Source organism: Lytechinus variegatus, chromosome 2 (assembly GCF_018143015.1).
Source record: "Lytechinus variegatus isolate NC3 chromosome 2, Lvar_3.0, whole genome shotgun sequence".
Classification (NCBI taxonomy): Eukaryota; Metazoa; Echinodermata; class Echinoidea; order Temnopleuroida; family Toxopneustidae; genus Lytechinus; species Lytechinus variegatus.
The window spans coordinates 8,870,840-8,984,622 of NC_054741.1; the positions used below are offsets into that span (position 1 = coordinate 8,870,840).

Genomic DNA, 113,783 nt, shown 5'->3' on the forward strand with positions numbered 1-113,783 from the left:
CAACACATTTTGGTGTCATTTGAAAGTTGGCTTTATTATATATGTAGGTCCCCCCCCAAAGTAATATATTTTTTATTCGGCAGCCATGTCAAAAGTTGATAGATTTTGGGGAGCTACCATCAAGTAGATAAAACTAGTATTGTACCCAGGGCAGTCAGGGTCGTATCTAGGGGGCACATTCAGGGGGCGCAAAGAAAGAAATGAAAAAAGGAAAAAATAATGCAAAGGAATAAAAGTGCAGAAAAGGGATACCACTGAACTGAAGGAAATTAATACCCTGTCTTGTTATTCCCATGGTAATGCCGTTTCCAACACAATTAGAAAATGAATCTTGCATGTCTTTATCAAAAGATGAATATTCGTGCCACTTTTTGATTAAAGGGGCGGTCCAGGCTGAAGGTATTTATAGCTTAATAAATAGAGTAGAATTCACTGCCAATTTCATCAAAAACGGACAACAGATAGCAAAGTTATCGAATTTTAAAGTTTAGTAATATTTTGTAAAAATAGTCGTCATGAATATTCATTAGGTGGGCTGATGATGTCACATCTCCACTTGTTCTTTTGTATTTTATTATATGAAATTAGGTTTATTCAAATTTTTTCCTCCAAGAAACAGAAAAACTGTATTGACAACAATTACTGATTTAGTACATTAGATATTTATTGCTGCAACTTATTTAATCATAAGGGAGACATTATTCTCACAAGTATGAAAAAATGAAAAAAATATGATTTTATGTAATAATATAAGAAAACATAAAGTGGAGATGTGACATCATCAGCTCGCCTAATGAATATTCATGACGACTGTTTTCACAAAATATTGCTAAACTTTAAACTTCAATAACTTTATTATTTGTTATCCGATTTTGATGAAATTTTCAGTGTTTTGCACAGTGAATTCTACTCTGTGTATTAAATATTTTCAGCCTGTACCACCCCTTTAATGATAATCATACCAACTCTCTACAAGAATTCCAACAAACAGCTTTAGCTTGAAATATTCCTTTTGTCAATCGCAAATACGCTAGCTGCGACTTTGAATCTTGACATTTTACTTTTCATTAATTCTCATTAAAAGTTATGAAATACATTATTATTTATCTGGTTCCCTTTTCAAAGCGTTTTCAACACGCGCTGATTTGATAAGGGAGATATAAATCCTATTTATTCATTTTTACTAACAATGATTGAAATGTCATTTTTGGGTGATATGTAAAGTCCATCTTTTATACCCTTTTCATAAACCTATCCTCCAATTAGCCGCCTAAGAGTAATGCGGATAATTCAATAAAATTGCGTTCATAAACTCCGAAAATAAGCCGCATTATTTTTACGAGCGCCCGTCCTGAAAAAGGCGGATAATCGCCATGACAACTGGACACGCCCCCTCCGATGCGGTTGTGTTGGAAAAGGGTGACCTTGTGACCGCACCATGGCAATTATCCGCATTATTTGGAAATGCGTTCATAAACTCAAAATCTTGTCCCGATGCTGCTATTATGCGGATAATAGCAGCATCAGAGTAATGCGGATAACTCTTGTCCTCCTCCAATTTTACGACCAAATTATGCTGCTATTAGCCGCCTAATTCATTTTAATGGGGTTTATGAAAGGGGTATTACAGTAAGAGATGAATAATGTGACATAAGTACTAGTATCTGTGTATGAAATCACTGATAAAATAATTATGATGACGATCAAGCTGTTGTGGTGATGAGGATAATGATGATGTGATAAAGATAATTATGGACTGGTGATTGTTATGAGATGGGAGGTGGTGATGATAGTGATGGTAATGATGTCGATGATGGTGGTGGTGACGTTAGTGATGACAATGATGGTAATGAAGCTAGTGGTGTTGATGATTATGATGATAGTAGATGGTGTTGGTAATGAACAGTGGAATACAGGTGGTGGGGGATCATGGTCTTGGGGGCAAGATCACCCCCCTCCAAAAAAGAAGATAAAATACCAAAAAAAGAATGAAAGAGAAACGAAAAGAGAGAAGAGTTTTAGTATGATGTCATAATAAAAAAATGAGTTTGTGTAATAAAAATGTCAAAAATTTTACTCATTCACAATTAAAAAAAATTACTTTGGCATGATGGGCCATATCTTACCCCTCAAAATCTTTCACTCATTACGCCAATGATAATGATGAAGTTTGTGGTGATGATGATGTCATAATGACGATGATGGTAATGATATTGATGATGAAGTTGGTGGAGGTAATGTTTGTGATGATGATCACCCCCCCCCCCTGCCCTTTTATCTTTCTTCTCTCATTATCAACACGCCGCCTGACATCTCCACCCCCATTATCTCCATTCCCGTCTTCTCCAACCATTTTCGCATCTCCATCCCTATTTCATTTCAATCTCTCCTCTCATCTCCACCCCCTACTCCTGTCAACCCTTCCACATCATCTCCATCCATCCTTGCATCATCCCATCCCTCCTCTCATCATCTCCATCCACTCATCATCCACACCCCTCTCAACTCCATCACTCCTCGTCATGACCATCCCACCTTTCATCTCCATCCTCCCCCCCCCCATCTTCATCTCTCCAATCATCTCCATCTGATTACCATGTGACACAACATTTGCTCCTGCGACAATTGCCCCAGGCTTAATTTTGTCTAAAGCCCTTTTCACAATTGGCTGCGCAACTACTTAGACCCTTCACAGTTGCAATTCTGTGCAACATATATTGTGACCAAGTGATCGCAAACAATCGCACGAGCAATTGTGAAAGCCCCTTAAGATAGAGGTTCAGGGTTGCAATATGGTTTTAAGTTAGGTTTAGACCTTGCTGGTTGAAGCTGTTCATAAGATTATGGTGTGGAATTTGCCAGAGCAAATGTCATGGAACCCGTCACCGCAGCTCTCAATAAAAGGTAAATATTCAGCGAGAAAAGAGATACAAAATAGTGCAAGAACCAAATATTCAAAATACTTCTTTGGAGTTAAGTGGCTTTTATTAAGTAACATTAAGGTAAACTTGATCAGATCTAAAATTACATAGTAACACATATTGAACTTCAGTGTATATAAAACATATTATATCCCACATTTATACTGGTTCAAAATTTCAAATAGGATTACATTACCACAATTATGATAATACTTTTATGATAATAAATATGACACAATTCCAACTGGGAACAATATCCTCTGCTCTTGGGGTTTATGTAAAGCTAAGGACGATCTCAAAATTAAATTAGTGCCAATATAAATTAACATTTATCCAACAATTGCACTTTCAGGAATATACAACCTGTTATACGTTACTATATTTGGTTTCCATGGCAATTACATGATCCCTAACTTAGCTGGAGGGATTTTCAACCCTTCCTCATCTTTTATTTTGTCACACATAAACTGGCCATACAGAGCTTGCAATTCAGGTGGTCTCAAAGAGCTGAAAAGATAGAAATAAAATAAAGTAATTTCAACTATTTGAAGCTCTGCACCTCTTTTGCTACTGAAACAAATCAAACCATTTCAACCTTCAGTTTAGAAGCAAATACATTTTTCAAATATATTAAAGTTAATTAATTGCAACTAATTCAATAATAAAGGAAAGTTCACTCTGAAAAAAAGTTGGTCGTAAAAATAGCAGAAAAGTAATACCAAAAAATATTGGTGAATGTATGAGGAAAAGTTTCAAAACGTTATTAGAATTTTAAGTTTTAGATTTGTGGCGTCATAAACGAGCAGCTGCCCCATATGTTTTGTCATATAAAATTCATGAATTCAATTTTTTTCAATAGTTCCTGATGACTTATTTTTCTTTTCTTTTCAGGTTTGTGTGTGAAGTGTTTTGTCTTTTGAATATATACAAAAGGCATAGTAAAACCAGTTTCAATTTTCTTACAAAATTACAATTTCTTGACTTTTTACCATTTATTATGCAGAAATGCTGCTCGCACATGACATCACAAATCCAATAATTGAAATTCTAATAACTTCAATTCTTTGATGGATTTTCCTCAAACCTTTGGCAATATTTTTTATTTTTTTCTGCTGTTTTTTACAATTAACTTTTTGTCAGGGTGAACTTCCCCTTCAAGCTCACTTGAACGATACTTGGTATCATCTAGATGTGTATGACATAAATGTTCCTCATGAATTAAGCATAACCCCTACATACCCAAAATTAATTTAGAATGTTACAACTTCTACTTCACCTAAACATGTAGTAGTTACTCACATTTTTAAGAAGCAATTTTAAATTTTTATGAATACAATGTATATAAAAAAATAAGTTAAATTTTTGTTCAATTCAAACAATGTATAAAAGAAATAAGTAAATGTTCAATTCAATTGTTCTTTCTTTCATTCAAAGAATTTGAAAATACCAAAAAATAAAAATTGAAATTTGATGTGCCTGCATGAAGTTCACAAATTTGATACTATCTAAGAAGCTGTACTTACCTCATCGATCAAGGGACTGCTGCTCTGATGCCCAAGTCATTGGAACTCGGTATCATTTCTGCTCGTGAAAGAAATGGAAAGCCAAGGCCATCGCTTGTCGAGTATGAAACCTCTTCTCCTCATCCCGGGTGTAGGTGGTTGGGACCAGCCCAAGTGCTTGTATCCTCCAGATGACCCGTTGTTTCCAGTGGAATTTGCATTAAAAAAGCTGTGACAGATACTGACAGGTAAAAAAATAAGAGACATGTTTTTCGATAACGAAAAGCAAGTTTTAAAATTTAGATTTTGATAAAAACATGTAAAGTTTTTCAATTTCGGTATAATACATTTTTTTCAATAAACTATTCCATATTGTAAACTTCATAACTTACAAACTGAGACATTTTCAAATCTATTTCCTTAATTGGTTTAGATGTTGGTTGGAAGCACCCCCCCCCCCCCCCCCCCCGCCTGAGGGCCTCCAAAAAGGGGCGTCAAGGATGGTTACTTTAAAATTTGGGAAGGGCATTCCGACCACGCAGTCAATCAATTTCCTAAAATCAGCTTAATAGTGACATTAAAAACAATTTTTAATAAGTAGAAGTGTAGAAATGCAAAAATAGCACACTCTCGCCATTGGAAAATGGGAAATATGTCAAGAGACGGAAAAATTAACTAAAATAAGTAAGTTGACCTCGCATAGCTAGTTGAGCTGACTGCCTCACTCAGTCACAATCACAGCACAGCCGGTCGCCCAGCTGGCCGGCCGGCCGGCTACCGAGACATTTTCAAATCTATTTCCTTTTAGTTAGTGACATAAAAAAAAAATTAATATGTGGAAGAAGCGTAAAAATACAAAAATAGCGGCCATATCGTGAATACTGACTCTGGAGCCATAAAGTATACAGTACCTGAATTTCACTAAGCACGACTACGCCTCGTTGACTTTCAATAGATTTATTTCGTTCAATGCAAGCTCACTCGGCTCGCTCTCCGCGGACAAGACTCTCGCACGTGGGACAATTTCTCCGTTGACACGACATTGCATGATAACTCTCGCATCATCACACCCCCAAATCATAATGGATCATCCCAGATGATATGATATCATACACAGTCACACACAATAATTTTCAGCGTACTTATTACTTTATCTTCCTTTTTGACTCCAGCGCGTGTTATTGTGTTGCCAAAACCCATTGACGGAGCCAAAAAGGAGGATAAAACCTAGAATCTTAGTTTTATCGTTCTTTTTGGCTCCGTCTATGGGTTTTGGCCACGCGATAACACGCGATGGAGTCAAAAAGGAAGATAAATAATAAGCTTGTTGAAATTGTAGTGGATGGATAGCCAACTGTCTAAAAGTGGCAGAGTGGTTTTGAAGAGAAGGGAAAAGAGGGGTTGATGGAATATATACAGGTTAATTACCGTGCGTATCATTAAAAAAGTGGAGTCAAAAAGGAGGATAAAGATATAGACAGTTTGAATTGATTTATTTAGTGGATAGACTACTGTCTAAAAGTGGCAGAGTGGTTTTGAAGAGAAGGGAAAAGAGGGGTTGATGGAATATATACAGGTTAATTACCGTGCGTATCATTAAAAAAGTGGAGTCAAAAAGGAGGATAAAGATATAGACAGTTTGAATTGATTTATTTAGTGGATAGCCTACTGTCTAAAAGTGGCAGAGTGGTTTTGAAGAGAAGGGAAAAGAGGGGTTGATGGAATATATACAGGTTAATTACCGTGCGTATCGTTAAAAAGTGGAGTCAAAAAGGAGGATAAAGATATAGACAGTTTGAATTGATTTATTTAGTGGATAGCCTACTGTCTAAAAGTGGCAGAGTGGTTTTGAAGAGAAGGGAAAAGAGGGGTTGATGGAATATATACAAGTTAATTACCGTGCGTATCGTTAAAAAAGTGGAGTCAAAAAGGAGGATAAAGATATAGACAGTTTGAATTGATTTATTTAGTGGATAGCCTACTGTCTAAAAGTGGCAGAGTGGTTTTGAAGAGAAGGGGTTGACGGAATAAACAGGTTAATTACCGTGCGTATCGTTAAAAAAGTGGAGTCAAAAAGGAGGATAAAGATATAGACAGTTTGAATTGATTTATTTAGTGGATAGCCTACTGTCTAAAAGTGGCAGAGTGGTTTTGAAGAGAAGGGAAAAGAGGGGTTGATGGAATATATACAGGTTAATTACCGTGCGTATCGTTAAAAAAGTGGAGTCAAAAAGGAGGATAAAGATATAGACAGTTTGAATTGATTTATTTAGTGGATAGCCTACTGTCTAAAAGTGGCAGAGTGGTTTTGAAGAGAAGGGAAAAGAGGGGTTGATGGAATATATACAGGTTAATTACCGTGCGTATCGTTAAAAAAGTGGAGTCAAAAAGGAGGATAAAGATATAGACAGTTTGAATTGATTTATTTAGTGGATAGCTCACCGTGTCTAAAAGTGGCAGAGTGGTTTTGAAGAGAAGGGAAAAGAGGGGTTGATGGAATATATACAGGTTAATTACCGTGCGTATTTAATTGGAAAAGTGGAGCCAAATAGAACGATAAATATATAGACAGTTGATATACTGTGACTTATAAAAAGTTGAAGAGTGAAGAAGAAAAAACGATGGGTTAATTAAATGACAGTGAAATTTCTATGAATAGTGGAGTAAAAATGTAAACTTGGCTTAATTATCGCTGACTAAATAAAATGTAAGATTGCATATGATAGGGTTATTTTATAATTCGATTTTTTTCCCTTTCCTACATTTAAGATAGATTGTTAGTAGGTTAATAAAATTTGTGGCACTGACTAAATAAATAGGCCGATCATTTTATTCAGTCAGTCAATTAAGTCAGTCAGTCATGAGGCCTGACTTGGCTGACAAAATAAGACAGAACTATGAATTGGGAAGATCATCAATGTGATTTTTGCTGACTAAATAAATTTAGGACGATTTTGATTCTATCAACTTTTAGTAGACAACTGTAAATTCTGCTTTCTGTCAATCAACAGGTGTGCATGAGAAATTAACAAGCATGCATGTGGCACAAGCACTTCAAGCCGTGAAATTTACATGTCTATTGAATTAGGCATTCCTGCACACTTGTAATATACATATCATGTAAATATCATTTTTGGTGAAGTAATTATTTTGTGAAAGCTGTGTATCGAGCTGCAGGGATTATTGATATTCATTTAGTTTGTTGAAAGTCAGAAATGATTTGACAAAGTGTGAGGTATATTCCTAAACACGAATTTTATTTTTAGTCAGTATTATCCCGTCAGTGAAAACAACGTTCTGAAAAAAAGAGCAGAATCAAACAAACAACTTTCCAATATGTTTTTCTTTATTTTAGTCCAAGCCAACACTCGAAAAGCGAAAAAGAAAATGAGATATTTGAGAGAGAGAGGATAAGAAAGTATAGCCTCGATCGTGCGGACGCACATATTTTGATGACTCTATGATCGTGAGCCAACTCGAGCGCGGATGGAACTTCAGACCCTTTGTCGAGACTATAGTATAGGCGTTGTAAGAAATTTTGGACCCTAGATCTTTTTTGTCTCCGGAGTCAGAAAGCACGATAATGCCAAAATAGCACACTCTCGCCACTGGAAAATGAGCAATATGTCTAGAGACGGAAAATTAACTAAAATAAGTAAGTTGACCTCGCATAGCTAGTTGAGCTGACTGCCTCACTCAGTCACAATCACAGCACAGCCGGTTGCCCAGCTGGCCGGCCGGCGAGGCGAAGCACCGCATCGGTGTCCTTTCCAGGTGAACTATCTCAAAAAGTTTGCATTAAGTATCAGTTTTGTGAAATGCAATAACTTTAAATAAGTACAGGAAATGTGAAAACGGAATATGAAAATACAAAATAGCACACACTCACCATCAAAATATGTAAAGTGACGGAAAAATCAACTCAAATTTGCAAGTTGTAAGTTGAATGAACACGGCTCGCCGGCGGTATCGGATTATTCTCGTTGCAAGGGAACTCGCTTTATTTTCTTTCAAAATAGCTCAAAATGCACTGAAATGTCAATTTTTCTGTCGAGAATGTATTGAAGAAACATGGATTATGCGGGAAAATACTTTTGAAGTAAAGTTTGAAATTTTATTTCATGAAATTTTGAAGAATTCTTCAAGTGGTCGAGTTGTCCGATTCAGAGCCAACCCTGGACAACTCGACCGGGACGAGTTGTCCAGGGCAGCGGGTCGGGCTGTCCAGGGTCGGGCTGTCTGGTGGTCGGGCTGTCCGGACCCCAAAATAAGAAGTGTATTCATAATATTGATTTGAAAAAAATATAAATTCGAGTCCCATGACCCGCTTTACAAAGGAGCTGTTAATAATCAACACTGAATAGCAGGCAGGTGGCGAATCCGGGGGCGGGGACCCTTCCCCCTCTCGATGGGGAATAATGTGATTCACTTTTTTTTTGAGACGGCGTATCTAACATCACGCTACCCCTATAGGTGTCAAGGAGAAAGGTGTGATTGCAGTGCAAACTCTTTCTTTATTGTCCGAAATTTGTGAAAAATGTGTCCCTCCCCCTCCCCTCCTACCGGTGAATCTCGGATTTGTCGCTACAAGAACAATTTTTTTTTATATGGTTTTCATATTATTTTGTAGTTTCCAATTCTTCCATTTTGTTTGTTTTTATCTATATTCGTTATTGCTTACTCTTGTCTTGTCTATTGGTTAGTTTCTTTTCCGTTATTTCTTTTTTGTCTCATTCCCCCCCCCTCTCTTTTGTTGGGGGGGTCGCTTTAAAAAGCCGATCACATTCCTACTAACCCCAAAGCGCCATCTACATGTACAATTACAAGAAATATAGGCAGGTTAAACGATGATTTAATGATCACATATCACGTTGGTGCTTCCACCCTTTCATTACATATACTTATGATAATCATGAACACGTGACCTACAATGTATATTCGATCAAAAGAATGTATGGTGTAAACACTTCAATATCAGATAGTATACAAGAACGTTGAATATACGAAAACTTCCATTTTTATGATCACAGGCAAAGGCGGTGCTTAGTGTTTTTGATAGGCATGCAAGACCATATAATTGTTTTGTTTTCAACAAATTAAATTACAGAAGTATTCTTCTATAATAATTTTTTTCGTCCACTTCCTTCATATTGCTTTTTTCGACTACATGTACTTGTAAAAATGTAAGCTCGCCCCATTGTACAGCCTCCCCCCCCCTCCCCTTCCCTACCTTTTTAGGTTTACCTAATTATTTTTCTCAATTAACAGGGGTTAATTTATTTAATTTTATTCTATTTATTTCATACTTTTCTCAGTTATAAGAGTATGGGTTAGTCTACAGACCTTTTATTTTCACATAGTGCACAATGAAAAGTCTGAAGTAGAAGACTAGATTCACTCATGATCTGTTGCTGCTCTACCAAATACAGAGAATTTGGAATCTAGTCTTCTCTCTATAGACGTGTCAACTTAAAATCTGTGTTTGCATATGAGGTGTGGATAGCGCCTCCCCTGTAGTGCCCCCTAACCAATAGCACCACTGGGACCATACCACCACAATCATGTTGACTACCAGGGGCAGAAATCTCTCCCAAAAGGTACTAGGGGGGACAAGGGGCTGGAAAATGTGACAAGCAAAAAAAAAAAGGGTTATCGCCCAAAATTTAGGTCATTTCGTCGGAAATAAATATGAAAAGCAAAAAAAAAAGGTTATCATCCCAAACGTAAGGTCATCTCGTCCTAAAATAAACATTTTATTTCGATTTTGAATGATGTATATAAATACCATCATAAAGTTTCAAAAATAGTATAGGGGACATTTGATATTGTGTCCCCCCTACTTTTTTGAAAAGGGGGAGGGAAACTTCCCCCTGGGATTTCCGCCCATGTTGGCTACCATCATCTATTTAAACCATTATCATAATCACAACACCATCTGGTTGCTATTTTTTATTCCTTGGTAGATACTCAGTTTAAATAAATAGAGAAATATAATAAAAAACATAACAGAGAAAATACAAAAAATAAAATAAACCGGGTAAGTGAAAAAGTTGTAACAATTTAAATTTTTGCTTCTTTTCAAACAGAGATATACAAAATGTATGCAAGAGAGGAAGCTACTGAAATAACAACACAACATTATTTATTTTGCATTCTATGACATGAAATATCAAATACATGTATTTTGATATTCATAAATTTAAACATTGTCGAGAAGCTCTCTTTTCAATCACAAATAATCATAGTGAAGACTTAACTTGTAGAACCAACCAGGCTTTACATAAATAAATGAAATAATCAATATTTCAAAACAAAACAGCGAGTGTCTGACACACTATTGTATCCCTTTCCTTACTTGCAGATTGTGTACATGGAATAAATCCTTGTATTCCTTTAAAATAAATAAAAAAAATTAAACTGCCATCATTTTTTTTTAAATTTCCCATCCAGTTTGATAGGTTTTGATTACTACTATACTTCGATTTAATTTGGTGAAGATTTATCTTTTTTTATAGAAATCAACCAATTGAGGTTCGACTTGGCTCTTAACCTGTTGGAGACTGACTTGGTTATACTGCAATAAGTATGTTCCATAGACCTTAATCTGAATATATACACGCTTGGTCTTAAAGGGGTTAATACTGTCTCCCTTAAATACTTACATATCAAATTCCCAGTTAAAAATAAATGGCAAATAGAGTTACATACTCTAAAGGACAGTCTAGTGTCTTTACTCAAAAGACAAAAGTTGTGAAAAATAAGAAACAAGAAGATTCCCCACTTCTTAGTGACTAGGTTAAAAATATTAGTATTAGGGTCAGCCACTGATGCACAACATTTCTACATGTTGATAAACATGCCGTGGAGCATTGTGGCCCAGTGGATTAGTCTCCGGACTTTGAAACAAAGGGTTGTGGGTTCAAATCACAGCCATGGCATAGCTTCCTTCAGCAAGAAATTTATCCACAATGTGCTGCACTCAACCCAGGTGAGGTGAATAAATCCCTGGCAGGAATTTATTCCTTGAAATGCACTGAGTGCCAGAAGGCTGCTCGAGCTACAGCCGGGGAAATAATATCCAAGTCCTTTGGAAGTGCATAGAGACATTATTCATAATGTGTTGTGCACTATACAAGAACTGTCTATTATTATTATTATTAACTAAAAATTTTGCCAAATGGTACCTTGTTAGGTCTGAAGTTCTGTAAAATATTCATTTATCAGTGATCCTAGAACATAAAGGATGTGAATTCATGAAAACCTTTTTCATACTATGAATATATTGAAGTAAAGGGTGATTTATACTACTTCTTTCTTTGTCAGAATTATAACAGAAACATATATTTCTATGTCAAGATTTTCATAAATAGTGACTTTTCACCCCTGTACTCCTACATTTCAATCCTCTACCTCATGATCTTTTAATCTTTTCTTGAGGGTCGTCCTTTATCAAGCCATTGCGCTTTCAACCATTCCTTTCTCTTGCTATGACTGTTGTTATGATACTATGACATTTTATATGCTGTATGTTCAACTTTTGCATTGAAACAATTTAATCTCATTCCTCCATCTTTCCAGATATACATCTTCACTTTATCAATTGCCTAAGATTACTTCAGTTTTAAATCATTAACTGTCAAAAGACATTTTCTGGGATCACAAATCACTCCATGACCTTGTAAACTTTGACCTTAATCCTGTAACTTGCAATTAAAAAAAAAATGTTTTCATAAACTGCAACATGAATATTCACAACATAACCAAAGGATCGTTAAAATTTCACATTGTGTATATTGTCTACAGATCACATTCCATTTGGGTGTGAATTGATTTTCAATATTTGGCAAATTACCAAAGACAAAGATCAATTCCTTGCATTTCAAGCTTTTTTATCACAGAGTGAAAAGGTGAATTTTGCCATCTGATGAACATTCTGCTTAAGTCAGCATAATGGTATTTGCATGTCATTAACTTTTAAGAAATAAAACAATATAGGAACAACAAATACTATACCAACCTGAAGCCATCACATCGTGATCCTGTCGTAAAGACCACTCTATTCATCGTCAAATATGATGTCTTAAAGAACATGATGCAAATTAAACATCAACTGGGAATAAATCTCCCACTGAAAGTAGTGTAATCAGGTATCATTCAAGAAAAGACATCAAACTGAAGGCGTGTCAGCACATACATAGCAGTTAGGGTTCGGTGGTATCAGTACACATGGGACTAACAGCTTCTTCCTCGAATTAGGAAACCGTGTCATGTACACCTAACAGTGGAAAATCATATGAATAATAATTATAACAATGTGACTTATAACATGTTGAATCTACTCTATAGCTTCCTCAGTGTGCATAAAGAGCATAAAAAATCAAGTAAAAAGGTTTAAAGATGTGGATATCCATATGAAAGTGACGCGTTCACACAATAATTGTTAACACAATCTAGAGCTGAAGGTACTGTGTTCACACAAATATTGATGACCGTTCTTCAGCAAGTTTCTGTGTTCACGTATCAATTTAGCAGGATCTACAGCTTACGTTAACAGAGTAGAGATCTCAACCGAGAGTGTTCACATACAAATTTCAAAATGTTCTCATGCAGGAAAGTGTGTTCACACATCGATTGAGAAGAGATCCCCAGCTGAAGGTAGTGGGGCCAGTCCTCCAGTTACGTCTGGTAACAGAGATAGATCTGGAAGATTCTGGATGTGCGATTTCAGTTCCTTTCTCACAGTCGTTACTCGCGTTAGACGATCTTTATATTCCTACAAGAAATCAGAGGAAAGACAGTGATCATAATATCACTACTGATTAGAGTAATCATATCTCTTTTTGTTGCAAGGTTCAGGATTTTAGGTACCTTTACTCTTATAATTTTCTGTATTCTTTTATGATTTAAAAACAGCATGTATCCTTGAATCTATACATTTGCATTGATCAACATTCTGTTTATATTGCACACATTCATATAATATAACACTCATTTATTTATGTACCGGTATACAGGAAAATGTCATGTGCTCTTACGACTATAAATTCTCCTCTTTGTGTACACACGCAAAAAAACAAAACAAAAAAACATACATTCAAAGAGATAAAAATGCACTGTATGTTGCAGAAGCTAACAGAATTGTACCAGTCCTGCAACGTACACCTTAACAAAACTACCCAAATTTTGTTTAAAGATCTTAGTCTGAAAGTTATCTTTTACAATATCTGTGATTCTTTCCAGGATTATCCAAGCTTCAATGTTATTGAACAAAAAAACCCATTAAATTTGCTACAAGTACAATATTGAAAGGAATACATTGTGATCGTAGCCCATGGAATCATCACCCTATTCACTACAGGCTGTTGGACACAAGATGGCGCACTGTAACTTAATACTGCAAAGCAATAGAGCCACCAACCTTTTAAAGTAAAAAGTAGTAATCAAGAAGTTCAAAAGTCATATATTCTGTGATAAAAAGAGTACTTTCATTCGTGCCATGCTGTATTATCAATTTCTTAAAAAAGGTAATATATATATATATATATTATTTATATTGCCAAGTTTTGCCAACCCTACATGATGTTTGTCGGGAATATTTATCCTAGCTTTCGTGAAGCACTAGCTTGCCTCGTCAGGCAAGCATATTAACCACTTCACAATGTATTAATATGTGTGTATTAATTAAGCAGAATGGCGCAATTTGACATGAAAATTGTAAATCATAAAAAAAATTATTACTTTTTCTTAATAGTTGGCAGCTCTGTATAGTGTAAGCAGTGTTGGATAGCATGCCTTGCTGAGTTATGCAACAGCCACACTGGCAAAACCAACCCAGTCCGACAATTCAATTACGTTATTACCAATGACATACCATCAGTCGGTAAGAAGTCAGTTGTGTTGGAGTAACTGTAGCATTTTGTGTGCCTCCTAATATCCAATAGCACAGAAGCAATGAAGAGATACATAAAATACAGCTTTGAACCCTGACTGACTGAATTTCCCAAAATTTGTACAAATCTTTTTCATATAGATTTTCCTAAAAAGAAATCAGGACATTAAAGAACCAAGTAGTAGCTTGCCTCATTTATGAGTAGAAAGTTGTTATTATTACCCGTACCCATGCTCTGTTACCATCCAAGCTAAACTGATTACACATCTATTTGTCTATTTCATTACGCATGTGCAGGAAAGTATGCAGAGCTGTTATTTGGAATTTATGTTTTTTGAAAAGTAGAAAATTAAGAAGAGAGGGTCTTTTTTGTACAGAAAAAAATTAAATACAATAGCCCAAAGTATGATGAAAAACAGGAACTCGGGCTTCAGTCACAAAAGTATTGCATTGCCATGTTAAATAGTTAATGCCTTGATGTTAAAGAGTGATGCCTTGCTCAATGACACAAAGTGCAATGTCCAGATTTTGAAACCCCTGACTCTAATATGAGTGTTTGTGCAATCAAGTTTTTTACAGACTTTAATTAATGATTATTTATGTCCTCATGATTATTTATGTCCTCATTGGACATTTAACGTCACCATCCACAAGACCAGGGCCTGTTTCTTAAACGATATGCAACTGTTGTAACTTTGCCATTATGACACTATCATAGTAACCTTGATAATAATTGGCTGCCGAGTCCTTTTGCCATGGTAATTGCCATAATGGCAAAGCTATACAACAGTTGCAAGTCCTTTATGAAACGGGCCCCAGGGCTTGAACCTCTGCATCTACTTGTAACTTCCACATGAAACTTGGCCTACAGGTCCATGCCACAGCCCCCAGCTGTCTAGTCTAGCACCATACACCACAAATGAGGATAATATTCATTTACCTCTAGTTTCTTGAGAGATGTCCTGAGATGATGTTGCTGCCCTATCTTATACGATGTAAGCATTTTCATCAGTTCTTCACGTTGGGTCATCTCAGAGGATAGCCTGCTGTTATAATCTGATAACATCGATACAGCTTCATTGACCACTGATGATAACCTCTCTGCATCATCTCTGTCTATAATGTCCAAGAGACATAGAATCAAATTAATTCATATTGACAGTAAAAACTATTATTATAATTCTGAATACTCAAATATAAAAAAGACAAACAGAAATGCAAATAATTTAACTAAAGCAGATTATTTATTAATTGAGCAACAATTCCACATAATGTGCTGAAGGCGCTTTTTTCACAGCAATTAATTAATTGAGAAAATATCTGGATTGCCTGTCCAATGTAAGCAGACACAAGCATTATGCTGTAAATTCCCAATATGTATTTCTTTATACTTCATTCCCTGTACATTCCATTATGATGGGATCTAACGTAACTAATGCTGTTTTCAGTAACTCAAGATTTGTTTGGTCAACACCAGGCTCGCACTAAAGTAGTCTCCACCACGCAATAAAATTTGCATCCATTAACTATAGCAGAACTGCACTACTTCTACAATCACCAAAAGCAGCACAAAAATAGCCTGGGCCTGGTCCGGACCAGCAAGTTACTAAAAGCAGTATTACGGACTTAGTATTGCAACATAGCTACTTTTTTTGACTAAGCGGTTTGCAGAATCAGTGCATCAAGTAGTTTGGCACCATTCATAGTCAATTTGCATTATCCCGGTCACAGAATTTAAAGGTAAAGTAAATACCAGAAAATTGTTGATTTAAATCGATAAAGAAAAATCACTTAAGAATGACACTGAAAATTTTATCAAAATCAGAGTAATATAAGAAACTTATGCCATTTTTAAGGTTTGCTTATTTTTCACAAAACAGTCATATGCCCAACTTGGTGATATGCAAATGAGAGAGTCGATGATGTCCCTCACTCACCATTTCTTATCTTTTTTATTGCTTGAATTACACAAAATGTAATTTTTTACAGATTTGACAGTAAGAACCAACTTGTTTGTTTTGTTGGTTATTTCTGCAAATGAGAAATTTTCATATTTCATGTAATAAAATACAAAAGAAATAGTGACTGGGTGACATCATCAGTCTGCTCACTTGCATACTGACCAAGATGTGCATAAATGTATAACTGTTTTGTTAAATTGAGTGAAATTTCAAAATGTCATAACTTTCTTATTTTATATCTGATTTTGATGAAATTTTAAGTGTTATGCTTGTTGATTTTTCCCCTTTTACTCAAATCAACTTTAGTTGGGGTGGACTTGTTCTTTTAAGGATATGGATAATGATCTTTTCTATTAAGAGGAATTGACAGAAAAGATTGAAGTTTATAAACATACATGGGGCGGTCCAGGTCACTGCATCTGAACAAGGGTAATTTGTAATACTTTCTATACTCTATTTGTGGTCAATATGTTTTTATTTTACCTTTTATCTTCTCTAGCATGCTAACATCTTGTACTTCAGGTGGAAGGTTGGCTATTTTTTCTCTGACAGACGCATCACTTGAAGCAGAGTGTTCTAGATCTCTCAAGACTTGGGCCATTTCATCAGGCTACAATAAAACATGTTCAGTAAATATTTCATTCAAGTTCACATCACATTTAATGTCAAATCTCACTATCCATAATAAATAGTAGCATGATATCTAAAAAGAACTAATTTAAGTATGTTGGATAATGCTTACTTGAATATATAACAGAAAATAAATTGATAAAGCAGTACTTAGGATATCAACATCAAAGTAGGGGAGGGCAGGAGGGCCATGTTTCCAATTTTTTTTATTGTCATTATTAATACCATAATTACAATTATTATTATTACTATTATCATTAGTATTATTAACATAGTCATCATCATCGACAACATCATCTGCAGCACATGCAATGTGACATACAATTCAAAGTCTCTTTTTACAAGACTTACATCAGGCATGTCTTCTATCTGTTGCAATTCCTCTTCTTCTTCATGCAGAATACGTTGAAGGTCTTCTAGTTTGGGTTTCTTAGCGGGAGCAGACTCCTCGTCTTCTTGCTCTCTTTTACTTTCCTGTCCGACGTCTTGTTGCGGAGGAGTATCAGCATCATCCTCTGCTACATCCGGCTCCGGCAGCTCTTCACCTTCTACAAGCAAACAGAGTAATCAGCAAATTATCTTAAAGAATCTAAACTAAAGAGGCACAAATGCCAGTTTTTTGTAAGCACGACAATCTAAGAAGGAGTTCAAGCATTATCCAATGTAGTGACCATCAAAGTATCATTCTGCAACCTTCTCTGATTTATTTCACATAATATGTAGGGACAGTGATATTCCATTTTGGTTCTCAATTTCCATGTTAGAATTCATTGGATTTACCTTTGGAAAAAGAGACTATATGTTTAGATGTGTAAATATTCTATGACAAAATAGAATTCCCATTCCAGATCAAGTTTGAAACATAATTACAGGTTTTCAGAGAAGGAAAGATTGCTTTATAATTGAAAAAAAAACCGCCCCCCTAAATACAAAATTACCATGGAAACACAGTACCAGCACATCTTAAAAAAAGCCCCTAAGTTTTGCGACCCTTCACTCCAAGACCAAAGTATGAGCCAAGTCCTGTGAGCATTGGGTGAAAACTGAGGAAGTACTTTGATTTGAATACTTGCCAATAGGCTGACCAACCAACTGACAGACCAACTGTATGCTGATTCCCACTTAAGCCCTTTTTGATGGGGTACAAACAATTGACTTATAGTGCCTGCAAGTTCCCCTCAGGTGTAGAGACCTTCCATACATACCATTATTTTCTTGTTCTATTTTCTTAAGGACATCCTTGTCGAAGACATTTCTGTCTTGCCAGACCTTGAGTACTTTTTGTAGAGCAGCATAAGTCTTTTCATCAGAAGTGGTACTACATAAGGGTGAGTGAAAAGGATAAAAAAAAAATTAACACAACTATGAATGATGCATACCTTGTAAACAGTATTACGAAACAGTTCATGGTTTAAACATATATTTAACCTTTTTATCCCCATTTGTGCTGCAATAAAAAAGTGCCCCATGAAAATATGGGCCTTGACTGAAATACATGTATATTGAAATTTAAGGTCAGGAATCACACAGATAAGGAAGAATAACTACTCACTCATACACATGTCCAAAAGCTGTAGGCATCACGCCTGCAAACTCCTTGTTGAAGTCCGGCCCCTTTTTCTTGCTATTTTGGACAACATCATTGGCAAGATAGATGAATCCCAGTTTTCGAGAAGGCTTTGCTGCTCAAAGAAGAACACACAATACACTGATAAATTTCATAGCAAGTAAGATAAAATGGAAGCAGTGTTCAGATCTAGTCTGAATACTCATAAATTTCTAGTTAGACGATGGGCAGGAGATTCACAGAGGTGGTTTTGAACTTTTGATAACTGTTGGTTGAGCCCATGATTGATAGAAGAATTCTATGCATCTTGAACAAAACCAGCAGTACAAATTATCTATTTGTCAACAAATGGTATACCAAAGTTCATGCAATGAAAAGACTGACAACTTCGCTGACTCGCATAACACTTTGCATCGATTTTCGTATAAAACAGTTTGAGTGCCTAGTCTTTCCCATGTAGTGTTGTTGATATGAATATAAATCGCACGCCCTCTTCAGCTTTTCAGACGAATAATTTCTATATCACTTCTAATATACTTGCTTACTTGCTTAAGGCAGCACTCGTGAACATCAAGAAGAAGGATTTGATGTAGTCAAGAGAAGGATAAACAGCAGAAAAGTGACTTCATATCGTTCGGCAAGTTAAATACAATAGTGTAAATCCATTAAGAAAGTGATTAGGCATCGGAATGCCACACAATGCCACGGAAGTGTTGGATGCGTGGTGCCTCAGATTTTCTGTGTGCATGTAATGTTTCCATGGGTGGCAATGTTTGGTTTATTTTCTCTTGTTCTTGTGGACAAATGCTTGATTTTTTATACTGTCACTTTTCACTACAACTATTCGTCATAAAACTTGGCTCTTACATGTACGTAAATTGATTACTTTTAATTATTTTTTCTGAATAAAAAAAGAGATTATTGAATAACTATTTCTTGCAATTTTACTTTCCATCAATAGAGGTTAGAAGGCCTTGAGGTTGCAAAGGGCTGGAAACTTTCCGGAAATTTTGGAACATTTCCATGGAAAGTTTAGGGAATTTTCAGCTGCCAGGAATTTTCATTTTTTCACAAAAAGTGTTCTGGTTTTAAATACAAAATTACACATTGATATCCTCAAATACTATACTTTCCATTTGTATTTACACTATTCTTCATTCTTTAAATTGCCCAGGGTATAAAATACAACAAAATGTACATAAATACATTATTGTACATGTATTATGTATCCAGTAACATGATTATGGACAAATTAAGCTTCAATTCAACATGAAAAAAAGTAACACTGCATTACACTATTTTTCTTTTAATGTTAAAGTTTTTTTTTATGTGAGAACATGCCATTATATAATAACATGTTAAGAGAACTTTGCCCCCTACATATAGTCTGCATGCACAGACTGTTATTGAAACTTTGATCCACAAGTGGGTCTTCTCACAAGACTAGCACGAATACAACTTTCTGTTGAACGAAAGGACCTTCTGTACACAAGTCATTGGCAGAAACTCTAGTCTGCATATTATTCAGACCACTTTTCTTTAGTGAGTTGTTTGCACTAGTCTGCTGTGCAAAGCCTTCACTTGGGTTAAGGGTCTGAATGTGCAGCCTACTCATGTCTTGTGTACCAAAGGCCCTCTCACTCAGGAAACAGCAACATTTTGTATGCTAGTCTTTGCATGGAGACCCACTTGTTGATTAAAGTTTCAATCAGGGTCTGTGCCTGCAGACTAGGTTTGCATAGCAGACTAATCCCATAAGAAGCAGGCGTCACCATAGGCACTGGTTAAATGGGAAAAATCAGGTCCTGGAAAGAAAATGTTAAATTAACACCGCAAACAGCACCAAGTTCTTACTTCTGCTATGCAGAAATAAATTAGAAATAAAGTAATGATAATAGAATAGTAATAATAATAATAATGCTAATAACAACAATGTTAGAATGATTTTCATCATCTGTAAAAAGATCAGAATATCCAATAGTCACCATTCCATGAACAATGTAAATATATCCCTTGTGTCAAGCATTTGCAGTGTACATCTACATGTACTGCCAATGCATGTACCATTCAGACACTAATACAGTAAATCTACTTTTACATGAAATTCATTGAAATTCTGCCCTGTCTGACTGTCTAGCATATTTGGCTTGATGAAACTTGCTGACAAAGCACAATCAAGAATCATCTGCTAGGGTATTCCTTTCAATTCCTGATAAATATTGGAAAATTGTTACTTTTTAGAAAATTCCCAAATTTTCTTGAAAATTCCTGGGAATTTTGCAACCCTACAAGGCCTGCACAAAAATATGCAAAAAATAAAGTTTTTGAGCGCTCTGGTGAATACAAAAGTGACCCCCATTCCCCCAGTTACCAATTAAAAATAAATTGCAACTGAATGGAAATGGGCATTTCGGGTTACAAAGTCAACATGATGAATTTTTAAAAAAATTGGGTTACAAAGTCAAAGTACCGGTAATGAATTCTTAAAAAGTTCTGTCTCGTTTGTTCTCCTTCTGTCAAAATTGAAAACAAAACGGCCAATTTATACTAGTCTTGAGGACGCCATAATGATGACTGTTATTAAAATATGAATTTATTTCACAAATACTAAAATTTATTACGTGATTATACTAATTATCTATAATCATGTAATAAATTCTAGTATTTGTTAAATAATAACTTTTATCTATAAATTGTTCTTCAGAACGGTATTGCTAATCGGAAGTACGTCATACATAAGCGGTTCAAGGGTCGACGCTATTGTATTTGCATTGTTTACATGTGGATCGAGGGGTCTACGCGGCATCGGTTAGGTAAGAAACCTTCATTTTTACATTTATATCTAACATTTTTAAAAACCCTCCTACGCATTTGGCGTAGGAAGGTGTAAAAATCAATAAAATTCATAAACTTTACATGATTTTTGTCTTAAAAGATGGATTTCCTAGGAAAATCCATCTGTGTTTACATGGTTCTCCTTTAGTTCTATGAATTGAAAGGCGATTCAAGACGCCAGTGATGAAGAAGTATATGTCAGGATTTTAATAAAAGTCATCATCATGGCGTCCTCATGACTAGATCGATATCAAGAACCGAATGCAACAGGTCTAACTTTTCCTTTTTTTAGGGTCCAGTTTGTGCCTCGATGTCAGGATTCTGTGTCTTGCGATAGACCTTCATCCATATCACCAGGTGGGTGCAGAATTTATTTTTTCCCCTTTCCGTTTTCACCCTCTGAAATTGATTTCTTAGCCTAGGTCAGGGAAATCCATCCGGGGGTGGAGCCTCTGAAGGTCTTGCTTAGTCTTATGCATATATGGGAGGGGGTTCAAGGCTCCATGATGAAGAAGTATATGTCAAAATCTGATAACATTCATCATGCCTGGAGTTCTCGAGAAACAAGAATACTGCACTCTGATCGGTCAAAGAGACCACCCAGTGGCAAATTCCAATGGCTCCAGTGCCTGGGTTCGTGGGAAGGTCACACTTCCCATGTGGTAATCTCCTCAAATACCCCGCGCCTGTTGTTCTGTGAACCTTATCCAGCCAATCAGAACTCTTGATTTCATGCAAGTACAAAATTTCAGAAATCTTGTCTTGTACCTTGGTGGGAAAAGTGTGATCTTGACCCGATTAAAAGGTGCCGCATATCAAGAGTGGCATTGTGAGAAAGTACAGAAGTTCAGCTTTATGATGATATAGATATCATTGAGGCTCAAAATAAAAAGTTTAGCACAATTTGCAAAAGAAAACAGAGGAAGAAAATTCAGTTATGAGGCACACTTTCAGGCCAGAAATTTACTTATTTAACAAAATATTGTATACAAAATAAATGACCAATATGAAAGAGTAACTTTTACTCTATCTGATGGTGCAATAATATTTCATTTAACTTGGGGTTAAAATGGGTATTTTCTTAGAGAAAGAAAATCTCACGAATCACGAGATTTTGCAAGGAGGATTCAGCCACAAGATGATTTGGATGAATCTGGCCTTTTTGCTCATTAGCATAGGGACCTGCGGTCTGACTGGACCCAGGTCACGGTCCCGCTGCCTCCTAGCCTGGAGGCATCTGGGGAGTAAAATTATTTCTACTACATAGGCTTACTCCCCATGATGCCTGCCACGGCAAAGCATTGGGCCACACGAAGGAGAGTTTTTGGAGAAAACAATGTTGCTCCAAAACAGGCAGTCCAAAATACTTGATTTGTTTAACTTGCTAGCCACACAATTATGTAAATGGAAAAAGTCAAAATTCCCCCATTACATACATTTAATTTTTTTTACACGAGAAATATCAAGAACAATCATGTAAGAAGATGAGCAGATACTCACCGATGATCTTGTCGGCATTTTCCTTCTTTGTTTGTAGCCTAGTTACAAGATGCGTGTACGATATCATGAGCAGTGCCAATTAAAAAAAAGATTCAATCGGCTGATGAATATCGTGAATTGTTAAACACTTAATTTAGCTCATAAATATTTATTGGCTAATGCAAGTATTTTCAATTCACGATATTCATCAGCCGATTGAATTTTTTTTTTTAAATTGGCACTGCTCATATCGTCGCCCTCTCTTATACGCCACGTCTTGTAACTAGGCTACGAACAAAGAAGAAAAATGGCGACAAGATCATCGGTGAGTATCTGCTCATCTTCTTACATCATACATGATTGTTCTTAATATTTCTAATATTTCTTGTGTAAAAAAAAATTAAATATACGTAATGGGGTATTTGAACTTCTTTTCCATTAACATAATTGTGTGGCTAGCAAGTTAAACAAATCAAGTATTTTGGACTGCCTGTTTTGGAGCAACATTGTTTTCTCTAAAAACTCACCTTCGTGTGGCCCAATGCCTTGCCGTGCCAGGCATCATGGGGAGTAAGCCTACGTAGTAGAAATAAATTTACTCCCCAGACTAGTCTTGAGGATGCAATGATGGTGACTTTTTAAAATCCTGTCATATACTTCTTCATCATTGACGTCTTGAATCCCTTTCCATAGAGCCTTGAGAGAACTAAGTAAATACAGATGGATTCCCCTTGGAAATCCATCTTTTTTTATTAAAAATCACGTAATTGGTCGTGATTTAATTTATCTCTACACCTTTCTACACCTAATGTGTAGGAAGGTTTAAAAAAATGGGGAAAAAAAGGTGAAAAATAAAGTTTTCTTACCAGACCGATGTCGCATAGACCCCTCGATTCACATGTATTACCGATGTAAACAACGCAAATACAATGGCGTCGACCCTTGAACCGCTTATGTCTGACGTACATCCGGTTAGCGATGCTGTTCTAATTAATTTATAGATAAAATTATTATTTTACAAATAGAATATATTATGTAATTATAAATAATTGATATAATACTGCTAATTATTTATAATCATGTAATATATTTTATTTGTAAAATAATATTTTTTTCTATAAATTCTTCAAAAAGGCATTGTGCATCGGAAGTACCTAATACATAAGCAGTTCAAGGGTCGACGCCATTGTTTTGCGTTGTTTACATCGGTATCACATGTGGATCGAGGGGTCTACGCGACATCGGTCTGGTAAGAAACCTATATTTTTCACTTTTTTTTTCCTTTTTTCAGAGCTACCAAGTCTCACGCATTATGCGTGAGACTCGAGCATTTTGGACTCTTGTTCATCCCCTCAAATCTGTGTCTCACGCAACTATCACACTCACAGCCTATCCCCACATTGTACACAATGTCTGTGATCTCACTCAGATTCACAAAAAATCTCACGCATAGCTGGTCTTTGAACTTAGCATCTCTGTTTTTTTTTAAACCTTCCTATGCATTAGGTGTAGGGCTAGAGATAAATTAAATCACCAACAATTTCAGTACGTAATTTTTAATAAAAAAGATGGATTTCCAAGGGGAATCCATCTGTATTTACTTGGTTCTCTTAACTTAACTTCAGGCTCTATGGAAAGAGATTCAAGACGTCAATGATGAAGCCGGAGTGTATGACAGGATTTAAAAAAGTCATCATTGCGTCCTCAAGAGACAAGACTAGTACCCCAGACGCCTCCCCTGGGGCCGATTGCACGAAAGGGTCTTTGCAAGGACCGTCTTTCGTGTCGCCCATCTTTTATGATGCGCCATGTGAAACGCATTTTAAATAAATCATCTGCAAACATATTTCATTCGTCCGTTAAATTAAACAACATAGGCCTATTTGTTTATAAAATGATGTGATATATCATGAAATTGTATAAAATTTGATTTAGGCCTAAAAGCAAACTAACGAATCTCATTCTTTATCATAAATTTCAGAAACAACCCGCCTATAGCATATCATAAAAGATGGGCGACACGAAAGGCGGTCCTTGGAATGACCCTTTCGTGCAATCGGCCCCAGGCTACCGCCGCTGACGGTCGGCAGATCTTGCAACCAACCCGTGCCGTGGCGCCGGGCCGTGACCTGCCCGACCAGCCTAGGGAGCCTGCCCCAGTGTTCGTCTTACCTTTCACGAGCAGTGTGTACCAGACAGTTACTATTTTCTTAGCATGTTTCCGATGATGAATCAGCCATAAGGACATGGTCTGGATGCTCTGCTGTGTATTTGTTAGCGTTGCTAACTTATCGGAAAGCGCCTTTTCTGTAAAAGAGCTCATTATTCTGACTTTATCAGATTACTCAGCTCAGCGACGTTTTACGGCCGGCCGGTCGAACGAGCCACCAAACGCGACGGTGTCCCTGAAACTTCGAATAGAAAAAAAGAAAGAAAGAATGTCATTTCTTCTTCTTCTTCCATGATCCAGTAGTGTGCATAAACCTCCACGGAGTATCGTCGCACAACAGTTGGTTGTCTATCGGCTAATTAAACGTGTTGCTCGTAGCAAAGCTCGATGAAAATAAGTCCAAAAACGAACGCATATACACTATATACAAATTGTTCTCATATTTTGAGTTAGTTTAAGACGACATCTCTGACTCGTGTCTTGAAGATGTCGATCGATGGTGAGATGACCACATTTTCAGGTAGACCGTTCCACAAACGGATGGTGTTTGGGAAGAACGTATCCTTCAGTAGTGATGTGCGTGATCGTGGGATTAGAAATCTCTTGCTGTGGCCTCTGGTTGGAGTGTTGAGCGGTACCAACTGGTCGTCGGGGATGTCAATCAGATGGTTGGTGATTCGGTACATCATAGTAAGCTTTGACACTGCTCTACGATGTTGCAGGGTCTTCCACTGAAGCGCATCAATCATGGTTGTGACGCTACATCGTCTTGAGTAATTGTTCATCACATAGCGAGCTGCACTCCGTTGCACAGATTCTGCCTTGGAAATGGCTTTGCTGGTGTGGGGATCCCACACACAACTTGCGTACTCCACGATAGGCCGAACAAGTGTGTTGTAACAGGCAGCTTTGGTTTCCTTGGAGCATGACTTACCGGGCAAGTTTCTCCTTAAGAAGCCAAGTGTCTTCATTCCCTTTTTGGTAATGTTGTCAATGTGTCTGTCAAAGGAGAGATCACTCGAAATCTCAACGCCCAAGTACTTGGCAGATTCAACAGGCTTTAGTTCAGTTCCATGGACTGTATATGTATGGCTATGTCGGTCTTTTTTCTTCCGTTTGGAGACATGAAGAACCTGGCATTTCCCGGGATGAAATTCCATTAGCCATTTCCTTTCCCATTCTTGTAGTGCATTTAGATCTTGTTGCAGCTGAACTGCATCATCATGGCTGTTGATGGCCCTATACACCATGGTATCGTCGGCAAAGAGCTTGACATTGGTGCCATCGGAGACACAGTTGGGAAGGTCGTTGATGTAGACCAGGAAAAGGAGCGGCCCAAGTACACTGCCCTGGGGTACACCTGAGGTTACTGGTGCAATGTCGGAACTTTCCCCGTCAATTACTACACGCTGAGTACGGCCATGAAGGAAATTTCTGATCCACGTCAAGAGGCTGCCGGAGAGACCGTAGTACTCTAGCTTACGTAAAAGATGAGGATGGGGCACCTTGTCAAAAGCCTTGGCAAAGTCAAGCAGAATCACATCAGTCTGGACACATGCGTCGATGTTGCGAGCAAGGTCGTCCACGGTTAGGATCAGCTGGGACTCACAAGATCTTGCCTTCCTGAAGCCATGTTGCACATCAGTGAGAATCTTATGAACATCAAGATGGCCCATTATGGTGCTGTGGATGATATGCTCTAGGATCTTACAGCATATGATGGTCAAAGAGATCGGGCGGTAGTTGGATGGTAAACTCTTGTCCCCTTTCTTATAGATGGGTGTTACATTAGCAGATTTCCATGCCTCTGGTAGAATGCCAGTGTCAATTGATGCTTGGTAAAGAGTGGCAAGAACGGGACCAAGAATATCTGCGAGTTCTTTCAGAAGTCGGGGAGGAATGTTGTCGGGTCCAGATGCTTTGTGTGGGTTTAGTTTCTTAAGGAGTTTGATTATTCCATTTGAAGTGACGTCAATGTGCGATAGGCGGGGGGTACGGACTAGGACCAAGGTTGGGGATGGGCTCCCTGTCCTCGTCAACGTTGTTGAAGACTGATGAAAATTGGTCGTTGAGGTTTGCCTTGTCCTTACTGCTGGTGAAAGTTGCGCCAGTTGGTCCACGAAGGGGGGAGATGCCATTACTATCACAGCGCTTGCTTGAGATGTAGCTCCAGAATCTTTTGGGGTTAGATCGAAGATCAGGACAAATGATGTTGTTTATGTATGTCTCGTAGGCCTCCTTACAAGCTTTCTGCGTTTTCCTCTTCAGTGAGATGAATTTCTCCCACATCCGTGCCTTCCTCGGACCACAGTATGAGCGGGCCTTGTTGTAGGCTCTTTGTTTCTGTCTACTTAACCTCTTAACTTTCCTGTTGACCCAAGGTTGATTGTATCTTTGAGTGTACGTGAATTTTGATGGAACATGTTTGTCAAGTATTTCCTGTAATTCTGTTTTAATGGATGACCACATCTCATTTACCGATGAGGACGCGTCGTATTTGCTAAAGAATTCTTCAGCCATCCTTTCTCCTCCTTTACGGACATCCTCCATGTTGGCCTTGTCCCACAGATAGATCTTGCGTTTGGCAGGTTTGCGTCTGCGTGGTATGATGTCGGTGTTGATACACACGATGTCATGGTCACCAATTCCAGGCATCGACTGACAATTGTTGATGAAGGCTGGTCTATTTGTCAGGAACAGGTCGAGAGTATGTTCCAGTCTAGTGGGAAAGGTGACAATCTGCTCAAGACCTGCTTCGACGATTGTAGTGAAGATGTCATTATTCACTGATTGCGTGTTGCGGTGGCCAGTGACCACATAGTCACTCCAGTCGATGTCTGGTAAATTGAAGTCTCCTCCAATCCATAAGACAGACTTTCTGTGTTGTTGAGCCACATTTCTTATGTTGGTGCAGAGACTCTCCATGTAGTCATTCCGAGAGCTTGGTGGTCGGTAGACTGCTCCAACAATGATGGACTCCTTCCGACTCCTGTTGGCTGTAATATTAAGCTCAATAAACAGTGCTTCACAGTCATCTGCAGTGTGAAGATGTTTTGCATCAAAACTCCTGGAGATAGCGACTGCTACACCTCCATAGCCATCTGATCGATCTCTTCTGAAAAGCTCATAATGCAGACCTTGTGGTAAGATCTCACTGCTCAGGATGTTCGAGTTCAGCCATGTTTCAGTAAGGATTATGATGTCGGGCTTTGCTGTTTCAATGATTATCCAAAATTCGGCCAGTTTATTCTTGATGCTTTGACAGTTAATTACTAACACACTAATGTTTTTCTGTTGAGCACTCATGGGCACCGTGTCTGGGGCATCTGGTAGCGGTGTTGAACAGGCCTGGGGATGACCAGGTACAGGACTCTCTCTACCGGAGTTCACCGAGTCTAAGATGCTGTCAGGTATTGAAGATTCAAAGAGACTTGAATGGAATTGAGGTAAACCGCATGAGCAACATATCCAGTCTGCGTTGAATTTTTCCAAGGCATTGAAGACCGCGGTACTGATATTGACACAATTCTTGTGGTACCATATACCACAGCTATTACAAGCAATAGCTGGCGCCTTCCAGGTGACAGACCTATCACAGATGCCACACGGAAACTTTGGTTTGGGTAGCATTATCGAAAATACAATAATAAGGCAGAGAAAGATGTAGCGAAGCAACATATTAGCAATGAGGTCATAGGCATAATGGAAGAGTTTGGTATAGTCTATAGACAAGGATATGGCGACGATGTTGTTGATGATGACGATAATGACGGATGTTTTCACGTATCCAGTTAATTTGATGAAGCATTAAAAGTTTAACATGAAGATGAATAAATGGAAAGATCTTACTTGATAGTTGATCTCTTTTGGCAGAAACGTCTTTGAAATCGTCATGCAGAAACACGATGATAAGTTGCCTTCATAATACTAGGTCCAAGTTGCTAAAAATAGAGGATATGGGCCATTGACAGGAAGAATTCCATTATGACGTCACTGACAACAGGTGTCGATGTCCGCGTAAATCCAGACACACACATGAGCGCAGGTGTTGATGCCGGTTGATGCAGTGGGCGCAGAGATGATCCCCGCGTAGCGCATGCCCGTTGTCAAAGCAATTTACGCGAAAGAAGATGCAAATATTGAAGAAAAATCTCTCTAAAAACTGAAATTTTACGACGAATTCGACGTTTTAACACTTTTGATGTTGATAGAAGAATTAAGATAACCGCATATTCATGTTGTACGCAATAAGTCCAGTAGACTGATATAAAAATTATAATGAAACTCGAACGATAACACCAAAATTAAGTCCAAATTAGCGGAGCTCGAACAAAACACGTCTTGTCAGCTTGACAGACAACCAACCACCTTTGCATTGATTGATTGATTGATTTTATTTGTCAGGTAACTGTGAACAAGTACATGAGAATATGAACAGTAGTGTATACCTTGACAGGATTGCCCATGAAAGCCGAGATGGTTTATTTCCACTGGGGTCCTTAGTTGTTGTCAATTACTGATGTAAGGACTCCTTACATCAGTAATTGACAACAATGTACATCTATGAAAAACACCTATAGAAATCTACAAACTACATCAATTAAGTCTAGACCACTAAAATTACACGAAGAATTGTAAAACTTAATATATAAAAAGACAAAAACAAATAAGTTTGCCATGAAAAACATTTACGCAAAATATGATTAAAATAATTGTAAAACAGGTTGAGTAAACGATCATTACTTCTAGGTTACATATGAAAATTATATACTATAATCAGTAATTAAATAGTGCTAAATGCATTGTAACTAATACAAGATTCATGAATCGTAAAACCTAAGATATGAAAAAGTACAAATAAGTTTGATATCAAACTTTCACGCAAACAACAAAAGATGATGAAATAATGTAAAACAAATTGATTATCAAAATAAATCATAACTAAATAGTTATATATAAGACTACATGATACACATGAAATTAGAAAGAATATTTAACATTACAGAGTGGGGACATTTTTTAAGTGTTGTTTCAATACTCTTTTAAATTGTGTAAAAATCTTAACCGATTTAACATGATTAGGGAGGGAATTCCAAAAATGTATACCATTATAATAAAATGTGTTGCCCTGACCTTTTCTCATAGGTACAACAAAGTTAAACAGACTATTTCTTGTTTCATGCCCGTGAATATTAGATGACCGTGTACAGTTTTTTGAGATCAGTGATTGCTTAATTTTTAAAAAGTAATTTCTTATTTCTCCCTAACACTGGCGTAAATCCCGGGGGATGGGGGATATAACCCCCCACCCCACTTTTCGATGAGGGGGATGGCCTGTAAAAACATCCTCCGCACTATTTATGAAAGAAATTGAAAAAAATCACAAGAGATAATTGTTTTATTGGTGAAAATTCTTCCTGAAATATAACTTAACAACTAAAACAATATTATTGAATCATAAAATGCAAATAAAGAGCCAGTTACCATTTCCAAACGAAATACTTATGTCCTTATTATAACATTGAAGAGAAACCCCCGTTTCTTCCAATTCATCAAATGTTGGGGTCTTTGGGAAGAGATTAAAATGGAGTGTCATTTTTTTTAATGTAATCTCTTACAAAACCATTAAACCATCATGGGGTAAAAAAGATAATAATATTGGAGGGGTATTTGCCATATGGACATACAGTGTCGTAACTACGGGGGCATGTGGCCTTCCCCCCAAATCGGCTGACCAAAAAAAACAGGGAAAAGGAGAAGAGGGAGAAAGGAAGAGAAACGTAGTGGGAAAGAAGAAAATATTATTCATTATAATGTACTATTATATCATAATTATGTTATGTTACATTACATTTTTGTCACTACATAATTTGCCCAAGGCCTACGTCTTTATTGTTCCTGGTGCTCGCATTGTCTGTTAACGAGATATAATCCGGTTGTACTAAAACATCCCGTTTTCAAGTCAATATAAACCAAATATATTTTCTAGCACTTGAGTTATCATTGTTTTATGAAGTGACATATGCTTCTTTTTCATGACTCAAAAAGTGATTGCCACATATTAAGGTCTCCGTATATATGAAACATTTCCTGTTCGTAATTACGTTCGCATTTAGTGGATTGGTGAGATATGTCTGCTCTTCATGAATTCCTAAAATCAGTCCTTAAAATGTCCCTTCTTCTGATCTGAATATCAAAAATTTTCAGCTAGCGCTTCGCGCTCGCATCATTTGGTTAATGGAATACGTATGGTCCTAGTTTATTCCTACAAAGAAACCCTAGAATGCCCCACTTCAGGTCTGAATTATCTAAATTTTCAGCTCGCGCTTCGCGCTCGCAATATTTCATTAATGAAATGCGTATGATAATCATGATTGCAATGACTACAAAAAGTGTTTCATTTGTTCAGATGTAATTCTAATAAAATCAGCAAGCGCTTGGCACTCGCATTAAATGACTATGGTGAGATATGCATACTCTTAATGGATTCCTAAAATGTATTCCTTAAAATCTCGCTGTTTGGGGTCAAAATATACGAAAACTTCAGCTCCCGCTTCGCGCTCGCATTGTTTAGCGAGACAGATACCTATCATGATTACACAAATTTGATTATAGTGTCCCTTTTTAGGTGTGAATATAAAAAAAATTCAGCTCGCGCTTCGCGCTCGCATCATTGGATCAGTGAGATGCATATACGTTTGATGACATAGTCCTTAAAATATCTCTATTAGGTCAGTATAACTGGCAACTGAGCGCGCTCACTCAAATTGCTGGTGCCCCCGCACCCCCAATGCCTTGACCTTGGCCTTGACCCACGGTACGCCACTGTGGACATAATAATTAATGACAATTCCTTGCTTATCTAAAAATATGATTGCAAAAAAAAATGCTAAAATATTTCAGTCATCCCCCCACCCATCAACACAGATTTACGCCAGTGATCTCCACCAAAAAAAAACACAACTATCATCGTACAAGCAACAGAACATTTTCATTTTTCATATAAAAAGAAAGTACCATTGATAATTGTTTAAACATAATGAAAATGCAACATAACTTAACTACAGTTCTGAGAGATTTGACGAGAGCTCGAGGTACACAGAGCCATAGAGTTATATAAACCTAGTACAGAGCGGACATGCAGGATCGTAAGGGGGGTTGGGGTGCGACACCCCCCACACACTAATTTGGATATCGTCGGTAAATCAGCGCTGCCGTCGGGGGGAAAAATTCTATGCTTAGTTCTATGCCTTCATTCTTCATGGTTACATTGCTTTGACTGAATTCTGTTTTTTAGTTCAAAATTTGAAGAAAACTGCAGCTCGCGCTTCGCGCTTGTTTACTGTGTTCGTTATTTAAAATGTCTTGTACAAGTCCAGTTTTCAGGTCCAATAACGCAAAACTTTCAGCTCGAGCTTTGCACTCGCTCTATGTGATAAATGAGAAATATATTCTATTCATGAGTCACTGCAAACAATTGATGGGCATGTTCTTTTTCAGAAAAGTTAATTAAAAATATCAGCTCGCGCTCGCATGAACTGTTATGTACGCATATTATTCTTGGAAAGGGCACTTAGAACTGATGTCCAGTTTTCAGGTCGGAATATTTTTATTTTCAACTAGTGCTTTGCTCACTATATTTCATGAGTGAGAAATTTATTTTATTATTAACTTACTGCAAACCGATAATCAATATGTCCTTTTTCAGAACAGTTAATAAAAAAATTAGCTTGCGATAGCAGGAATTGATAAGTTACATATGCATATTGTTACAAAAACTGCTTTCTAAGTGTCAGAAAAAAAAATAACCTCGCGCTTCGCGCTCGCATCAGTTATTGTTTGGTTCATAGGCCCTATATACATCCTATTCATTGTTACAATTGAGTTTTCAGGTCGAAATATAAAATGATTCAGCTAACGCTTCGATTCCGCATTTTTTTAGATGGGAGAGAAATGTATTCTTTCATTAATCACTTTAAACAGTCTGTAACAAGTCTTTTTGCTGGCCAGTATATTAAAAAATTCACCTCGCGCTTTGCGCTCGCATGGATCGTTTAGTTAGATAACCCCCACAATGATAACAAAATCTGCTTTAATTTTTCAGGGCTATTAAAAAATATGAAATAACCAAAAAATTTGAGCTCTCGCTCGCATGGTAATTTATATTCAGGCCACATGAAATACCTTATGTTGCTTCTAATAATGACAATTTAGATAGGAAAACCCCTTAAAACAAAGAAAAGATATCAGATTTGAGGGACCGCGACTGGAAAATTTGGATGAAAATATTCCCCATCCCTCATTGATGAAAGCTGGAAATGATCCTGGGTATGACGAAAGAAAATGTGACTAGGAGCAGTGGCAAAAAAACGGAGAAAAAGAGAAAGAAAGAAAGAGTGAAGTAGTGGGAATGAAGAAATTGCTGTACATTATGTTGCATAAGAAATTTTTTTTCTTCAAAAACTTATAAAATATAATTTGCTCATCCTGTTTTCAAGTCAATATACACCAAATATATTTCCTCGCACTTCGAGTTATTATTGTTTTATAATAGTGACATATGCTTCTTTGTCATGACTTCTTAAAGTGATTGCCCCATTTAAAGGTCTGCATATAAAACGTTTCCTGTCCGTGGTCACGTTCGCATTCGTGGATTGGTGAGATATGTTTCCTCTTCTGATGTAAATATAAAAAAATCAGCTCGCGCTTCGCGCTCGCATCATTAGTGAAATACGTATAGTCTTAGTGAATTCCTACAAACAAGCCTTAGAATGCCTCTCTTCAGGTCTGAATTTCCAGAATTTTGAGCTCGCACTTCGCGCTCGCAATATTTGATTAGTGAGATGTGTATGTTAATTATGATTACAATGACTACAAGTGTTTAGATATAATTCTAACAAAATCCGCAAGCGTTTGGCATACTCGCATAATACCGAGACAGGTACTATCCTGATATAGGTCTGAATATATATAAATATATATATATCAGCTCGCGCTTTGCGCTCGCATTATTTGATCGATGAGATACATATATCTGTTTAATGGCACAGTCCTTAAGATGTCTATATTTAAAGTCAGCATACCTGGCAATTGAGCGCGCGCTTCACGTCCTCACGAAGTGACTCAAATTTTTTGCTGGTGCCCTCCCCCCCCCCAAGCCGTGAACCACGGTACGCCACTGCTAAGGAGAATGAAAAACACTTCCAAGATTCATGGTCGCCGGACGTCGCTCCCGTGTTATTTACTCTGTTAATAATGTAATTTGATATCTAAAATGTGCACTTATGGAAACGTGTACGTCGTCAAAATTTTGTTTCGAAGATACGAAAGGTACTGGCACGGTTATCTGGAGAGAATGAAGAGCGCCATCATACACTGTGGCGGAGGGACATGTTGGGGAATCCCCACATGCCATGTTGTGAATTACCGGAGGGAATTACCAACTATCGGGTGCACAGATTGGAGGATATTCTACCCACATGAATATACTTATTCCAGGCTTGTCAAAGTAGACTTACTATCGGGATGGCTGCAGCTACCACTACATCGTCATTTGAGAGAGAAGTCGAATGTAGTATCTGCCACGAGCTGTTTGAAGATCCGCGGAGTTTATCATGTGCCCATACATTTTGTTTTGAGTGTGTACAAAGACTAACGGAGGGTAACAGATCGGTTGCATGTCCTCTCTGTAGGAAGAAGACGGCTTTGCCAAGCAATGGGGCCATGGGTCTTACCAAGAACAGCCTCGCTCAAATGCTGGTGGATTTTGTAAAGAAAACTGGTTTTGCAGACAAGCGGAATATTGCATGCCAATCCGAGCATGATATACGACTGAGAGCAGAGTTCTTTTGCAAATCATGCAAAAGTGTAGTTTGCGGGTCATGCGGTATGAAGTACCACCGTGAACAATCAAAGCACCAAACATTCCCAATAGATGAGGTACTCAAAATGGAAGATAATCTTCGAGATTTACTCGAGTGGGGTAAAAATGAAGAAAGGGAGCAAGGCAAACGTAAAGAATTACTTGAACTAAAACAGCAAGAAGTGACCACCAGGTTCACAGCAGTTGAGGCAGCTATTAACCACACCTTTGCCGAGGAGAGTAAACTTCTAGATGACAGAAAGACCAGTCTCAAGCAACAGTTGTGGGATATGAAACGCTCTATCAAAACAGCGCTACAAAAGCAGTGTGATGCTGAAGAAGAGACTAAGACCGTAACAGAACTGAACAGCCTTACTGAAGACATCTTGGAAGGCGGTGTCAATGCTCTTATGGAAATGCATGATGAAATAAGCAGTGGATATCAGTCACAGAAACGAAATACAGTGCCAACTACCCTTTCTGATTCACTGCAACACGTATCAGATTTGATTTCAAGCATTAAATTCCAGCAGGAATTGAAGAAGGGCAAAGTTGGAAGAATTGTGTCAAATACAGGTAACTGGATGATAAGGCAAGTCAGATATCTTTGCGACCGCAACTCCGGAGTTGACAATTGTAAACCTTCAAGCATCATTGAATTGTCCAATGGGAATTTAGCTGTAGGATTTAGCACACAGAATGACATTCAAATATTTGATAAATCATACCACCGCAGCAGCAACGTACCAAATATCAGACTATTAGCTGCTGTCACTGATATGAGCCAGCTCTCCAGCAATTTGCACAATGATTTCCTAGTTCTTGATAAAGACGGTGATGTCAGTCGTGTTTATGTCTCGCGAAAGGAATCTACATGTATGATTATTTTTGAAGGAGCTATTGATCATTTTGAAGACGATCTTGGAGAAGATACACCACACTTGATTGCCGCTGATGACAGTATATTTGCTCTGTTGTATAAGGATAGGGTCAAGAGCTTCACCATTGAAGGAGAACCTGAACAAACCATTAAAGTACCATCTCGCGATGGTGACAAGCCTCTTCGAATGCAGATCCATCGGAATAGCGATGGCTCAGATGTGCCCTACCTTGAGATCTTGATTGTCAATGGAGAATCAGTGAGGAGTGTCCACTGTAAGCTTTCCCAGTGTCAGAGGATCATTGTCTCTGAAACCAGCCTCCATGAGATGGTTGCTATCCATGGTAGAAACATTGGTCATGCCGTTGACAAAGAAGGCAACCTGTTCGTAGCCTATACCCAAGATGATAAATTCATTACGATAAGGAAGTATGTCGGGGGTGATCTGTCGAAAGAAGAGATTGTGATTTGTGATCTACAGGTGATGATGGATGATGATGGCACCGTCTTATTAGCTTCTCTCAGTCCAACGTGTCTTGTCATGTGCACATCCCAGAAGATGTCAGTTTTCACGAAACCTACCGTCGATGAGTTTTTCCATGGAATTTTTCGATAAACATGATGGTTTGGGCCTCATCTACATGTGTCATAATAATTGATGATGGAATAAAGTAAACAGCTTATTTCCCTTTTTTTTAAAGAATGACTAAATCATTTGAGACAGCAGATTGAGTATAATCTGCAACTTTGCATGACCATAGTCTATCCAGAAAACACGAGATTTTCAGTTTCCTAGTGTATTCCATGTCCCCCGCTTAAACGTTTCTAAAGTGGGAATATTTCTTTAGTTATTTTATGGTATATGCATTAAAGGAAGTTATATTGACTGGTTTCTTTTCTTTCCTTTGGTTTTGCAGCATTTATTATTTCATTATGGTTCATTGATTATATTGATTGAAGTAGTAGAATTACAGAAATAAAGAAACGTGAATAAATATACAAAAAATAATTAAAGATTATAAAGCCCCCAAAGCAGTAGATTTTCACACCAAAACTAAAGCACATCAGCATGGATAAAAAATGTTATAGTTCTTTAAATATTCTTCCTTAAGTAATTGTGAACCCAGGAATAGCATGAATAGTGTACATTATTCAATTAATGGGAATTGATGTGAAATTATGTGAACTAGTAGGTGAAATAAGAGTATTGTTTGAAGATGCCTTCTTGAATAAGTTGACTCATGTACTCTATGTTGAAATAGTGAGGAATCGATTTATGATATAAATGCCTACTTCATCATGTTCATACATTTTTAATTCACTCATAACCCGTTCTTCCACTTGCTTCCTTCTCACTTCTCTTACATTCACTTCTTTCTGTTTAGTTATGATGAATTCCTACACAAGCCCCTGCTTTCTTGGTTTTACGCCTTCTTCCGTATAATTCATAATATTTTGTACTATTGGTTTATACACTTTATGTGAACATTTAAATTGGAAAAATTGAATGATTACTTTGATTGAATACAGTAAATTATTTCACATCAGGTTATGATATGACTCGAGGATTGTTAATGTTGAAAACTTTGACACTGTATATACTGAATCATTATCATTAACCATCTGCATTGATTCTTCGTTGTGGGTATATAATGTATATATGTACTCATATGAAGAGTTGCATTATATATATATATATAATTGAATAACATGATGTAATCAGAAATGTCAGGGAAATGTGTTTTTTATGCAGGGAAACATAGTTTGCTAGCTATTTTGCTAGTTATATAATGTCTTGTGTGGGATGAGGAGAATCTGCATTACAACGATCGAGCACTGTAAATAAGAAGATCTTTTTGGCACGCATAATTCATAAAAACAAATATATTTTCGTGTTTCTAGAAAGGTATTTTAATACGGATTCATTAATAATTAAACATTCAATCAATATTTTTTATTCAAAATGATACTAAACAAATGGTATATTCAAGATAGTACGTGAGTTACGTTGTTTGTACAACAGTACTAACCAGGTTATCAACTTAAATTAACATTCTATTTTCTCATACATCTCTCTCTATCTTTGTCATTTAACTACTGAAGGTTTTCGAAACTTCTGGATTGTGTTATACTTGATTGTTTTGTTTTATATATGGTATATTTTGTGTATATTTTGCTTTTATTTTGAGAGTCTTTTATATCCGAATACTAAAGTTTACACACTGAATTTCATGAAGTACATGCGTATTATTCCTCATTTACTTTTTTGAATCTGTATCCCATTATCATATACATCATCGAAGTGTGGACAAATGTTGAAATGTTGGATAAAATACTTTTGAAATGTGTACAGTTAGTTCACAGATTATCTTCTGTGTTACTCGATACACGGTGTTGATTTTACTTTGAATTACTCTTCTTTTCTTTTAACTGCGATTTTAATGTTTGTTTTCAGTTACAAAATAATTTTTCAACTTTCCGCATTTCTTATATATTTGACCTTCATAATTTGTCGTATAAAAATTACGTTTTACATATTTCATCTTTAAGAGTTTCAAAAGATAATGTTTAAGTATTCTGCGTGGATTGTATATTCCTATAAACTGAGTATACAGTAGGATGTCTGTTGTTTATAAAACTTATCATGATAGTAGTTCTGTACATCATTTTCTGAATAGGCTTGTATCGTCAAACATTTTTTATCATTTAATTTCCATGTTGTATTATATTTATTTCTGCTTTTTCAACATTTTTTTAAAAATATTTATACATGTAGAAAGATAATCAATGTTATATGAGTGGGATTTGTCTCTAGAAATAAATTTAAGTGCGCACTCATTCACTGGTACTTTGTCTATGTATTCTAGAATATCACTACTGAAGCTGTGGGCGGTTGATATTTAGATTTTATGAGCAAAAATTACGATATTCTCACATTTTATGGGATAACTTCAGATGAAACTAGAATTTATATCCACACTTCTATGAAATGCTACGTTTTACTTTCCTTACACATTGGTCATGTTAGTCATCAAAAAACAACGCAGCTTCGATATATTATGAAATGATTTGAATTCATTGTATATTGATAACTTTTTTACCTTTTTTATGATGATGATTATGATAATGATGATAATTATAATCTGAATGATTGTATTGATGTGATACTACAACTAATACTTCGAATAATAATAATAATGATAATGATGATTTTGGGGTATTTTTTTTTTTACTGCAGAGTTGAATTTTTATAAAATATAACCCATGATTATCAATTAGCTTTAAGCTTTCATTCCATTTTGCTACCTGTAAATATGTACGAGCTTTTACCAATTAACTCAAATGTATATAAAGATACGATTTTGATATAATTAGATAACGAGGTGTATAATCAGGAATATCAGAGAAATGTGTTTTTATGCAGAGAAAAATAGTTAATAAAGAATTATTTTGCAAGTTATGTAATTGTGTTACATCGTCTGTCTTGCATTGGATCATGAGAATACGCATTATCATGATCTAGCTCTGCAAATAAGAAGGATCTTTTCCATGCATAATTCACTAAATTACGGAACGACGACAAAGTTTTTTTCTTGTTTCTAGGAATAGACTTGAATTCGGATTCATTGATAGTGAATTCAATCAAGATTTTATTCAAAATGATACTGAGCATTTTGAGTAACAAGTTGCATAACAGTGGTAGCCAGGTTAGTTTAAAGGATCATAATCTCTTTGTTAATCATTCAAAGTCATTCCCAACCAAATGTTGAGTTGAATGAATATCGTGAATTACAAAAACACCTGACAGTGCCAATTTCGTAATCATTGGATTTGATTTAATTAAAAATCATAGGTAAAGTAGGAAACTAACGGGAAATATTACATGCATTAGTCATGCATATTATTATTTTACTTGACTTGAATACTTTCATTAATCATCGATGTCATTACTTAGCTATTGAGTGAACGGACCTACTACTACTATTACTACTACATCTGTTACTACTTAACTTCTTCTTACTTAACTTCTTCTTATACTTATATAACACGCAAATTTCTTCTCCACGCCTTTTTCCTCCATCTACTATTAAAAATACGACTACTTCCACTAAATTAAATATCCAACTTATTCAAACCAAAATAAGCAATTTAACTAATACATACACAGGATAAGTCATTAACTATATTAAACTAAAAACGAATCCCCCAAATAAAACTAATATAAATGCCAAGAAATGTTCAAACCTTATATTATTTTACACCCATAGATAAATGAATTTTGACGTATATAACCTCAACCCCAAATTAAAGTATAATATATTTGAGGAATATACTCGTATAGCTTCTTAGATCCATGCTAAGTCAATGTTATCCCCTTTATATTCTACTTTGTAAAGATAAAAATCTTCTCTCCTGCCTGTGTACGCATGCGCCCGTCCTCGCCCTCTGAGCATAAAGACCGCCAAAAAGACAACAAATCCTCTTTCATTTCAGGTGGTGCCGTTTTCCGAAAGTAAGCTACCATCGTCAGAAAGTCAGACAGTTTGTCCCCGAGCTCCGACTTCTCATCGAATAAATCGGTGACGTCCCATTTGATATCCAGCTCCACTGAAGTGATCGCAAATCCATTTTTCTTGGCCAACTCCGAAATTTGTAGAGACTTTGGTTTGTCAGAATATCGATAACTAGCAGGCAACCGTTGTTTTTGACGATGAGTTTGGTGTATCATATTCTTTCCTACATGCATGATGAAAAAAAAAATAAAAAGGTGTAATTGAGCGACAAGAATTTACATACTAGTTCTAAAGTTGAAGGGCAGCATTTGCATTTCGATTGTTTCTCCCCCCCCCCCTCTTTTCTACAAAAGCAGAATCATGCATAGGAACGTACAGGCTATTCTTTAATGAATAACTAAGTCATCAAAAACAGAGTGTTCCTCTCTTGTTAAGCGCGATGTACCGATTAAAAAAATTTAACGGCCAAATACATCATATATTTAGAAGTAAAGGGAATTCAATAACTAGTCTTGTGACAAATGTCAGATATGAAAACTTTCCTTGGGATTCTACAACCTAAGTTTAGAAGTAAAGGGAGCATGACCGTTGTTATGGTAGCTCTCAGAAGATTGCAACTTACAGGTGCTGACAGCTTTCATTAAATGGTCCTTGTCACTTTGATATTGATAAAAAGTCGGTTTCAGGGGCGAATAAGGGATACCGGATGCCCGGGGACCGGATGGGAGGGGATCCATTTTGTTTCAATTCGAATAAAAAGGCATTCCAAAACCACTCAGTAGTGAATTTTTGCAGTGGAAACCATGGCAACGGTAACGGATTTTAAAACATATTACAGGCATTGAAAATGACCGTCATATCACAATGAACTGCTGGCAGGTGTTTGTCGAAAACTGGTGAATCGGGAGAGCAGATCGTCCTAAAATTCGGAGCTGTCGAAAAATATGTCGTTTGTCCACGGACGAAAAATACAGTTTCGATTGACCGATTTTCAACCAAGACTTCTTTGTCCTGAAGGACGTTTAACAATAGATTCTCGGCGTTTTAGAAAGCGTCTACTTCGTGGTTGCGAAAACTCCCTATTACGGACTACGCATTAAAGGCCTGGTCACACCGCCCGAGCGTTTTTGGAGCGGTCGTGGAGCGGTAGGGAGAGAGGGTCGAATTTCGCTCACAAAATTGGGGAAAAATCGAAAACAAGAATCGAAAACAAAATAAAAACAATCTAAATCGAAAATGGTGGACGGTAGTGAGCGGTGATGATTTTTTCTCTCCGCTCCACGACCGCTCCAACAACGCTTGGGCGGTGTGACCTGTGACCAGGCCTTTAATCTGGACTAAAAAGAAATCACTTTTCCCTTTCTTGTTACTTATCGGAACAAACTTAAAGCTGATTTGTTTTTTTAGAAAAATGAGATGACGAAAAAATGAGTAACGAAAATAAAAAGACAATATTATGAGTTTTGTCGAATCAATTTGGGATATAGAGACATAAACAAAAATCATGGATCAAATCAGATCATACATAAAGTCATCGTAGGGGTCTAGTGCCAGAAGACCGTTATTGAAATGAATATGCCTGTTGGACGAAATGATGACTGGGTGAGATGGTGATATGGTAATTGGACCATGGCAACGATACCAAATGATTGTTAGCAGAAATTGGTTTAGACAAAGTGATAGTGAAACAACTGAAGTTTGACCAAATGGAACATAGACGAAATGAAAGTAGACCGAGTGGTTATTAGACCAATTGGCTATTAGGCCAAAAGGTAATGACATTGAACAAAGTGGATATTGGACCAATTGAAAAATACAATTAGACTAAATGAATGATAATTTGGAAATGGCTATTAGACCAACTGGCTATTAGGCGAGAATGTAATTATACGAAACGGTAATTGGACTATGTTGATAGTTGACTAACTAATGGTAAATGAAATGGTATTAGACCATGCGATAGTGGGGGAAAAGGCAGTAGACGAAATGGCAATAAACCAATAAATATCCATACAAAGAGTAATCCTGATTTCAAAATCACTTAATTCTCTTTCTCGTGTCTAAAAATACTTAGTGAAAGCATATTTTATATCTTATCTGTAACTCGAGTCCTGAAGAAAATTCTGCTGTTACATTATGCGTTGCGACATGTGACGTTATGTGTTAAAAAGCCACTATGCATTGGACGCTCTTGGCATACTGTCGCAATCTGCAACATTATGTGTTGGTGTGACATTATCGGTTGTAACGGAGCTTGAGGTAGGCTAAACCGGGCTAAACGCTCTGTGTAGATAGTTATTTTAAATATTTTCCAGGGCTGTCACGCTTTCAAGCTTTGCTTTTGTAACGACCCTTACAACCATCTTATTCATTGTATAACAGAAATTACCGCTTAAATTGTTTATGTTTGATGTATTTGATGATACAAACATTTCTGTTATTATCTTTATCAAATTCTAAATATGTATTTTCTTGTCGAGATTTTGGTTATGAAAATGTTGCAAAAAACAAATAAATGAAATAAAAAATAAACCTACCTGACAAGACAATTAGCAGGATTCCATTCTCTTTTAGCATCGACATTAGTCGGATGAAGGTCTTCTCAAGGTCACCTGTATGGTACATCGAATGTACAGCGCTGATCATGTTGTACTTGCATTTCGCCAAAGGACTTTCATCGAAAAATTCAGAGAGCTGCCCGACCCACCAATTAGATTCGCACCTTGCCTTATTTTCAGAACTCCATTTATCAGCGTTGAGTTTGAATATTTCAAGTAGGCCCTCATTCGGATCCACAGCTACATTTCGAATTGATGCGAAGTAAGATCCTAGATGCTTCAGATAATGAAGTTCATGTTGGCCTGAAAGTTGAAGATCGTATTACCATGAAAGTTAAAGCTACTCACAACAAATTATTTCAAAAGAATTTTTTTTAAGCTTTGGTTATCCGTTCAAAGAATTTCAGTAAATTCAGATTTTATGCAACGATTATGTGACTATACGTAGAGGATAATCGTCAGTATGATAATTATTATTGTTCTATAATAATAATTATATTACATTATTATCCAAAAGTTACACTCTTATACATGATGTCACTTTCTGACTATTTGACATTGATCAGTTCGTTTGTCATGATTATGAAATTTTCTATTTTGCCAATATTCAGATCGGGACAATGAGATCAATTTTTTAATGAAAGCCATTTGAATACATAATCTAATACATTCATTTTATATCTAAGGAGATTAAAGAAAATATTTTGTTTAGGTGTCAGCTAATTGTTGGGCACTGCCATAAACAGAGAAATTTGACTGCCTTGATGATTTGATAACTATCAAAGTGCCCTTCTTATCTCAGAACGTATAAATGCACAATATACACAACCCCAAAATACCAATTAAACATTCGATAATTCATGAATTCAACTTGAAGAGACCTTCGCCTTGCAGTGGGCTGAACATTGCTGATAAGATGATGATGATGATGAATTCATGAATAATTTTCCTGAAAAATGTACATCAAATTAAATTTACATCCCCCAATGGCATAAACTTTATGAAATAGCCACCAAAATTAATTGTCATGATGATAAGATAAAAAGGCATGAGAAAATTTAGAAAAGCGAGAAAAGAGGCGGTTGCCCGCAGATTGCAAAAAGTATACTATGCTGAGTAGACATCGACAGCGAGCTGGTGCCTGAAACTTGCTATCCCCGTTTGTTATTTTTCATGTTTGTCACTAGTGACCCAGTAAATGAGAAATGCTGGTAATTTAGTGAAATTATGGACCTACTATGGTGAAATCTATATCACTGGCATGTATGGCAATGACCTTGGGCGACAATGAGTCATGCATAATGAAGATTAACCACTACAATTACAATTTATCATAACAATCAACCAATCAGAATTTTATGCAAACACATAATCCATTATTTCTAATTTTAAAAAAAATCCTGAAAATTCATGACCTATACAAATTTCGTTCGGGTACATTTTGGGGGGCTATGTTTCGACTCTCAAAAGATGATCTACCGGAAATGTTTTCATCCTTGTTTCAAAGAAAGAACCTCATCCATTCTTATCCTACCCGCTGAAGGGTCTCATTCCCTCACTCCACCTCCCACCTACTCGCACGTTATTTGCTCAAAGGACAATTGTATTTGAAGGACCCTGGTTTTGGAATCATCTTCCAAACGAAATAACTAGCTGTTAAATGTACATTAAAATCCTTTCCTTTGTCCAGCTATGGACTCGGTTAAGACCCTGTTAGACGTACTGGCTGAACAAATATAATGTATGTACCTTGTACCTTTTTTATAGTTATACCAAGTTAGTTTTGAATTTTCTCATTCTTCTCTCATCCCCCTGCCCCCCTCTCTTTCATTATTTGTCCACTTTCCCTCTCATTCTTTATTATACGTTTATCTTTGGCTTTTCATTTGTAGTCTGAATTTTTCGTAAATGTCCGGTCTCCTTTATAGCTAATTTAATGATTATTTTAAGGAACCTGCAGATATTACGAGTTCTGCTTTTTTATGCAGGTTCCTTCATATTTCATTTTACTGCCATTGTTATAATATTCTGCATATTCTATATGTAATCACATTTATTATAATTGTATTTTGTTATATAATTTGCGAAGTATGAAAATATATTCAATTCAATAATAGAAATAAGCCCTATATATGTTTAGTCTACACCTACAAACCCTTGGCTTTCACTTAGTGCATAATACAGAGTTTAAAGTTAGAGAGTAGAGATTCACTCGGCGGATTCTTCCAAATTAAAGGACAAGTCCACCCCAACAAAAAGTTGATTGGCATGCATGAAAAGAGAAAAATCCAACAAGTTTTATATCGTTCTATCATTTTCTTTGTGTGTGTGTGTATTTGAGTTTGTCAGACGTGTATCAATCAGATATGATTATTTACGTCTGGGACCGACCTAACGTCACCATCCGAAAGACGTGACCAGGGGGGCGTTTCATGAAAGGACTTGTCGGACGTTTTATCCGACAAGTCCCATTTCATCCGACAGTTACCATAGTAACAGTACCTCTCAGCCAATCAACATCAGAGAAAAATGTCAGATCTGACAACTTGTCGGATGGAAATGTTGATGAAACACTCCCCAGGGCTCGAACCTCTGCATCAATTTGTAACTTCCCCATGCACAGCTTGGATTACAGGTGCACGCCACAACGCCCAAGCATATAACACTGGCAATTTTATCAAAATCGGATGTAAAATAAGAAAGTTATGACATTTCAACATTTCACAAAACAGTTATCCTGGTCGGTTGGTCGGTATGCAAATGAGGAAACTGATGACATCATCCACTCACTATTTCTTTTGTATTCTATTATATAAGATATGAAATATTCTATTTCTTTTGTATTTTATTATATAAGATATGAAATATTCTAATTTTAATTCTCATTGTCAAGTGAAAAGACGATTTATTCCTTCCTGAACACATGGAATTAGCATTATTTAATGATGGTTCAGTCGAGTTGGTCCTTATTTTCAAATGATCTGCCAAAATATTGTAGAATTCACTATAAAAAAAACCAAAGTGAGTGAGGGACATCGTGGTCAGTCTCATTTGTATGTCACTGAGTTGCACGTATCACTGTTCTGTGAAAAATAAGCGAAATTCTAAAATGTCATAACTTTCTTATTTTACATCCGATTTTGAGGAAATTTTAACCGTTATGCTACTTTGATTTTGCAATATTTATTTAAATCAACATTTTTTTCTGGGATGGCCGAACTTGACCTTTAGTATTTGACACAGGCATGATAATTTGGACTCTTAACCGGCATGGTAGTGTTTACGTGTCAAATTTGAGTATAGTTTGCTGGTTTCCCTAATACATGTAATATATCGCTTGATTTTCGTTCCTTTCGGTCTGTTTGCGTAACCTTTTCCTTCTAAACCAATATCGAGCCCAGTGCCTATATATACACACTTTCCTGGTAAAAATCATCGATGTTGCTGTCGCGATCGACATCATCCGACATCATTATGGTGTTGTTTAGTCACTCTATAATTATTGTGTTTTCATGTCACAAGTGTTCCTATAACTTATTTGTTTACATTGGATTGCGGTCTTGTGAACAATATTATCATCGTTATTACTATTATCGTTTTACTTTTTGTTATCGGCAGAGTCAGCATCATACTTAGGGCATTTGACCTAGAGTCTAGAATGAGTTAAAAACGCACAGCTCACGGTCACCGCTCGCAAAGCAGTGTTATAAGAGCTCGCTGTATATAGCAACGATGAGCCTCTTCAACGCATAAGTATGATTGAATGACGATGGCTACCTTACGCGTCATACTGTTTCTCTTCTTGATGAAGTCATTACCATTCTATTGTTTCTGTTATTCCTACTGTGACCTTGAAGGTGGCAACAAGTATCCATACGAGAGCAGTGCAGCAGATGATACGAGTGTCGCCGGTGAGTTAATCATGTTTCCCGGTTATTTTTCTATCTGGTACCACACCATATTAATACTGAGTGGAATAATTATGGGTCATCAAGTTCTCGATTCCTTTCCTTTGGAAAAGCGCAGGGGGGGGGGGGTAGTATCGATATGCGAACAAATTGGAATACAGAGAAAGATAATGATCGAGTGAAAGTATATGTAGAGACATTTATGCTATTCAAAATAATTATATTAGCTGCGGGATTAACTATAAACTTAAATCCTTCACCACGCAGGTAAAAGCAAATTATCTAGTTGCCCCTTGAAAGACTTAACTCTCATTTTGATATACAATTTACCTTCACACTCGTTTTTCTTTTAGGTCTTATTTCAGATCATTCTTCAAAGTAGAGTTTACCTATAATTTGTAGGGGATCATTTATGATGCATTTAGAAAGCGATTGACCGAAGGTTATATAGGCGCGGATCCAGAATCGGACTTTATAGGGGTGGAAATTGTTCCGAAAAAATTGACAGACAAAGCACACACACCGGTTATCAGCAAAATAAAGGACAATTCACCCCCTCCCCCCACCAAAAAAAAATGGCAAAAAGGGTCATCGCTCAATTTACGGGGCGTGCAATTAAAGGCGTATCTACAGGGTGCATCATTATATTTTCACATTTCAAGGGTGTGCCAGCACCCCCCCCCCCCCCGATGGGCCTGAATATATAGTGCTCATATGTTTCCACGCTTTGCAGCCGCGACCATTTAAAGAAATTCTTTCTTTGAACTGTGCAGGGGTACGTGTTATACTTTACTTTATTTTATATAGGCTACACCAAGGCTACACTCTTTGAATCCTCTGCAGGCCATTCTCTCACTTTCTTTTACTTCACGTAGAATGCACCTCTGTAGCTTGTTTCATGTTGACAGAATAATTTATTACGTAATATAGAAAATGGCTTGTTGACCGATGTTACTGTGTTCACTATATAGTTCTCGAAGTTACCAAAAGCATGTAAAGTCTAAAGTCTAAATTAATGTTCACCAACCACGTGTGCTATACAAGTAGACATATTTCATGTATCCTGCATCAGAAAAAAACCAAATCCTTAGGGCCTGCTTGTTAATTGTCATAAAAATATCAATAAAGCGAAAGAAAATCTTGCTTTTATATTTCTCCTGTGGAAAATATGAAATGAAAGACAACAAAAAATAAAATGATTTACCTTGGAATCTCGATCATGTTTCTTTGTAGGACTAGTGTATCGCAGCTCTCAATAAATTGTTTTGAAAATGACATTCCAAAAGTTACTCTTATAACGTATATCAGGTCAAGGATACTAGACATGCTGGAGTGTTGTCATAAGTAATATATCAATCCATCAGAAAACCTCATTACCTTATTTTAGTAGATTGAATTTCTTTTGATCTGATTTCATTTTGAATAAAGAAAAATAATAATTCAATGGATGTCAATAGTAATTCGATATTACCTGCACATTTGACCAAGTGCTGATAATAATGAACTAACACGCCTCCGGGAAGAGTAGTACTGTGTGCATGCTGAAGCATCATCAAGATTTTCAGGGGGTGCTGCATGCGTACATTTGCCCGGGGTTATTGCTCCAAAGTGACGAAGATTCGGGAGCAGTAACCTTGCTTGACAATTTTTTTCTGACGACAATCACCTGAACCCCCCCCCCCAGGTTCCGCGGCCCCTGTATGTGTTATGGATGTAGCCCGGGGGGCCACTTCCATTCACGAGTGGATACAATGCGCGACCATTGGGTCTCGAAAAGCACCCTAAACACGTAATTTCCATATTCTGAAAATGCACCCCTTGACAAGTATTGGCGTGTGAAACCCTACCCTTAACAAGTATTGGCAAATATTCCCTGAAATGAACCCCTAAACAAGTACAGGAATGTTTTATTGTTACGGGTCCTTCGGTCGTCGGCTTTACCTTATTTGATTTAGTACGACCCCACCCTCTACACCTCGCGCAAATCGGACTCTAAACACGAAGTGTTGGGGCAAAAAGGACATCCTTTATAAAACATTTTGATTTTGTTTTATCATCCCCGCAAATTCGACCCTAAACACGTAATTTTCCTAGAGAAATAGATACCCTTTTTTCATTATTTTTGTGCTTTTGACACCCTTATCACGTTACGTACGTAACGTGCCCTATCGTGAAAAGGACATCCTTTTTACGTGTTTTTTTGGTCGCGCATGGTATCCACTCGTCAATGTAAGTGCCCCCCCCCCCGGGGATGTAGGCTTATATCGTGCACATTACTTCAGAAACCAAAGCCTTGATATGATTCCCGGATATGATTGTACTTTAGATCTTGCACCTCCTTATTCACCAACCCTTTGCTAGAATTAATGCTACGTTGAAATCATTCAGAACAAATTGTGTTAAAGAATGGAATATGTGTCCTGCTGATATAAGAAATAGCAGTACCCTGTCCAGGCGCGTACGCAGGATTTTTGAAAGGGGGGGGGTTCGAGCTGATTTTTTTTTAAATCTCCCGCCCAGTCAGTCTCTAAAAAGTGATGAGCGGGGGGGGAGGTGATTATTTTTTTATTTTTTTTTTTTTTCAGCGCTGCAAATAAGACAATAACATTTAAGTGGGGATGGGGTATGTAACAGTGCGGTCATGACCCGCGAGCGAGCAGAAATGTTCTCGTTTTTGCGTTGAAAACATAACCTTTTTGTCAATAGTTTGTTGGTATCATAGTCGATGCTACATGTCCTTCGGATCGTAGCACTCATGATATGGCCTTGATCAGAACACTAGAAACTTGAGAAATGTCATGAATAATTACGAGCGAGCCGAAATGTTTGCGTTTTTCCGTCAAAACATACAATTCTTCTCAATAGCTTGTTGGTAATGATTACATATTAGTTGATGACACATGTCCTTCTGCTCGTAAGTCTCATGATATGGCCTTGATCAAGAGACTAGAAACTTAAGAAATTTCATAAATGATTACGAGCGAGCGGAGTGAGCGAGCCGAAATTTTCGCGTTTTCCCGTCAAAACATACATTTCTTGTCAATAGTTTGTTAGTAAATCAAGTATTAGTCGATTCTACATGTCCTTCTATTCGTAACACTCATAATACGGCCTTGAACAGGAGACTAGATACTTATGGAATTTCATAAATTATTACGAGCGAGCGGAGCGAGCTAACCGACATTTTAGCGTTTTCCGTCATTTTGGTTTTCATATTGGTAAAACATATTTTGTAAGAAAACGTATGTCTTTGTCTTGGTTCACTTGTATTCATAAGTATACATCATGATAATCATGTATGGCCTTGTTAATGGCGATACCGTGATCATGTCGGCGACATGCGGAAATAAAAGATATAATAAAATGGAGCGAGCGAAGCGAGCGGAAATTTTTCTGTGTTTTTCGTCGGAAACATGAGATTCTGTTCATTATTGCTGTCATATACATTATTGGGTAGGGGAACTGTCCGTAACCAGACCAAGGAGTTATCAGGCGCTTGCCCGATAACTCCTTGACCAGACCGACCTCTGGGGAGACAAGCAAAAAAAAAAAAAAAAAAAGGGGTATTGAACCCCCTAACCCCCCCCCCCTTGCGTACGCGCCTGACCCTGTCTCGGTTAAGGAAATTATGTCATAAATATCTACTTGATAAATTTAAGACTATAGTTGTTAGTTGCACCTGGGGGTGACATGTTTGGAGTGTGAATGGGTGTGTTTGTCTGTGTGAGTGAGCGAATGCTTGCGTATGGGTTATGTTCCTGTTGTGATCTTTAAATACCTTGTAATTTTTATCATTTTTTTTCTCATAGTTCTATGTTTAAGTAAAATATCATATGCAGGGGCCCCTACAAGCTGTGCTTCTTTGGGGTCCCAAACCTGTCATTTTCATCAGTTCTTTGTAATGTAACCATTTTATTTTGTTTGTACTTTTGTACTTTTTTGTACTTTGTACTTTTTTGACTGGTTTGAATAAATTCAATTCAATTCAATTCGTTTGAATAATTCAATTCAATTTCTATTTAAAAATCGTTCCTAGGGTCCTAATAGACTAAACCATAGAGCTATTACAGCTCTATGACTGAACGTATTACGATGGAAAATCCATTGTTCTGTCAGGAACTTCTAAATGCCACGATTTCAGAAAATTCCATCAATTGTTAATAATAATGAGTTAGTGGAACGGGAAACCTTTCTTTATTATTGTCCTATCTTTTTCATTGTCGTTATACCTTATATTCATCACAAAAAAAGACGAGTGTATACCATGCTTGCAGGAGTAGATGGCGCGCTGTGTAATATTAGACATGTAGAAGGCTATGTCGAATATTTTTCTTTACATTAAATGGGTGGTCCAGGCTGGATATATTTATATCTCAAGAAATGGAGTAAAATCATGGACCTTGGTAAAATTAACAAAGCAAAATGCTGAAAATTTGATCAAAATCGGATAACAAATAACAAAGTTATTGAATTTTACAGATTTGCATTATTCCGGTGAAAAAGTTCTTGGCACTTCTTTATGAATATTGATTTGTTCTTTTGTATTTTATTGTATGACATTAGGTTTATTCAAAATATTTCTACCAAGAACTAAAACAATTGGATTGACAACTGATTAAGTTCATTAGTTATTTATTACCTAAACTGATTTCATCATAACTGATACACAGCGCTCATTTACACAATGTATGACATAATGAAACATTTATGATTTCATGTAATAAGGGATGGTTAGATGTATAGTTTCATGTGACACCAGGGACCTGGGAAGCGGGGGTGCTGAAGCACCCCCATAAATTTTCCTGGGGGTGCTGCGTGTATTATTTCCCATAGGCAGCACCCCCACGAAATCAGGTTCCCTTTGTGTTTTTTTCATTTATGTTATGATGTACATAATTATCACATCCGACAATTGCAAATTATTTACATAGTCTTTCACATACTCCAATAACATCCCTTCTATGACGCGATTCAATCACGCTCGGCACTCCGATACAGACGTAGTGGCGCGCGATACGTGATATCCATAGTTTACACACTACTCGATAGCAGGGAGGGACATAGGTGTGGCTGACTTGAAACTTCTAAGTGAGGACATGCGCTCGACCGCCCGTGTTTTGTATTAACAATTACAAGTCAGACAATAGAAATCAAATTTCAGTCTTTTTCGCCCTGCCCATGGCGCTGGGAAGCGGGGGTGCTGGGGGTGAAGCACCAAAATTTTGGGGATTCTGCATGTGTTATTTTCCATAGGCAGCACCTCCTGGAAATCTAGTGGTAATTTGATAAATGACAGAAATGTAATGAAAATGAACCACGTTTTGTAGAACCCACCCCCCCTTCAGAATTATCCGACACAAAGCTTAAATAGTGCTTAAATTCATCCTTTTTCAGATCGGAATAATAAATATTTTCTGCTCGCGCTTCGCGCTCGCATTATTGATTTTTATAATAAAAAATGTATTTACACTGCCCAGATACTAGGTCTAACTTTAAACACACACACGCATGTTTTATACGCAGCTTGTTTGGGGCTACTCTGGGCTGAAAATATTTATATCAAATAAAATTTTATGAAAATCTAATTTAAGTTACTAGTATATAATTCTAAAGTTTAGCAATATTTTATGAAAATGGTGATATGCATGTTGTCATGAATATTTAATAGGTGGGTTGACATGTGCGGAAATCTGTCCACAAAGATAAGGGGACCAGGGCCTGGAAAATATGACAAGCAAAAAAAAAAGAAAAAAAAAAGTTTTTCACCCAAAATGTAAGATCACTTAGTCCAAAAGGTGTTATTTCGATTGTGAAGTAATGTATTTTTGGTAGGGGGGCACGTCCCCCTGTCCCCTCTGGGATTTCTGCCTATGTGGGTTGAACATGTCACATCCCCACTATCATGTTTATTGTGTTGTGAAAAAAAAAATCGTTTCATTTTTCATACCAGTGTGAATGATATCTCTCCCATATAATGAGTTGCAGAAAAGAATATCTAATAGACTAAATCAGTTGTCAATTCAACTGTTTTTGGTTCTTGAAGGGAAAATATTTAAAAAAAAAATACAAAAGAACAAGTGGGGATATGACATCATCAGTTTGCTCGTTGAATATTAATGAAGACATGCTTAAAACTGTTTCACCGGAGTAATGCTAATCTTTAAAATGCAATAATTTTTATATTCTTTGTCAGATTTTGATCAAATCTTTATTCTTATTATCATCTGATTTTTCTTTATCTGGTCAAATATCAAAAATGTTCTGCTCGCGCTTCACGCTCACATTATTACCCATCATTTTCTTGATTTACAAAACATAAATAGAATGTCCCAATTATAGGTCTGAAATCTCAATTTTGTTTCCGCTCGCGCTTCGCGCTCGCATCAATTGTATAGTTATATACCTATTCTGTTCATGATTAGAAAAGTGCTTAAGATGTCCTGTTTTTAGGTCTGAAATCTCATTTTTATTTCAGCTCGCGCTTCACGCTTGCATCAATTGTATTATTATATACCTATCCTCTTCATTATTAGAAAAGTGCTTAGAATGTCTCATTTTTTTTTGTTGAAATCTCAATTTTGTTTCCGCTCGCGCTTCGCACTCGCATCAATTTTAAAGTTGTATACCTATCCTCTTCATTATTAGAAAAGTGCTTTGAATGTTTTTTTTTTATCTGAAATCTCAATTTTGTTTCCGCTCGCGCAATTGTATAGTTATATACCTATCCTGTTCATAATTTAAAAAGTGCTTAAGATGTCCCGTTTTTAGGTCTGATATCTCATTTTTATTTCCGCTCGCGCTTTGCGCTCGCATCAATTGTATAGTTATATACCTATCCTCTTCATTATGAGAAAAGTGCTTAGAATGTCCTGTATTTAGATCTGAATGTCAAAATTTTCAGCTCGCGCTTCGCGCTCGCATCAATTGTATAGTTATATACCTACCCTGTTCGTAATTTAAAAAGTGCTTAAGATGTCCCGTATTTAGGTCTGAAATCTCATTTTTATTTCCGCTCGCGCTTCGCGCTCGCATCAATTGTATAGTTATATACTTATCCTCTTCATTATTAGAAAAGTGCTTAGAATGTCCAGTATTTAGGTCTGAATGTCAAAATTTCAGCTCGCGCTTCGCGCTTGCATTATTTGGTTGTTGATATATGTATCGTCTTAATGGGTAACTGCAAACAGTCCTTATACCACTTTCCTTTCTATCAGAACGTATACAAAATATATCTGCTCGCACTGATCACTTTCGCAGTTATTATTTGTTACATATGCATGTTGTTTAGGACCACAAACATTGCTCAAAATGTTCAATTTGTTCAGGACAAAATACATGAATCCCCCCAAAAAAAAATAGCTTGCGCTCCGCGCTCTAATTATATATCTATGTTCTTTTATAAAAAAAGCTAAGAAGTGACTGTCATTTATATGTATGTACATATATATGGGGGGGGGGGCTGGGTGTGTGTGGTGTCCTTAGAGGTGTGTGTGTAATTATGGAAAACTCAATTGTGTTCCATCCTCCCCCCCCCTCCACCTTTGAGGAGAGATTTCAGCACCCCCACTGAAAAAATCGTTCCCAGGTCCCTGTCTTGTGATCTGATTGGCTATAAATATAATTGGCTGGTCTTGCATGGATGTACAGTGTATTTGGAAGGAAAATGGCAGTTTGGCCCGCTTACTATACAACCATGCGACTAAACAAGCTTGGGTCAGACGGATAGATGTAGGCCTATATAATAGTTTCCTGTGTTCTGATTGGTTAAAACTATGCATGTATTGGGCAAATCTCATGGTTTACATAAATGGTTTCACTTGCAGGGGCGGATCCAGGATTTTGAAATGGGGGGGGGGGCGCCAGCGGCGAGGGAGCGAAGCGACCGAGCGGGGGAGGGGGGATACCCCCTCCCACGGCAAGGACTTTTTCAAAAAATCATGTCCAAAAGTCGTATTTTGAGAGCACCTTTAGAAGAAAAATGCACACTTAAATCACTGTAACTTCATGAATAAAAGACACATACTGACTCATTTAGGAGCTGGTTTCCAGTCACACACCGTATAAGCGGTCATTCAAAACATACATTTGGCAAAGGCTCTTCACTTGCTTGCATCGTGTGATTGAAACGTCAAATTTAAATGATACGAAACTGAGACTTGTAATCGATAAGTTCCGAATAATCCATTCTGTTTATTGTCATTTGTGTATTTACATTGTGTGTTTCAAACGAGAATTGTTTAGTCGTATGGCAACATGCATAAAATTCGGTTCTTTTTTCCCCAAAATGCACAGTAAATTGTTACAAACTACAGAAAAAAACGACATCATCTTCTGGTAATCAACCTTTTCCCTCGTATTATTTTCAAATCATCTTCAATAATCCAGTCATTCTGCACAACCTCAAAGTAATATAATGCTTCTTAAGGGGATTCTCATCATTAATACAATTTTGCTCCTTGATAATTCGTTGGAATGATTGCTTCGGCGAAACTTATTAGTTGGGGCGCCCTGGATAATATGCCTCTGAATCTACCAGAAAGTGTAAAAGTTAGTTTACATTAAATACAAATATGTCTGACCTATACATTTCAGTGAAAATGTACATGACCAAGGCAGAATGATAATGCTGCGCACGTGGCGCCCGATATAGGGCTTCATCTTTGAGTGAAGAATAATCTCGGGGATAGACATTATCATTCGCATCGTTGACACTTTCTCTCGCGATCTGTTACTTACAATTTACATGTATTTGCCATAAAGACGGACAAACGCATGTTACAAAAAACACAAAATTTCGGGGAAAAATGATATCCAATCCAACATCTTCACACTGGTCACTGCACTGCAACTCCCGATTACAAGTGGTGCAACTTTCCAACCAATCGACTTGCGCGCCCTGGAATTCCGGAATTTACATATTGCAATACAGTATGACAGAGGTGCATTTGTGCGAACACAAAGGCCATGAGCGTAAGTTAAAATATAGTTTTGACTAGATCTAGCCCTTGAAATTGACTACATTGTACCAATCCAGTAAATATAACCATCAAAAAAAATAATAAAATCCGGCGAAAATAGGGGGGGGGGGCGCCCTCCTCTGGATCCGCCACTGACTTGTGTAATGTTATGTCTATTAGATCTGAAAATCCGGCATGCACGTGAAGGATATTGCTTTATTATGTCTGGAATGATTGACCATAATTGACAGGTCAAGGATCGGCTGTGTCCATAACTTTTCTTCTTCCTTCCTCCTTTCTTTTCTTCTTCTTCTTCTTCTTCTTCTCCTTCTTCTTCTTCATCTTCTTCATCTTTTTCTTCTTCTTCTTCTTTTAACAAACATAAATGCATTATTACGATGGTGAGTTGTAATCACAATTATATGCTTAAGTCAATGTTTGAATGGGTCGTATACTGTAAACCAAATGTTGTGTAACATTACCACCACGAGGGTAATTATGTGTCCAACCAATTTGGGGCAGATTACACAATGCGGGAAGCATTATTGCCCAGTAAGGTTAAAAAATAAGCAATAATTACTTTAGAATGGGCAAAATTTTCATCACACTGGATAAATAAAAGAAATGCCCAATGATGGTTTGACCAACTAATGAAATTCTAAATGATTATTGTAGTCCAAATGATTGAGAATGGCAATGGATCATTTTTATTGGTACATCTGTTCCCTCTGCACAAACTTGAGAGGTTGAAATAAGAAAGAGTTTCTTTGAAAATTCGGACCGGAATAGAAAAATTAACGATTTTTTAGGACAATCCTGATCATTATCACGAGAACAGAGTGTTCATTTTATTAGATATAATTGGATCAATTCTTCATTATTATCTACGGAGATGATTGTGTATGTTTATCGTTAATGATCATGAGGTTAGAAAAACAACAACTACATTTAAATATAACTTTATATCTTAATTCTAAAGTAGAAACCTGAATGTTTTAACGGCTTTAAAATCCAGTGGGGCTAGTTGATAATGGAAGTTACAAGGAAAAGAAATAACCATAATATACACCCCTAAAACTACAGACAAACCAAAAAAGGGGGATTAATATACTATATTCCTGACAATATGTCTGGCAAAGATAAGTAGGAAAGAACGAAAAAAATACTTTGACCACTAATGATGTTTCCTGGTTATACGCTTTGTCTGTTTGACTAATTTTATGTTGCTCGTAGAATCGAGAGTCTTCATCTAAAAATTTAAATATTTTAAGCAAAAGTTTGACTGCGCACATGTTGATCTGTCAAGAATTACTTGAAAAATGTAACCTTTACATGGTGGAGAAGGATAATATAGGATGATCAGAACATTCAGCTCCTTTTTTCTGTTTTATTTTTCCAGATTCATATGATGGATTCACTTCAGAAATCACGATTTGTCCAGACGGTAAGTGCATGTTACTGATGCTGACTTGACTTGGAAAATAAAACGCAGAAATTAATCTGTAGCATGAAAGCATGCAGGCATATTGGAAGAAAAAATATATACTTAATTATTTTCATGCCTTGCGCGATTTTCTCAATTGCCTATGGGCTTATTTTCCCTTTTAGTTAAGTGTCAGGCGCAGGCCCTAGCTATCTACATAATTATCAATTACATTCATTCAAACCTAGATAAAACATTAAAAAATTAACATTCAAGGAATTTGATTTACCGTCCCATCTTAATCGATTTAAAATCGACTCACCGGGCGTCATTCAAGTATTGAGAGGGTTGAGAGCCCCCCCCCCCCCCTTCTCGCTCGCGAGCGTACACACACACACACCCACCCTCACTCACGCACCGGTGCTAAAATAAAGCCCATGCTTGAGATTGTAGTATATGCAAAAGGGTGTGATTTTATGTCTCTAAACAATCTCAGAAACACATCTCTAATGAACGCTGTATAGGCCTATCAACATACAATTTTTTCATGACATTGCTTTCCTGTGAAAACCTCTCCAATTTTCATGTAAAGACTCATAGCTATTGTAAATTCGCCATTATTGTAAAATAAATGAAAACCTTGATTGTGATTGTCTGCTGAGCCGTGTTAATGGCAAATACTGGACCCTGGTTGTTACAGTTGTAACTCATTACGAAACGAACCCAAGATTATGGTTCTTCTTTTTCAACCTCACCTGCTGCGATCGCGGCGTAGTTATGTTATTAGACAAACTAAAGCAAGATAACTCTTTTAAAGCTCTTGCACAGCATGGTATCAATAATGCTTTTCAGTTTATTTTTATTTCTTTGATAACTTTCTCAGACTGGAAATACCAAACCTGTTTTACAACGTCATTATTAACAGCATCGTGTCGAATCTGCATCGGTTTTGCAGAAACAAGAACAGACGTATTCAATATCTTATTTGTACTTTTCTTTCACTATGCAGATAACTGCTTTTCGTATTCAGTACTGATCGACCAATGTGACACAAACTCAAGCTTTTCTCCTGGATTTTACTGCTATTGTGATATCGAATGCGAACATTTTGATGATTGTTGTTACGGCTTTACGAATGAAAATGCATCTGTCATGGCAACAGATGGCATGCTGAAGCCAGAGCTGCAATACTGGAGTTGTACCACTTTCACGCTTGGTATTGAAAGAAAGTCGGCTTGCCTCAACAATTTCCTTGTGGTAGACAAGTGTCCATCTTCTGCTGGGATAGATCAAGACTTGGTAGAGAGATGTGAGAACCCAATGGCGAATGACACGGTCTTCTTTGACTATCAAGATATCTTCTACCGCAACAGGCATTGCGCCCTCTGTCACGGTGTGGACCCATCGGAACTCACCCCTTATATCATGTTTACACCTTGTTTGGACAACAGAGAAGAGTTCCATCTTTGTGGGCAGAGACCATTTTTAGTTAATGGAAGTTCCCCTCCACCTGTTCGGTGGTGTGTACCAGATATCATATCTCACTGTGAATCAGAAACAGGGACAGAGGTGGCCTGTTGGAACGAAACAGCAAGAGTAATGATAAATGGTAGTATTTACAAAAACGTCGAATGTGCAGAATGTAACGGAATGACTGTTAAAAACCGTTCCAGCCTTATTAGCAATTGTGAACACATTACAACGGGCCAACTTATTCTTACATCACGTGATTATATCGCTCCTGTATTTCAAATTTCGTACTTCTACCCACAACTTCAATGCATGAATGGTCTTCGGTTGTCTGGTACTGAATGTGTTCCGGAAGTCACGTCTTGGCCTGATTGCACCAACAGACAAATAAACCTCGGCATCATCACCAACGGGTCCTTGCAGTGCTTTGATGGTTTCGAGCTTCTAAAGATCCAGGCATACAGAAACAATCCCAATGAAACTATCTACAACCTAGAAATATCAGATTCCGGCTTCGGTAAAATAAGCTACATGGAGTTTTCGGCCAAGAACCTGGCACAGAAGACCCAACTGGAAAACTTCACAGAGAGCAAACTTGATGAGAAGTGGAATAAATGCTGTCAGGACAACCTCATCATAATTGATGAAACCTGTGACATTGAACGGAATTTATTTACTCGCAATGATTCCAATTTAACCTGGATTTCTGACGACATTAACCTCTTTGAACCTGTGATCATCAATGGAACAATTTATATTTTGTATAACCAGACCACGTTTGTGATGCCATTGAGATGGGAAAATGACACCTATTACAGGCGTCTTTCAAAAGAGTGGAAGTTCACGAAAGAACAATTATTCACAATTTACGGGCAGATTATTGACGTCGACACTTGCGCGTACATCATTGTTCAAACTTCTCTTCTCACTGAAACTGAGAAAGACAATGTTACATACGTGGTATGTTTCTTTCTTCTCTCATTTGCGTTTACACTCATTTCATTTAAGAGTTAATTGGGGATTACTCTATCAGGAATTCGATATTTTTTTTTTTGTAAATTCAAAGTAATGGTTGGAAAATCGAATAGTCTGAAAACCGATCTTATTCCATTGCACCAAATGATATATGAAATTCATTGATATTTTGCAGCAATGTGTTCCTGTATCACTCAATATTCTTGTTACTCTTCAGATCTACCAGGAAACCTTCTTTCCACCAGAGAGCTATGTCCGTTACAGGAATGGCTCTGTCCGCCTATGCTGGACTGGACCCGACCCTCCAGAACCCATCAGCATGTTCGCGTATACCAAGGGCCAGTATATTTTGAATATTATATTATTCACACTGTCCTCCATCTGTCTCCTGGCAACGTTAATCACCTACGGAATATTTAAGGAACTGAGGAACCTCCAAGGTGTTGCCATCATGAACTTTGTTTCGGCCCTCCTTGTTGGTCAGGTTAGTATTTGGTACCTGAACATGTGTTATCGTGTTACCCTCCCTCCATTCGAATCCTGAAGTATTACCTGAAGATTACTTTTTAACTTAGGATAAGATTTATTTTTTGCGGAATATCATACAATATGCATACAATTGACTGATTTTATTTTCTCTAGAAGTGATATGAACCAAAGGGAAATTTACAAATATGTAACATTCAAGGTATTATTTGAAATTCTTGTTTTCCAGTTGCATTTCAAACTGAGATTAAATGTGAACACAACTCAGGTCGATAAAATTCTGTACATTGCGGGTATCAATAATTACGGAAAAATATCCTTGTTTAAACCATCAAAGCTATTTCGCTGTCACTTTTGTTTAATGTGACAGTTTGTCAGTTGTAAAAGTGACCTTTTGATTCCATTTTTGTCTTTCCCCACAAGGTGATGCTTCAGTTTGTCGCTCCCAATATGATAGCCTTCTCAGTCGCCGTGTGCTCAGGAGCAGCGATTGTAACACATTACTGTCTTCTTGCGGTTTTCACTTGGACGAACATCTTGGCGTGGGATCTTGTTCGTCACTTTGCATCTTCGTCCTTTTTACCAAAGAGACACAGAGAGACAAGACGGATGACTGTTTACCTTACCATTGGTTGGAGTCTTCCTCTCATCATCATCGTTCCATGTCTGATCATCCAGAGTCAGAACTCATCGATGTTCCGGTACGGCAAGATCGGATCATCTTGCTGGATCTACCAAGCGAAGGGTATCGTGTTGACCTTCTTGGTACCGGTTGCCGTTAGCTTTCTTCTCAACGTCGTTCTCTTCTTGTTAACTGCTTACGGTGTTCACAAGAGCAAACGTGATTCTAGTGTACTCCACAAAAGTGCCCGAGAGCGAAGAATGCAACTCTTCCAAGAACTCTTAGTCCACTTCAAGGTTTGTTCAAAATATTATTCATTTCAAATTATCAAACGTTAACCCCCCCAAAAAAAAAAAATCGTTGAAAACGTTACACCGGGAGAAACAGCGGTCAGAAAGTGTGCTGCAAACATTAAACTTGTCCAAATGAATTAGAATTTTTGTTATTTTGTACTCTGAAGTCATAAAAAAATCACACCGAACAGAGCAAGAAGCGATGATTTAAACCTTCGCTAAGATTAATTGATTATTACGCTTATGTTTGGCACTGCACAGTGACTGCCGGGCCCACGATCAATTGATGGGCAAACATATTTTTTGGAGTGTTTTTATTTCAGATTTCATTTCCAGCAATAAAGTGTGGATATAAAAAAAAATTGGATCAAAGTTCGTCGATATTTGATAATAGGCAAGAGTAGTCGAGTGACAATGCTTAGAATTCTTGTAACAAACCCACAGTGGCGGACCGTGACCCGAGGAGACAAAGCATTGGAGGGGCACTGTATTGTTTGTGAACAATACTGTGCCCCTCCAATGCTTTGTCTTCTCGGGTCACGGTCCGCCAGAGACAGGATTATATGACTTTCTTGAATGACCATACATTCCTGTAAACACCCACACCAATATACACATGCACCGATACTTTTTTCGAACAAGTGCACACGTAGTTACCCGGCCATTATTATATGCATATAGCATTTCGATTTATTTGAAAGCAGGATAAAATAGCATTGTAGATTAAATGCCTTGCTCACGGGCATAGGTGCCGCTGCCGGGAATCGAACCCCGGACTTTCCATAATAGCCAGGCGCCTTAGACCACTCGGCCCCCGATACACGCACCCTCACACACAAACACACACCCATACACAAATGAAGATTTTCGTGGTTACATTACACTTTTCTGTTTCTTCACTTCCAAATCTAAACTCCCTATCAATTTTCAATCTGATGTCATTCCTCTTTAAACTTTCAGATATCTTGCCTGCTAGGCTTTGGATGGTCATTTGGTTTCATAGGTGCCTTTGCAAAGGTCGCTGCTGTTTGGACAATCTTCATCATAACCAGCGCTCTGCAGGGAATTTTCGTTTTTGTCTTCTTCGCCGCCAATGGCCGTGTCAGGGAACTCTGGAGAAAGAGATTCCTTGATACCAAGTCGGTAGGAGGGAGTACTAGTAACCCAGGTACAAAATCTACGGGAATGGGTAGGACGAGTGAAGATTCGAAAGACGCGGAGAGAGAAAAACTAACGTGGTCGGGTTCGGCCTCGTCTGCTACCAAGGTGTAACACCTTAATCTGTGTATCTTCCACATTGGACAATATAATGATTAACTACTTACAAGTACTAATATTCCGGGGATAATCATGATGAGTTGCACCTTAGAATCTCCGTGATGACCGCGTGTCTACAGTTTGTGTCATAATTGTTTGAACGTCTATAATACCTTGCCAGAGTTCCGTTATCCCCCAAATACGATTCAAATATTATGATGTACTGTACTCGTGATTTTAGAAAAAAAAAATTGCCAAGTGGGTAAAAAGGGTGAATTAATTTTGTTGAAAGTATAAAGACTTTCTTTCTGACAGAATATATCTTCTTGGACTACATATTCAATGTTTTTTAACGAAATGGAAGACATTGACCATATACAAAAGGTTAACTATAATAGAGTTTCGCTATGCACCTTGCCGGCAGAGCAACATGCGGACAGTCCGCGTGGGTAAATGGAGACCATGCCTGCGATGTATGTTCAAAGGTATATATCGTGAAATTTTCCTTGATTTCGATTGGCTGAGAAGTACAGTTACTATGATAACTGTCGGATGAAATGGAACTCGTCGGATAAAACGCCCGACAAGCCCTTTCATGAAACGCTCCCCTGTTTTGACATAAAGGAGTATTATTACGATCGATTTGATTTTCCGGTGAATAGTCCTTTTTATTAACATGCAATGATTTACTAATACCTCAGTCACATTTGCTCTACGGCGCCTTAAAGCGAGTCAAAACATCCGGTTAAAACGGCTGTTTTCGACTCGCCGTTCGACTGCCGTAAGGGAAATGTGACTGAGGTATAAGTAACTTTTTTGTAGAACCAGAGATGCCGACCCTTTATAATATGAAATCAGCCATGCTCTTTTTAAACAAAACATCATCCCACAGAGCTTTAATATCTGACATTAAATGAAAAAATGCAGGTTGGTTTAAGTATGAGTTGATTATCGCAATAAATTGACATCAGATTATTTGGGGTGGGGCATCTACGTGTATATATAATTTGTTCAAAGATCTTGTTATTGAATTAAGTCCATATACATATTTGTACAAATAGTTGCATACAACGTAGTTACAACATATCAATACAAATAACATGAATAATAATCAATTAACTTCATCGAAAGGCATTCAAAGAAATCGTACAGAGCGGTATTAAAAATCTTGTAGTATATGTATATTAGAACTTAGATTATAGACAACATAAACAATAAATGAAGCATACTAAATGCGAAGGGTTTGGGAAAAGAAATAGAAGCTTACTAAACGATCAATAATCTCTCAAAAATTAGCAATTTTTAAATCAAATTTATCAGTTTTATTGGCAAGTATACTGGCTTGCCTTTCATTTATGTATTTTTTTCCTAATCCGTTGCTTAATCACCTTGAAAGAAGGATATTTCTGTATTCGAAATAGATATAACTGTTGCTTAGTCCAAATAATCACACAGTTTAAAGCATCGTTTCTCTTTTCATTAAAAACCAAACAAAACATGTACTAAAGAGAACTCAAATCAACAGCGAGTAACTACATTTAACCAATCAGACGATTCCAAATCAATATGGTCACGTTACATGTATAAAAAAAAATGCATAATATCCTCAACTTTTCTTTCACAAAATGAGCAATTTGTATTTAGAATCATATTAAATTTTCCAGATCCTTTTTCATATAAAGTATCATATTGAGAAGTCTGTACTGAAAGTAACGAACTGTTGTATTCATTGTACACTGAAACATAACTCTGAAATAATACTGCATATAATTATCAAATGAAACATCATCAGTATCTGATCATTCTTTTCTTTTAACATGACTTGATATATTTTTTTTCCTTTTTTTCTTTTCCTCGTTCAGAGGTACTTTATTATTCATATTCCTTTCTCATTTTAACAATTTCTTTCGTAACACAGTGCGTATAGAGTTACATAACAAGTTGCATATAAACATGTAATAGACATCAACTGTTTAAATAAGCTAAATTGTAATAAAAATGATTTTTTTTCTGTAAGGTTAAAGTTCTTCGAACATTTGAATTAAATGAACATTGGATTTAAATCTCCATTTTGCATAAAAAAGTATCTCTTTCTTGAACTCATACCAAATTGATGCATCTTATACATGACATAGGTTTTGTATATTGCATACTGTGCAAATATCATAAACAAATTAACTAACGTAAACTTGCGATCGTGAATTTTGTATCCAATGAACAACGTCGTTTCGTCAATAGGAATTGTGATTTTAAACATAAATTGCAGAGAATTCTTTATCCTTTTCCAAAAATCAGCAACAGGATTACATTCTAACATAATATGAACAAAAGTTTCGTCTGCTTCACAAAACATACAAGATGTGTCATTAGCTAATTTCCAGCGTCATAAATTGTATTTAAAGGGTAATAAATTATGAAGAATTTTCAAGTTGTATTGTCGAATCATGTTATACTTTAAATACTTAAGTTTGAAATTAAAAACATTTTGCCATTCAAAGTTTACTGGTAATCCTAATTTGGATTGCCAGTATTGTATAATATGTGGATCGGATTTTTTGGGGGTTACAAGTAAAACATAAAAATCTTTTGATTTCATATTCTTTAAATTTACAATATCTCCTCCACTAATTTCGAAAAGATCTTCTGGAAGCTTTGGAGATAAGGTGTCACATTTGTCAGTCCATTCAGCTGGGACAGCTCTTTTTAGCTTTGAATATTCAAACTCGACTAAAAGAGATTTACATGCTACTATTTCAAAAATTTCTTCGGAAGGTTTCCAGGCATGATTACGTAATAATTGGTGAACATAAAATATATTGTGGTCGAACCACCTGTTGAAATATAAAAGGTTTCTTTCAAATTTTATATGACTGTTATACCATAAAATTTCGTGTTTTATACTATTAATATTGTGATAGTCAGTAAATCGTATGTCATACCATGAACATAATAGATCTGTATAAAAGGATGGAATTTGCTTTTTCATACATACAATTACCATATCTTTTTTCAAACAATTGAAACGGAGACACAATGGCATCTGTCCTATCTTTTCTATCCAAAATTTAAACAAGTACATCCATGGTTGACCATCGTATTTTAAATATTTTGAAATCCAGGAAACTTTTAATGAAGATAATTTTGAATTCATGTCTATCATATCTAATCCTAGTAGTATAAGGATGTCTATGATGTCATGACGTCATGAAGCCACGCCCCCAATCCCTGACGTCACGAAGTGACGTCATGTTTATGACACCATAGAGGGGCGATATTGCGAAAGGGTAGGGTAGACATGCCTGGACGGGAAGGGGTATATGACACCATAGAGGGGCGATATTGCGAAAGGGTAGGGTAGACATGCCTGGACGGGAAGGGCTATAAATAATGTATTACAATAAGAGGGTAAATTTAGCATGCAAGAAAGCTGTCTTTATAAAGAGGGGGAGAACACCATCGTTTTATACATTCATTCAGCAACATACACGACAGCGTACGAATATAATTACGGCTGAGCCAGAGAACTCTCAAGATGTCTCCAAAAACTGTCGAAAAAGAAGACCAGGAATGGTGTCAAATATTCCAGAACCAGGTGGAGAAGGCAGACCTGCTCTTGGTCATCGAATACATAACGATCGTGGAAGTATTCAGGGACCTGGCAAAATATCCCAGCACGTGGATAGAAGACATGGTCAAGGACAATCCTCAACTGAAAGTTCACCAGGTTGTAGAATACCTGGAGCCTCAAAAGGTGGCTCAATATTACCCTCATGTTGCGAGAGTAATGTGGTTGAAACCAGAGCTGATGGATCCCTGCCTCTTCACAGAGTCAGGTATTGACGACTTTATACGGGCAGAAAAGGATTAAAACTCGGGGATCCGTTGAATTGGTCCCTAAGATTATCCTTGTATGAAAAGAAATAACGGTGCAAGCCTAATAAACACCGCTCTTTTCTTAATTCCCCTTGAAATTGAATTGTGTTCTAAGATTATCCTTTTGGTCCCTAAGATTAATTAGGACCCACTTCAAAGAGGCAGGGTTTTCCTAAGAACAATATGAACTCCAAACCTATTAATATTTAAATTTGTTCCCAAGATTCGGACGAACTTGTCTCAAACTTTGTTAGGTTTATAGAACCCTTGCTTGGTTGCCTTTCCGTATTAAGCATCTATAGGCCTGGATTTGATTGTTTACCTCGTTGGGTTTCATGCGAATGTTGGTATGAAGAGTATCGTATCCATCAACGATCGATATTTTCTGAATGATAGGACAAGAATGGCGAAAAGCAATGGGTGAAGTTATAGAGGGCGGAGGAAAAATAGCAATTCATTCGTCAGTATCGTCATTTGGTTATTTTCTTCATTTTGATAATTCTGTCATTTCCTCATTATTTGTTGTTCTGCCATTTGCCAATCTGTCAATTATTCATTTTCTCGTGCTGCATTTCATCATTCCATCCTCTACTAAAGTACATTATTGGGAAAGGGACATATTTGGGACAAGCATCCTTCTCTTCATCATTGCACAATTCGTCATACATGCCATCTTGTCTGTGTTATTTCGAAGCCATCGTTTTATATTTCGTTTCGTCATGCCGATCAGGCTATTGTTCATTTTCTCGTTCTGTCATTCGGTCATTCCGCCATTTCGTCGTTCAAATCGGCGTCAACGGCGTTGTTTCGTTACTAACTTCCGATAATAGTTTCATCGAAAAAAAAAACATAAGAAAAAAACTAGATGTTCATAATGTGTATATACAATGATTTTTCATCTTCTACTCACTACTTATAATCATGTTCATATGTGCCAGATGAAACAACTATTAAAATGTCATAATATTGGAAGAAATATTCTCTCACCCCACGATCGACACTCGTGTCAACGATTTAACCAAAACAACATTGCTGCCTCGTGACGTTCACACCGATTTTTATACCGAAATCTCCAATTATGGTCATGACACCATTATCTCATATCGTTTCACCATTTTGTCATTTGGACATTTTTATTTTATAGCAATGTCGTCCTTTAACCCCCTCATCATTTTACCTCTTTCACCATTTTCTTCATTTTCACATATCACCAGTCATCATTCGCAAGATCGTGTTTCCTTCCACTCCATCTAGACAAAGTTCAAGAATGAATCGCCACGTATATTTTTGGTCTCTCTATGACAACCAACATAGGTAAAGCACCATGGGGAAAGTTGGCTAAATATAATGAAGAAATTATGAAACACATACAATGCACAAACACCAAGAAACAGAAATCTGGGATAAACTTTGTTTTTTATTACTTTTTATTACACAGAACACAATGGCATTCACAAGTAAAATGGTATTGTAAAGGGGTTCCAGACACGTGTCAGTTAATTTAATAAATATGCATTTCAGAACGGACTCAACATATAGATTCCGTACAAAATCAATAAATGCAGTATTTTAGTTATGAATTTCTTCGGTTCCTTCCATCTCATCATCATTATCATCATCATTATCCTCTTCAGCTTGATATTGGAATAATCCATCGAACTTGGTTCCTTGTCTTGCTATGACTCGTTGTACTGCTTTCCGTACGTTCATGCCACTTTCTACTTTTTCCGAGAGATTAGAAATTATTTCCTGATTTGTGTCGTCTTCTTCGAGGTACAAACTTTGTCGCAAAAAATTAGAATAGCGGTCGAAAAAGATCCGTTTGACGGCCCACAGAACTTTCACATGAGCCTTTTCTTTGGCTTCTTCATCACTCATGCCCTTAGAGATGTATTTGTCGTACTTTTCAATCCTCAATTGCTCGGTAGCTGCCATCGCCTCTGCGTACCATTCTTGATAAGCTAGGTTGTCTGCTGGGTCGTCCATGTCAGGTGTCTCTGAATTAGAAGATTCGTCGTCCTCTGTATCATCATCTCTTTCTGAATGACTCGTTTCTACTCCCTCCTCATCACTATGACTGTCTCCGTTGTTGGAATCTTTATCCTCGTATTCATTTTCAGCATGTTCACAAGCATTGTCCATTTCAGGGTGTGCATTTTGTTGGTGCCTTTTCATGTCATATTTACGACTATACGTTCTATGGCATAGTGAACAGCTGTAGCGCTTCGATATATCGAGGTTATTCATCCTGTTGACTTGATGGCTCCTAGCTCGCAAAATGAAAAGAAATGTCTGAATCTGTCCTTTTTGTATTGTTTGCAATTTCGTCTATGATGTCGCATGCAAATAGGCTACAACATTGCAATACGAAAGTGTATAACGCCGTTGCCGGCGCCGCTACGGGATATTGGTTTACTGAACGCCGCTGGCGCCGAATTGAACGACGAAATGACGGAATGACCGAATGACAGAGTGAGAAAATGTTTAGCCTGATCGGCAATTTATCAAAATGACGAAAAGATACATAAAAAAATAAAAACTTTCGGAAAGCAGTACAACGAGTCATAGCAAGACAAGGAACCAAGTTCGATGGATTATTCCAATATCAAGCTGAAGAGGAGGATAATGATGATGATAGTGATGATGAGATGGAAGGAACCGAAGAAATTCATAACTAAAATACTGCATTTATTGATTTTGTACGGAATCTATATGTTGAGTCCGTTCTGAAATGCATATTCATTAAATTAACTGACACGTGTCTGGAACCCCTTTACAATACCATTTTACTTGTGAATGCCATTGTGTTCTGTGTAATAAAAAGTAATAAAAAACAAAGTTTATCCCAGATTTCTGTTTCTTGGTGTTTGTGCATTGTATGTGTTTCATAATTTCTTCATTATATTTAGCCAACTTTCCCCATGGTGCTTTACCTATGTTGGTTGTCATAGAGAGACCAAAAATATACGTGGCGATTCATTCTTGAACTTTGTCTAGATGGAGTGGAAGGAAACACGATCTTGCGAATGATGACTGGTGATATGTGAAAATGAAGAAAATGGTGAAAGAGGTAAAATGATGAGGGGGTTAAAGGACGACATTGCTATAAAATAAAAATGTCCAAATGACAAAATGGTGAAACGATATGAGATAATGGTGTCATGACCATAATTGGAGATTTCGGTATAAAAATCGGTGTGAACGTCACGAGGCAGCAATGTTGTTTTGGTTAAATCGTTGACACGAGTGTCGATCGTGGGGTGAGAGAATATTTCTTCCAATATTATGACATTTTAATAGTTGTTTCATCTGGCACATATGAACATGATTATAAGTAGTGAGTAGAAGATGAAAAATCATTGTATATACACATTATGAACATCTATTTTTTTCTTATGTTTTTTTTTTTATTTTCGATGAAACTATTATGGGAAGTTTTAGTAACGAAACAACGCCGTTGACGCCGATTTGAACGACGAAATGGCGGAATGACCGAATGACAGAACGAGAAAATGAACAATAGCCTGATCGGCATGACGAAACGAAATATAAAACGATGGCTTCGAAATAACACAGACAAGATGGCATGTATGACGAATTGTGCAATGATGAAGAGAAGGATGCTTGTCCCAAATATGTCCCTTTCCCAATAATGTACTTTAGTAGAGGATGGAATGATGAAATGCAGCACGAGAAAATGAATAATTGACAGATTGGCAAATGGCAGAACAACAAATAATGAGGAAATGACAGAATTATCAAAATGAAGAAAATAACCAAATGACGATACTGACGAATGAATTGCTATTTTTCCTCCGCCCTCTATAACTTCACCCATTGCTTTTCGCCATTCTTGTCCTATCATTCAGAAAATATCGATCGTTGATGGATACGATACTCTTCATACCAACATTCGCATGAAACCCAACGAGGTAAACAATCAAATCCAGGCCTATAGATGCTTAATACGGAAAGGCAACCAAGCAAGGGTTCTATAAACCTAACAAAGTTTGAGACAAGTTCGTCCGAATCTTGGGAACAAATTTAAATATTAATAGGTTTGGAGTTCATATTGTTCTTAGGAAAACCCTGCCTCTTTGAAGTGGGTCCTAATTAATCTTAGGGACCAAAAGGATAATCTTAGAACACAATTCAATTTCAAGGGGAATTAAGAAAAGAGCGGTGTTTATTAGGCTTGCACCGTTATTTCTTTTCATACAAGGATAATCTTAGGGACCAATTCAACGGATCCCCGAGTTTTAATCCTTTTCTGCCCGTATAAAGTCGTCAATACCTGACTCTGTGAAGAGGCAGGGATCCATCAGCTCTGGTTTCAACCACATTACTCTCGCAACATGAGAGTAATATTGAGCCACCTTTTGAGGCTCCAGGTATTCTACAACCTGGTGAACTTTCAGTTGAGGATTGTCCTTGACCATGTCTTCTATCCACGTGCTGGGATATTTTGCCAGGTCCCTGAATACTTCCACGATCGTTATGTATTCGATGACCAAGAGCAGGTCTGCCTTCTCCACCTGGTTCTGGAATATTTGACACCATTCCTGGTCTTCTTTTTCGACAGTTTTTGGAGACATCTTGAGAGTTCTCTGGCTCAGCCGTAATTATATTCGTACGCTGTCGTGTATGTTGCTGAATGAATGTATAAAACGATGGTGTTCTCCCCCTCTTTATAAAGACAGCTTTCTTGCATGCTAAATTTACCCTCTTATTGTAATACATTATTTATAGCCCTTCCCGTCCAGGCATGTCTACCCTACCCTTTCGCAATATCGCCCCTCTATGGTGTCATATACCCCTTCCCGTCCAGGCATGTCTACCCTACCCTTTCGCAATATCGCCCCTCTATGGTGTCATAAACATGACGTCACTTCGTGACGTCAGGGATTGGGGGCGTGGCTTACACATGACGTCACTTCGTGACGTCATGCTGGGGGCGTGGCTTCATGACGTCACTTCGTGACGTCATCGTCCATAAATGGACGATGACGTCATGACATCATAGACATCCTTATACTACTAATCCTCCTTTATGAAATTAATTAATACAAACATTTCGTTTTATCTTTTCTTTTTTCGAGCCCCAAATAAACGTATACATCATTTTCTCTAATTCACGTACCAGGTTGTTTGGTACGTGTATTACAGTTGCAGGGTAAACAATTTGTGATATTATCAAAGGTTTAAGTATTACTCTTTTGCCATGTATAGTTAAATTTCTCATTTTCAAGATGTTCGTTATAGATTGAATTTTAACTAACTTTGTATCCCAATTCGTTCTTTCTTTTTTAGGTTTATCTGTACCTACAAAAATTCCAAGGTATTTCACTGGATCATTTGTCCATTGTATATCTCTTAATGTTTCATCTTGAGGGAAGATGGACATTGCATGAGTTTAGGGCCTGCAATTTCTCCAAATTGCTTTATATCTTCTATCGCAATATTACCAGAATTAACAGAACTCACAAAACTTACTGCATCAGCAAGCTGTGCTATTTTGATTTCTTTTTCTGAACACTGGGTTCCATTTTCTCCTGGAATAATGATTCCTTCAATATTATCGTTTTGTTTTATTTTCCTTGCCATAACATCAGCAATTATTAAAAACAGTAAGGCTGAGAGTGGGCAGCCTTGTCTTACACCCTGTTCTATTTTGAAATTTTGTGACATCCAACCGTTATTAATCACTCTTCCGAAGGATCATTATACAAAACTTTAATGCAGTTGATAAGTGAATCTTTGAATTTTAATTTACGTAATTACTGAAATAAAAATTGATGGTTAACATTATCAAAAGCTTTTTTGAAATCTAAAAAAATGAAATAACCTGGAAGATTTAGGTGCGAACAAAGATCAGTTGAAGATGTAACATCTTCAACTAAACGAACATTTTCTGAAGCTGAACGGAATTTGAGATAACCAGTTTGATCCATAGAAATTATTTTGTCGATAACACGTTGAATTAAGACGTGAGCAAATGACTTTGGCTGCAATTTTGTAATCGATGTTTAGAAGTGATATAGGACGCCAATTGTCAAGTAAACCTCTATCACCTTTTTTATGTAACAATATTAAAATACCTTGCTTTTGAGATTCTGACAACTTATTCTTTCTGTAGCCTTCATTCAAACTATTGATAACCGTATATTTTATAACTTGCCAAAAACATTGATAAAACTCTGCTGATAGTCCGTCACTACCTGGAGTCTTGTTACCTTTCATTGACTTCAATGCTTTGTAACATTCGGATTCTGTAAGTAAACCTTCGCAAAGGTCAGCTTCTTCTTCCGACAGGGTAGTAAACTCAACATCATTCAAATAATCATATATTTGTGGTACAAGAACATTATTCTTATTTGAATATAGATTTTAGTAGTATTCATAGATTTCTTTTAAAATGGCTTCTTCATCAAAAATGACATCTTTTTCCCGTTTCAAAAGTCTAGATGTTTCTTTATACCGTTCCTTTTTTCCAAGATGAGAAAATATTTTGATGATTTTTCGCCTTCTTCCATCCATTTTTCACGGGATCTCACAAGGCACCTTTACATTTATCTTCAATTAATTTATCAATCTGCTTAGTAACATCGTTAAGTTCAGTAAGATTATTGTCACTCGGGTGAGCATCATTTGCTTTCGAAAGGATTTCAAGTTTACTTTGCAAGATATGATATATTTGGTTTCTTTCCTTCTGTATTGTCTTTGAGTATTTTATTGAATATTCTTTGATCTTAATCTTGCATAATCCCATAACATTTGATCATTATAGTTTTTATATTATAGTTTTACTTTCCTTATGATATTTCTGATTGTTTGTTTAAATATGTCATCTCTAAGAAGTGAGTTGTTAAATTTCCATACACCCTTACCCTTGACTGAAGATGAAATTGTAAGTTTTAAGGACACAGCATTGTGATCACATTTCAGAATGGGTCTTAATTCTGCGGAATGTACAAATGAACATAAATCATATGAAATCAACCAATAGTCTAATCGGGAGTAATAACCAAGTAACTATTGCCGCTAAGTAAATTGTTTTAGTGAAGGGTGACATTTTCTCCAGATGTCTACTAAGTTCAACTTTTTACATATATTTTGCAACAGGTCATTAGGTTTATATGCATAACTAATACCCTGGGTGTCCATACATGAACTTTGAACTGAATTCCAGTCTCCACCCAACAATAACAAATCATCTTTATGTACGTGTGCTTTCAGCCATGAGAGTAAACCTCTGAAAAAAATAGACATTTTAAATGATTTTGTCGGAGCATAAACATTTACAATGAAATAAAACGTATTGTTGTAAGATAATCGAATACCGATCGCACGACCACCGGGTTGTCTAATACATTCTATGATATCTATAGGTAAACCATCCTTTATTCCAATTAAAACACCCTTTGAATGGTTGGTAACGTTGTTAAAAAATATTGAACATTTTCTTTCTGTATTTAATATTGGTTCAAGGTCCTTGGTTACAAAAGTTTCTTGCATCAAAACGATATCTAATTTTTGAAAACCTAACCATTTGAAGATTTTTTTTCTCGTTTCTTTGTATTTCGTTTTCCTCTCACATTGACCGAAATATATAATTATGTCTGCAACCTTTTTATCTCTTTTTTTTCAATAAAAAAATACATTTCTTTATATCGATGTAAATTTCTCAGTAAGGAGATTGCCTTTGCAAGATTTCAAAACCTACATGAATGGTATGACGAATCGTAAAAATCGGATTAATAAAAAATAATAATTTATAGAATGCCATTGCCCTTATGATTTTATATCTTGGTACAATTTGGAATATATTGTATATTTGCTATATCATGATGGTTTGTCTTTTTTATAACTTTTAATAAGTCACAATAAATTGGACTGAGGAAAGAGTGACTTTTTTTGGGGGGGGGGTGGTAGGGGGTGGGGGGGGGGGTGGGGGATCCATTATCCTCAATTGATTTTACATACGCCGAATACATTCAATCTGAGAGAATTCCGATTGTCCAGTTCTCTTTGTGAGCTGGGTGTGACGGTTTTTCTCAAAGCTATTGAGGTACATTCGAAACGGGGAAAAGGCATATCAAAATTCAAATGGTATTTTTAAGGAGCATTTTGTGTCGTCTGAATGAATTAGAAATATTCGTACGACATTCAAGAAACTATTATTATTGAAGAGACAATCGGGATTATTCGAGATGAGCAAAAACCTATGTTGATCAGGACGTCATTACAGCGTTGGAAAGTCTCTTCTGTATTAATTGAGTTGCTGGCCGTCTGGTTACACCAAAGACAATTTTGCGTTATGCATTTATAATCTTCTCTCGAATGCTGCCCGAATTTTGAAAATAGGTTTATCTCCATTCCGGATAATGTTGTTCGGTTTATGAAAAAAAAGTTTTTGCATGTCAGAAAACCTACCATCAAATTTCTGAGCTACCGAAGAACATTAAATTGTTTTCTATGGATTAATAGGGTTGGGTGTCATATTTTGACACATTTTTTATTGGCTCTCGGCGATAAAACCCATGCAAGGCTTTCGGTCTTCATTTTAAAAATTCAATAAATTTGTACCACCGTACTCGCTTTCAACACTAGGGAGGGCTCAAGAACACAGTAAATGTATTAAAATACCCATCAAATGATAAAGAATAGCTGTGAGGTCTTTGTCGAAAATTGTTGAACCAGAGAAACAGAATCGTCGTCTGTTTCGGAGCTGACGGAAAATTGCAATTGTGTCATTCGTCCATACAGAGCCAAAGACGAAACTGCTGTTTTGTTTCACGAATTTTCGACAAGTACTGCTTGGTTGTCCGTTGTCATGAAGGACATTTGACAATTGGCCTATATTTTCTCTCTTCTTGAACGGAGCGAAAACTCTCTCCTGTCCGTATAGTCGGGTCCAGATTTGAGAAATGTAGACTGCTTAAGCCAAATCGTGTGTTTAATTAAACAGTGTTTTGTCATTTTGAGGGCGCCGAGTCCAAATATGCTGTTTGCCAACCGTGAATTAGAGGTTAAAATCCTTAAATTGACAAAAACAATATGGCCGCCATTTTACACTTTTCTTGCTCTATTTTGACCCCCACAACTTACAACAAAAATGTTTGTCAACTTTTTTTGGTACTATTTGATCTCAAGAATAACATGAAAAAAATCGACCAAGATCGCATCCGGGAAAGTGGTTATTTTCAAGGTGGCGCTTAAGAATACGTCATGTACTGAAAAGTAAAATAACCGACTCTTAATTCCCCCATATCTTTTTTCGGTACGTTCAAAATATATAGGGGTGAAAGGTCTACTGTCACGGTAAAGAGTGAACATAAGCACTCCAGTGTTCCTGGAAATCCAAGATGGCGTCAAAAATGGGTGCCATATCCCAAAACTTCACAATATCTATTTCAGTGTCTATTTCTTGGTCAATTTTTAAAATCGGGTCAAGTTAAAAGGACAATCAGCGGTCCACTATATAATTTATGTCCAAAAATCCAACTTTCTAAATTGGAGTCTAAAATGGCTGTTGTTATCTAAAAGCCCTAAGAACCATCATAGTTTGGTTAATATAATATCTGCCTTGGAGAATATGATTTTGGTGTCTAACCCATCATGCCCATGGTTTCAACGAGCCAAGTAATATGTTTGAATAAGTAACAAAGACAGTGTGTGGTCCTATATTTCAAAAATCCAAGATGGTTTGCGAAAAAATTGAGTATAAACTAATGTCTTGTTTTTGCAAACAGACAGATTTTGCTTAATGACTGATTGTGGAATATAACCCATGGTTTAAAGGGTAAAATAATACATTGGGATAAGTTACAAGGAGGGTCAGTGGTTCCAGTGTCTAAAAATCCAAGATGGCCTCCAAAAATGCAGTCTAAAATGGCTGTTGTTACCTAAAAACTAACATAGTTAATTGTTTAATATTTGCCTGGGGTATTATGATTTTGGTGTTTAACCCATGGTTTTGTCAGTAATACATTGCGATAAGTTACAAGGGCAATCAATGATCTTGTATGTCTAAAAATCCAAGATGGCTTCCAATAAATGAGTCTAAAAAGCTGCTGTTATAGAATGGACATAGTCAATTTAGAATCCACCTGGGAGATATGATTTTGCGTCTCATTGTTTCAAGGGTTAAATAATACTTTTGGATTAGTTACATTGGTATGGATCTGTCCATTTTGCCTAAAAAATTCAAAGATGGCTTTCAAAATGAGTATAAAATAGTTATAATTATGCGTACAAGATCTATACTATTGTTTGAAGGCTCAAATCATACATCGGGACAAGTAATCAGGATGGCCATTTTTCCTTTTCGTTGTAAAAAAAAAAAAAACCTATATATACGCAACTTCTAAAATTGGGTAAAAATGACCGCTTTCTCCTAATCATGAAACCATATAGGATAGTCCTAAGCATTATAATTACGTGTTTTGAAATACTTATCAGTGAATTATGGTACTTTTTAATGTAAAAGTGTACCCCATTTTTAAAGATCCTTTTTAGGAAGTTTACATATTGTTGCACCACCATCTAATTATGTCACTATGTCTATTTTTTATGAGCCTTAAAATATAGCAGAGACACCAATATCATGGGTCTAAATGGGATAATCCTTATTGAAAAAAGAAATCAGTTATTACATCCGAGCCAATTGCTTTTCGTAAAAATCATTTCATTATTTCATTGAACATACACTTTTATTTTTTATAAATAGGATGTCGGATGCCTTGAATAAAAAGAACTTTGTACAAGCATTCTTATTGATCTCTCCAAGGCATTCGACACCCAAGATTTCGATATCATGATTAAAAAATTATCTTCTTGGTATTCGAGGTACCGCCCTAGATCTTATAGTTATCTTAATCAAGTGCGGAGACAATTCGTTCGTGTTGATACTTATCTCTCCCCTCTGTTATCTGTTAAGTGCGTAATTCCGCAAGGGTCAATCCTTGGCCCATTGTTTTTCTTTTATATGTGAACGATATTAATAAATCTTTAATACATTGGGATGCTGTTTGTATGCTAATGAGTGATGACACAAACTTAATATTTAGTAACAAATATTCTGCAAAACTCACAGAAGATATTAACATTAATCTTGCCAATATATTAGAATGGTTTCAAGATAATAAACTCTATTAATATTTTTAAAAAATCATGAATGTTGGCCTTCATCAAGAATTAATGAAAAAAATAATGATATAGCTCTTAATTCGAATACTATTGATAGAGTCAATTGTATTAAATTTCTTGGTGTGATTATTGACCAGAACTTAAATTCGAAAAGTCACATAGACAGTCTTAATCACGGTCTTGTCAAGATAATGTTGTATAATCTATAAATCGTCGCATGTATTACCTTTAAAACACTTCATATACTTTGATTTTGCCATACTTAAATTATGGAAACATCATGGGGCAGAGCATCTTCCACAGCTTTGAAGGGTACACCGACCCTCAAAATAAGGTCATTCGCACTCTCACGCATGCATGCAGATTTCCGTGCTCACACACCCCCTCAATATAAGCAGCTGAATATTTTACGACTTCTAGACATTGTTAAATACCAAAACGGCTTCATTCATGTATAACTACCACAAACAAATTCTACCACATAGTTTTGGCAACATTTTTTCTACAGCACACTTCTTTCATTCTTACTACACAAGACATAAAAAAACATATCCTCGCCACATTCCTGAAATCAAACATGCTTTATTCAAACTCGATCACAGTGAATGGTTCAAAGCTTTGGAATAACTGATACGCCATCCTACTTAAAGAATTTACCTTTATTAAATGCCTTCATATGTTTCTAAAAGGTCACATTGAATAATAGCATATGTACATTACATCAGGGTATCCATTTGCGTATGTAGTTGTTTTTGTGCTGGGTTTGTGTGGCCTTAAGAAATGTCTCATTTTATGATATATTTGCATATTTTTATCCAGTCGCTCTTGCTCATCTTTTCTACTTAGGAGCTGATTTTATTCTTCACTTCTCTCCTATCTTTCACTTTCCCTTTTATTTACTTTTACATCTACCTCTTCTCCTGACTCTTCTCTTTACTTGACCCCTTTTTTCAGCCTCTTGCTCCAACCCTGTTTTCTTTTCTTTTATGTATACCTATTTTTTTCTTATTCAGGCTACCTTGCCTGCAGGCCTCTGGGCCTTTTTAGGTGTGCCTCACAAGCCTTTCATTATTTTTAGAACACGTATTTTTTTCCTGTTCACTGTAATGATTAGTTAGCGTGTATTTTATACCTGAATGCATTATGGAACATGCATACATATTCTGTGATGAGCAGCTCTACGTTGTCATCTTTGAACTGTTTATACTGTATTTATGGTGTTTTTAAAAAGAGCCTTTTTATCTGCTTGTGAAATAAACCCTATATGAAGCATTGCAATTTTTGTGTAAATGGTGGCCAATTCGAATGCAAATTTGGGAGCCTTCAATTTTTGGACAAAATGGACGACATCATATCCTTGTAATGCGTCTTAAAATTATTTGACCCTTGAAATCATTGGAATTAAGGACCGAAAATGTATCTAGGTAGATATTGCACTTTGTAGCCATATTTTTAAGAAACAGCAACCATATTTTTAGCCATCGTGAGTTTTGGCCAAACTGAACCACTGACAAACCTTGAAACTGTCCTTATATAGTTTTTCTCCTTGGAACCATGCATGATTGTTTATTTGCCTCACATGCGAAGCAGAGTGAGACTATAGGCGCCGCTTTCATTATTTATCAATCAGCAGCTGTGGATCATGGCAGCCATCTTGGAATTAAAGATGGCTGACAAATCAAACGGATGCTTTATGCTTGCAATCCTGGGCGTCAAAATTATACCATAGACCCCATTTTCTGAAATATAATCACCCATAGAAATCCTTTAATATGGGAAACCGCATTCAAAATGCCGCCAATTTGTTTTTTGCCGATTTGAAGATAAAAACGTCGGAATCAAGTTTAGCAAACAGCATTTTTGGATTCAGCACTCCTGAGTTACCTTAAAACAATTGATAAATCAGCATTAACACAAATATGCCTAAAACACTTTTTCTGAGCACATTTTTTTAAATCTGGACCTGACTAAAAATAAATGCTTACAATCATCCAAAATTGTTATATTGGTATTCTTACTGGATGCAAACATGAAAAGAGATGAGTCTGTCATATGCATATTATCGTGATTATGCTCTGTTAAATAAGAAAAAAACGATAATTTGTCAAAAATGTACAATAGTTGTTTGTGTTGGTATAACGACATGTTTTGTCAAGTAGCGATAACCATAATTAAGTGCTGGTAGTACTCATAGCTATAACGGGATTTTCCTGTTATCAAAATGAACAATCAAAATTTGATCTGCCTGGTCTTTTCGCATAATTATTTCAGAACAAAACTTAAACAATTGCTGATTTTTGTATTATTTTCCGATCATGAAGTTAGATGACATTGGGCAATAAGACTTTTTCTGACTGGTACTGCGTTTTTTGTTTTGGTTTGGTTTATTCACGATACATATACAGATATATATGAATATAAACAAAATATACATTTTAAGATCAAATTATAACAGAATCATAACATAAATAATGAATATAATACAACATATAAAACTTATACATATCGTAGGGATGACTGTCTCGTTCCAGATGCGCTAAAAATAATATAGCCCATCTGCTCTTCCCCGAGGTCCCTATGTCACCATGGTAATGGCAAATCGCCGCAATAATCAAGGGGAATCTTGCTGAGCAAACTACATCCTCATTATTTACCCAATTGCCCCCCCCCCCTTTTTGAGGATAAGTATAATTTTTATCAAAATTATTAGCTCAGTCGCTTTGCCTCATCGCATATGCCTCCCATAACCGCTAACTTTGGCGCCCCTATTAAGCGAGCTAATACCCTTTCTATACAAGATCTGAGTCCGGTGTATATTGTTAAAGGACAAGTCCACCCCAACAAAAACTAGATTTGAATAAAAAGAGAAAATTCAACAAGCATAACACTGAAAATTTCATCAAAATCGGATGTAAAATAAGAAAATTATGGCATTTTAAAGTTCCGCTTATTTTCAACAAAATAGTTATATGAACGAGCCAGTGTTACATAAAAATGAGAGAGTTGATGACATCACTCACTATTTCCTTTGTAATTTATTATATGAAATATGAAATATTTTCATTTTTTCGTCATTGTCATGTGAAATGAAGTTTCATTCCTCACTGAACACATGGAATTCCATTATTTTAACATTTTGTGCTTCAAGCAAGGAGGTCCTAATCGTCAAATTCGTAAAATTAAAATTTTGTATAATTCAAACAATAAAAAACAAGAGAAATAGTGAGTGAGTGACATCATCGACTCTCATTTTGATGTAACTGGCTCGTTCATTTTTATTTTGTTGAAAATAAGCTAGCGAAACTTTGAAATGTCATAACTTTCTTATTTTTTATCCGATTTTGATGAAATTTTCAGCATTGTGCTTGTCTGATTTTTCTCTATTGATTCAAATCAACATTTTTCTGAGTTGGACTTGATCTTTAAACCTTGTAAACGTTTATCTAAAAAGAATGTCGCAGCTAACATGGGTAATGGCGGCAAATTTAAGGACCACCGTTAGAAAATGCCAAATCGAAAAAAAAACGGATGAAATGAAGAATCAAATGAGTAAATAGTCGACAAAATTGGTTCATTCAATGTGGTACATTATTATTAGACAATCAGATACCAAATTCCATAAGATGAAATGGTTCTATCAGCTCATTAATTATATATTCATTACAACATCCATCATGTCCATACAACAATCTCTTTGCCTATCTCATGTATTTAAAATATCCTATAGAGTCACCACTTGTTAACACTACATAACCTCCGTTATTCCGTTTTTCTTCAAATTTCTCTAAAACATTACCTTAATGAATTTTTTTTAGAGTTTAAGGCCGGACTAAGACTTTGAGGCCCTTTTTAAAAAATAAATACATGTATATATATATCGAACCTGACGGCTTATCAAGTCCGGTATCAAGTAAGCCCTAAACACTAGTGGTGATTATACGACTCTCCTGTCATTTTCGTGGAAATGATATTCGCGGCGCATAACAGAAACATTCCAGGTGCAATACATACATGTATCCACTTTTTTTTTACCTTCTTTGGTGTAAAATGAGAAGACTTTATTTGGAAAATAGAAACATACCTTCACCCACACCCACTCCGAGAAGATTAAATTGATCGTCTGCTGGAAAGGAGTTAGTCAGTTTCTTCATCAGGGTGTTGTCAAAGTAGTTGGAAACTTCTTGAAGAACGACATCTTTCTTAGCAATTTTAGAAAAACCATTGATATAAACATCTCTATAACGGTCAAGATCAGCATCTAAAATCTTCAGACCAGACATAATAATAATTACTTCCCAAGTTTTGACGTATTTGACTGATTTATGTTACAGCTTTTGGTGCTGGTCGCAGACTTTGGGCGTGAATATGATTTTTATATGTAGCCTATATATAGGCGAAACAGACAAAAAAAATGTCTATAGAATCTGCTTTTATGCTGAATGCTCCACCGACTTCTATTCTACCATAACAAGGACGATTAGGTGCGTTAAACCTTTTCTACCAACACCTCACTGGACTGATCTTATACCGGGGACAAAAGGTGGTGACGAAAATGATGGGACTTGCCCCCCCCCCCCCCCCGCCTGATATTCAAATTTTGTACAAGTGCGTAGATGTGAGAAGGTAGTCTCTCCCCCCCCCCCCATGACCATGCAAAATTGCAAATATTCACGAAATCGCCACATATGCCAAGTGCACATGGGTAGGGGAGTAAAACTTGAGAGACTCGTTTTGGTTGGCTAATTGTAATTCCGTAAAAGAAGACGCGATATTATGCATAAAATTCGGGAGTATTCTGTTCAGTGGTGTAAATCCGGCCCGAGCGATGGGGGATGATAGCAATATATTGACCTGAAAATTCAAAATTTTGGGGACATCCCCATACAAAGGGATACATGTATTTACAGTGGGGTATATGACATGTATGACCATGTACATAATACTACCATCTTTCATTTTCCCCCGTTGGCTACAAAGTAATAAATTGCAGTCAATATCAATATTTTCAAAAGATGGGAGACAAAATGGTGTCCTAAGTCCTCTTTCAAGTGGTGTGTAATTATGACATCACGGACAATGTATCCCGAAGGCATATACTGTAAATCTCCATGTTCACTTAAAAGCCTATCACAATTTATTTTTCGACGATTATATTGTAATTGATCTGTCGTGATATAATTTAAAGAATTACAGTTTATTTTAATATGCGAGCGAAGCGAACGAGCAAATTTTCTGGAGTTGGAAGACAAAATGATGTCAAAACCTCAATCAAGTGTGGTGTGTACACAGTACGGGCAATGTATATAGACCTACATATAAATATGTATATACTTTAATTGTGAACATTATTCTACCATCTTTCAGTTCAATGCCGATCATGATTTTTTCGATGACTATTTTGTAATGGATTTGTTTCGATATAAAGCAATGAACTACAGTAAATATCAATAAGCGAGCGAGTGAAGAGAGCGAGAAAATTTTCAATAGTTGGAAGACAGAATGCTGATTATTGGAGAAATACAGCGAGTGAACATAGTGGACGAGCCTTGAAAAGGTTACTTCACTGTCGTTTAAAATGATGTGCATATAATTACAAAGGATGATAAAAAGTAAATTATGAATGAATTAGACTAGAAAAAATTGAAAAAAATCATGACTAGTAGATAATTATTAAACAGTCCATATTTTGTTAAAATAAAAGAAACTCAATTGCTCATTTGTTAAAGGTGAGATGACAATTTAAAAAGGAATCATTATTATCGGGATAAGTGTGCTTTATGAAATGATTATAGGTCATCACAATCATGCTACAATATAGACTTCAGAAAAAGTGGATATAGCCCAATGATGCAAATAAAAAGAAAATATTGCAGAAAAGAAAGATTTTGAATAATCTTTTAGATTATACACTCTTAAGAACTTTATTGGGAGATTATGCAACATTCAAAATTTGGAATAAGAGTCATATTTGAAATATTCATTAGATTGTTATGGAATTAATGTGATTTAAAATCCTATAAACGGACAAAATTGTAAAGTATGTGGGAAATATTTCTGTACTAACTTATCTCTGTGTTTCATTAACAGCCTTGATCTGGTCAATCGGGTCATTGTCATTAGTAACCCATCGTATACCTAACTTGAAGTAAAGATGCTAGGGTAGTCCGCCCCCCCCCCTATACACACCAGTGTACTTAAAGGTCAAGTCCACCTCAGAAAAATGTTGATTTGAATCAATAGAGAAAAATCAGACAAACACAATGCTGAAGATTTCATCAAAATCGGATGTAAAATAAGAAAGTTATGACATTTCAAAGTTTCGCTTATTTTTAACAAAATAGTTATATGAACGAGCCAGTTACATCCAAATGAGAGAGTTGATGATGTCACTCACTATTTCTTTTTTTTTTTTTATTGTTTGAATTATACAATATTTCAATTTTTACGAATTTGACCATTAGGACCTCCTTGCCTGAAGCACAAAATGTTAAAATAATGGAATTCCACGTGTTCAGGGAGGAATGAAACTTCATTTCACATGACAATGACGAGAAAATCAAAATATTTCATATTTCAAACAATAAAAAACAAAAGAAATAGTGAGTGAATGACATCATCGACTCTCTCATTTGGATGTAGCTGGCTCGTTCATATAACTGTTTTTGTGAAATGAAGCGAAATTTTAAAATGTCATAACTTTCTTATTTTACATCCGATTTTGATGAAATTTTCAGTGTTATGCTTGTTGAATTTTTCTCTTTTTATTCAAATCAAGTTTTTGTTGGGGTGGACTTGTCCTTTAAAGGATGTTTTGTTTAGTTTATGATAAAAGTTAACCATATTCAAAAGTCATTGGACGTATTATAACTATACTTTCATATGATCCAGGTGTTTTGCAATGTGCTAAACGTATTTCCAAGCGAATTGAACTCGCCTGAACCGGTCGCTTTAATTTGTCATTCTTATACTAACACAATACTTCGATCGTAACCAAGTTCAATAGGGAAGAAACATCTGTGAATACACGTGATTTTACATTCCATCAGGTTAAAAAAAACATGAACCTTATCCTTGAAAAAACTGGAATATAACTGTTGGCCAGGGGTGGTGCCAGTGTTCTTTGATTAATGGGGTGAGACCAGACCTCCTTATGCATAGAGTACATTGGCGGCGGAAGCCAAAAATTTTAGGAGGGGACAACCCAAGAAAAAAAAAAGGTTCTCAACCTAAAAATTTTAGGGGGGACGCGTATGAAAATAAATTGACAAGCAAAAAAAAAAAAAAAAAAAAAAAAAGTTCATCAACTACAAATTTAGGGGGGGGGGGCCGTCCCCCCTCCTCAAATTTAGGGGGGGACACGTCCCCCCCGTCCCCCCCCCCCCCCGCTTCCGCCGCCTATGATAGAGTATAATGATAGACGATTATGGCCGCTTAATATTCCGCAGTCTCTCTCTTCTTCTTCATCATCATCATCTTTATTCTCTTCGTTTTAAGCGCTTTAAAATCATATAGGGGTGAACCTCCTACCTGTGTCCCTGCATTTTGTCGACTAAATCATTGAATCAAGGTCTATCGGGATTGATTGGAAAATATTTGAAGTATTCCATTATGAGCTAATGCTAATGAATGGACTGCAACATTCGGAATCCAATTGATGTAAAGGTACATGTCTGGTGAGTCTTCGGCCGGTCATCTCCCAGAATAATGTCGAGATGCAGGGGCGGCAACATGTTTTTATGATAGGGAGGAAGATGGCTTTTTCTCTCTTTATCTAAATAAGGAGTGATGTAGCGTTGCAAGACCGGTATCTCTTTATTTGTTAGCTCTTCTTTCTTTCTGTCTTTCTTCTGTCTTCCATTTTCTTCCTCTTTTCGTCCTTCTTTTCTCCCTTTTTCGCCACTTCTTGACAAATCACAGTGTTCCACTCCCTACCATCCCTTAGCGCCGCCAGTGTTGCATTCCGAGTGAACGTGTGACCATTGCTTGGTGATGCATGCATGGTACCCTTAGCTTACGAGGCACGCATCGTTTCTCCCATTCATCATTTCCCTGTGCAATAGCTTGATCTACTTCATTTACCCATGTGAACATCGTTCTAATACGAGCTCGCTTTCAACCTCCAACTTGTACCAGTGATACCATACGATACTCTTGATTATATTGGACGATTTGGCGGGAATTCCAACGATGGCACGTACCAAGCAGACGGCACGAAAATCAACTGGCGGGAAGGCGCCAAGAAAACAACTTGCAACGAAAGCGGCTAGAAAGAGTGCTCCCGCAACGGGTGGAGTGAAGAAGCCTCATCGATTTAGACCAGGTTAGAACACCAAGAATCAAATCAAGTACCGGTAATTTGATATTGTTAATTGGACTTAAATTCATGTGCCATCAAATGAATTTTTTTCGTCGGTTTTGGTATATCTGCAAATTTATATATTTTCAAACTTATTTCTATTAGAATTTGCGATGTTTTTTTTTCTTCCTTTTTCCAGTATGTGTATTTCATGTCACTTAATCAATTTTGATATTTAATAAAAATTGATCCGTACTCCCTGTAAACGAAAATTTGGATGGTCGACTAACTACTTATCAATAGGAAAAAATTAATGCATATGAAATTTGGGGAAGAGTTGCTTTTGGCGATAGCCGCCATTTTGACCAAACAAGTGAGTTTCATCATGTCATGAAACATTCAAACATTCCACAAACTTCCCGTTAATGCCTTTTGACAAAAAAAAAAGAACCTGAACAACCAATGGAATCTTAAAAGTGCTACCCAGATGTTCATAAAATCATCTCGTTATGTCTACATCTTTGAGTGAATGATCAAATGACCGTAATGACGAGAAATCTCGTCATGGCGACATCCTCTAAAATGGATGATCAGATGATGAGATTTCCAGATTTCGTCATGTCGACATCCTTTGGCAGTAATGATGTGCCATGATCTTGGATCTCGCAATCATGTAATTTGTGACCTTTGTTGCCAGGGCCCTGGGAACGATTTCCTTTACTGGGGGTCCCACGGGCGCTGATGTAAATTTGAAAAGAAAAAAAATCACGACAAAATGGAGGTAAATTTGGTAACGAGAAATTTGAAAGCCACCCCCCCACACACAAGAATAATAAAATAAAATTACAAAAAGTTAATACATAATATATAAATTTTTTCAATGGAAAAATATGGGTCAATCTGGTAACGAAAAATTTGAAAAGGAAATTAAAGGGGGTTTTCACGACGAACTGAAGGGCATTTTGATCACATTTATCCATTATTTTACACCTCCCAGAATTACAGAGGTGCTGCCTGAAAAATAATACTTCCCCCGGGAAAATCTTGGGGGCTTACCCCACTACCCAGGGCCATGTTTGTTGCCCTGCCCTATTTCCGTTTTATAATGAATACAAATATATTCCTTTTTAATATCAATATTCAAGTAATGATTGAAAAAAAATATCCTTAGGAAGAGATGATTAGATGACCAAATCCCGGATCTAGTCATGTCTACATTCTGTGGGAGAGATGAGATGCCATTATTTTTTATCTTGTCAAGTCTACTTCCCGTGGGAGAAATTATAAGATGGCAAGATCTTGGATCCATGATAAAGCATCTCTTCTAAAAGATGAAGACATGGCGAAATCCAAGACTCTTTTAATCTGATCAGGTCTTCCACTGATTAAATCTGCGAGATCTAAGATGGTGGTACCCTGATCATCGCTTTTAAAACATGCAGACATGACTAATCCGAGATCTGGTCATTTAATCTTTCCCATAGAATGTCGACATGACGAAATTAAAGATCACATAATCTGATCATCCCTTTTACAGGATACAGACATGACAAAATTAGGAGATCTCGTTATCTGATCATTGTTTCCAATCGATGTAGACATAGAGATCACTAGTGATAGAGATGATTTTCTGAACATCTGGGTGGCACTTGGAGCTTCCATATTATTATCATTGTTTATATGCTACAGGAACCGTTGCATTACGAGAGATCCGTCGCTATCAGAAGAGCACAGAACTGCTCATCCGTAAGCTCCCATTCCAGCGACTCATCCGTGAGATTGCTCAAGACTTCAAGACCGAGCTCCGCTTTCAGAGTTCTGCCGTTCTGGCGCTTCAAGAGGCCAGCGAAGCCTACCTCGTCGGTCTCTTCGAGGACACCAACCTGTGCGCCATCCACGCCAAGCGCGTCACCATCATGCCCAAGGACATTCAGCTTGCCCGACGTATCCGTGGCGAGAGAGCATAGCTGCTATGTACTTTCTAGAATGCCCAGGGTTGTACATAGTTTTATAAGAACTTCTCTGATAATTATTGTAATTTGATTTAATGTCTCATTGTCTGTAACTGGGCCGCCAGTTTCCAATCCAAATCTTGATCAAGCCTCTTGTGAATGTGTTTGAAACCCTCAATTTGGCTTCATTATTTATTGTGTACAGTAGGCTCTTGTTTTGATAAGATTTTATGTACTTTTAAAGTGATCATCATTTAGATTCGTTTCTCCAGTCTTCATTGTGTATCTTTCTTGTTCCGATAAGATTTCATATAATTTGAAGCAATTGCTTGTTGAAGAAAAAAATAACTCTAGTATAATACAATTTCGAAAAAGGAAATACATGTAAGCAATTTTCAATTTCAAAGACCATCATGAAGATAGAAGCCAAGTTGGGGGCAGTGTGACCGTGTGAGAAATTTACACTTTGCCTCCCGAATTTTGAAATGATACTTAATCTTAGGAAATTTATGACATTATTAATGATATAATTAATATACCATTGCCATGTAGGTAAGGAATCAAACAAATTTAAGCTGATTTGATGATGTATGTCCATGAGGCTCTCAAAAATAATTGAAGACTCCAAATTATTTTTGTGCTGACTGAGCAAAAAAAATCAATGTTCAGTATCTGCATAATATCAATGAGATGCCAAAAAAGATGGTAATGCTGTATCAATCACATCAATGGATTAGGAAACTTGAAGGCATTTCCCCCTCTTGATTAATGGGTAGCATTGTGTGTTTTGTTTTATTTTTGTAACCAATAAAATTGTGATGATGAATGTGCCATTTTACCATTTTCATGTTTCTCATTAGATTTAAAACACTACTTGGAGAGGGTGAGAGAGGAAATAAGAAGAGGTAGGGGAGAAAAGAGGAGGCAGAAGATGGAGGAAAGGAGAGACAGGATGGAGTTTGGAAGGAGAGTAAGGTGGAGACAGGAATGATTAAAGAATAGGACGGTGACAGAGAAGAGGGGTGCAAAGAAGAGTCGAGTGAAGACGGGGGAGGTAGGAAGGAGGGTAGAGTGGAGATAAATGGTAAAAGAAGAGAAGCATGGGAACGGAGGAGAGAGGTACAAAGGAGACTAGGGAGGAAACAGAGAGGTAGGAAGAACAGGATGGGGAAAGGGAGACTGGGGTGAAGATATAAAAGAGAAGGATGGAGACAGACACAAGAGACTAGGGTGGAGATAGAGAGTGAAAAAAAAAAGATGGAGGAGGTACAAAGGTAGGATAGTAGGGAGGAAAACTTGGAACGAAAGTAGGGTGGTCTGGAGATGGGGCAGTGTAGAAATTGAGGAAAGTTGGGTGGAAAGAAGAGGAGAGGGAGGGAATTAGGAAAGAGAGAAAGGTGGAGACCAAGAGAGTTAGGGTGGAGACAGGGTAGTACGAGAGAAGGGAGGAGACTAAGAGGAAGGGAGGGAGGAGTGAGTGTAGGGTGGGGTGGAATGAGAAGTATGATGGAGACAGGAAAGTAGAGTGTTGACATAGAAATATGAAGGGGAGTAGGATGAGAGAGGTCCAGTACGGGATGAAAAGGCAGATTAACATCTAAGGAATATCAAAATCACAAAATCTTTCAATTTTCTGTTTTATTCCTACTGAAACTGTACAAGACATGCCTTCTTCAAAATGTTAGAATTATGTACATCACATTCTCTTTCAACATGAGCTTCATCAACTTTGTCCAAACACTCAAGGTTCGCAAATAACAAAATATCATTGTGGTTCACTCTGCGTAGCTATGAACAAGGAGTTTTCAAATTCCCCTAAATATCTGATCAACTTTGATGACCAATGTATGGAACTTTGTTGATATCATGGTTGCTAAAGAAAATATTTGTTAGTTTTATACCATTCTTAGCCCATCTCAACAATTTTGAAACAAAGTTATACAAAGATTAGCAATCTGATTCCCACTTCATAAATTTCAAACATGCATTATTTAGGAGAGCAGAGTATAGTTTATCAATATATATTATCAGTGCCCATTCTCAATCTTACCATATTTCCTAAGAAATTATACTACACACATTCACATTGTGCTCATAAATACATTAGAAAATATCTTCATGAACATTTTTGGACATCCTACTGCTTATTCATCTGAGGTTATTCATTAGTATATAAATATTTTGTGCTCCTTGGTGCCTAACATGACTTAAACTCACACTTGACTCGAATGAAACAGCCCAATGAATGTACATGTCCACTCAAAATGTTCTCTAAGTGGATTAAACACTTGTCCACATGACAGTGTTTTGACCAAATAGGGGAGTGTTTCAGGAAACAAATAGCATTTTTCACTGAAAATATTATGAGCTACTGGAATTCACTGCATCTGATTGGCTGAAAGCAAATTAATCACTGGAAATCACTGACAAAGCTCATCATGAAATGCACCCTAGATTGCTTTGTTTTAAAAGGGAAAGTTTACACTTCTTAGAAGATGGATTTTTTTTAAAGAAGATTTTTTTGTGTCACAAAATGTTTAAACCATTTGATAACTTATTTTCTTGCAGACAGGTATGCTTTCAATGTAATTTTCTCAGAGTACTCTACATGTACACTGTAAGTTAAACCTACATTACAGTACACTCTATAGTTCCCCTTCAAACACTATCTGACCAGTGGTCATAGAGTCAACGCACTTTCTTTTAAATAAATATAATCTGTGCATAAAAACTGTCAACACTGGAAATAATAAATGGAATGTTTAAAATTAAACGTATGGTTGAGAGTAATACTTGAATAACTGAGAGGGTACCAAGTTAGAAGGTATAGATAAATCTGACTTTAACACTCTATAACATATGGTGACCATAACTGGGGCACTTCCAAAAAACAAAAGCACTTCTAAATGATTATGCAATGAGTTGTGCGCATTGGCATGTTAGTGCATAAATGATCTTTGGTTAGGTATACTTGAAGCCCCCCAGTTAGGAATTAACATAAAAACAACATCACATGACAACACTATTTGAAGGTACAGGGAGCTCTGCCCAAGTCAAGCGAAAACAAAAATTTGTTCAACTTAGGTTAATAAAATGTCTATCATAATCTAATCTTAAATATTGCGGTAGACTTCAGCAATTATTGGACGTACAGAAAGTTGACTTAGGCAGAGTTGACTGTATTACAGTATTAACTGACTAATTGATGTCAGATATCCTGCTTAAAGGGGAAGCCAACACAAATAAATATTTGTTTTTAGAGGGAAGAAAATCAGACAGGAAGAAAGTTTGAACATATCAGACATTTTTCTCCTCTCTCACACAACATTTTACGGCCAAGTTTGGATCCCCTTTGACAGTTTAACTTCAAGTAAGTAATCACTTATACATGCATATATATGTAAAGGAAGAGTGACAATGACAGAAGAAGTCAGGAGAAGGGAGTTTCCCTTGTTCATGTACTTACTGTGGATTCATGTAAAGGCAAAACAGATGAAGAAATATTGAATAAAACAAAATAAAACAAGTATAAAAGACAATAGACGTAATTATGTGCAAATATTTTAGTGCACATATCTATGCTGTGGTTTGGATCCCGTTTTCGGTTGGGTTTTTTTTTTTTTGGGGGGAGGGGTGCAAAACAGATGAAACAGATGTTTTAGAACATAATTATTTTTTATTATTGTGACAACCCTGCACTGAAACAATTTAAAATCATTTTGACTCTTCATGTCTCATGAAAGTTATTGTAATGGTAACTTTGCTTTAGATGGTAACTACCAAGGTAACAATGCTCAATGACCATTATTTCAAGCACTCCTTGAAAGTTAATTAAAAAACAAAAAAGTAACAGGGGCCAGGGTAGAAAAATGTACATATTTCATCGAGCTGAGCAAGAATCAGTCAGCGATCATGTCTGTCATGATGATACTGTAAATCCACTCATAAAACAAACTTCATTTTTATTTTAATGGATTTACAGTAAATTAAATTTGTTACAAAAATATACCTTTCATAATCATTTTCTATAAATTTTCACGAGAAATAAACATATTGTGTGACTTTAAATAAAAATTTCACTGATTTTCCCAGAGTTCTCCGACTCTGACGAACCATGTGAGATATGTGCTTATAAAAGAAATAGCATCACGCATTGAAAAATAGATATGCTCAACCTTTCCATGTACACTTGTTGTAAGAAGACGGTGCAGGAAATGTTATTTTTTAATATCAATATATTGTGCTACCTCTTAGAGGTACAAATGAAAACGTTGTTTAAATGTAATGCTTAACTCACATCCCACATTTTATGATGAGGGATTTGGCAATTAATATTAACCCATAAGTTTTACTGTTAGACTGCAATGTTGATTTAGTTTCAACATCAAGATATTCTTGTTCACACTCAGGCCATGCCTTTGTGTTACAATACAGTGGAAGGGCAGTTTCCACCCCCACCCCCCTCCCCCCATACTGGCGATATAAGTTTAGCTTGCACAGTACATGGCAAGTCTTTAGATTTTTACCAGTAATTTCAAATTAAAAAAAAAATTAAATCAAATCTTGCTGGTCAATACAACCAAAGAAAATGAGACCATCTAAATGTAAATTTTCATATTTATGGCAAGTTCCAAATAATAGTTCTTCATAATTCAGCATTTCATCACTTCTTGACAGAATCACTTATCAAAGGACCATGTTTTAGGGGCGAAATTGAGTTGTAGCACCATGATATTATTTCAGTCATCTAGAACAACAATGTCTTCATCTTGTTCCAGTTCCTGACTGGTTGTTTTAGCTTTCTTTATAACAGGCGTATCCTCTCCGGTGGTAGACACAATATCTTCTGATAACTTACGTTTCCTGGAGTCGCCATCCTCACTAACCTCCATCTTCTTCTCCTCAACAACTTCTTCTACTTCCTCATCATCCAGTATCATGAAATCATCATCATCTACATCGTTTGGACCCTCTGAGAAATGAATGAACCAGAGTGAGTGTTAAAATTCATCTTTATGATTAATGATTAACTGGAGTAAAGGAAACTACTACCATGAGCGTACCTGCCTGACAGTGTGTGCTCTATATTACTGTCTTTATCAATAATTCAAACTAAATTTAAAGGTTGAACTACAACTAAATTATACCAAACATATTTATGATTATTACCTATACAAGGCATTTTTGCAACTTAATAAAAGTCATATTTTGCACGCTAGTTTCAATCGAAGACCAAAGTGGTAAACACTTGCCATGTTGCCCTCTTCCGGGTTTTTTTTTGGGGGGGGAACATTTGTCATATTTCTGCCAGTGTGCTTGCGCAGTAGGAGCCGATTTTGATTGCTAATTTCAGTATTTGCGAAATCTAGTTGAAACTAGTCTGTGAACCAATGCATTGTAAATAATGCGCAGCGCAGCCACTGCATACACATTCCGAGCTGATCAATCCAAGCGCAAGATTTTTAGGCATTTAGTGTATGTGCGCAACTGCTCCGTAACAATTTATGTTACAATTGCTTAGCAAGGATTACTTCGCCAAGATAATGAATAACCTGAAATCAGAAGTAGTGATAAGCAAACAGGCATATAAATTGTTCCAAATAATACCTTGAATTAAACATTATACAGCTGTAGGTAATATTAATTGGCTCTTTTTTCAGTAAACATCATATACTGCCCTTAAAAGAATCATATTGCCCACGTCTAAAGACTCGGACCAATATGATTCTGTTGCAGGCAACATATATGATGTTCCTGTCAAGGAGAGTCAATACTATATAAATATGAAGTCATAAAAAAACAGCTTTCAAAATAACCACTCAAATCTGAAGTAGGTTTACAGTACTATTATTCACCAAATATGAAAATGTGTGTATACAATAGTTTACAATACATCATCAAAAACTACATTTCAGTAGCTTCTCAATCTCCCCTGTTCTTGCAGTGGCTCTTCATGAAAAATGTAAAGAAATGGGGAGGCATTCACCTTGGGAGGGGCCAGCCACATCTCCATTCCCATTGGTCGATGAGACCTGGTCATGTGATTCAGCCTGTGTTGTTGATTGGTTATCCTTCTGATCTGACTTAGCTTCAGCCTCCTTGTGGACGACTGGTACTTTGCCAACAACCTCAAACTCAGCCTCCTCCTCAAGGGTTTCTCTGTGCAGAGAAAGAAATCAGGTACAGTATATGTGAGGACAAGCTATTCATTCAAGGTCAAGTTAGTTTACAGAAACATATTCTATGTGACACTTAAATTCACATGTTGGTGTTAAGCATAGACTAACTTGATTGGCCAGAAAATAATTAAAACAGGTGGAAAGCCTTTGGCAGTCTTGCCTGCATTATGTGAATCAATACAGCAACAGTGCTGACTTTGAAAACAACTATCAAATACTTATTCACATATAACACCATTCATATGATAATGAAATATCATGTTCATTGATCCTAAATCACTTTGACCTTGATCATGTGACCTAAGACTTGCGCAAACGTTCAGTGATACTTGATAACCCTAATGTCCACGTTTCATGAAATTTCCAAAGTTATGATGGCAATTCACCGAATACCCCCAACATGGCCAGAGTTCACTAACATGAAATCACCTGTTCGCCTCAGTCATGTGACCTGAAACCCAAGCAAAATCTTGAATTATACTTGATTACTCTCATGTCTTAGTTTCAAGAACTAGATCCATAAACTTTCAAAGTTATGATGGAATTTCAACAAATACCCATAACATGGCCAAACTTTGTTTACCCTATATGACCTTTGTCATGTGACCTGAAACTTGCACAGCATATTCAGTGATACTTGATTGCTCATGTCCAAGTTTCACGAACTAGATCCATAAAATTTTAAAATCATGACCTCATTTCAATACTTAACCTTGGTTAAGAGTTAGATGTTGATTCCCCAAACATTGTATACGTTCATTGACCCAAAATGACCTTTGACCTTGGTCACGTGACCTGAACCTCCGGCAGGATGTTCAGTAATTCTTGATTACTCTTGAGTCCAAGTTTTATAAAATAAGTCTATATACTTTCTAAGTTATTATAAAATTTTAAAATCTCAACCTCAGTTAAGATTTCAATGTTGATGCTGCCATAGGAAAAGTGGCGCCTTTAGTCTTGCTCTGCTATGCAGACGAGACAGACAAGAACAATCAACGATTTGTGATAAGCAGTCTGACTCGATCTTATGGAATTGCGCATATAGCAGTGCTGGCAAATTGCTGGCAAAATGTACAATTTTCTTTGGTTAAAAAAATATATTATGTTATCACAGGTGTAAACATTTGCAAATGAATTTCCAAAGCCTTTTTGGTGCCCTCTTTTCTTTTTACTCACTGATGCATTAGGCATCCACACACTATAAAATTGTACCAAATTCAAAGGGCTATCTAAGCTCTACAATTGTGGATCACTAATCAATAAAATTTGGATTGAGGTGATAAAATGATAAATCTCTAAAAGAAAATCTTCTGTTATCCACTGTATAATAGAAAAATAACTCACTCGTATTGGATGTTGATGATTAGCTCAAAATTCTGAAGAAAATCATCTGCTTTTAGACGGCTTCCACCAATTATGTTGAATTCACTTAGCATTCTAGGCATGTTTTCTGTCAGACGAAAATAGAGATCAACATACATTATAAACAAAATGTATACATATAAAGTTTCCCCACTATTATTTGTACACTACACAGTGACAGATCTGTAAAAGGGATGATGAATTATGCTGGAAATGTAGTATTCCTAAATAGCTTTCATAAAATATAATGAATTGCATACCATATGGAAAAGAAAACTATAGCCTCAGTCTGTTTTACAGCTCATAATTTATTGAGATCAGTCGGTCATGCATGTCTGATTATGAATCACTAAATGAGACAAAGCAGATTTTCAGACTTTTCTGTGATCGCTGAATCATAATACACAATTCTACAATGATCAAGATTTTTTCTGAGATATGAGATGGCATCCTCTTTGAGATAAAATTCAGATACTTTTCCTTGGTTTATTCATTTTGAAAAGTAAAACAAAAATATTTATTCATAGATTTTTTAGTTTTGGATTGGGAAATACGTATCAAAGTCTAATTGTGATAACATTCACTTGATGAAAGCATATCACTATTTAGAAAAGCAATTGTAAATAGCTTTACTTACCTAATGTTTCTTCTTCATCACTAGAAATAAGAATGGTTCCTGAAAAATAAAGATAAAAAGTTATTTACTTTTCTTAATACCATGGATATGGTATTAAGATATGGAAAAGAAAGAAAAACAGAATTCAGGAAAATAGCACCTCACATAAAACTTTACAAAATTGTACTCATGGATAGTAGAGCAAAAAAATCATAAAGTCAAAGCAAAATCCCTTAAAATAACACAGTGCATTAATGGAAATCTTACAATCAAATGTGTTTGCAGTGTTCAGCATGTTTTCAGCAAAAGAAGTTTGATTTTTTTCTAAGATATTCACTAACTACAACTGCATTATCACAAGTCACTGAAAAAGATCATGGTATTTGATTTTTAGAACAGCAAAACACAGAATTATTTTTTTTTGGAAAACAAAAAAGTGGGGACTTTCGATACTCTTCTGCTATTTGAGAAAAATTTATCATTTTCATCAACTACATTATTCTGTTTCAGATGCCTCTCTGTGCTGTTATACTATACAATTGCAAAATCAATTAAAACATTCTAACATATTAGATTAAAAATAATGAAAGAAAAAAGGATGCTTTTCATGTACAACATTAAAGAGACCAAACACACAGCGACAGTCCATAACCCCTTTGTCCACTTTGTACAATTCAGTGCATTATCAATCCTTAACCCAATCTTCCCCCCCCAACCGCGTGCATCTTCTATGTCTTACAGGGCATAGCAAGAAACTTATGTTCAATTGCATATGAAGTGAGTAAGTCTCAAAATGAAGTGTAATGGCGGCATTGTAAGAAAGTCAAGTTACGATTGACCAAATCCGATAAATAAGCATATTTTGTTTTAATAATTTTTCTTTTGTTTCCTTTCATTTTATTTCTACTTTATTATAAAACATTTCATACATATGATTTACATCAACTAAATACATATAACTCTGGCGGGAGGATCATGAAAAGCACATAGATAGCTTGTTAGAAATGATCCTCAGAGGATTTTGGGACTTATGCTTTATTTGAATTTGAACTTCATGCAACCCCTCAAATCTACATATGACATTCAAATGTTGAACTTCTTTTTTTTTTGACCTGCTGTACCTTTGCCATCTTGAATTTCAACATCAGGGGCTATCATTCCTAAGGCAGATTTCAATATCTGAATGGAGAAAAGCAAAAACAAAGATAATAATTTCATAGTCTAAACAGAAAGTGTATCATGGTCCAAACCCCATCCAATTTTAAAAGCATTAACAGCCACAAAACCGAATCCATTTACCAACTGAAATTTATGTATGTTTATTGAGTAAAGTATATATTTCTAAACAAGTTCCGAAACATTGTTTGAAATACATGTAAATTTCCTTTGTAAGTTCAAGCCATAAGGCTTGTGCACTTCATACTGATCATCAAAAAGTACAAGGATATCAATTATTGATAAATATTTTTAATCAATCTTTCAATAAGATATGATCAAATGGTGGTATTTTAAAGCCCTTCATTAGTTCAGTAGATTTTTGTAAGTTTTCTGTTATCATTTCGATTAATTGATAGGTATAACCCAAACTTTTATGGTCTGGATGAAAAACAAAATTGCACCTGGAAATGATTATTCAATGCTTCAAAAAAGCAAAAATGTACAAGTGACCAGAAACAAACATCCCATATAATACGTGTATTACAATCATTCTTCCAAACAGAAATATTTAGTGATTATATTTTAGTTACAGATATTTTGAAAAAAAATATGAATGATTTTATTTCTTTCTGGGTGTTTTTATCCTACTGAATACATACACATCTAAGTTCATGATTATTTTCAACATGATCTCTGTAATGTTTTATAACCAATTTATTCAACTATGAATGATTTAGATAGAGAGAATCACTAACCTTATCCTGTAACGTTTTTACAGTCGTCATATTTGTGTTCAGCTTAATAGTCACCTGATAAAGACAATCGTTGAATATCAGTGAAAGTAGACACTAGAATATCATGGAAAATTCTATAAAACAATAGACCACATCTCACTTTACAAATAAAAACAATAAAAATATGTCACACTACGAACTTAAACTCACATTGTATTTCCCATCCACCCCATGGGTTAACCCTAACTGCATGGGGCGGGGATTGGGCCCCTCACACATATATATGGTATGACTGATGTGAAATGGCAACATTTTGAATATATTCTGATCAACCATCACTATCTTTAATGGCCAACTCCATTCAACAAGTACATTTAAATAGGAGAAAAATCAAATACTAGTATGCATTACACTAACAATAAAAATCTTATAAATCCTTTTCAAAATAAATCAGAATAGCGTTGCTTGCAATGTTCACAGCTTGCAATGTTCATTCGCCATGTGTAATATTTTAATCTGTATTTTCTAACAAGTTTCCTCAATCAACAATTCATGGGTGAATAAATACTAAAGCGATCTAAAAATGACTGGATATACCTACAATGCACTTATTGATGCATATCATCAGAATCTACCTAAGGGCTATTCCTTGTTATGTGTATGACAAAAATTATGACAAATCTTGACTTTAATTTGTTATACATCTAAAATTTTTAGAGATTTAGTGATTCAAACGTTAATAACTTTAATTTCATTTTGAATTTCACTGGAATTTCAAAATCAAAATAGACTTTTAAAATCATGCTTCTGTGTGAAGTCATGCACATGACCAACTTCGTATGACCTCTGACCTTGAACCAGCATATTGGAGACAGCAAGAAATATTTCTGAATGATAGCTGACTGAACATGTTAATGTAATATGTAACCTTTGAATTACTAAATCTCTAGAATTGTAATTTTGTAACTAATTAAATTAAAGATTTGTCATAATTTCGGTCACACACGTGACCATTGTGTGACAAAGAATGGCCCCTCAGATCCTACTGACTGGAGACTAGGAGTTCCAAGTAATTAAGTCAGTGATATAACAACTTCCAAAGTAAAGAAGTAAATTATCTATCGGTCTACACCTGCTATCACTACTTTCTATTTGGTTTCATCCCATGTGGTCCAATCCGGTTATTCTACAATCAATTCGTCTACCCCATATTTACATTCTAGTCCATTACACATCTTGTCTAGAATTCATAAATTTTATATCCATTTCACTTAAAGGGGAAGTTCACCCTGAAGAAAAACTTTGTTGTAAAAATAGCAGAAAAAATAATAAAAAATATTGGTGAAGGTTTGAGGAAAATCCGTTAAGGAGTAAGACAGTTATTAGAGATCAAAGTTTTGGATTTGTGACGTCATAAACGAGCAGCTGCCCCATGTGTTATGTAATAAGAAATGCATGAATTTCAAATTTTGTATGGTTCCTGATGACTTATTTTTGTTTTCCATTCATGATCGAGTGTGAAAGGATTTGTCTATTGATATACAAAAGGTACAGTGAAAAACATTTTCAATTTTCTGAGAAAATGACATTTCATTGATTTTTTTTACCATTCGCTATGTAGGAATGCTGCTCGCATATGACGTCACAAATCAAATAATTGAAATTCTAATAACTTTTTAATAATTTCATGAATTTTTCTCAAACCTTCGGCAATATTTTTAATTATTTTTTCTGCTATTTTTACAATAAACTTTTTGTCAGGGTGAACTTGCCCTTTAATATCTACTTGTTCAAACACCATCTAGTCTACATGGTTAGATGAGCTGTTCATGACTCAAATAAACGAAGTGAGAATAGGTCTTGGGTGGTTGTGCAGTGTAGACCAAACAGTAATTAGACCAAATGGCCCATATTCTGAAATCAAGTTTAACTTAGACCATGGTCTAAGGCTGTGCTAAAATTATGGGGAGCCAAATATTCTAACATTCTGTTTATATCATATATTTCTTATGTTTACTATTTTGTTTCCTTTTGCTTTCATAATGATGAAAATTACTTTAAAATACTTCAATTATCATTCCCAGACAAATTGGGTGTCTAATGAGTGAACTCTTAGGGATTTGTGCCCCGATTGGCTCTCCATAGTTAAAGGAGAATGAAACCATTGGAACAAGATAGCTTGTGTGAAAACAGAAAAATCAAAGAAACAGATCAACAAAAGTTTGAGAAAAATCGGACAAATAATGAGAAAGTTATGAGCATTGGAATATTGCGATCACTAATGCTATGGAGATAGCAAATTGGCAATGCGACAAAGATGTGTGATGTCACTTGTGAACAACTCTCCCCATTACTTTAGTATATTTTTCACTTGAATTGCCTCTTTTATCACATCTATCCATAGATCATGTGTTCTTTCTACATGAGGGCATTATTACACATTTTTTAAAAATACATCATGGATAAAGAGTTTGTATCATCATTAGAAAAAGCAAAAAGAGCCATTTTGAGGGTTTTTTATAGTCCACCAAAGGGAAAGTTGTTCGTCAGTGACATCACACATCCTTGTCGCATTGCCAATGGGAGGATCTCCATAGCATTAGTGATTGCAATATTCAAATGCTCATAACTTTCTCATTATTTGTCCGATTTTTCTCAAACTTTCTTTATTCTTATTCTTTGATTTTTCTGGTTCTACACAATCCGATTTGTTCCAATGGTTTCATTCCCCTTTAAACCACAACTTTAAACCGGGGTTTAATTTAAACCTGAGTTCAGAATATGGGCCAATGGGTTTAGCCCATATGGTATTAGACTATGTGAGAAGTAGACCAACTGCTTGCTGACAAAGTGAATATGAACCTCTCAAGGCATACTTAGTACACATGATATGGGGAGTAATCTTACCTCCGGCCTGTCAGCACATACATAGCAGTTAGGGTTCGGTGGTATCAGTACACATGGGACTAACAGCTTCTTCCTCGAATTAGGAAACCGTGTCATGTACACCTAATAGTGGAAAATCATATGAACAATAATAATTATAACAATGTGACTCACAACATGTTTAATCTACTCTACAGCTTCCTCAATGTGTATAAATGGCATAAAATCGAGTAAAAGGGGTTTTAAGAAGGGTATAAAAGTGTTGGCATAGAAACCTATGAGCCCAAATTCACTCAGGTGGGTTTGAATCTGTGACCTAATCTATAGTTTAGGCAGATTTCATACATGTATCCAATAGTCAATAATTTACTGCACATATTGAGAGAGTCCAGTAATTGTTTCATGCTTTTGTCACACACTAAAGTCACACTTGTTAACAATGAAAAAACATTAAAGAGTGCACTGCATATAAACAAATCACATACACAGTGGGCTAATTAAAGTGGTTTCAAACCACATTTTTCGACATCATTCAACCATTTTCAATACAGTAGATTCTGCATATGTGGGTTGAATAATCGCCTAACTGTAGATCACAGACAAGAATATATAAAACAGGAGTTATTTACATTTGAAACATCGGATTACGCCTAAGTTGAATAAATTTCTGTGGCTGAACCACCTGTACATGCATTAAATTTGAATTCATGCAATGAATCTGGATTCGCTATTACAGCTACCTTCATGAAATTTATCAAAAGAAAAGAGGAATGTCGAAGAAATAAGAGAATTCTTAATGGATTCCATAAAACTTCTTCAGTTACATGACATCCAATATACATGATGTATGATGATTGACAGATTATGGTTCGTTTTATACTTTATTCAGAGGTTAGTGGCCACTTACCGTTTTACATTTTTCCATGTTGTTTGCAAGAACTTTAAGTGCTTCAATGACAATAAGGCCTGCGATGACAGCATTGGTTGTAGCTATAGCTGGAATGATGTTACCTGCCATTGCTGTACGATTAATATATGAAAGACTTATTAAAGGTCAAGTCCACCTCAGAAAAATGTTGATTTGAATCAATAGAGAAAAATCAGACAAGCACAATGCTGAAAATTTCATCAAAATCGGATGTAAAATAAGAAAGTTATGACATTTCAAGGTTTCGCTTATTTTTAACAAAATAGTTATATGAACGAGCCAGTTACATCCAAATGAGAGAGTTGATGATGTCACTCACTATTTCTTTTGTTTTTTATTGTTTGAATTATACAATATTTCAATTTTTTACGAATTTGATGATTAGGATCTCATTGCCTGAAGCACAAAAAGTTAAAATAATGGAATTCCACGTGTTCAGTGAGGAATGAAACTTAATTTCACATGACAATGACAAGAAAATAAAAATATTCCATATTTCATATAATAAAATACAAAAGAAATAGTGAGTGAGTGACATCATCAGTTCCTCATTTGCATATAACTATTTTGTGAAATGAAGTGAAACTTTAAAATGCCATAACTTTCTTATTTTACATCCGACTTTGATGAAATTTTCAGTGTTTTGCTTGTTGAATTTTCCTTTTTTTATTCAAATCAAGTTTTTGTTGGGGTGGACTTGTCCTTTAAAAATGTGATCTTCGGCTATCCTAAAACTGACATATGTATAGTTACAATATGTGCAGTAATCTAGGAGGGGAATATTGTATAATATACATGTAAATGTCATCATCATTATCACAACAATTACTATGAACATTGTCTATCATGACCATCAACAATTATCATCATCATCATAGGTAACTTGAAATATGCTCTTGCGCATTTGCTCTGGTCTTAATATCTCAGACAGCATAGCATTAGAGTAAGGATTTGGTTCAAAATAATGTAAGATTAGGATTGGGTTTAAGTTTAGGGAGCGTAAGTTTATATGTTTGGCTTAACATGAAAATGTTTCATAAGAGTAATTGCCACCGGAGCAAATGTCATGGAACCTCATTATTATCGTCAGAAGTTTTTTTATCATATCAACAGTATCAATGAATCAAAATGGGATTGCATGAAAAAGTCAATCATCATCAACATTACCACTGTCATTTTTTTCCCAATCATCACCATAAAATGATCAACACTCAATCATCTATGTATGTGCCTATCAAACATGAGTGCAAGATGACTTACATTTGATATCAAATCTTGTTTTCATAGGAATACCAAATATATGTGACCTGATGTTAGCAGTACAGGCTACAAAGTCCATCGCTGCTTGGTCATCCTATGAAAAAAAAGCAAAGTTGTTGTCAATGGAACATGCAATTAAAAGAGAATGAAACCCTGAGACTATTTAAGTTGGCATACATGAAAACTGAAAAATCAAAGAAAAAAAATGAATAAAAGTTAGAAAAATATGAATAATATTTCAATGTTGAGATCACCAACGACGAGGACATCCCTTTCTGGCAATCCAACCAACATGTGTGATGCCACACTTGTACATGTACAACTCCCCAATAAATATACTTAACATAAAATGCCAAAATGCTTATACTTCACATCACTTTTACGTAGTTTACTTTAAGTCAAATAATGCGCAATGTATGTTTCCACCTTAGCGCAGGATGTATGACTACATGTATATACAATTGCAAATTGCAAGCTAGGCAGACTTCAGCCAGAAATGGCAAGTAAAGTAAATGGGGAGACGAACTGGTTTTAAAAAAAGTAGGAATAGACCATGTGGGATAAAACCTCACGGAAACCACTAGTAGACAGAGCTGGTGTAGACCAGGCAAAAACTTAATTGTTCATTTTTAGGGGCTACTCTTCCCAACCCACTGCCAAATTTGCTCATTGGACAAGCTTCAACACTGCAGTAAATGGGGATTTTCAGGAGCTTTGTTTAATTTCCAGGGCTCTTTTTTAGCATTTCGAGGGTGAAATCGTCAGAACCCCTGTGCAATTTTCCCCCCTGGAGTAGACCAATCAGTAATACACCTATACATACCTTGTCCCATGCCAGTTCTCCTCTATCTTTACTTTGAATGTGTAGACTAGCAAGACTCTCTTCAAATACCCTCACACAATCTTTGATATTCCACTGTCTTTGGTCCCTCAGTACGCTACTCTTGTCATTGCTCACTTCTAGAAAAGAAAAAAAAAAGAATAAAATATGTTATAGCTGGCTTACACTTTGGGGAAATCCAACAATTCACTGATATAGTTTAATTTACTTTTACTAATTACTTTGCACTTACCCAAGAGTGATTATTGGACACATTACAATTACTTTTCATCTCAAATAGCCCACAGTGTACCTTTGTTTGACCAGCAACTATAATTTCATTATCTGGTTAACTTTTCACTATCAAAATCAAGAGCAAAATTTTACAATATGGACAATAATGAATATCTTATTATCCCCCTGTGATTGGCTGAGAAAGCTTCACATGATTATGGGTATTTCCAACTATTTCAGGATGTTGGTACGATTAACATTCAATGGGAAATGATGTCACGGCCGATTAGTTACGAACAGTGACTCCCTGAAAATGTGAGTACATTCAGCGGCCGTAAGAGAGCTAGAGTGTCTACCATGGGGAACTCTTGCAGTGTCACAGATACTAACTGGCCAGATACTGATCTTGATTGCTTTTGATATTACTTTAGCTCAGCTGGTAAATGAAATCAGATGTCTGTGTGATAAAGATGTTGGCCTCCAGTAGTAAGCAACTTGGTGGGTATACTAATGAAGACTTGGATTATTCAATAAATTTAGTGGACAGTGAAAAAATATATTGACACAATTGTTTTACTTTTAAAACATTTTCCTGCTGACTTGGATTTCCATTGCGTTTCGATATGAAAGAAGAGCACAAGACAGATATGTAAAAGGTAAGAAATTTTTCCCCCTGTCTTGGATAGATATTTGATCCCAAACATAAAATATTTTTTATTTTGAAACATCAAACAAATAATTTTGAGTTTCTAATTAAAACTGTGAGCCTCAGTGCCTCCAATAATACTATTCACTGAGGGGAGGCACCTCTGCCCATAGTTTTAACCAGAAACTCAAAGGCAATACTGTTACCAATTAAAGATAAATTCCAGTCTTGGTAACGATCCCAAAATGACTTCTGACAGAATCTAATATAATGACCACCTAGGTGTCTGTTGGTATGAATAAAAAATATGTGCCAAAGGATTCTGGAAGAAATTGTGTAATTGCTGAGAAATAAGCAAAATAAGCGCAGATTCGGTCAATTCCGTCGGGTCTTTATTCCAGCAATATTAATACACTGTCCCACGTGTGCCTATCTGTGTTGGTGATCTTCAGTGTGAACATTTTTCAGCGTAGATTTCAAGATTTCACAAAGTTCAGTTTATGTAAATGTACCAGATCTAGATCCTCGGTGATATTCTGACAATTAAGCCTGGTTTTACAGACTTTCTCATGAAATCAGTGTTTACTGCATTTACTGGAATTTCTCTTTAACATTCCTGGTTATAGTAAACAGTATACACCTGGTAATAGTGAACAACATACCAAGTAATAGTGATCATAGCTTACCTTCAGTATCCGGTAAATTATTCCAGTCTAGAGGGGTTGGAGGTCTCCTCTTCTTCCATAATTTCTCCATTGATAGAAGATACTTGATGTCCTCATGAAAGAACTTCATATTACAAAACAAGCATTTAGAAATCATCCATATATAATCATGGTCATGAATATCACATGAAAAATGCACATCATCAAGGGCATTAATAAGAATTACACACAGGATGGCAGGAGGTGCCTCTGGAACAGTTCTAAAGCCCAGTGCATACTATGTGATCCACTAGGATAGCGATTTTTAAAATAAATCGCATTTCGCCTTTAATATGAAAGTTCCTATTCCAAGAATAAAAATTACTTTATTTGAAGTTCCAATGTAGGGAATAATAAAATCATAATTTTGCTTAGCAGCAAGCCCTGTTGTTGGAGTAAAATTCAGATCGGCTTTAAGTCGCAGCCGATAATGACGTCATTGCAATTTGGAATTGACTGTGCTCTTTATTCCTGCAGGGAGGCTCAAACAAGACTAATTTAGCCTTCGACCATTTAATTATGTTCATCTATTACATTGTCTGTGATGTATTTATTTTACCAATGTTCTGAAAATCAAGTTTGTCCTAATAATAATACATTCAATTATTCACTGTGCTTTTAGAAAAGTTGAAAAGGGAAAGCTCACGAAACTTGGCATATTTCCTGATTGTGGTGCGCTTTCCAATAATTCCAAAATATTCCAATCCCAAAGCTATTGTGGATCGCATTCATGTATAATTGCTATTCAGTAATAGGTATAACTATTAACTTACAAGAATGCTGTGAACAAGGGGAGATTTTACAAATACCAACATCAAGTCAACTTCTCCTTTATATCTGCCTCAAATGCAGAGTCTCACCTCATTGCCTGCTCTATGCCTTCACATCAGGGAAACATTTGATAAAATAATGATCAGTGATTTTCAAGTGTTGTTATAAGCTACTGAAATTTTTGCATCTGGCTCAGAGCAACTTTTTCAGCGAAAATCCCTGACAAGATGATCAACTTGTCTACAGTCCTTTTCAGGACTAAACACATTTTTAAGACAGACCACTCTCTCTCATCTTTCTGTTTGATCCCTATACTTCACCACAGCTCTACTAAGCAAGATATAACAAAGATATAGAAGATTACTCCTACCTTCCTGAAAAGTTTCTCAGCATTGAATCCTGAGTCCTGAGCCCACTTTTTGGTTGATTCCCTGATGACATTACCATCCATGGTTGGTATATGATCTACAGCTTGTTGACCTGCATCACCCGCTGCCTCAGGATCAGCTGTGTCCGGTGATACATCTTGATCAGGGTCATCTTCACCAAACAGCTGACTGAGAAATATATCATACAGTAAAAATTTAACAGACTGAACACACTCAGTTCATAATTGGTATAAGATCAGAGCTGCCAACCTGGACAAGAACATATTTTCAAAGAAATAGCATAGGACAACACATAAAACTGAAACTTGAGAAATCAGTATTTTGCATGAAACCATCAGTATTCTTCTCATTTTTCAGTACTTAATACTAAAAATCTGTACTACTTGGCAGATCTGTAAGATCTATTGCTTGATAACATGCATCACTCGCTTCCCCAAGATCAGCTGTTTAAATGGCTTCATTAGGGTCTTCTTCAGCTCAGACAACTTTTCATGAACAGTTGATAAAAGCTGGCGAATTTGTCTCAAGTTATTGTGGTAATTAGAAGCATGACACGCAAGGAAATGGTGAAGAAATATTCCCATCACTGTAATTGGTGGAGAAGGGCACGGTGAGACGGGTGGGTCAGAAAATGACCTTCAACTTGAAAAAAGAAAACTTATAAAGATATAATTTGTAATTCTTACTTAAATAAATGCTTTCCCCAAACGATGCAGTGTATAGGTTCGGATGGTGTGTTTCGAATGGTGCATCCTGGGAAGGACTTCTGAGGTGGAGCTGGCTGGCATTCATAGCATTCTGTCAGACCCTATTAAATCAAAATACAGTTAAATATTAAGTTACCAACTGTCTGTAAAAACACTGTTTATATATATAAGTGGTGCTCAGCCACCAACAGGTTAAGAAATGGGAGTTTGGTGTCTAAACTCAGGACAGGCACTTACCTTTCTTATGACAGTGACCTGGCCAAGGTAACCTGCACTCCCACTTTCCACAAGTGGAACATCGGCAGCAAGACACATCCGGTTCACATGATTCCTAGCAGCTGAAAAAAATCAATTCATATCGTCAATTTTTTCCATTTTTTTTCTTGGGGGTGAAAGCGCAAGGCTCAAATTAAGAATTCAAAGAGGCAAGGCCAATTTATTTTAAGGGCACATAAAGGAAAGGGAAGGCAGTGATCACTTTAAGGGGTATCCAAGGTCATTACAAAGGGGCATCGATAGTAAAGCCTCCTTTTTAATGGGGCACTTGCACTGGATTGATGCAAGGCACTAAGGCAAAAAGGCAAACACTTTTGGCCTTTTTAGAAGCACATAAAGGCCATTTCTAGGGGCATACAATCCATAGCCTTGGATGGTCTTGGATTAATTTGGGACCTGAAGTTGGATTACACCATGTGGCAATTCAGTGTCTACATTACCCTCCCCCTTCCAGACAGAACTTAGCTCCTGATCCTCGACAATTGGTCTCATCTTTATTTCTCAAAAGACAAAGAGACAGGTTAGGGTCATGATAGGGTTTGGCGTAAGCTAATTTAGGGCTTTTAATGGAACATACATTAGGGATAGCCGAGGGTTTAACTTGAGGTTGCCATTGGATCATATTTTTGGCTCAATCCTAATAGAAATGGGTTATTTGAAAGTCTGACAAGATCACACAGGCAAAGACATGATCTTCTGAGTCAGCCATCCCCCAGGAGCCACCTTTCACTCATCATGAATTGTACAGATCATTGAGGATCACCAGGCTTATGTTATCCTGCTAGGTTCAGTGAGCCCTGACTGGGACTGTGCATTCACTTTTGTTTGCTCGCCAATCTTTGGATGTCCTCTCGCTTCAAGCCATCTGTCTTGATTTTTTGGGGTGCACCCCATAAGCACCAACTAAGCATTTATTGGGCCACATTATAATATTCATTATTATTATTTATATAATCTCATTTTGGAGGAATTCTTCAAAATCTTTACTTTACTCCATATACTAGAAAACCAACTTTCAAATAAAACTAGTTATTAAAATTATATGAAATTATTTTAATAAACTCTACTTCTAGATGATAAATATTTTATTACAGTAAAAAAATGAATAATATAAAAATCATATATATACCCTAATTATTTTACTGAGTGTATCAACACAACATCAGACTACTTCTTACCTCTGTTATCTAAAGCATTGAGCACCATAGTGAACTGTTTGAAGAAATCACGGTTGTATTCTGGACTGCAAACAGGGTTGAAAGAAAGGTTAATAAGAGTAAAAGGTGAGAGGTGTCATGGTCTAGTAGATATGTTTCCAGACTACACATATAATAATAATAGTTTTTGTATAGCGCATAACACATTATGAATAACGTCTCTATGCACTTCCATATATCACAAGGTTTGGGGTTTGATTCCCACCTCAGCATCTCTTGGTATGAGTTGATCTACATTTGCCACACTTGACCCAGGTGAAGTATATGGACACCCAACAGGAATTCTGAGATGCTAAAAATACCCTATAGGCAGCTATGCTAAAGCCGTAGTATAACATGCAGTGCCTAGAGTAGTCATTTGAATAAAGTGCTATACAAATTTTGCATATTGTTATTATTATTATGAAAATAAACAGCTTACTCTTTTACTTGGGCACTTCATTGTCTCGCTGTACACCCCCCTTTCCCCCAAGTATTTGGTTATAAATGCTCAAGGGTGATTTTGAATACTTCTGAGCCCATGAGTCAAGTGCTAGACGTCTCCAACCATCTTCGAGAATGCTTTACATCTAACCAAAATAGGTCAGTGGCCTGACAGAGACCCGACAGCGAATGTGAGTTTACTCAATTTTGAGATACCTCAGGTGAATTTGCTAGGGTTTCTTCTACCCAGGTTGCTACTCTCTTTGACCTCAGTTAGGAAAAGAAATTAGATGGAAAAGGGGGCTCAAAATGCCAATGTTTTCACTGACACAAAATCAAGCCCTGCAAATTTGATGTACATGTATTATCTGTGTGTTGTTTAATTCAATAACTCTTAACTGCACATACTCAACAATGATATTCTACACTTCCTTTACCAATTTTTATTATAATGGTATTTAATATTCACTGCTAAGGGATATTTAAAGGAAGATAATACTAAATTCATTAAGTTGCAATGAAGTGAAAATATAGAAATCATTCTCTCCTTCCAAACTAGCAAATTTTTAATATGCATTCTTAATTCATTTCTATTCATCTCAATCGCATCAATCTGTGTGGCCTAGCAGCTCTGTGCAACACTTGTATGAAGCCATAAATGAGAAGCCATTATGAGCAAAATAAAGCTAGAATATATGGATAATAGCTGAAATAGGGTTGAACTTACTTCATTACACTGTCATGCCTTGCTTCAATCGAGACATCTGGGTTGAATGTCAACACGCTCTCTTTTGCAACCTTGTGTAAGAAACAAATGTGGATTATGGCTGTGCAGCATGCATATATCAAATTTTGTCTAAGACGAAGTGGTGAAAGACTTACAGTTTCTCAGGAATTTAAAGTTCAATATGTATTGCTATAGTGACATACTTCCACATTACTACCAGTCTACACTTTGTAACATTGCATATAAAATCAGCTGCCAGTTTCAACATTGGGAAACAAATCTGAATGTTCATGAACAGATATTTGTTCTAAATTTCCCTGTTCCATTTATTTCTGAATTACACGCACAAAGGGGAATAACACTTAAAATGTTTTTATAAAAGACAAAAGAAAGGCTTGAGTATTCTTTATGTGCTAAGTTAGTTTGGAGATAACAATTTTTCATTTTTTTTTATTGTATTAAAATAACATTTGTAAAAATTTAGAATTCCTCACACGCAAAAAGTTGGGCAAGTTTACAATACTTCATTTTTTTTTCATTATATTTTCATATCCAATCGTCTGAATATGTTTATAAATGGTGGGTTAGATCAGCCTTCCCTTATTTGTTTTTTTTTAAAGGGATACTTACTTGTGCTTTTGATTTGCCAACATGCTTTTTCTGAAAGAGAAACTGCCGGTTGAGATTGCTGACATCAATAGTATCTAAATCAATCTGAAAATAAAGAACAAAACAAAAAATAAAAGGATTGTCTTCATCCTTTTACTATGAATTCTATAAACAATTGTACATCTAACATCTATTTGATACGAACCTGGTTGCTCTGAGTTATCAAATTTTGTGAATCACAGCCAGAAGATTTTCCACTAGAAGTTTAACAAGTGATCTGTATGTTTAAGAATTCACTTTCAGGTTTTTATATAGAATGGCAAGGGTGTTATTAGCCTAGGTAAATCCCCCAGTTTTCCCTAAAAATGTAAATACTATGCTCTTTGGTGGCATGTACAAATTAAATGTGAATAAAATTTAATCAACTTTCTCAAACTCATTTGAAGAAATTACAGTTAAGCATCATCTATATATCATCATATATTTCACCATCTATTTTTCATGACTTGCTGTTTTCCAATAATCTTGTTGTGAAACCTGATATGTTTCCATTCACTAGCGCACTTGACGGGTGAATGAACTTTCCTAAATTTCTCGTGTGGAGAAATCTTTGCATTTTTGAAAACTGAGACAGTCCCTGGAAACTGGGATGATCCCAATTTTCTGACCAGCACCTCTACTGTTCAAATGACAAATCTAACACTGTTTGTTGATGCATGGACTGATCCCGGTATCTTCTTGGTATCCCCCCTTTTTTTTTTGACAAATAGGCCCGGGGGGGGGGGGCACTCAGACTCAGTGTATAATGCATAGTGGGTATGTGCCGCGGAGGGGACCCCCATTTTAACACTCAAATTTCCGTTCCAAGGCATAGCAGTTTTGTCTTATTGAGAAGAACAAAGAAAGCCGCTCCAAGGCATAGCATTTTCTTCTTAGTCAAGAAAAAATAAGAAATCCGTTCTATAGCTTCACATATGTTTCGTTATGCCGCAGCGCGCCGTTCCAATCGCATTGATCTGCTACAATGAGCTGCAATTTTGGTGAAAAGCGGCCACAGAGCGCTGTCCTACCATCGCCTCAGCTCTCTGCGAACACACCCGGCGGAGGCCGCGCTAGCTGCATCATGCACACATGACCGTTCCGTAGGGTTGTATACGCACTCACACTCCGGTGATCTTTTCCAAGGACCCCCGTTTTCACGAACATTTGTAGTTCCGAAGCCCGTTCCAAGGACCCCCCTTTTTACAATAAGCCCGCTCCAAGTCCCCCGTTTTTTGTCTCGCCCACGGCACACACCCACCATTTTTTGGGTCGAGTAAAAAAATAAAGGAGAAAAATTCTCTCCTTAAATTTTTTCTTTCACACATTTGTTCATCTTCCCTTCTTTTTCTTCCTTTATTCTTTCAAAGAAGGGCGGAAACCTTATTCTCTCTTTCACTCTTTCTTTCATCCTTTTATTATTTCGTCGCATGCACCACAAACCATCCTCTCAGCGCAGATACAGTGCGCTATCGCGCCTTGCGATTTCACCACGAACCGTCCTCTCTGTTACGATGCCCACTGTGGCGTAAATAATTCACTTCAAGAAAATGTAAAGATACGGGATGAAACTTTGGAACCTGAACTATCGAACAAAGACACCGGTAAATAATTTGCTCTCTTTTCATGCCTTTAGTTGCACTTATTGCTGGTTTAAAAAAAACTTTTTTTTTAATGCGTTCTCTGCAAAACTAACTTTCGCATCGAAGTGCGCAGAGAGGATCAGGGTGACCAGATGTCCAGTATTTCCCGGGATTGTCCCATATTTTGCTCCTTTGTCCCGACAAACCCTTCCCGGGACGCCTATTTGTCCCGTATTTAAGAGTATTGAACAAAATGTAGTTAATACATTTAAAAGTGAAGTTCATCAAATAACCAACAGATGATGAAGCAGAGATAACAATGAAACTGATTTGGAGATGTAATCGGTGGAACATTGAGTTTTCATAACTAGATCTTGTTGTTTTAGCCCCGGGTTTCAGCTTTCGTTTTGAGTCTTGTTTTGTATGAGGCCGCTATGTTTCATCTCATTTTTAAGTTTGACAATGTTTCACTTTGAAATTTTATTATCTAAGACATTTTAGTTTTTCAAAATTCTAAAATGTATTAAAAACACCAAATATCATTATGATTTTTGTTGATGACTGGATTTTTTGTTGGCTTGAAGTTTGAACATTTTTCCTCTTTCTTCTTTTGTATCATTCTTTGTTCACCTTTATATCCTTCCTGCTTGCCCTTTTTTTGTTCTATCTATCTTCATTTCCGATCTTTTTTCCTGCAAACCTTTCTCTCTCTCTCTCTGTTCATTTGTCTTTCTTTCATTCTTTCTGTTGCTTTCCTTTATTGAATTTCCATTTTTTATTCCCTGAATTCATTCTTTCTTTCCTTAAACTTTTCTTTGCTTCCTCCCTCTCTTTCCTCCTTTCTTTCTTTCATTCTTTATTTTATTTTTCCTTCTAATTCTTTTCCCTTATCATTTCTTTCCCTTCCTTCCTTCCTCCCTTCCTGTTTTTTTTCTTTCTTTCTTTGTTTCTTTCTTCCAAAAAATGAAGGAAACATTTTTCTTTCCTTCATTCTCTCTTTCCACCCCTTTTTTCTTACTTTCTTTTTTTTCCTTTCTCTCCTTTATTTTGTCTTTCACACATTCATTCATCTTCCCTTCCTTTTTTTTCTTTCTTTCTATATTCATTTCAAAGAATGACAAAAACCTTTTTTCTCTTTTATTCTTTCTTTCATCCTTCTTTTATTCTAACTTTAATTTTTTTCTCTTAATTTTCCCCTTCAGTTCGTTTTTCCTTTCTTTCATTTCAAGTCATCTCTTTTCTTCCTCTCCTTCATTCTTTCGTTTACCCTCCCTTTCAATTCTTTATATTTTTCGCAAGTCTAATACTGTGAATCTTTGTTGATCCTTTTTGTCGATTGTCCCGTATTTAATTTTGTGAAATCTGGTCACCCTGGGGAGGATGGTTCGTGGTGCGTGCGACGATTTTATTTCATTTTCCCCTTCATTTTTTTTCTTTCTTCTCAGACTCAGTCATATCAATTCATCTCTTTTCTTTAATCTTTACTTTCTTTCCTTCATTCTTTCGTTCATCCTCCCTTCCAATTCTATATAATTTTCTTTTTACAAGTCTAACGCTGTGTAGCCTTCTTTGTTGATCTTTTTTATTAAGACCTTGCTAGGTCGATCCACTCGTGCAGCGTGATTTGACCCTTTGTCGATTCGACGATTGTCCCGTATTTCGATCAGACCCGACACAATTATGAACAGGTGGGATTGGGTAAAACTATTCCGCTAAACAAAGATCCATATCAATCTAACATTACGTACAAACTTACTACTACAATGGTCCTAAAGCCCGTAAGAACCAAATTCTTTAGAAGTTCACATCCTATTCCACCAGCTCCTACCACCAAAAGTTTGGAGTTCAATACAGAACTTGCTAGTTTGCCAGGCAGAATTCCATGGATGGACGCCGCCATTTTCCTCACTTGCATGCACAACCACAAGGTACGTGCGCCTAGCTAGCTAGCGGAGCATAATATGCTCCGCTATAGCTAGCTTAAATAGATTTGTATGATTGTTTATTTGATCTGTTTTTCCTATTAAACGGCTGTATTAATTGAAATGCTGTTTCCGTTTGTTTCTTTTATTGTTATAGACTTGCAA

The 113,783-nt window shown here is 36.3% G+C and overlaps 7 protein-coding genes and 1 long non-coding RNA gene across 10 annotated transcripts; 3 read left to right on the forward strand and 5 right to left on the reverse strand.

Annotated features, from left to right (window-relative positions):
* Positions 1–2,960: 2,960 nt before the first annotated feature.
* Positions 2,961–8,682, reverse strand: LOC121407237. 2 transcript variants are annotated; one of them, XR_005968893.1, is made up of 3 exons: positions 8,313–8,682; positions 4,445–4,652; positions 2,961–3,428 (listed from the first exon to the last, which is right to left on the reverse strand). It is a non-coding gene; the product is annotated as an uncharacterized LOC121407237 (long non-coding RNA). The 2 variants fall into 2 exon arrangements; XR_005968892.1 differs by having other exon boundaries at positions 4,445–4,664.
* A 1,858-nt stretch (positions 8,683–10,540) lies between these two features.
* On the reverse strand, positions 10,541–25,159 carry LOC121407239 (regulation of nuclear pre-mRNA domain-containing protein 1B-like). The gene is made up of 7 exons (XM_041598206.1): positions 24,957–25,159; positions 18,456–18,585; positions 18,109–18,221; positions 17,255–17,451; positions 16,757–16,883; positions 15,253–15,428; positions 10,541–13,196 (listed from the first exon to the last, which is right to left on the reverse strand). Exons 1-7 carry the CDS (start codon positions 25,105–25,107, stop codon positions 13,044–13,046), a joined length of 1,047 nt encoding a protein of 348 aa, XP_041454140.1. The 5' UTR covers positions 25,108–25,159; the 3' UTR covers positions 10,541–13,043.
* Positions 25,160–26,925: 1,766 nt separating this feature from the next.
* Positions 26,926–28,584, reverse strand: LOC121409459. The gene has a single exon (XM_041601390.1). It carries the CDS (start codon positions 28,582–28,584, stop codon positions 26,926–26,928), a length of 1,659 nt encoding a protein of 552 aa, XP_041457324.1.
* A 5,648-nt stretch (positions 28,585–34,232) lies between these two features.
* LOC121407240 (tripartite motif-containing protein 59-like) lies at positions 34,233–38,532 on the forward strand. The gene has a single exon (XM_041598207.1). The coding sequence runs from the start codon at positions 34,480–34,482 to the stop codon at positions 36,310–36,312; it is 1,833 nt and encodes a 610-aa protein (XP_041454141.1). The 5' UTR covers positions 34,233–34,479; the 3' UTR covers positions 36,313–38,532.
* Positions 38,533–39,780: 1,248 nt separating this feature from the next.
* Positions 39,781–46,238, reverse strand: LOC121409461 (histamine N-methyltransferase-like). Its single transcript, XM_041601392.1, has 3 exons — positions 46,187–46,238; positions 42,748–43,071; positions 39,781–40,433 (listed from the first exon to the last, which is right to left on the reverse strand). The coding sequence occupies exons 1-3, from the start codon at positions 46,236–46,238 to the stop codon at positions 40,081–40,083; spliced, it is 729 nt and encodes a 242-aa protein (XP_041457326.1). The 3' UTR covers positions 39,781–40,080.
* Positions 46,239–46,269: 31 nt separating this feature from the next.
* On the forward strand, positions 46,270–62,542 carry LOC121407241. The gene is made up of 6 exons (XM_041598208.1): positions 46,270–46,679; positions 57,033–57,077; positions 58,066–59,486; positions 59,719–59,985; positions 60,411–60,905; positions 61,863–62,542. The coding sequence occupies exons 1-6, from the start codon at positions 46,532–46,534 to the stop codon at positions 62,172–62,174; spliced, it is 2,688 nt and encodes an 895-aa protein (XP_041454142.1). The 5' UTR covers positions 46,270–46,531; the 3' UTR covers positions 62,175–62,542.
* A 22,617-nt stretch (positions 62,543–85,159) lies between these two features.
* LOC121407243 (histone H3, embryonic-like) lies at positions 85,160–88,261 on the forward strand. The gene is made up of 2 exons (XM_041598212.1): positions 85,160–85,500; positions 87,166–88,261. Exons 1-2 carry the CDS (start codon positions 85,368–85,370, stop codon positions 87,441–87,443), a joined length of 411 nt encoding a protein of 136 aa, XP_041454146.1. The 5' UTR covers positions 85,160–85,367; the 3' UTR covers positions 87,444–88,261.
* Positions 88,262–89,062: 801 nt separating this feature from the next.
* On the reverse strand, positions 89,063–110,202 carry LOC121407242 (SUMO-activating enzyme subunit 2-like). Of its 2 annotated transcripts, XM_041598210.1 has the most exons (18): positions 110,096–110,111; positions 109,466–109,536; positions 108,277–108,341; positions 107,060–107,160; positions 106,802–106,923; positions 106,097–106,283; positions 104,938–105,040; positions 103,375–103,511; positions 102,552–102,645; positions 101,271–101,383; positions 100,385–100,486; positions 97,499–97,552; positions 96,707–96,764; positions 95,607–95,645; positions 94,952–95,057; positions 93,415–93,587; positions 92,287–92,400; positions 89,063–90,893 (listed from the first exon to the last, which is right to left on the reverse strand). In XM_041598210.1, exons 2-18 carry the CDS (start codon positions 109,468–109,470, stop codon positions 90,883–90,885), a joined length of 1,584 nt encoding a protein of 527 aa, XP_041454144.1. In that variant the 5' UTR covers positions 109,471–109,536; positions 110,096–110,111; the 3' UTR covers positions 89,063–90,882. The 2 variants fall into 2 exon arrangements, with proteins under 2 accessions (XP_041454144.1, XP_041454145.1); XM_041598211.1 differs by having other exon boundaries at positions 89,063–92,400; positions 110,096–110,202.
* Positions 110,203–113,783: the final 3,581 nt, after the last annotated feature.

What these genes read in the sequence shown, in the direction of transcription:
- LOC121409461 (XM_041601392.1), bottom strand. Translation starts at nt 46,238, where the DNA reads ATGTCGGATGATGTCGATCGCGACAGCAACATCGATGATTTTTACCAG. An exon ending in CGATGATTTTTACCAGGAAA is followed by an intron (nt 43,072 to 46,186) that starts GTGTGTATATAT and finishes TTCAACTTTCAG; the next exon opens with GCCAACATGAACTTCATTAT. An exon ending in CCTGCTAATTGTCTTGTCAG is followed by an intron (nt 40,434 to 42,747) that starts GTAGGTTTATTT and finishes TCATGCATGTAG; the next exon opens with GAAAGAATATGATACACCAA.
- LOC121407240 (XM_041598207.1), top strand. Translation starts at nt 34,480, where the DNA reads ATGGCTGCAGCTACCACTACATCGTCATTTGAGAGAGAAGTCGAATGT.
- LOC121407239 (XM_041598206.1), bottom strand. Translation starts at nt 25,107, where the DNA reads ATGAGCTCTTTTACAGAAAAGGCGCTTTCCGATAAGTTAGCAACGCTA. An exon ending in GTACACACTGCTCGTGAAAG is followed by an intron (nt 18,586 to 24,956) that starts GTAAGACGAACA and finishes TTCTTTGAGCAG; the next exon opens with CAAAGCCTTCTCGAAAACTG. An exon ending in AATAGAACAAGAAAATAATG is followed by an intron (nt 17,452 to 18,108) that starts GTATGTATGGAA and finishes GTTTGCTTGTAG; the next exon opens with AAGGTGAAGAGCTGCCGGAG.
- LOC121407242 (XM_041598211.1), bottom strand. An exon ending in TGGGGAAAGCATTTATTTAA is followed by an intron (nt 106,284 to 106,801) that starts GTAAGAATTACA and finishes TATATTTCTCAG; the next exon opens with TCAGCTGTTTGGTGAAGATG. An exon ending in TGTGGCTGGCCCCTCCCAAG is followed by an intron (nt 92,401 to 93,414) that starts GTGAATGCCTCC and finishes TTCATTTCTCAG; the next exon opens with AGGGTCCAAACGATGTAGAT.
- LOC121407243 (XM_041598212.1), top strand. Translation starts at nt 85,368, where the DNA reads ATGGCACGTACCAAGCAGACGGCACGAAAATCAACTGGCGGGAAGGCG. An exon ending in GCCTCATCGATTTAGACCAG is followed by an intron (nt 85,501 to 87,165) that starts GTTAGAACACCA and finishes TATATGCTACAG; the next exon opens with GAACCGTTGCATTACGAGAG.
- LOC121409459 (XM_041601390.1), bottom strand. Translation starts at nt 28,584, where the DNA reads ATGCTACCCAAACCAAAGTTTCCGTGTGGCATCTGTGATAGGTCTGTC.
- LOC121407241 (XM_041598208.1), top strand. Translation starts at nt 46,532, where the DNA reads ATGACGATGGCTACCTTACGCGTCATACTGTTTCTCTTCTTGATGAAG. An exon ending in AATCACGATTTGTCCAGACG is followed by an intron (nt 57,078 to 58,065) that starts GTAAGTGCATGT and finishes TTCACTATGCAG; the next exon opens with ATAACTGCTTTTCGTATTCA. An exon ending in CGGCCCTCCTTGTTGGTCAG is followed by an intron (nt 59,986 to 60,410) that starts GTTAGTATTTGG and finishes TTTCCCCACAAG; the next exon opens with GTGATGCTTCAGTTTGTCGC.